Source organism: Pipistrellus kuhlii, unplaced genomic scaffold (assembly GCF_014108245.1).
Source record: "Pipistrellus kuhlii isolate mPipKuh1 unplaced genomic scaffold, mPipKuh1.p scaffold_m20_p_25, whole genome shotgun sequence".
NCBI lineage: Eukaryota > Metazoa > Chordata > Mammalia > Chiroptera > Vespertilionidae > Pipistrellus > Pipistrellus kuhlii.
This window is the reverse complement of record NW_023425524.1, coordinates 1,979,647-2,097,627: the sequence shown is the minus strand read 5'-3', so window position 1 is coordinate 2,097,627 and position 117,981 is coordinate 1,979,647. Positions and strand designations below refer to the sequence as shown.

At 45.0% G+C, this 117,981-nt stretch overlaps 1 protein-coding gene across 8 annotated transcripts; it reads left to right on the top strand.

Moving 5' to 3' along the window:
- Nucleotides 1-13,730: 13,730 nt before the first annotated feature.
- On the top strand, nt 13,731-116,723 carry DISP1 (dispatched RND transporter family member 1). 8 transcript variants are annotated; one of them, XM_045587091.1, is made up of 10 exons: nt 13,749-13,852; nt 36,009-36,202; nt 42,126-42,190; nt 84,142-84,658; nt 98,681-98,710; nt 102,816-102,939; nt 103,738-103,865; nt 104,199-104,296; nt 105,595-105,692; nt 113,137-116,723. In XM_045587091.1, exons 3-10 carry the CDS (start codon nt 42,139-42,141, stop codon nt 116,698-116,700), a joined length of 4,611 nt encoding a protein of 1,536 aa, XP_045443047.1. In that variant the 5' UTR covers nt 13,749-13,852; nt 36,009-36,202; nt 42,126-42,138; the 3' UTR covers nt 116,701-116,723. The 8 variants fall into 8 exon arrangements, with proteins under 8 accessions (XP_045443046.1, XP_045443049.1, XP_045443047.1 ...); XM_036453377.2 differs by lacking the exon at nt 36,009-36,202 and adding an exon at nt 43,500-43,562 and having other exon boundaries at nt 13,751-13,852; XM_045587090.1 differs by lacking the exon at nt 36,009-36,202 and having other exon boundaries at nt 13,731-13,852.
- Nucleotides 116,724-117,981: the final 1,258 nt, after the last annotated feature.

Below are 117,981 nucleotides of genomic sequence, written 5' to 3'. Positions count from 1 at the left end.
CAGAGGCGACGCTTTGTGACTGAAATGCCCCCTTTGTCATGTGGTTTGAAATAGTGAGCTTGGGGAAGCTGAGGAATGTAAAAAAGCTGCATGAAGGGTCTAGAGAGAGGGAACCATTTGCATTAACTGCTGCAGACACGTCATACTTTACTTAACGCAGATAATGACAGCTAACATTCTGACTGTATAACGAATTATCTTTTTATTTATGGAAATAAATACTTTTACTTACAGTTGCATTGACCTTTTTATTCTCTGTTCTGTAAATTTTTTCCCCATTGATTAAGCCAGGGACAGAGTTAACACAGTGCAATACCATAATTTTTCACGGTGACATCGGGAAGTGACAGAGCCATATGTGTGCGTTGTTTTATGCTACATGAGGTCGTTAGCTGTTCCACACAGCCCAGGGGTCGGCAAACTACGGCTCTCGAGCCACATGTGGCTCGTGAGCCACGGTTTGCTGCTCTGTTGACTAATGAGTTTGCTGACCACTGGGATAGGGGCTTAATCACAAGGAACAACAGCCTGTAATTACTGGAATCGAGAAACAAGAATAGAGGCGCTCATGAGAACTGAAGCGTGTGGCAGGGACTGTTTGGTCCTTTGAAAGATCACTTCACGGCATCCATATCCAGGCGCTTGGTGTGAAGCTGGCAATGTTCCCGAGGTTTTTGGAAATAAAAATCAGATCCATGCTGTAGGACTGAGCCCACTCTGTCAGGCGCTGTGACTTTCGCAGAGCACATCCTAAAGTGTCCACCAGGTGGCAGGAGACACCCACCAAATCAGCTGCAGGTACAGTCCCACTCTCTACCCCTCCATTTAGTGAAAAGAGCCCCTCTGAATTAAAAGATGCATATGTCTCCTTAATGTACATCATTATCACGTAGAACAGCGGCCATTTGTAAGATAATGGGGTGAGCCAGGTGTCTGGGGTACAGAGTGCTTCATTCCATTTGGAAATGTGTATATTTTGGAAATGTGAGCTGGTTTTGGGAGGAGTCAGGCCATGAGACCTTTAGGCCTTTTTCATAAACTACAGATGTAAGATTTTGAGCTTGGGGAAAGGTGGGGGAAGCAGGCTCAGAAAGCAAAAAACAACAACAACAAAAAAACCCTCTTTTTAAAAAGTAAGTCCTGTATCACAAATCTATTTCAATTTTTAAGTTATATCTTCCTCTCTCCTTAGGATACTAGTCCCCAATCTTGCTTGCACACGGGAATCCCGTGGGCAGCTTCAAAAATAACCAATACCCCCGCCCCATCCCTAGAGATTGTGGTCTGAGATGTGGTCTGGCCTTGGATGTGTGTTTGTTTATTTTAAATATATTTTTATTGACTGGAGAGAGAGAGAGAGAAAGGGTAAAGAATAGGGAAATAAAAACACCATTGAGAAGGCTGCCTCCTGCACACCCCCTCCTGGGGATCGATCCTGCAACCTGGGCATGTGCCCTGACCGGGAATGGAACAGACTCAACCGCTTAGCCACACTGGCTGGGCCTTGGAAGTTTTTTAAAGACCTCCGGATGATTCTGATACGAAGACAAGTCAGAGGGCCACCGTGTTTTCCACTGGCTGATTCGCCCAGGTGGGCGGGTCTTCAGGGTACCAGGAAACACCAGTAACCCCTCCAAACAAAATTAGGTTTCCAGGAAATCCAACTCTCTGGTGGTGTAACTCTTTTGCTCACAGATCTGAAGCCAATTTTCCAAAGCCCAACCATAATACCAAATTAACTCAGTAGGAAGGGATTCTACCATTAGCCAAGTTCAGAACCAGAACCAACTCTCCCCAGCAACAGCCCAGGCAGTGGCATCATTCGTGTCACCAGTCCAGACCCCTCCCCCTCTTTCCCAGTGAGTCCCCTTTATTGTTCTTCCATGCCAGCTCGCCTTGGTCTTCATCCCTGTCCATCCGACTGGGATAAGGAGCCGCTGTCCTAGTCCTTTTCCTTCCAGGAGGCATCTCTGCCTTCGGTATAGTTACAGATGCTCAACAACATGTGGGGGAAAGGTATTGCCTAGCTCTATCTGGAAGCTTCCAAGGTCCAATGATACATCCGGAAAGGGGCAACTGGCTTCCTCTCCCAGCAATATTTACAACCCCAGTCGAAACCGGTTTGGCTCAGTGGATAGAGCGTTTGCCTGCAGACTGAAAGGTCTTGGGTTCGATTATGATCAAGGGCAAAAAAAAAAAAAAGATACACAAGCCGCCTTCGGAAACCTGTGGAAGTAGGAAGAACACTGAACAAGGAGCTAGGAACATGAGATTCTAGCTGGCTCAGCCACCAGAGAGTTCTGTGACCTTGGAAAAGCCATTCAATGTCCCTGGGCTCCATTTTCTGGTCTATGGAACGAGGGGTTTGGACGAAATGAACTTTCCCCCACATCTGTCCTGAATAGCATTCACTTTCATATTTCAAAATGGCCTGAGAAATTTAATTTTCTTGGAGGAGCTCAGTTATACAAAAGGACAATCGTTTCCCAGATGCAGGACTCTGCCAGGTGTTTAATATGCTAATGCGCATTGTTAAGCTCCAAAGGGCAGAGCTGATATATTCAGGATTTTCCAATGCATTTATTTATCAAGTCGATTGTGCGCTGAGCATTTCAGTAAGCAGCAAATCCACAGAGCTTCCTTTGAGAAACACTGCAACAGATAAAATGTCTCCTAATTCTAATATCCTTATTCCATCAGGCTGGAATAGTACTAAGAAAATGGGCATATATCACGTACAAATGACACATGAAAGGGGGAACCGTTTTTGTATTTTTTTTTTATCCACATCTTTATGCTCTTCTTTCTTTCTTTCTTTCTTTCTTTCTTTCTTTCTTTCTTTCTTTTTTTAAATATATTTTATTGATTTCTACAGAGAGGAAGAGAGAGGGATAGAGAGTTAGAAACATCCATGAGAGAGAATCATAGATCAGCTGCCTCTTGCACACCCCCTACTGGGGATGTGCCCGCCACCAAGGTACATGCCCTTGACCGGAATTGAACCCGGGACCTTCCAGTCCGCAGGCCGACACTCTATCCACTGAGCCAAACCGGTTTCGGCTCTTCTTTCTTTTCTTAATGGCACTGCCATTCCTACAGCCAAGCTGGAAACTGGCAGGATTTTAGGGCAAGGTGACCAGACATCCTGCTTTTGGTGGGACAGTCCCGATTTTTAACAATTTGTCCTACATCCTGCGGAATTTAAAAAAAAAAGTCCTAACCCAATTCTAACCCTAACCCATTCATTTCTTCACTCATTGAACAATTCTCTTCAGACACTGGAGAATATAAAACACTAGAGGCCCGATGCACAAAGATTTGTGCAAGAATGGGCTTCTTTCCCCTGGCTGTGGGCACTGCCTTCACTCTGGCCTGAGCCGCCTTTCTGCCTTCCCACGCTGCCCAGAGGCCCTGAGTGGCTGGGGTGGCATGGAACACCTATGTTATCGCCTTGGTGATGACACAAGTGTCCTACCCCCTGCCGCTGGGCACCTGTGCATGCAAATTAACCTGCCATCTTTGTTGGGCTAATTTGCATACTAATTCCTGATTGGCTGGTGGGCATCGCGAAGGTACGGTCAATTAGCATGGTACTCTTTTATTAGTGTAGATGGGTAAGATCCCACAACCAGTCCATTGGTTCCCCCAGTACAGCTCCAGTTTCTCACGAATAGGTACCAGTAGATAGTCCCTCACAGCCTCCCCCCTCCCTTCCTGAGGAGATAGCGCTGTGCGGGCCCCAAACACTGTTGCCACTGCGATTGCTCCTTTGGCCCACGTGGCAAGATCCTCTCCTCTGAGATCCTTCATACTCCTTGAAACCCATTAAAACACACACACCTGTCCTTTGATCCAACCTCCAAAGCCTCATTTTCAGATTCCTCTTCTGAAGGCGCTGGAACAAGCCCGCACTCCACACCCCACAGGTCCTGGTGCACCTACAGGAGCCTTATTTACCGCCGTGCAGTGTGCAATGAATGCACAGACGTCCCCAGAGCTGGAGGCTGGGGAGATGGAGCAGGCAGATAAAGTGGCTTTGATGCCGGTTTCAATGGCTGGTAATTTCTTGCTTCCATGATGCTCTGCAAACACAGCTGTCAGGAGAGCACTGTGTACATCGCGGGCGCTAATTAAATTAAATTCCCACTGGAATGAAGGCAGCGAAGGATTTTTGTCTTGTTTTCCTGCAGACGAGGCCTCTCCATCGAGACAGCTGGCGCGCTGGCATTCAGGTATGCAGAGGCAACAGCTGCAGTGAAGAGAAGCAACTGCTCTCAGGGTGGAATTGCCATCGGTGTCCGGAGAATGGATGGCATTTTTTGGACAACATCAGTCATGTGAATGCGAACAATCTGGCACGATCTGGCGGAGGCAGAGCTGCAGGACTGGGAACGCGGAGAACTGGGCTGTTGAGGTCAGCCTTGGCAATATTGGCTTACAGCGCTAAGCCTACTTTTCCTGCTTCCTCCCGCCCGCCTCCCTCCCACCCCTCCTCCCTTCTCTCCTTCCACTGAATGTGAGCTGAGTGAAAGGACTGCCAGGCTGTCAACTGGGCCCCGGAGACACAAAGCTTCAAAAGACACTCCCTGCCCTCTGGAGCCGCCTGGTCTTTTGGGGTTTTGGGTGTGTGTGCGTGCTTTGTTTTCAGTATATTTTTATTGTCGAAACCGGTGTGGCTCAGTGGATAGAGCGTCAGCCTGCGGACTGAAGGGTCCCGGGTTCGATTCCGGTCAAGGGCATGTGCCTTGGTTGCGGGCACATCCCCAGGAGGGGTTGTGCAGGAGGCACTGATCAATGTTTCTCTCTCATTGATGTTTCTGGCTCTCTATCCCTCTCCCTTCCTCTCTGTAAAAAATCAATAAAATATATATATAAATATAAATATAAATATAAATATAAATATAAATATAAATATAAATATAAATATATATATATATATATATATATATATATATATATATATATATATATATATAATTGACTTCAGAAAGAAAGGGAGTGGGTGGGGGAGAGAGAAACATCAATGCTCAGAGAGAGTCAATCATTGACTGGCTGCCTCCTGCACGCCCCCCACTGGAGATCAAGTCAGCAACCCGGTCATGTGCCCTGATCAGAAATCAAACCGTGACCTCATGGTTCATAGGTAGACCCTCAACCACTGAGCCACGCCAGCCGGGCCCTCCTGGTCATTTTGGAGAACCAGGAGATGGGACTCCATGGTCTCGGCACCTCCCGTGACTCACAGCTCTGTGATTCCAAATATGAACTTCCGTTCAGCCCGCATGCAGGTGATGTCAGCTCTGATTTGCCGTGCTGAAGAACACACAAGACACGGTTATATAGCGAAGTGCGTACTCTGGATCTCCACAGCAATTGCTTTCCTTTTTCTGGGTCAAGGTTAAAAAGTTGGAGGAACACTGATCTATTTCATTGCACTGAAATGTACAGCGGTCTCCATCCGTGGGCATATCCGGGGTGAATTATGGGTGATAAAACCCTGCTAAGAGAAAGGATCATCTGCTGTGTGTCCTCAGGGACCTTGTCAGACGAGCTCATAAAGCAAACAGACAGAGGATGCGGAGACGGAGAGGTCTGCGATTAGACCGGGTTTCCCCGGGTAATCACTCCCCTGGACGATGTGTGTCATGTGGCAGCTGTGGAAGCTCCGAGAGAACGTGTTCAATCAGATAGCTTTCCTCCCCTAATCCCGCCATCCGCCGTGTCCTGGATTCCATCCCCGGCTATAAATCACGTTCCTCCTCTCCTCTCAAAGGACGCCCTCTCTGCATTTCCCGGGCTCCCACGCCACGGCCTACAAGCACATCTCACAGGTCTCCGGAGGAAGGGAGGATTGTCATGGCAGCGGATGACAGAGCTGTGCTGTGAATTATTTGAGGCGGCATCCATCGCGAGCGCCTGAGATGAGAACTCCGGGTTGTGACGGGTCGCTCAGAACCAAAACCCCAAGAAAGGTGAGGCCTCAGGCATGAAATGACTCCTGTGTGTGTTGTCAAGGTTGTTTCTATAAATCACGGGAAAGCTGCAGATTCCTGCAGAGTGTGCAGAAAGCAGTTTCTGCGTCTCCAGGCACGTGCCTTTTGGTTTTGAAGAAGGAGGCTTTTGCAGCTTCCAAATGGGGTTTCAAGATCTGTGTACTCGGGAGCTCGAAGATGCAGAAGCGAGGAGGCCATCAGTACAGACCAGTGGTGGGCAAACTATTTAGTCAACGGAGCCAAATATCAATAGGACAATGATTGGAATTTCTTTGGAGAGCCACATTTTTAAAAAATATATATTTTTTATTGATTTTTTTACAGCGAGGAAGAGAGAGAGTTAGAAACATCGGTGAGAGAGAATCATTGATCAGCCGCCTTCTGCACATTCACACATTCCCTACCGGGAATGTGCCCGCAATCAAGGTACATGCCCTTAACTGGAATCTAACCCAAGACCCTTCAGTCCGCAGGCTGACGCTCTATTCACTGAGCCAAACCGGCTTCGACCGAGCCAAATTTTTTAAACTTGCTAAAAACACAGATTCCCCCATCTCTACATTCCAAGGTTTTAATCAAAGGTCCAAGGGCCTCTCTTTCTTTAAAAATATATTTTATTGATTTTTTTTTTTTTTTTTTTTTTTTTTTTTTACAGAGAGGAAGAGGGAGAGAGAGCTAGAAACATTGATGAGAGAGAAACATCATCAGTTGCCTCCCGAATCCCCCCCCCCCCCCCCCGCACTGGGGATGTGCCCACAAGCCAAGGTACATGCCCTTGACCGGAATCGAACCCGGGACCCTTGAGTCCACAGGCCAACACTCTATCCACTGAGCCACACTGGTTAGGGCGGTCCAAGGGTCTTTTGATGCAAGTAATCCAAGAGATTCTGATGTGCTGGACCACGCCTGACCTTCAGGAACCGCTGGCCACCAAGGGTTCGAACTTCCTAAGATGCAGGGGTCACAGGAGGGCCTCCCCACCTTCAGGGCCTTGGTGTGAACGAGGATAAGACAGCCCTCGGAAGGATGCCACCCACGGAGCGTGGCCTGGTGTGTGGAGGCTGCTCTTCTGCTTCCGTTGGCCCGTTGGCCCGATGCATGTAGAGGGCACAACCTGAACACACAGATATAGCGTCTCTGGCTGCAGGGAGGAGGAGGAATGTCATAGGTACAGACCCAGTGGAGCCTGAAGGAGCGGGGGAGGGGAGAAGAGCCACTTGATTTCCTGGACCATTTCTGAGACCCGGAGCCAAGGGCATCCAACCACGCCCACAGCTCAGACCCTCTTCTCTGCCGAAGCCTCACGTTCACTCTGCTGAGATGACTCACGAAGCTTGATCTCAGCTCCCTAAGGAGATCAGGGAGAGGAGGGCGTTCCGTGGCTTATTAAGAGCCAAACAAATAGGAGTTGTCCTTGGCACTCCCACCAGCAGAACTGGCCTGTGGCTACAGCCTCCCTTCCTCACAGGTCTGACGGCTGTGAGGACGCGCTGAAAACTCCGTGTTGTGTTTGGAGCTGGTCACTAGGTGTAGCTATTTGTTAAGACAACATGGTGTTCACCTTTCCCCGGCTCCAGAATACTAATATGTATTTTTATATTAGTATACTAATATATATATATATATTTTGTAAAGCTACCAAGATTTTTTTCTCTATTTGATTTTAAGAATTATCCATTGGCCGAAACCAGTTTGGCTCAGTGGATAGAGCGTCGGCCTGCGGACTGAAGGGTCCCAGGTTCGATTCCGGTCAAGGGCACGTACCTAGGTTGTGGGCACATTCCCAGTAAGGGGTGTGCAGGAGGCTGCTGATCAATGATTCTCTCTCATTGATGTTTCTAACTCTCTATCCCTTTCTCTTCCTCTCTGTAAAAAAAAAAAAAAATATATATATATATATATATATATATATATATATATATATATATATTAATATATAGAATTATCCATTGTATTCCCATAATTCCTGCATTCCTCCTTTGGAGACCCTAACATTTCCCACATTGAAAATCTCCTAAGGTAGCTAGCATCCACGGAGTTCGCCTGCTGAGTTAAAAAAAAAAAAACACAACAAAACTACTCAAAAGAGTACATACTGTATGATATCATTATTACACAGCTCAGGACTAGGCAAAACCAGTTCCCAGTTATTGTGTGGATTAAAGGAGCAGACACGTGCAAAGCCCTTGGAAGCGTGGGTAAATTGAAGATAATCAACTTCTGGGAGCCACTTTTATCATGATGGAGGACGGTAACGAAACCCGCTCCGAGATAAATTGGACTCATTAAACGGTCTTAATGAAGAGTCCTAAGGTGCCCTGAGGAAAGAATGACAAATGAGCTCCACGGAGGCCACTCTGCTCCCAGACGTGGCGAGCCGGGACTTCCGGCAGAGGGGACATTGGCAGGGACATGAGGCTCATGGAAGGGCAGGTGGTAGAGGTCGGGCAATGAGGATGGATAGGAATCACTGCCTGGCTCCAGTGAGGATGGGGAGGGGGGTCTGGAGGGGGCGTCTAGGAAGTTATTTCTGAAAGAAGAATGGGAGGTGGGAGAAGCAGGAGAGCATGTGTAGTAGGAGCTCCAGAGAGGGACTTAGGGGACACCCCCACATCATACAGCTCCATCAGCCTTCCTCAAGCCACCCCAAATATGTACAGGAGGGCCAGGACTTGTTTTTTAATGCTGTGAGAGGCAAGGCAGATAGAGTATATTATTATTTTTTTAATTGATTTTTACAGAGAGAGGAAGTGGGAGGGAAAGAGGGAGAGAAGGAGACAGAGAGAGAGAGAGAGAGAGAGAGAGAGAGAGAGAGAGAGAGAGAGAGAAAGAGGAACATCAATGTGAGAGCAACACATCGAATGGCTGTCTCCTGCATGTGTGCCAACCAGGGATTGAACCCATAACCCAGGCATGTGGCCTGACCGGGAATAAGGCCTGCAACTTTCTGGTGCATGGGACATCCAACCACGGAATCACACTGGCCAGAGCTGGGCCAGCTCTTTTTTTAAAAAAAATATATATATATTTTATTGATTTTTTACAGAGAGGAAGGGAGAGGGATAGAGAGTTAGAAACATCGATCAGCTGCTTCCTGCACACTCTCCACTGGGAATGTGCCCACAATCAAAGCATGTGCCTCTGACAAAAATCGAACCCTGGACCCTTGAGTCCGCAGGCCAATGCTCCATCCACTGAGCCACACCAGCCAGGGCATGGGCCAGCACTTTTTATAGTTTAAGAAAAACTACAGGTTTGCTTTGGAAACAGCTTCAGGAAAAGCTCCTTGCCCTGCTCTAACCAGATCACTGCCAGGGCGTCACTCCTCCTTTATAGGGAATCGGGAGCAGCCCTGGGGTCCTTGCAGCCTAAGGCATCAGCCCACACCCTCTTCCTGCCTGAGATGCTTGTGATCTAGATTTAGACTCCAGTCCTTCATCTGGTTCCAGAGTTACGGCCCACAGCTGGCTGCCCCGCTGTCCTCAGTCTGGCCCTGTACTGAGACCACAAATAATGGTAATGGTAATGCTGTAATGCTTGGGTCCTTTTGTGATCTCCGGTAAGAATGTACACATGCAGTCGAAACTGGTGTGGCTCAGTAGATAGAGCATCATCCTATGGACTGAAAGGTCCCAGGTTCGATTTCAGTCAAGGGCATGTATCTTGGTTGCGGGCACATCCCCAGTGGGGAGTGTGCAGGAGGCAGCAGATTGATGATTCTCTCTCATCGATGTTTTTAACTCTCTGTCCCCCTCCCTTCCTTTTTGTAAAAAATCAATAAAATATATATTTTTTAAAAAGAATGTACACATGCTCAGAAGTGTTGGATAACAAAAATACCATTAAAAAAAAATTGGATTTTTACTTTCTACTTATTGTTCTTCCTTTCCACTACTCTCCTACTCAGGGATTTTTTTAGATTCAAAGCAATTGAAATAGTGGTTGGGCGGCTTACAGTAGATATTATCAAGAAAGCTTTAATAGTGCCTTTTAAAGTACTCTATTCCCTATACTTATATTTCCATATAGAAATGTAAAAATATCTCCATATGAGTGCTCATGCACTTAAACTGTCATTGCCAAATTAATGGACAATCATCATCCCACATTGATTTTAATCCGCAGTAATTATAATGGCACCATTAAGTTCTTTTCAAGATCTGTTCTACATGAGAATGAGTGTAACTCCATCATACTTCAACCACCTGAGTCATCGCATGACTGCACTCTAATGAAACTCCTAACCTGTGGCACCAAGGATACTTCACAAATACTATTTTTAAAATTATATTTTATTGATTTTTTACAGAGAGGAAGAGAGAGGGACAGAGAGTCAGAAACATCAATGAGAGAGAATCATTGATCAGCTGCCTCTTGCACACCCCCCACTGGGGATGTGCCTGCAACCAAGGTACATGCCCTTGACCGGAATCAAACCTGGGAACTTTCAGTCTGCAGGCCAAAGCTCTATCCACTGAGCCAAACCGGTTTCGGCCACAAACACTATTTGATTTTCTTATTCTGATCATGTTTCCTTCTTCCTCATCTTTTTTTTTTTTTTTTTTTTTTTTAAGAAGTATGATGTGGTGAAGGTGTGGGCACGAAGAAGGAAGTATAAACTACACATTAAATTTTTCTAAAGAAAGGACTAATTCAAAGTCTGCTTTGACAATAGAAAAATGGAGCTTTAGAAAAAGTTGAGTTGGCATTCCTCTAGTAACATAAGAAAGGTCTGAGTCTTTCTCTCTGTAGACCCTTGCAGAAAGGCTAAGGTGACGAGAGATTTCGAGGGTTGTTTTCTTTTCTTTCTTTTTACAACAAAATATATTTTTGTTGATTTCAGAGAGAGAGTGGGAGAGAAAGAAAGAGATAGAAACATCCATGATGAGAGAGAATCATGGATCAGAGAATCATGGATCGGCTGACTTCTACACATCCTCTATTGGGGATCAAGCCTACAACCAGGGCGTGTGTTCTGACCAGGAATCAAACCATGACCTCCTGGTTCATAGGTCGATGCTCAACCACTGAGCCACACCGGCCGGGTTAGTATTGTTTTCTAAAGACTAGTCTCACAAACTTTGCTCCTGAATGAACTGACCTGCATTGAGCCATACATTTCAAAGACTTTATAAACATACAGTATGCAGTAGTCCCCTCCTTATCCAAAGGAGATTTATTCTAAAACTATCAGTGGATGCCTGAAACACAGATAGTACCAAACCACGTATACACACACACATGTGTATGTGTGTGTGTGTGTGTGTGTGTGTATGCTCTCTCTCAGCAGTCTTGTTCCTGCGGCATTCAAAATTGTTAGTGGCCTAAATATCAAAGGTTCAACGATCACAATTTTTGAAATAAAAAATACCCCTAAGTGATCTGACAAGTCTAAGTGTAATTACATGGATAAGGGGATATAAGCTATTTGAGACGATAGTGAACTTGAGCCAAAGGTGGCTGGTTCCCGCTCAGTTTACAGAGTTACACCCTTCCCAGCGGCAATTAGATCTGCTGGCCCGGTGCCCTGTGAACTGGAAGGCAGGGCTGTTTTTCCCCTTGAAGATCGTAGAGAAATCACAGCTTTAAAAATGTGGGTGTGATTCTACTTTCTAGTTGTTTCATGATATCCCCTTTCTAAGCTAATCTTGTATTTTACTTTCATTGGTGTCACATTTTTAAGAAAAAGTAGCAGAGCAGCCTTAGCAGGTGTGGCTCAGTGGATAGAGCTTCGGCCTGCGGATTGAAGGGTCCCAAGTTCAATTCTGGTCAAGGGCACGTACCTTGGTTGTGGGCACATCCCCAGTAGGGGGTGTGCAGGAGGCAGCTGGTCGATGTTTCTCTCACCTCAATGTTTCTAGCTCTCTATCCCTCTCCCTTCCTCTCTGTAAAAAAAAAAATCAATAAAATATATTTTTAAAAAGTTTTTAAGAAAATGCTATAAAATAAGCTAATTCTTACTAACCAGGGTCTTTTGTAGAAAAGGCATATTCCTCTCTAAGGTATGCATTGTTTTTACAGGGAAAATTTGGCCACAACCTTCCCAGCCTGCAGTTTGTTTCTCCTTAGGACAGAAGTTTGTGCCATTGAGACTCAGAGCTGCAAATTCATCCTATTACTACCTGTGAGATTTTCAAGGTAGGCGTAGAGAGCTGCGTGTCTATTTCGGTTGTCAATCCATGGGGCGGAATTTTTATTGAGTGGAAAACTCTTGTTTTACTAGTCATGTTGGAATTTAGCTGGTGAAGCTGTCTCTGGAAGGAGCATATCTGCTTAGTTTGATTTCGTCGAGACTCCAACAAAGCAAGGCTTTTGCGTCAGTCAGACACATGGAATGCTCATTGTTTTTGCAGAAAGTCAAGGATTGGAGTTTGAAGCTATTTGCTGGTATACAAGTCCTTGGGAACACATGCACCCAACACTTGCAGTTAGAGAGTCTGATGCCAAGTTTCCCTGCTGTGTTTCTCGTTTACATGTGGAATGTCCATCGGTGTAGGCCTTATGGAGGCCTCCAGGAGAAATGTTTGATTGGGAAACAATGCGTTTCTGGAAACCGTGTTTCCATCTGGGTTCCACAGGAGAAAAGAGTGAATGAGATCCTAATTTAGTTCTATTTATAAATATGTTTACTTCAAGAGGGTTTGGATCTGGGTTGGCGATATCTTTGTGGGATGTACAAACCTAAAAAATTAGACTAAAGGAAGGGGGAAGTGGGAAGTTATTGTTGAATGGGTGTGGAGTTTCAGTTTGGAAGATGAAAAAGTTCCCAAGATAGATGGTGGTGATGGTTACCCAACATTATGAGTAGACTTAATGCCACCAAAGACACTTACTTAAACATGTCTAAAGTGGTCAATTTTATGTTTTATATATCTGGCTACAATAAAAAATAGATAAAAAGTTTTGTTTTAATTTTTTAATTTTTTAAATATTTTATTGATTTTTACAGAGAGGAAGAGAGAAGATAGATACCCTCTCCCTTCCTCTCTGTAGTTAGAAACATCGATGAGAGAGAAACATCCATCAGCTACCTCCTGCACACCCCCTACTGGGGATGTGCCCGCAACCAAGGTACATGCCCTTGACCGGACTCTAACCTGGGACCCTTCAGTCCGCAGGCCGACGCTCTATCCACTGAACCAAACCAGTCAGGGCCTAACCTCTGTTTAAATGTCAGCTTCCTTCTCTTTTATTCTTTTTTTCATTTTAATTTCTTTATTGATTGAGGTATTACATATTTGTCCACATCCTCCCATTACCTTCCCAACTCTCCCCTCCCCCACCTCATGCAACAATAAAGTAAAAAAATTAAAATAAATATCTAAGTAAATAAATAAAATTTTAAAAATGTCAGCTTCCAGCCCAGCCAGTGTGGCTCAGTGGTTGAGCATAGACCTGTGCACCAGGAGATCACGGGTATGACTCCAGGTCAGGGCTCCATCCCCGAGGTGGGGCGTGCAGGAGGCAGGCAATCAATGATTCTCTCTCCTCATTGATGTTTCTCTCTCTCTCTCCCTCTTCCTCTCTGAGATCAAAATACATTATTTTAAAAAATAGTCAGCCTCCTCCTTGATTGCAGGGCAGGGCCAGTGTCTGAGCCATCCTGCGGGGCAGACAGATGCCTGGTGCAGCCATTGCCCAGGGCTGCCTGGAGCCTGCAAAGAGCAGAGCGCCAGGGAACACGCACCTAGGTGCTGCCCGGGCCCTGGGAGGGCGGGACTTCCGGTCCCGTTGGCCAAGCTTCCGGCGCGAGGCGGAAGCCGGGCTCCTGTGGGGTCCGGAGCGGAGCCACCGGCCCCGCGTCCTCAGTGGACGCTCCCCGGCCCCGCAGCCGCCGCGCCCCGCGGAGGGGAGACCGGGTAGGGACCGCGGCGTCCGGGGGGCCCCCCCGCGCGGTGGAGGGAGCGCCGGGCCTCCCGGTTTGAGGGAGGGGACCGTGATCGGGGACAGGGATGATGGGGGAGCCCGCGGGGTAGCGGGATGGGGGGCGCCGGGACCGGGGCGGGGACCGGGGTGCGAGGCCCGGGGAGTGGGGGGACCCGGAGGGGATGCCGCTGCGGGGAGAGGTCCCGCGTGGGGGAGTGTCCCGGGCTCGGCTGGTTGCACGGTGGCCCAGGTGGGCTCCAGGGCTGGCTGGAGAGGAGGGGTCGGCCCTGCGAGGGGCGTTCCCGGGAGGGACGGCTGACCTGGCTAACGGGTCCGAAAGGGGTCAGGCACCTCCTAGGACTGAAGGCTGAACTCGCATCCTGTATTTTATTTTATTTTATTTTATTTTATTATTTTATTTTATTCTTTTCATTTTAAAAAATATATTTTATTGATTTAAAAAATATGCCGTATTGATTTTTCACAGAGAGGAATAGAAAGCTAGAAACATCGATGAGAGAGAATCATCGATCAGCTGCCTCCTGCACACCCCGCACCGGGGTTGTGCCCGCAACCAAGGTACATGCCCTTGACCGGAATCGAACCCGGGACCTTTCAGTCCGCAGGCCGACGCTCTATCCACTGAGCCAAACCGGTTTCGGCTATTTTATTGATTTTTTTTACAGAGAGGAAGAGAGAGGGATAGAGAGCTAGAAACATCGATGAGAGAGAATCATCGACCAGCTGCCTCTTGCACACCCACTACTGGGGATGTGCCCACAACCAAGGTACATGCCCTTGACCGGAATCGAACCTGGGACCTTTTAGCCCCCAGACCGACGCTCTATCCACTGAGCCAAACCAGTTTCGGCCATTTTCTTTTCTCTTTTAATTGATTGATTGATTAAGGTGCTACATGGTGTCCTTATTCCCCCGTGATCCCTCCAGGCTCTCCACTCATGTCCTTAACCCCCTGTTGTCTGTGTCCATTGGTTGGGCTTATATGCATGCATAGAGGTCCATTGGTTGATCTGTAATGCTGGGTGTGTGTGTGTGTGTGAGACGGTGTATGTGTTCCAGGAACATAGTTTGCATTCCTCCGGGAGCTTGAACACTCCTTTATTCAGGTTCCAACGTAAGCCGCATGTCTTTGTCCCGCAGATACAGCTCTTGATAAAGTTGTGGCATGCAAGCAAGCCCACCAGAGCTATTTTCCTTTGCGATCTTGTCCACCCCAGGGAGGGTGGTGGGCTGCCTTGTTGGCTTTGTCGTGGAAATGAACTTTTAAGTGCATTTAGAACGAGGGTGATAATTACATGGGCAGCCCAGCTGTCAAACCATTTGCAGTTACAGTTCATTGTTGTGTTTTTTTTGTCTGCCAGACTTGCTCACACAAAATACTAAAAGTTATCCTGTTGGGATTAGTGGTTTTTTTTTTTCAGTGTAAACCGTCAAGGCAATTTTAGATTAGAGTGCAATTAATAAATTACCTAAGAAGTTACTGTTACTTTTCATTTCTGCTACAAAGAGAAATAAATCTCGACGAAACCGGTGTGGCTCAGTGGATAGAGCGACCGCCTACGGACTGAAAGGTCCAGGTTCAGTTCTGGTCAAGGGCATGTACCTTGGTTGCGGGCATACTCCCGTGGGGGTTGTGCAAGAGGCAGCTTTTAGATGTTTCTCTCTCATCGATGCTTCTAGCTTTCTATCTCTCTCTCTCTTCCTCTCTGTAAAAACTCAATAAAATATATTTAAACACACACACACACACACACACACAAAAAAAAAAAAACCAAAGAGAAATAAATCTCTTTGCCATCGGCAGTATTTAAAAAAATACATCGGGCCGAAACCGGTTTGGCTCAGTGGTAGAGCGTCTGCCTGCGGAATGCAAGGTCCCAGGCATGTATCTTGGTTGCGGGCACATCCCCAGTAGGGGTTGTGCAAGAGGCAGCTGATCGATGATTCTCTCTCATCGATGTTTCTAGCTCTCTTTCCCTCTCTTCCTATCTGTAAAAAATCAATAAAAAAAAATTACATCGGTAGCCCAAGATTTGTTGTTATATACACATGAACCTGTTTAGTTTTCCTTACTGGGCTTGCTTTTAATCATTATCGGCGGTAATTATAGTTACCGTCTGCATTATATTTGTGTAGACTTCCTAGTCTGCATCATACAGTGTCTTACTTCAGTGTGATTTCAAAGACTCTTAGCGTCAAGTAGATGGCCAGTGAATTGTTTGCCACAAGCTGGGCATGGGAGCTAGGGAGAGCCTTATTTTTAAAGTTACTGTATGGGTGCAGCTCATTTTAAATCTGGTTTGGTCCTCTGGCTTGCACGGATTCACATAAACTGGAACATTTCCTATTTATTGGGGCCATGGTGTCTTGCTAGCTTGTAAATTCTTTTTTCCCGAAGCTTTTGGAGGTATAATTGACAAATAAAAATTGTATATATTTAAGGTGTGGAATGTGATGATTTGATATACATATACATTTTGAAATGATAACCACAATCAAGCTAATCAACAGATCAGAACCTCACGTTGTTACCATTTTATTTCTTTTTTGAGAACACTTAGGATGTACTCTCTTCCAGATTTCAGATGTACAGTATTATTAGCTGTAGCTTATGAACTCTTGGGGGAAAAAAATCTGTGCTTGAGTTTCTTATAAATTCTTAAAGCCTGTGTTGAATCAGGGCTGACTTTGGATTGATTGTAGCTAAGTAGCTAATGCTCCTAAGTAGCTTAATGCTCTTTGTAGGGCTTAATGGCAGATCATCTCCAGATTCTGTTATACAGAGTCTTCTGCAGAAAAGGGTGATCCGTGATGCTTCCCTGGATCTGGTGTCCTCACTTCCTAGGAGCCCCAAGAATTACAGGTTTTTCCAATGTTTGTAGTGGGTTTTCCACTCCCTTCCACTCACTTTTCCATGAGTGCCTCTGAAGAACAGAAAAACACAAATCATTGGAATTACATACCAACATACCTGCCTCTCTCCTAGCCCTCACAATGCAATGTCACACTCACATCTAGAAGAGTTGAAACGTGCTTGATAGAAAGTATCTGGGACCTGCCATTTCTTATGTTTATGATTTTGCTTTGGAGTTTAGCCTTTGAACTGTATATGAACTCTCATCCATACTCTAAAGACTTTTAAAAACTGCCAAGAACTATAAAAAAGTAAAAAAAAAAAAAAAAAAAAAGTCCTATAGAGGGAAATGATCATTAATGTTCTTGGAAACCAGCCTTGCCAATGGCCTTAATCCATTGTTATTATTACATAGGTGTATAATTATTTATAGATTATATATAGACAGACAGAGATTGTATGCAGAGATTATTTCTATTTTTAGCCCAGGTCAGATATTTAAAATCTAAACTAATAGCCGAAGCCGGTTTGGCTCAGTGGATAGAGTGTTGGCCTGCAGACTGAAGGGTCCCGGGTTCCATTCCAATCAAGGGCGTGTACCTTGGCTGCTGGCATATCCCCAGTAGGGGGTGTACAGGAGCAGGAGGCGGCTGATCGATGGTTCTCTCTCATCAATGTTTCTAACTCTCTATCCCTCTCTCTTCCTCTCTGTAAAAAAAAATAAATAAAATATATTTAAAAAAATCTAAACTAATAGATGCATTTTTAAAGCCTTGGTTCAAATCTTAGTTCTTCATCTCCGTATTTTTAAAGTTGAAATTGCCAATAGCGAAGTCTAGCTCAGAAGAAAGCGTCTATTAGTTGGTGGGATGAATGCTGCGTTTAGTGGTAGTGAATGGGAAGTTAGACCTGCAGGAACTGGGTTCTCATTCAGGTAGCACCATCGTAGAGGACGGGAAGGAGCCCTAAACCAAGTGTTGGGTTACCTGGGTAACCTGCTCACGGGCCCTGTGATTGGATGAGGTGTCTGGCCCCTTAGTCTCTGCAACTGCCTGTGAAAAGGACAGGATTCTATCAGTGTTCTGAATTTCCCCATTGTTACAGCAGCAGTGTTCCTCTCTGCAGCTGCTTCCTAATTCCCAGCTGTACGAAGTCTTTGCCTAAGCTAAGAATGGCTAACTCAGCGGTCGGCAAACTCATTAGTCAACAGAGCTGCAAACCGCAGCTCGTGAGCCGCATGTGGCTCCCGAGCCGCAGTCTGCCGACCACTGGGATAACTTATGGCCTCCAGGGCCCCCTTCAGCTCTGATAGTCTAGAACTGAGCTATCCAGCACAGCAGTCCCTTGCCCACAAAGCCAAGCTACGACCGGCCCTTTACAAAAAAGTTTACAGATACCTGGTATCAGTAATAGTTTTTAATAAAAGATTTTTAATTGATTTTGAAAGAGAGTGAGGGGGAGAGAGAAACATCGAAGTGAGAGCAAAACATCAATAGACTGCCTCCTGCATGCCCCGCCCTGGGGATCAAGCTCTAACCGGACATGTGCCCTGGCCAGGAATCAACAACTGTCTTGGTACATGGGATGATGCTCAACCAACTGAGCCATACCAGTCAGGGCAATAGTACTTTTTGAACGGAACCACAGTGTGATTTTAAGAAATTGGCTCATGGAATCCTGGGGATTGGCAAGGCCATAATTTGCAGGGCAGGCCAGCAGGCTGGAAGGTCAGACAAGAGTTTTGCTGCAGTTTGAGGTAGAATTCCTTTTTTGGGACACCTTGGTTTTTGCTCTTTTGGCCTATAATTTATTAAATGGGCTTCTCTGCCCTCCTCCCGACTCCCCCCCCCCCCCCCACACACACACACATTCAAGGGTAATCTTTACTTAAAGTCAACTTATTGTACATTAACCACAAAATACCTTTACTGCAACCCCTAGATTAATGTTTGATTAAATAACTGGGTATTATAACCTAGCCAAGTCAACACCTAAGACTACCCACAGGTAGTATTTAAAACACATTTGGCATATTAAACAACCATGTATATAAAATACTGCATAGAGATTAGCAAATAAGAGAGTATCTATATTCATCATCTTTAAGGGATTACCTGGGTGTTTCATTCATGTACCAAAGAGTAGAAAATGGACAATTTAATGAACCTTGTCACCCTTTGAAACTTAAAAGTTATTTTTTGGGGGGGGGGGGGTTCTTTTATGTCATATTTTTTAAACTTAAGATGCCTTACATAATTTTAAAATTGTATAATAATTTTTATTCTTATAAGTTAATGCTCTTTGCTAATCTTTTTGCATAAAACATTCTTAGAGCGGGGGATCCGTTTTCAGCTTATGTGGGCTAATGCCCACCGTTTATGGTTGAGAAACTGGCCCCAGAAGGTGGAGTGATTTGCTCAGGTAATACCAGCGAGCGGAAGGACCAGGATCTGGTTTCCAGATCGGTGTGCCTTCTGCTACACAAGAGTGCCTACAGTTAGGTGAAGGGGGTCAAGGCCAGGCTTTCTGGAGAGAGGGTCATTTTGAGTTTCTACTGAAGAGAATGAGTAGGAATTGATAGTTAAGAGCATGGAGGTGGTATGCAGGCCACTCGGGGACATGGGGGCGGGAGGGAGAGACAGAGAGAAGTGGCTGTGTCACAGGTATTTCCAAGTGGCAGCATATTCTGTTGAGGGCACATGGTGACACGTGGTACCCAGAGGGCTTGAAGAGATCTCACATGTCAGAACAAGCTAGCCATTGGATGATTCTCGGGGGATATTCCAAAGGAACTTAAGTAGAGAGAATACATGGACCAGGGCAGGACTGAGAGAGCTTGCTTGCTTGAGGAGTTCAAGAAGAAGAGAACATACTGTGTTGGAACCCAAGTACTCCCAGTAAGCACATAGGACACGAATGGGGAAATCCAGAAGGAACTTTAGGGTTCTGTGGGGCACCCAGAAAACATTGTAGGACGTGAATGGATCCGTTAGAAGGTTGCCAGGTCTTTGGCATGATCCGAGTTGACTTCCTTACCTGCCAAATAAGCACAATCATGCCCACCGCACGCAGTTGTCCTAGAAGTGTTTTATGGTCCATCTGTTGCACTTTAAACCTTTATGAAATGCGATCGGCATATTAATGAAAGTGTTTTTCCAAGGTACCAGAATCCACGTCGCATCTAAAGTTGTAGATGCTCGTGACATTGACCGCGTGGACAACAGCCATAACAGAGAAGGTGGCGGTGGGCAGAGGGGGCCGCTCGCATAAAAATTCATTTCTTTTGGAATTCCAAGCAGGAACTTTCCTCATGTTACAGGCCGCTGCAGGGCAGGGCTGGAATCCAAGCTTTGATTAAAAGCACCCACAAACCCTCTCTTTTCTTTACAACCACCGTTATTGCCAGCTGAAAAGTATAATGGAGAGGAATGATGAATGCATTTCCATCTGCTGCAAAAAAAAAAAAATGTTTTAGGCAGTTTTATTCTTTTACACCTAGATAAAAAGGCCGCTTTGAAATGAGTAAATTAGTGGCTGCCAAATAAGTGGTTATTAGATTCCTGCCCAGTTCGCCTGCTTAGGTGATACTGACGGGGGCAGCTGCCAGTTAGCAGTTCCGTCTGAAATACTTTCTCCCTGGGGTTGGGGGAGGGGGATGGGAGTGGGGAATTCAAGCACTTAGAGATCCTCTTTCCTTTTCATCCCCAACTTGTGGGTTTTGGATAGAGGTGTTACTTTCCCCAGAGACCGCTCAGGTTTTCTCGGGCTGTCAGGGTCAAATGCAAACCAAACTTTTGGAATGATCTGCAGGAGATCTTTTTACTCATGGGGACGGGCGAGCACTGAGCAGGTCAGAATGGGCCATGGCACGCATGCCCTCCTTCCCAGCTGTGAGAGGGGCTGTGGAATTGTTGTGTCTCCCCCAGAGTTGATTTTTAAAAAATATATATATTTTATTGATTTTTTATAGAGAGGAAGAGAGAGGGATAGAGAGAAACATGGATGAGAGAGAAACATCGACCAGCTGCCTCCTGCTCACCCTCCCACTGGTGATGTGCCTGCAGCCAAGGTTCATGCCTTTGACCAGAATCGAACCTGGGACCCTCGAGTCCACAGGCTGACGCTCTATCCCCCGAGCCAAACCGGTTTCAGCAGGAGTTGATGGTTTTTGACTTTAATATGGTTTCATTACAGTTACCCCTCGAGATGACTTCAGCAGCAGTATGCTATAGAAAAACGTAATCAGGCCCTTCATACTGGAGCCTCATTATTAGTAATTAAACTCTGGGCTCCAGTGAGCAGATGAGTACTTTTTGATGATTTTACATTTGTGTTTGTTTGGTATGGGATCTAGGTTGTTGTATTTGCTTAATGTTGATGGGCACTAGGGTTATGCACTCTTATTAGGGAGCGAGTCACTAAAATATTTAACTTCGGTGCAGGTGCTTTGTTATTATTTGTTGTTGTTAATCCTCGCCTGAGGATATTTTTTCATTGATTTTTAGAGAGAGTAGGGGGAGAGGGGAGACAGAGAGACAAACGATGTGAGAGAGACACATTGATTGGTTGCTCCCACCCATGCCCTAGCCAGGACCAGGGATCAAGCCTGCAACGGAGGTATGTGCCCTTGACCGGAAATCGAACCTGGGACCCTTTAGTCCACCGGCTGATGGTCTATCCATTGAGCCAAACTAGTCAGGGCTAAGATGCTTTCTGATACTTCTGCTACTGTGGTGGTATAGAACAATTTTAGAAAGAGGATAATAATTACACGCTGGCTGACATGTATTAAATGCTTACTATGCGCCAGTTACTGTGCTAAGTGCTTCACATCTGTTCTATCTAATTTAATCCTCACTGTAATGCTATTAAGGGCCATTATTACGCCAACTTCACCGACAGAGAAACTGAGGTAGGTGGAGGCTACATAACGTGGCCAAATGAACAGTAATCGGACCTGACTTGGGGCCAGAGCCCTCGCCTGCTCTGCTGTACATCGAGTGGATTTCTCTGCTTCAGACATGGGCCGCTCTGGGCAAGCTTTCCACTCACCAAGCTCCCCCTGTCGCTTCCCATTAGGGGCTGTGCATTCAGGCCCAGTTTCCATTTCTCTTCCAATAAAACTTCAGCTTTAGGGTTAGTAGTTGCCAGTTGGTTTCTTGCAAAAACATTTTCGGCGCTTAGCATTCTTGTCCCGGGTGAGAGGATGGGGTCCGTGGGCTGACTCTTTGGCATCTGTGCTTTAAGGTCGGCGCGATCAGATCTCTGTACTCGTAGAAACGAGCAGTTAAAGCAGTCTTTTCGCTGGGTGGTTTTATTGCCTCATATTCTGAGATAAACAGGGGCCGGGGATGCCCTGTCAGGGCGTGGATGACGTTTGGGAAGCTCAGATAGGGTTACGCAGTGGGTGAATGACCATGAACACGGCAAACTTCTCGGATTGAAATTCGCCCAAGAGTGTTCTGAGGACTTCTTCAGGGGCTTCTGTAATCGTCAGGGAGATGATAAACACACCTCATCGGTTCTCTTTTAATTTTAGGCTCATCCCCTGGCCGGTTCCTCGGTGGTTAGCTCATTGGCCCACTCACCAAAGGGTCCTGGGGGCCATTCCCAATCAAGGGCGCATACCGTGGTTGTAGGCTCAGGCCGGTAGGGGTGCGAACCAGAGGCAACCAATCTGTGTGTCTCTCTCACATTGATGTTTCTCTTCCTCCCTCCCTTCTCTCCCCGCCTCAAAAAAAAAAAAAAAAAATCAATGGAAAAAATCCTCAGGTGAGGATAAAAAAAAACTAGACCCAAAAAGAGTTTCAAAATGAGTTTTCCTCATGTGTCTTTGAATGCATTTTTTAAGTGGAAAATCATGCATGATAAAAATAGTATATGTACTGTATTTCACTTACTCCTCTTGTTTGGAGTATATATCTATTAGGAGGGCATCTAGAATAGAAAATAACTTGAAAGTACGCTTCCTCTATTTTTTCTTTAATGTAATCTTGTAATATGATTTCCTTTGCTCACTAGGTAAACACTGTTAAAAATAATATTTTAATTGAAAAGGCGCTTAACCCATCTCCTTTTTAATGTGTCGAGGTTAATGCTTTATCAAGTTATTCCATCTGTGGCAGGCAGGCTTAATGTAGTGGCTTTTGGCAGAGGTTGTCCATGAGCCCTAATGGGGGAGATGAGCATTGGAGGGCAAACAATTGCTTGCTTTGTGAGCGGCGAGGTTGAGCAATGACTGAGTACATTCATCTGCACAGCCAATGTAAACGCCAGACAGATTCCCCGGCCCTCTCCTCAAGTGGGTCATGTGAGTCGGTGTTTATCACCGACTTGAATAGCTGCAAGTCTCACAAACCACACAACTTGACCACGAAACCCAGCAGCTGTTTCAAAGGGCTCTTTGCAAGCAGACTTTATTTTTGAGTTTTGGGGTCACCGCAATGAAAAGAAGATTGTGCAATCTGTGTACGCCTATTGGAACTTCCCTCCCTCCCTTCCTTCCTTTCTTCCTCCCCTTGGCCTCTTTCAATCACATTTCAGTGGCAGAGCTTGCTGCAGTACGTTTGCTTGGTCCTCTCCGCCCGGTGCCTTCCATCGGCACAGTTGGCTCTTGGCTAAAGCTTGTAGGCCATTGCGTTGGAAAAAGTCAAATCGTGTGCACGGTACTTGGTGACTGTCTTTCAGAAATGACAGTAGGTGAGATTGTAACCTCTTTTTAAAAATATATATCATTGATTTTTTTACAGAGAGGAAGAGAGAGGGATAGAGAGAAACATCGATGAAAGAGAAATATCCATCAGCTGCCTCTTGCACACCCCCTACTGGGGATGTGCCCGAAACCAAGGTACATGCCCTTGACCGGAATCGAACCTGGGGCCCTTCAGTCTGCAGGTCCATGCTTTATCCACTGAGCCAAACCAGTTCAGGCTGTAAGCTCTTTTATGTAGATCTGCTTACTGCTTTTGTTTTAGGTTAGTGGGGAAGGAGCCTAATCCCTAAAGAACAGTATCTAAGTTTTCAAAGAACCTGCAAAGGTGGGTTAAGTGGCATCTACAACTGATAGGCCTTTGGGATTTTTGATGCCTGTGTTGTTTTCCATCATGTGGTTACTATTAGAATTATTCCTGGGTCCTATTGTTCTTTTGCAGGATGTGTGTACATATTAGTTGTTTAGAACCTTTAATATGCTGACCTCCAATTGTGCTAATGTGAAATGCTTCTCTGACGATTCTCGTCTTAAAAACTGGGCTCTTGCCAAAGCCGGTTTGGCTCAGTGGTAGAGCGTCGGTCTGTGGACTGAAAGGTTCCAGGTTCGATTCCAGTCAGGGGCATGTACGTTGGTTGCGGGCACATCCCCAGTAGGAGGTGTGCAAGAGGCAGCTGGTTGATGTTTCTCTCTCATCAATGTTTCTAGCTCTCTATCTCTCTCCCTTCCTCTCTGTAAAAAAATCAATAAAACATATTAAAAAAAAAAAACACAAAAAACTGGGCTCTTTCAACATGGAGAATGTCAGCATTGCTATCTGGGTAGAGCTATGCCTCCAGGTAAAGTACCTCTTGGTTTGGTTTTTGTATGTGTGCACACATACATATGTGGAATGATGATTTAAGTTAGGCAATGATGTAAAAAATGGGGAGATTATTTAAGAGGCAATAAGTGGTTTATTTTTTAAATCTCTTTAAAAATTGATTTTAGAGAGAGAGGGAGAGGGATAGAGAGACATAAACATAACATGAACAGTTTAGTTCCATATTCAAACTGTGGCGAGACTCATATCGGAGAGTGGGAAGTGGGTTTGGCCTGAGGACAGGGGACCAGGGAAGGCCCAGGCCCGCTGCTGCGCCTTGTTCCTGAGGATTTATGTGCCTTTCGTTGCTGACCGCTGCTTTGCCACGACTGCGCGAAACTCCAGCGTGATGGATGGGTTCCTGCGCGCGCGTCTCAGTTGTTAGGAATTGAGCTCTAAATTCACTTGACAGAAACCAGACTCATTGTTCCTCCGAGACCCTCGGTGGAGTGGAATCGGAGCCAGAAGACCTGGGCTGCAAGCCTGGCTCCGCCTCGACGATTTGTGTCACTCTGAGCAAGAAATACAGTTTTCCTTAATCTGTTTTCTCTTTAATATCAAGGGAGGGATAGTTCTTCCCATCGTTGGTTGTTGCAACGAGACTTGAATAAGATGCTAAGAGAGCCGAAACCGGTTTGGCTCAGTGGATAGAGCGTCGGCCTGCGGACTGAAGGTTCCCGGGTTCGATTCCGGTCAAGGGCATGTACCTTGGTTGCGGGCACATCCCTGGTGGGGCATGTGCAGGAGGCAGCTGGTCAATGTTTCTCTCTTATCGATGTTTCTAGCTCTCTGTCTCTCTCCCTTCCTCTCTGAAAAAAAAAAAATCAATAAAATATATATTTTTTAAAAGATGCTAAGAGAGCATTTTTATAGCATCCTAAAGAGCTATTTAATGTCAAGTGTAACGGGTGGACTGTCTTTGGAGGCAGGCAGCGTGTCACAAGTACCCATGTGCTAAGGCTCAGATTTGAGGGCAGAACCCTGCTTGCTGCCCTACTGTGTACCCAACATCTTTATAGAACCGTGCTTACACGTTTTTGTTTTTTTTAAGTTTAAGAACTTTCCAGCTTTATTGGTCTGTTCACCAGCTTTCCTCAGATGTTTGATTGTTCCTTCCCCGTCTCAGAATAAATGGTATAGAGAAGCATAGCACCCTATTCTGTAGCTGGACAGATAAGCTACCCCTGTAGGCTAATATCTAACAGTAAAGCTGCAGGAAATGCAACAGCAGGCTTCTCTTGAGTTCTCTGTCGGCCTCAGTTTAAAACCAACAAGACAGATGGGAATCTGGAGGACACAGTACTGAAAAGAAAGATGTCTGGCGAGACCCTGTGGACAGACACAGGAATCCGGGCTTAGCAATTGAATGGAGAATCCAGAAAAGGAATCTGGTTTGGGTCCAGGGAAAGATAACGGGGCACATGAGGCCTCACCTTTGACATTCTGTCCCAGAAAACGTACTCGAAGCTTTCATACCTGTAGCGTCCAGGCTGCACACTTTCAAAATGCTACCCTGTTGATATTTTTATATATGCAAGTCAGCATCCATGTACTGATAGATGATAGTTAATACTTTATGTATTTTAAGACAATGTCCTCTTTTTTTAAAAAAAATACATTTTTATTGATTTCAGAGAGAAAGAGAGAGGGAGAGAGAGACAGAAACATCTGTGAGAGAGAGAATCATTGATCGGCTGCCTCCTGCACACCCCACACCGAGGGATCGAGCCCACAGCCCGGGCATGTGCCCTTACGGGAAATCAAACTGACCTCCGGGTTCATAGGTCAACGCTCAACTAGTAAGAGAAATATATCCTTCAAGTTAACTTTTTTGAAAGTGAAGTATTTGACTCGTGGCTTTATTACACGTGAGCTGAGTGATATTGGGCAAGTTACTCAACCTCTTTTGAATGTCCACTTTTTATTAGCTATAAAATGAAATAGTATGTTGTAGAGCTGTTAGAATGAAAAATGATATATGTAAGGTACCTAGTACAGTATGAGGCACACAGTAGGGTTTCAGTTAATGATGGGTATTAGTTTTTATCTTGGTTTCTTATGTATTTGTATATCATTGGCAATAAGTTCTATAGATATAATATGAGCATTCCAAATAGTGCCAGTCTTGTGAATTTCAATATTTGTTTATAGACTACATATTATATATATTATGTTCCTTCAGAGATTCCTGAGGGAGCAGATACCATGTTCTGTTGAATTATATGCAGTCACTCAAAAGACATTTATCAGTTGTCAGAAGCAGCTTCCCTGGCAAAATGATAATTTCACATTTGGAAAGGGTCACTTACATTTAAGCTTTACTTGGGTTATATTTGTGTCCTTGGCAAGAAAATAGTCTTCAGGAACTAAATTGGAGTAATTTGGGCTATAGACATACCAGTTATATCACATTCTTTCTGTACTGGGGTCCTCACTTCTCTCCACCTTCCCATCTCCTTCCTTACCATCTCCCTCCATCTTTGATAATGTGGACAAAACTGCTAACTGTACCCCAGCAACTGGTCCTTTTGTCTTCTTTTGAGAAATAGAACTCCTAGTCACACCCCATGTTAGCTAACCCATGGCCGCTCAACTACAGTGTATTTCCCAGCTGCTACACTAAATGCAGCCCCGTGGTTAAGTTTGGGGCCCTGGGATGTATTGTAAAAGGAAGAGATGTGGGCAACTTCTGGGGTCATCTTCTTAAAGACCCAGGCATTTGCCCTGAAGGTCCTTGTTTTCTTTTCCTCTCTGGCTGGGCAATGGCAAGAACGGAAGCAGCAGAGGATCTGGATACATTTTTCCAATGATGCCTTACAGATGGCCAACAGGTATGCAAGAAGAGGCTTGATGTCATTAATCATCAGGGAAACGAAAATCAAAAAGCTAAGAGATGGAGCACTTCCTGTCTGTTAGGATGGCTGTCATCAAAAAGACAGCTAGCAAATATTGACGAGTATGTGGAGGGAAGGGAACACTTGTGCATTGTCGGTGGGAATGTAAGTTGGTTCAGCCACTATGGAAAACAGTATGGAGGGTCTTCAAAAAATTAAAAACCTAGTAATTCCACTTCTGGGTACTTATCTGAAAACAAAGACATGAATTGAAAAGACATATGCACCCCCATGTTTATTGTGGCATTGTTTACAATAGCCAACATATGGGAACAACCTAAATGTGCACTGATGGATGAATGGATAAAGATCTCTCTCTCTCTCTCTCTCTCTCTCTCTCTCTCTCTCTCTCTCTCACACACACACACACACACACACACACACACCCACCACAAAGGCCAAGAAGTGTCAAGTCATAATAGCAACCAAAAAAGAAGAGAAAAATTAAGCAATGCTGGAGAGGAAAGAAGAGGATTATTAGTGGTGGTTGTAGAAACCAAGATGGATAGATGTGAGGGGGGTGAGGGGTCTGAAAGTAGGAGCTGCCCCCCAGAAGAGTCTGCAGCAAAAGCAGATAATCTGTGTCGCCATCATGGCTGCCCCTGAAGATAACGGCAGAGTGCACCCTCGTTGAGGTTTGGTGTTGGGTCTGGGAAAGACACACGTGGAATTGCATCTGTCCTTAAAGCGCTGCTTTTTCACACGCTAACCATTCACGTCAGAATATATCCCAAATAGCCCATTTGCTGCTCTTGTTTTTGCGGATTTAAAACAGCATGTACACATCTGTTTCCCCAAATCTCATCCTATCAGTGGTTCTTACCGGGATTTAGTAGACCTGGGATGCTGAGATTTCCTCTCACTGCCTTTTGCTTCCTTTGATACTTTATATTCCTTCACAGCAGAAGCAAATACAGTCAAGCACATGCCGAAACCGGTCTTGCTCAATGGTTAGAGCGTCGGCCTGCAGACTGAAAGGTCCCGAGTTCAATTCTGGTCAAGGGCATGTACCTTGGTTATGGGCACATCCCCAGTGGGAGGTGTGCAAGAGGCAGCTGATTGATGATTCTCTCTCATCGATGTTTCTAACTCTCTATCTCTCTCCCTTCCTCTCTGTAAAAAATCAATAAAATATATTTAAAAATATATAGAGATAGTCAAGCACAGTGCTATCAACCATTTCACAGGAGAGGGGAAATCAGGGTGAAAGTTAAGTGGCTTCTGCAAGGAATGAAGGGGAAGAGGCTTTCAAGTGAGGCTGAGAAGCCAGGAGTTTGGTATTTTTATCGGGAAAAAATAAGATGGCTAATCGAGCAGGCTTTCTGAATCTGACTTTTTTAATGCTCGATTCCACACTTAAGTATGTGAAATCTTTCAAGTATCATCTGTATCGGTACCCACTAATCTACCTTTCGTTACATAATGGAGAGCTGATCCAGCCTCCCCTTTTAAGAAAATCCTCGATGTATTAGGTCGTTAAAACAAATTCTAACATTTGGTGCCCATTAGTGTTGTAACCGAAACAAAAACATTTTAATGGCTGATCCCAGAATATTTTGAAGTTAGTGTAACTTCGCTGGAAAGGTATTTAAGCCACGGTATCAGTTGCAAGTAGGCCGTGAGCCAATTTTCAAAGCTGTTTCCAAGTAAGACGTTGAGTTTTTCAGAATGCAGAAAACTACATTACGTGGCCCCGTGCCCTGACACAAAGCAACAGCACGAAGACATTACAATGGGTTTTGTATCGATAATTGTATTTCTAAGTGGGTAGTGTAAGGTGTTATGAAACAGAGCTCAGAATAACTCCCCAGTGTGTACAACAGTTGCTTTATTTTAATTGTAGATCACCAAAGAGTTCTTTTGAATATAAAGAAGGATGGGAATAACTAGATATAAAAAATTCAAACTCAATATTCAAATCTTTTGCCCATTTTTAAATTGGGTTGTCTTCTTGTTATTGGATTTTAAGAGTTCTTCATATGTTCTGGATCGAAGTCCTTTGGTGGCTCTCTGTATTTTGAATATTTTCTCCAGTGTAAGGCTTGCCTTTTCATTTTCTTGATGGTGTTTTGGGAGGACATACATTTTTATTTTGATATTTAGTTTATTAATTTTTCTTACATGTTCGTGGTTTTTGTACCTTGTCTAAGAAATCTTTGCCCAGTCTAGTTAAGGTCTTAAAGATTTCATCTTAGTTTTTAAAAAATAAATGTTATAGTTTCTAGCTTTTACTTTTATGTCTATAATCCATTTTGAGTTATTTTTGGGTGCATATTGAGTATGGTGTGTGTGTGTGTGTGTGTGTGTGTGTGTGTGTGTGTGTAGTCAGTAGAAACCCATTGAAAATGTTTGTACGTGGACCGACATTTGGTGACAGTGTAGAGATTGCAACCAAGAGTAAAAAGATGGCGTGAGCTGATGATAACCCGAACTAGGAGAGCAGGCAAGAGGATAGATGTGACGGCATTTTAGAGACAGAATAAATTGGATGGGGAGCGAGCATGAATTGGATGGGGAGCAAAGATGAGGCGAAGGCTTATGGTTCCAGGAAATAGCATGGTCTGTGCCAGGACTGAAATATAGGACAAGGAGAAGATTTATGATGTAAGGAGAAGAGCCCTGTTCTCACACGCCTGACTCACGTGACAACAGGACATTTAGTCCTTGTCCCTGTGCACACGTGTTGGGGCATGGCCAGATTCTTAGTGAAAACACTTCTTTTTATTAACCCCCTGTAACCATTTTTCCGTGTTGTTATATAGTCTCCATAATGGCATTTTTTATAGCTTAACAATGTCATGGTTTTGTAATACAGCTATGCTGAATCTGCTATATAAAAGAGTTATCTTGTAAAAAGAATTAAATGATGCCACCGAAATGCTTTCCACTGAACTTCTCTCCTATTTCCATCACAGCATAACCACCTAAAAGGATATTCTTTCATTCTTTGTCTACCTATGCAGACATCTCACATCACACTTTTCATGCAAGTAAGGTTGTATTATCCTTATTTGTTTTATTTTTAAAATATATTTTTATTGATTTCAGAGAGGAAGGGAGAGGGAGAGAGAGATAGAAAATCAGTGATGAGAGAGAGAATCATTGATCGGCTGCCTCCTCCATACTCCCTACTGGAGATGGAGCCCTCAACCTGGACATGTGCCTTGACCGGAATCAAACCTGGGACCCTTCCGTCCCTAGGCCATCCGCTTCATCCACTGAGGTAAACCAGCTAGGGCTAGACCCCCTAATTTTTCTACTGTGCTTATAGAATGGCAAAAGCTGATATTATTTATTTTTACTTTATTTTATTTTTAACAATTTCTGTATTAATTAAGGTATTACATGTGTCCTTATTCCCCCATTACCCTCCCAATGCCCCCCATTCATGCCCTCACCCCCCTGGTGTCTGTGTCCATTGGTTAGGCTTATATGCATGCATACAAGTCCTTTGGTTGACCCCTCCCCCAAGCTGATCTTTACGTATAGATAAATTACGTGAAGAAATGCAACCAAGATTAGATGACAGTTATTTAGAATTGTAGGTGTTCTAGGTTATAGCCTCTTTATAGGCAGAGATTGTCTTACTTTATTTAACAAGTATTTATTGAGCACCGCAGTGTGCCAGTCGCTGAGCATAGAACAAAACACAAATTCTACCCCGAGCACTTGAACAGCTTATATCTAATGGGGAAACAGACATATAAAGAAGTAAATATAAATAGTGTGAAAAATACATATGTTTATACACAACAGTGTTTTTAGTTGTTTTCTGCTGCTGTGGAAATATTTATATCAGAACTGCACACATCCCCTGAGACATTTTCCTAAACATATGGACGGGATGAAGAGAATATTGGAATAGTTCTTTTATGCTAACTTCCTAGGAGCTATATTTCAAAATATTTATTTGTCCCCCCACCTCCTATCCTCACATTCTTCTTATATGATACCAATCCCAAAGAAGGCAAAAGGCCAGCCACATTTTTGGAATGCTTCTTTTGTGTGTTTCCTGCTTTGCAGGATGTTAACTCTGCATTCCACGCTGAATCCTGAACAGGGACTGCGTACACGCTACATATTAACCAAACGATGGTAGTTTCGGACCTTGCGCTAATACTGTTTTCTCTCGCTGCTTCCTCTAGTTCTGTGACTCAAATCATGTAATTTGTATTTTTTATAAGGTAAATCAGTGCAGTTTGAAACCCAGGCATCTGTTCTCTATATGTTCCACACCTGTGACAAGATGCTTTCAACCATTCACTTCCAAAAGAGAAACACATTGTCCGGGGGGCACCCACGCTTTGAAGCACGCGTTCTATTTTTCGCTTGGTGACCACGTGAAAAATACCAATTACCGAAATTCTGAGAAGAGTGAAGCCGCTTGTAAACCTGGCATTCATACCGAGAAGGCTCTCTAAATCAAAACCAGACCGAGATGCAATAGATCAAATCTGTCTAGCATAAACCTTTCAAGATCAATGTCGCCGAGAAAGGATCCGTGATTGGGGAAGGCAGCTCTAACAGAACGGTATTGTTACACACGACAAACGTGAGGCAGCTGGCGGCCAGTCCGACAAACACATACCGTGCAAGGAAGCTTCGCAAATTCAAAGGCCTCGGCGTGTAATCTGGGTGCCAGCCATGGACTGTGACAGGTCATCTTTCTTTTCTTTTTTATAATGGTAACTTAATTTTTAATAGATGTTTTTATTGATTTCAGAGAGGAAGGGATAGGGGGAGAGAGAGAGAGAGAGAGAGAGAAACATCAATGATCAGAGACAATGATTGATCAGCTGCCTCCTGCACGCCCCACACTGGGGATTGAGCCTGCAACCCGGGCCTGTGCCCTTGACCGGGAACCAAACCTTGACCTCCTGGTTCATAAGCCAATGTTCAACCACTGAGCTGCACCGGCCAGGCATACAAGCCTTATTTCTTTTCTTTTTTAAAAAAATATGTTTTATTGATATTTTACAGAAAGGAAGGAGAGGGATAGAGAGTTAGAAACGTCGATGAGAGAGAAACATCGATCAGCTGCCTTCTGCAAACCCCCCCCCCCCACTGGGGATACGCCTGCAACCAAGGTACATACATGCCTTGACCGAATTGAACCTGGGAACCTGCAATCTGCAGGCCGACACTCTATCCACTGAGCCAAACTGGTCAGGGCCAGGCCTATTTCTAGTACATTTTTGTTACTATTTTAAAGCATATGAAATCTTTTGGTACATGGAATTTCCCGAAATTAAAAACATACATCAAAGTACCATTTCAGTTGGAATGAAAATCATGACCCACAGTGTTACATGTCAATTCCATCTCAACAAAACTGGAACATAAAATCACGGGCATTTCAGATGTTGAGAATAATCTAGATTCTGGTTCAGTGTCTGTTAAGACAGAAAATGTACACTAGCATCACTTTTCATTTTAGACAATTGCCTTCGGGAAGAGCAGGTATGAGTGGTCTAGAGCTGCCTTTTCTCTTTAGTTTTTATTTCCCCTTTTCTCTTTAGTTTTCTAATGTTCCCACTTTTAAAAAAATATATATTTTATTGATTTTTTACAGAGAGGAAGGGAGAGGGATAGAGAGTTAGAAACTTGACGAGAGAGAAACACCAATCAGCTGTCTTCTGCACACCCCCTACTGGGGATGTGCCCGCAACCAAGGTACATGCCTTTGACTGGAATCGAACCCGGGACCTTTTAGTCCGGATGCCAACACTCTATCTACTGAGCCAAACCGTTTTCCGCCTTCCCACTTTTTTTTTATTCCACTTTCTCCCTGTTCACTCTTTCTCTCTTTTAACTGTTTTTCCCCAAGTTTTTATTAGCTTTAGATATTTCCCGATTCCTGTTCTTTTGTTTGGCAGGCTCAGTGGCCATCCTTCCCTTTCCCTTCTGGGCTTGAATCTCTGCCTCAGGCCTCTTAACCTGAGACCTTTGAATGCCCTTCAGAGACCTAAAGAACCCCTGTCATTGTCCCCAGCACGTGATGAGGGGAAGGCTCTCTGTAGTCCTTCACCTGGTTTCGGAGGATCTCACACTTTCTCCAAGGTCAAGAACCATTGATGAATGGGGTGTAAGTCCCCTCCCTCCCCTCCCTCCCCTCCCAGATGACTTATTGGGTCTCCTCACAATTGCCTCATGGGTACGAGGGGGCCTCTTCAGCCTTGGGAAGATCTCACCACTCTGCTATCTAGACGCAGAGAGCATGCGCGATTTGTGCCATAGTATCAGAGAGGCATTGAATTCCCAGGTAATCCATCAGCTGTTGCAGGATTGTGTTGTGCTTTTCTATTTGTGTAACAGCTTTGTTTTGCAAAATGTCAGTGGTTTTAGAGAAACAACATTATGCATTCCATATGGCCAGCTCCATTTCAACCAACCTAGATATTTCTCATTGCAATTTCTTTTCCATTTCTGTACGATACAGCCCAGCCAGCTTGGAAACAAAGCGGCCAATATTTTAGAAACCAATTGTCTAGTGAGAAACCAACGAGTTTGGAACGAGTTATAAATTCATTAGAGAAAATTCCAGATTGACAGCGTTTGGGGTTTCTCCGAGCCTTTGAAGGCAGGCATGTCAACGATAACAAAACCGTAGCGTGGACTTGGGGGATTTTTTTTTCCAAGTTGGCCAAAGAGCCTGAGTTGTTTTCTTAACTAAAAATCATCATTCACATGAGTCATCCTGACAGCCTGAAAAATTTAAAACTCCTCTAGGAAAAGGAGATACCCGAGCAGCGCATTCTTCACACATCCAACCATGTGCAGAAGTGTAGAGGAGAAAAATATCCCTTTGAAAAGGACACTTCTTTCATCTCTGCCCCCATAACTGGGCGTTAAAATAAAACACCCATTTTCAAGGGCGTGGATTCCACTGGGGAATCATCAAACCAAATCACCAAACAGATCCCTTACCTCCTCACTATCCCCAAACCCCCAATGCACATAAAAAAAAAAAAATATGGGTAGTCAACCCTGCTTACTGTGTGTGTATAGCTTAGTCAGCACAGCCCCATATTCATCAATAAATGTGTACCTAGCATGTGCTCTGCGTGTACAATGGTGAACATGACACTTGAGGTCCTTGCCCTTGAGAAGATCATAAATACACACACACACACACATAAATGCATCTACACAGATATGTATGTATACATGCACATATGCATGCACATATATAGTGTGTGTGTTTGTATACAGATAGTAGTAAGTGCAGTAAAAAAATGGATAGGGCCCAAGGAAGAGTGAATTTTGCTTTAGAATCCCATCCACACCTGGCTAGCGTGGCTCAGTTGGTTTGCATGTCGTCCCCTGCACCAAGAGGCCGCAGGTTCCATTCCCGGTCAGGGTACAAGCCCTGGTGGCAGGCTTGATCCCCAGTAGGGGGCGTGCAGGAGGCTGCCGATCGATGTTTCTCTCTCATCATTGATGTTTCTCTCTCTCCCTTCCTCTCTCTCTCTAATCGATAAAAACATACATTAGAAAAGACGACTTTCCTAAGAAGAGAGAGGTCGCTGCCTACTCCCTTGCCCTTAACTGTGGAGCTACTATCAGAAACAAAGCAAAACAACTTAAAACAGCGAACCAATTCTTGCTTCTGTGTCCCAGGACCTTCCTGAGTAAGGGGTCTGGGTACCAGTCGGGAGGGTTTCCTTGTGCGACAAGGAGCCCCCATCAGGAACCTCTCACCTGGCTCCCCTCTCCCTCCCTCCCCCCGCCCCCCTGTGCCCTCTCCTTGTGGAAAGGGAAGTGGGGAAGAGACCCAGGACACGAGTCCCACGCTGCGCTGCGGGAATTGGAGAGGACCCGTTAGCAGCGGCACATTTAAGCAATTCATTCATATTCAAAAGTCCTGCAAGCAGCGTCCCTAAATCTCCCAGCCCAATGGAAAGGTGCCTTGTGCTCGTTAAGAAGAATAGAGGGGGAAGTCACCCACATACTGGACTGGTTAGAAAGCAGCGTACTTCAGCCAGCAATGAGCCCTCACCTCTGCAGGGCTAGCACATGGAACTTGTTACTGCGCACCAGCGGATCGAGCGCCGGCACCATACTTCTGAAGTCACGGCCGCCAAGCGTGCATTCATCCCACCAGCGCGCCCTGACTTTCCCAGTTCACCTCATCCGCGCTCACAGAAACCAATGTAGAGCACGTGTCAAACACAAGGCCCGCGGGCCAAATCCGTCCCGCCAGGCCTTGCAATGTGGCCCGCACCGCGCTGTCATCACTGCACTCCGCTGCGTTTCCATCACAGTGACAGTTTATGACTGTTTAGTAAACCATTCGGCCCGCGATTTAGGCTGGATTTTAGATTTTGGCCCCTTCTCTGATTGAGTTCGACACCCCTAATGTAGAGGCATCACCGGCTTAATTTTGCCGCGAGAAGTGCTTCCTCCCCTTTTATTTCTACCCCTGGAAGAGTTTTGACTCCTGCAACGTTTGCAAACCGTTAAGAGGACCACGGTTTTTTAAGCTCCGGAGGTATGCGATCCGAAGGCTCCCTGCCTAATGTGACTGGAATTTTTCTCCAATTATAGGAGAGGCAGGCCGTCAGTCTCCAGTTTCCAAAGAGGAATGCAGCTGCTTGCAAGAGGGCTGAGCTAACAGGACATTTAATATTTTGAAAAATATGTCCTGCGGGGGAAAGGCGTTTCTGTTCAAAAAGATATTAAATTATTTAGCTTGGCAGCCCCACGATGTGATTATTTTGAGGGCGTTGGACAATCTCTTATTGAGTTCAAATGGGAGCATTGAACACTTTATTCTGACTCGCAGCCTTCTATTCCATCTCACATCTAGACCTTTGGCTGCAACCGCCCGCAGGTCCTGTGATCTGCATGGATACGGTCTACTTCCAGGGGATCCGTGTTTAATTTTTCCAAATTCTCACCAAATAGCGGCCCCGCAGCCCACACCCCTCCCCCGAGGTGCCTTCCGGCCCAGATGAAACTAATAGCTGCAGGCTGCGTGGCTGTCACTCATGACTAATCCAGGTAGGGCTGCGTACTGTTTTTAATTTTCTTGGTCGGGACCTGAAGGCAGGGCTTGCCTTTTTCCCGTGAGAAGCCGGCGATCGTGGGCCTGACATCTCAGCAACCGGAGACGGCGGCGGGCCTCTCCACGCCCACACAGCCCGGCTTTGTTTCAGGGCCCGTGTGGACAGCAGCGTGGTGACAGACACGGAACAGCGGGGGACAGGCGTGTAATAGGGTGTGAAGGAAAAGGAAGGGTGCATTAGGGGTTGGCCCCTAAGTTCTTAAAAGTTGGTGTCACGGAAAGCAGCTCTTTCCTGCCACAAGCTACCCATCGATGCCATTTGCCATTTCGGGTCAGAAGGTTGAAGTGGATGGTCAGTAGGTGTTTGTGTTTATGACAATTCTTTAAGAAATATATATATATTATATATATTTTTTTTTATTGATTTTTTTACAGAGAGGAAGGGAGAGAGAGAGAGAGAAACATCGATCAGCTGCCTCCTGCACCCCCACCCCACTGGGGATGTGCCCGCAACCAAGGTACATGCCCTTGACTGGAATCGAACCTGGGACCCTTCAGTCTGCAGGCCGACTCTCTATCCACTGAGCCAAACCGGTTTCGGCTATGACAATTCTTGTTATAAAAATAATAGAACAAGGCTAGGGTATCCTCAAGGCTAGGGATCTGTGTTCTGCTCATCTGTGCCCACTGTCTGACAAATAGCAGAATCTTAACTGTTAACTGAATGGCTACTTTTGTGAATGAAAAAAATATAATGTGTTTGTTTTTTGTTTTTTATCACTTTTACTGTTGATATAATTGCAAACTTAAAGAAGAATTACAAAATCGGTACAAGGAAATGCCATATATTTATACTGTTTACTGAGATTTACCAATTGCTCACTAAGTTTTAAGTTATTCATATGGTTTTCTGAACCACTTGAGAATAAGTTGCCAACATTATATCCGTTTACCCCTACCCACTTCAGTACGTATTTCCTAAGAAGAGCATTCTCTTATCATAAAATACACTACACTTACCAAAATCTGGAAATTTCACCTTCACATAATACCATTTTCTAGTCCATATGCAAATTTGTCCATTGTCTCAATAATATCTTTTGTGGCTATTTTTTCTCTCAGTCCAGTATCCAATTCAGGATGACACATTCCACTTGATTTTCATGTCTAATTGGCCTCTTTTAATCTGGAATAGTTCATCAGCCTTTCTTTTTCTTTCTTGACCTTAACATAATCTTGCAGAGTAGAGGTCAGTTATTTTGTAGAAGAGCCCTCAATTTGGGTTTGTCTAATTATCAGATTGTCTAATTATTAGGTTTTCATTGGAAGGAAAACCATAGAAGGGAGGTATGCCCTTCTCAGTAGATTATATCAGCAGACACAGGATATCCGTGTACAAATATTACTGATTTTTCACTTGGTTAAATTATATCCACCAGATTTCTCCACTGTACAATTACTGCTTCTCCCTTGCGATTAATATGTAATGTGTGGAGATACCCTTTGGGACTGAAAATGTCTTGTTTCTCCTTAAACTTTCACCCCATAATTGCTGCACCCATCATTCGTTCCTCTACATTCAGTAGTTGGCTTTATGCTCTAAAGAAGCGCTTCCTTTTTCACTGGTCTTTATTTTTCATTTGCATTCGTTTGGACTCGTGGATTCTTTTTTTTTTTTTTTCCAAGGAGTTCCATCCATTCTGTCATTAATGGTTCTGATTCTTGAATGACTCTAGATTTGTCCTGTGGAGCTCCTGCAAGGAGTTCCTTACTTTCTGGTGTAACAAGATGTCCTAAGTCCTTCCTTGCCCCAGCCCTGCACTCAGCCTTTTCCCAAGGGGCCCTGACTCTCTTTCCTGATGAACGGTATTTAAAATGAAGATCTGGGTGTGCTCATCACTCTACTGGGTCATTGGTTCTAGATGCTCTCTGGTCTTCAATCTCTCAGACTGAGCTGTGTGTGTGTGTGTGTGTGTGTCTATGTCTCTGTCTAAATTGAAATTCTAATTTAAGAGTCCATAGTCATTATTCCATCTCAAATCCAGCACCCCAGGATTCATCCCAGTCCTCCCTGTTTATAACTCCCCTCTCCAACAGTGGAACACTTGGCTTCATGACCCTGTTTTATATCCCAGCATCTTGTCCAAGCCCTGGCAGTACGTGATAAATATATGTTTTAAGGATTCACATCAGGAGTGGGGAACCTTCTTTCTGCCAAGGGCCATTTGGATATTTATAACATCATTTGTGGGCCATACAAAACGATCAACTTAAACTTAACTTGCTGTATTTGGTCAAACTTTTCATCAACTCCCCGCCTAATGCCTTGGCAGGGCCAGACCAAGTGATTTCATGGGCCCTGTATGGCCCGTGGGCCAGACGTTCCCCACCCCTGATTTCAATGAATGAATAAATACAACAGTCATGGTGTTATCTCTGTAAATAGCCGCACTGCTGAGACCAATGCCTAGCCTGACTCAGATGTTGAATCAAACTTTGTCAAACAAATGGTTCTCTCCAGCATTTTCATTTTACACTTTCAAACCAGATGATACAGGACTCCCTATGATACTCTCGTGTGTGCGTGTTGCTGTTGTTTTTTTTTTACTATTTAAATCATGAAACCAGATAAATTATCCCGTGAACATGAAGTCTTTTTTGCAACAGGAAAACGTTATAAATAAAATTGCAACAGAAGAAAAATCGTTCTTTTGTTTTGCTCAAAAACCCCCTGGAAGTGGGCAGTGTCACTGAACAGGTTTCAGGATTTCTAATTATAAAACCTCCAGCCAGCGGAGACTGCCTGGCACATTTTTCACATTTGTCAGCCCTGGCGACGTGAAATATGTCCTTCATCTGAATTCTCTTCCTATCCCCCCTGCCGTCAAGGCGAAAAGAATTCCCACTTCCCCGCTGCTTATTATTAAGCTCTCCCAAGCAAGGATGCTTGAAGATAACTTATGAGCCAGGGACCAGAAATTTCTGATAACCTTAAGACTCGTTGCCAAATTAGATGATTAACTTGGCGAGGAATCGGGGGGAAAGCAGTGGGTGTCACTCACCTACGCCCTCAAATGTTATAGATTTACAATTCAGGGCAGCCATTCACGATGTAACTTCTCCCCTTTCTCTCCACCCCCCTTAAACCTCAGGAAATGTGGTCTATTTTTTCTCCCTGATGTAATTAAAACGAACAGCTTCTTGCTCATAAACTTCGTTTATTCCTAGAAACTTGTTTTAAAACGACTTGCTTTTTCAGTTCACCTAAACAATGCTACATATAGCATATGCGTTGCAACTTCTAATAGAGCATTCAAAGAAACAGGATATTTTGCTAAACATATAATAGAACAAAGCCTTCAGGAAGACTTTTCCACAGAATTGGCTTGGGATTAATTTTTGTTTGAAAGAAGTTTTCCTGCAACGTAGCTTCTTGAGCCCTTTATTTATTTAGAAATGTCCCCCCATGTTTATAGGGACAGTGCAAGGTGTCTGCATCTTCCACGATGAATAGAAAAATCACATTTAAAGCACTTCAGTCTTGAAAGCCTTTTCTATTCAAAGAAAAAAAACTAAAGAAGTGTCACTTGACATTAATCATCTTTTCCTCCACAATTAAATTATTGAAAGCAAAGTTTTATGGCTTCATATCTTTTAAGTATAGACATAGCTAAAATCCCCAAATTGTCACTTAAACAATACTTTGGGAGTGGTAGTGTTGTTATATCAGATTCCCTGATGCGTATTTTATTTTATGCTCCAGCATCAGGGTATAGTACTGATTTTTCACACACACACACACACACACACACACACACGGTATTAACTAGTAAAGGCAGGTATGCTTGCCAAATTTCTAAAAATGTCTCTGTACTTTTAGCCCAAGTTCTGGTTTTGTTCCTGTTTGAGTTGTCACTTAAGGGCCCCCTGTTGTGTTTTATGATAATTCAGTATTTTCTTTGAGGAGTACAGACATCCCAGGAACATAAGGAGATGCAGCGGTCCAGTAGTTGAATGAGCATCATGGAGGGATAATTAGGTAGTTAGCGTTAATTATCTCATGGAGTGGGACTGAGAGGATTTATTAACTCTTTATCATTATATTATTCAACTTGTTAGAGGAGGCATCTATTGCTTGTTTTAGTAAAGAGATCTAATAAATAGAAATTGAAGTCAATCCATAGCTTTGTGTATTTAAGATTCTCTTTTAAGAAGCTTAAAACAATGAATTCAGGTAACAGATTTTTTTCATTGAAGAAAAATACAGATTATCTGGCTACTGATTGACTCAACTGTAGTGCTTTTAAGACTTTCAGATTCTTCAGTAGCAACATCTATACAAAAAGGAACATCTCAAAGATAATTTTTAGACATGCTTTCCTGAAGATCCAACTTTTCAAATGCTCATATTCTTGACTCACATAATGTTCAACATTTTTCATCTTAGTTTATTTCAGAAATCTTTTGTATCTAGCAATACATGGATTAAACTAGTACAGTGGTAGGCAAACTGCGGCTCTCGAGCCACATTCGACTCTCGAACCACGGTTTGCCGCGCTGTTGACAAATGAGTTTGTGGACCACTGAACTAGTATGTTCACCAATGAAAGATAAACATTGTTTCCGTGTGAAACCAAGACTAATAAATTCTCACAGTGCCCTTGGTTTAATTAAGACTCAAACCTTCTTTTGGCAAGAAATGAATTGTCTTCTTTTTAAAAGGGTACAAAATTAATTCTCTGCATTTTGTGAATTTTCATAAGTTTTTAAGGCTCTGAGCCTTCAGTAACTCCAAATAAGTGTAAATGTCCTTGTAATTTTCCAACGACAGGGGTGCCTCAAGCCCTAAGAGATGGTTTGTTTGTTTTAAATCACAGGTACTAATAAAAGAAAAAATATTTTTGAATGTAAATATTTACTGGGAGTTTCTTAATCATAGGTTTCACATAGCACTAACCAAAGCAGCTCTTCACATAAAATATAAAAATTAGTAAATTTAAAACGTAAGGAAAACGTCAGTAACAATTTGAGTGTATTTGAGATTGAGAAAACAAAATACTAATCCTTTTCTTAGTTAAGGTTTGCGTGTTGTTTATAATCAGTTGCTCTTGTAGCAAGCTTTTATTTTTTTCATTAAAGTTGTACCAAAGTAATACCTTTTAAAGACCATGAAGATTATAATTAAGATCTGATTCAAGCACTACTTTTTTTTTTTTCTTTTTTCCGTTAATCCTCACCTAAGGATATTTTTCCATTGCTTTTCGATAGAGTGTAGGGGAGGAGGATGGGCAGAGAGAGAGAGAGACATCAATGTGAGATGTTTTAACAGAGGAATTATTTCTCTCTGGGGAGCTAGCAAAGCTTGTAGAAGCCATGACCATTTGATCTAATAGCTCATGATAATTTTTAAGGATTAGTTGATTCAGGTTATAAAAGAACAAAATAAATGATACATGATGAAACAACTACAAAGAAAAATAGAGGGATCATATCTTTTCCTTGATCTTTTTCTATATTCTGAGAGATGTAACTTACAACTGAATTTACGCAGTAGCTTTTCAAATGAAATGATTAAAGTTAAGCCTGCATGAAGAATTCTGATACCATTACTATAGCTCTAAATGAAAATGAGATGATTATCAGATCAAAGGAAATCATTGGTTTACTAATTTTTGGAGGGGGTAAAGTGAAGCTACACAATGAGGGAGCATTTGGGGCTTATAACGGGATGGGACTGGTGGATCCTTTAGCTTGGGTCTTACATACATAGAGGGACTTAAATTTAAATTTTTCTTAATATTATTCCCAATTAAGGTTGTATTTACAGTTGTATGTTCTTTCCCCCCCCCCCCATGCTAACTATAAAATGTACTATGAATTATTCTAACTATTTTGGCTTTCTTCTTTTCTACATACTAGGAGCCTAGAAAGAATGGAAGTGGCGGGAGCATCTCTTGACCTCTTAGAGGAGCAGAATATTTTAGGTAGGAAATAGCATCAGAAAACACTAATCAGATGCCTGCTAGAATGAATTCAAATGAAAAGTTTTGGATGTCGTTATTGTATTTTAAGCTATGTGTATGCTTCTAAAGTTTGCCGGGAAGGAAAAAAATACTACTGTAGGTGAAAACATCCAGGCAAATTCTGAAAAGGAGAGTTACTAAGGGAAACTTGATGTAGCAGATAGCGAAATGCCTTAACATACCTACCTCTTAGGGTTGTCATGACAACGAGAAGGCATTGTTCAGTTAAAATTCTTGGAAGAGCATCTGACAGAGAACAACTTTTCCTTTTTTGAGCATGCAGGGTTTTTCCTTTATTCAGAATGGGAAGATTTTTCTAGCAGTCCCCACATAAATGTAGTAATAGAGTAAGACATGCACGGGAAGGCAAGCCCTCAATTCAGGGCAGCGATGACCTCCCTGGAGGGAAGTGAGGAAATAGGATCCAGAATGTTCCACTTGGCTTGTGGAGTCAAGGGGACCCCACTTGCCTTGTAATACTTGAACCTGGCTCCATTCTCTCTAATACGTTTACTTTACTCGTTCAAACCTCGTAGACAGATAAGGCAGGGGTTCTAACCGGAGGCGGTTTTGTCTCCCGGAGATGTTTCTGGCATTGGCTGGGGATGTTTGGTTGTCCTCAATGTCCTACAATCACAGGTCAGCCCCCAGGAGAAAGAGTTACATGGCCCCAAACGCCAGGAGTGCCAGCGTTGAGAAAGAAACCATGATACAAAGTAATTTCACTATCTGACCCCCCCTTGACAAATAAACGAACTAACTCCAATACAATATTTGGGTACAGTTCTTTCTTTTTTAAAAAAAATATATATTTTATTGATTTTTTTTTAGAGAGAAAGAGAGGGATAGAGAGCCAGAAACATCGATGCAAGAGAATCATTGATCAGCTGCCTCTTTCACACCCCCTACTGGGGATGTGCCTGCAACCAAGGTCCATGCCCTTGACCAGAATCAAACCCGGACCTTTCAGTCCGCAGGCCGACGCTCTATCCACTGAGCCAAACCAGTTTCGGCTACAGTTCTTTCTTTAAAACATGTTATCCATGTTTATTAGGGTCAGCTCTTTCCCCCCTCAACATGCTTATGTCATTGATGATATAAGCAGGATCATCTGTTACTGCGCTCATTCACTTTGGGGTTTTATTTATTTGTGATTGTGTGAGCGTGTGGAACGTGATTCTAGAGTCGGAGCAGGACAAAACGGGGTGCAGAGAAGTGGGGGGAATGGCTAGAAGTTCTCCCGGTGACGGTGATGTTCGCCTGCTTTCAGAATCTCTGGTCTAGCTCATGGGCTTTGAAGTGAGACCTGCACTGAACTCCCGTTTCCCAGCAGGTATGTAATGTTGGTAAGTTCCTTTCCCTCCCTCAGCCTCTGACTCCTGCTCCTAAGGATTGTTGGGAGGGCATAGGATATACCGTATTTTTTGGACCATAAGACGCTCCGGACCATAAGACGCACCAGTTTTTAGAGAAGGGAAATGAAGAAAAAAAGATTCTGAAACAAATAGTGTCCTAAAATATTTTATGTGCATTAAAACCCAACATCACAGTCATAAACACATGTAATCAACCCTGTAAAGTAAACAGCAGCATTTAGAACCATTTTAGAGCCAGGCAAGCACACACAGACCACACAGAGCCGGGCAAGTAAAAAAACTTTTTTTTAAAGTATATGTGTAGGCTATATTTGGACCATAAGACGCAGGGACTTTTCCCCCCCACTTTTGGGGGGAAAAAAGTGCGTCTTATGGTCCGAAAAATACGGTATATGCCGCTGATTGTGGTGGCGCTTTGAGTAGCAATGGTTTATTGCACTGACTTTGCAAGCATGCTTTTCGGCTTCGAATCCCAGTTCTTAAACGTATTAGACGCGAGCCTGCTATGAGTGACTGATACTCTGTGTGTATATGGTACATCAAGGTATTAGCTGCCAACATCACCCCTTTATAGCATTTGAACAAATAACAAAAAAATGTTTTCATTGATTTTTAGAGAGGAAAAGAGAGGGAGGCAGAGAGAAACATCGATGAGAGAGAAACATCAACATTGCTCGGCTGCCTCCGGCACGCCCCCTGCCTGGGATGGAGCCTGCAACCCAGGCATGTTCTCCTGACCAGGAATGGAACCGGCAACCTCCCGGCTCATGGGTTGATGCTCAACCACTGAGCACACTGGCTGCGCACATTTGAACATTTTAAGTGAACACTCAGTACGGGAAGGCAGACCTCTGACAACGAATGGGTAGAACCGAAAAACAGGTATCATGATTAGGCAGCCAGGATGCCTTCTTTCTCCCACTGAACCAGGTACCTGAAGAAACTGGAGTTAGAGCCAGACCCGCAGATCACTTCACCACAAGGGGTTAAATTCGAGATGAAAAAGCGCACACACGTATAATAACACTGTTCTCACTATGTTAACATATTAATAATTAATAAAATAGTTTTAATGAAAAATTTTTTGAGCTATTAATAAATGGAATGCTTTACTATGTACTTCATCCGTCCTCTTAAAGTTTCCAATATGCGTGTGTTTGGATTTGCCTCATTTCTTGGAATAGAAATACATTTCTGAGATTTACATTCCAAACTGGGGGTTCGGATCGCTTTGCTGTTCACGAGGGATGGGAGAGAGAGAGCTTGCGATTCTTCTGCCGCTGGCACAGAGAAGAAGACTTTGTTTTGAAAAATCACCGAGGGCCACACTAATGGCTGTGGGAGGGAGGGCTTGTGGGGAAAGATCTCTCAGTGTTCCGTCTCCAGCTCAGATCACAGAGCCGATACGCACATTCCTTTTCTGGCCCTCCCGTCTGTATTTCGGATGCCGAGGGCAGAGAGCAAGGCGTGGGGAGTCAGGATAGTGAGTGCTGGGGGCACACAGACAGGAAGCCGGGCCATATTCGGAGGTGTATTAGATAGCACCCTGATAACAGGAGCAGATACCACACCTGATGGCCTGCTTAGTTAGATTCAGATATGCGTGCATTCAGAAATGCTTACCGTGCACCTACTGTGTGCTCTACAATTACATGGGAAAAGACCTACTGTGTGCTCTACGATTACATGGGAAAAGACCTACTGTGTGCTCTACAATCACATGGGGAAAAGACCTACTGTGTGCTCTATGATTACATGGGAAAAGACCTACTGTGTGCTCTACAATTACATGGGAAAAGACCTACTGTGTGCTCTACAATCACATGGGGGAAAAGACCTACTGTGTGCTCTACCATTACATGGGAAAAGACCTACTGTGTGCTCTACGATTACATGGGAAGAGACCTACTGTGTGCTCTACGATTACATGGGAAGAGACCTACTGGGTGCTCTACGATTACATGGGAAAAGGCCACGGAGCTGTCACACGTGTTTTCAGACAGAGCTGGCTCCAGTGGCTGTGTGAAGACGTTTCCATTGCCCTGGTGGCTGATACCTGCATTTCTTCCTTCAGGAGGATTAACTGAGTGCAGGAGACAGCCGAGCCCCACCGCGGCTGGCTGGGGGCCAGCTCTTTGAAGTCTTTTCCTCCCATAGACTCGCCCTGTCAATCCCAAAGGCAGAGGAAGCTGGCGCGCACTTTGATGTCAGGGCTGCTCTGCCAGACCGTCTTGGGTTGCGCCGCTTTGAAGCAGTGACTCAAGGCGATCTTTGCTCGCACGGGGCTCATCGGGTGACCCAGAAAAGCCTAGAAAGACAAACCCTTCGCCAGGAGGGACTTGCAAATTGCTCCGAGTGATTGGAAACATCACGTCCCTCCGGAGCGTTTGCAGAGAGATCGGTTGGGGTTAATCTGGTTTACCTACAGGCGCAGGATTAGCTGTTCGGAATGATTCCTTATGGGTATTGGCAGGCCGATGGGGCGTGTCTCTGAATTCTTGGGGCGCCGGCTGTTTAGTGCAGACATTCCTGGGAAGGGCCAGTCTATTGCTAAACGCACACCCATTTGTAAACACAAATGTGCGGTTGAGACATTTTTAAAAGCCAGTTCTAACGGGTCTGGAGTGGGGAAAACAGTCACAGAAGCTGAAGGATCGGTTTCAGCGACAGCACGTTATCAGGTTTCCCTGAGATGCCAGGTTAATGGTGAGCTGAAAGCTGGAGCGTGGTACCCCGTACACCTTGGGGTGCTGCTTGTTAAGGCAGGCGCATAGCTGGAATACCTGTTTGCATACCTGAACAGCAAGCCCTCGTTTTCCTGCCTCTTGTCATCGGGGCTTTTCCCAGGCAGCTGTCAATCAAAGAAACTTGGCCACGTGTCTTCTGCTCCCATTCAATCCATAGAACACTTGTTAGTGTCCAACATGATGGTTTCCTGGACTAGGTAATCATTTATAAACGTCATACTGCCTTTTTTAAAGTTAATCTTGTTTTCCTCATCTATCTATCTATTCATTTATTCAATTTATTTAAACAAAAACAATTTTCTCCCACTTTACGCCCCCTACCTCTGGCAACCACTAATCTGTCATCTGTATCTCATTTATGCTTGGCGTATTTATTTATATTTTTAAGTTCACATACAAGAGAGGTCAGGTGGTATTTGTATTTGACTAACCTGTTTCACTTAGCGCACGGCCTTCAAGTTCCATCCCTGTTGTCACAAATGGTGAGATTTTATTCTTCTCTTATGGCTGAGTAATATTCCATGTGTGAGTGGGTGCATACATATTTACTGCAATGTTCTTAGCCACTCATGCATTGATGGACATTGAGGTTGTTTCCGTATCTATTATAAATAATGCTGCAGTGGACATGGGGTACATACATCTTTTTTTTAGTTAGTATTTTCACGTTCTTTGGATAAGTACCCAGAAGTGCAATTGCTGGACCGTATGCTAGTTCAATTATTATTTTAAGAACCTCCGTCCATTTTCCATGGTGGCTGTATCAATGTACATTCCCACCAACTGTGCACAAGGAAGTCCACACCTTTTCTCTACGTCTTTGCCATTACTTGTTATTTCTAGTCTTTTCTTTAATAGCCATTTAACAGGTGTGTGGTGTATCTCATTGTGGTTTTGATATGCATGTCCCTAATAATTAGCGCTGCTGAACATCTTTCCATGTACCTGTTGGGAAAAATCAGATGATCTGCCCGTTTTTAATCAGATTGTTTAGTTTTTTGCTTTGAGTTATATGAGTTCTTTATATACTTTGGATATTAATCCTTATCAGATATCTGATTTGTAAATAGTAGGTTGCCTTTTCATTTTGTTGGTGGTTTTCTTTGCTTTAGTATCTATAAATATCGCTTTCGTCTTGTTTTTGATATTTTTACGTCCAAAATAATGATATCTTTAAGAATAGAAAGAGAGCTTTGTCCTAATTTGGCAGGTTGGAATGGGGTCAGAGGTCAGAATAACAGAGGACTGACACTGCTACCCGCCATCATTTGGCCGTTTCAGTCACTGATCTGAGTCACTAATCATGGGTTCTGATGGGGATTCTCCTGAGTGCTTGGCTACAAGGCCCTGAGGACTTCACCATTTAGCAAAGCGGATCTGCCTGAATGTCAGGAGCGAGTTGGGGTTTCATACCAGCTGCTTCATTTAAGACCGTTTCTGGGAGATGGGTTAGCTCCATAGAGTTACCCCAAATAGTTCCAACATGGCCCTATTTTAGATTCTGCCAATCACCTCCGAGTGATAGGTGGACAGTGGAGAGAAAGGCCCTGTAGTAATTTTTTATTCTAGATAGACTAGCCACCCGTAATAAGTATCCCATGTGAAACCAGGCTGGCCACTCCATGGACATGAATGAGATGGAGTAAAACCCTACATGCATATATACACGTATGTATTGAACAAATTAAAAAGTAAGACTTTCAGGCTCTTGCATGTGTAGGACAAGTAAATCTTAACAAGCAAAGCATTTTTAAAAGTAAAGTTTTCAGAGGTATTTTTTTATTGGCTAAAAATAGTTAAAAAGTTCTCCTTTTGGTAAATTTGTTTTCTAGAGCAAGGGAATGCTCTGGATGGAGCAAATGATGCAAATTAGAATGTCCAACACAATGAGGGAGTCTCTTAAACTTTGGGTTTTTCGGTGTTTTTATCGGAAGATATTCTGATAACCGAATAAATTCAGCTGCACATTGACAATAACAGATAAACCAGAAAGTGTCAGAGTAACCCTTATTTTCTCTCACAAACTGGGAGAAAGTAACTAAATCTTCTTAAACATCCACCGTGTTAACTTTGAAAACTGTAACATCTTTTTTCTTGTTATTCTTGTAACAACCTTATCTTGAATATGGTAGCTGATAATGTTCCGTTTTCTAATGTTTTTCCTACTTGAAAGACTTTTAAGAGACTTCTTAGTATATACTTAGTTACTTGTTTTTATCTTGAAACATTGAAATACTTTTTTTCTGAGGTTCTAATTTAAAAAGTATATTGTATACTTTGCGTAGTATGGATTTTGTATTCATGATGGTGAAATATTTTGGGAAAGTGTGTTGGGATCTTTTGTGAAGTCAAGTATTTGAGGTTAAGAATGAGGAAAGAAAATACCCGTAGAATCTCAGTAAGCGAGTATTAAATAAATTGATGCTTAATCCCTTGAAAGCCAGGGTTTGGTTGGATATCCAGTTACCTGGTATGTCTTGTCTGTCTGTTGAACTGATTGATGATAGGGAATCTGTTTTCCCCAAATAAGAGCTTTTCAGCAGTTCCTAAAGGAGCTCTTTCAAGAGATTTTCTGATTAGGGGAGACATTGGCAGCAATAGCACTTGGGATACTGTCTCCTTTGTGACACTGTTTTGCTTCTAAATGTAAGCTGCTCATTGGTTTATCATTTTCCCATGTGACTATTTTTTTCATAATCATATAATCATCTGTGAAATTCATATGTTTTGGGGCAAAGGCTACAAGAAACAGAAAAAAGAAAATAATATGTTGAAGACATGGGTTAGTGGATGAAAATGACTTTTAAGAGTTCCTTAACGATGCTACTATTACTCAGCAATATAGGACATTCCAAGGAAAACAATTTTCATTGTAGACAATCTTGAAAGAAGCATTGTGTAAGCCTATTCCATTTTGTTGTTTCAGAGTAGAAACCTTAACAAAGAAAGCAATGAAAAGTTCTGTATGTTCCTTGAAATCACTTTCCGATAAGTCATAGCCGAGAGCTGTCTCTGTTGACCTCTTTTGTTGGGAGAGGACTCATTGGGATTGGCAGAGGGATCTGGAAGGGAGATAGAGACTCAAAGGAAGTGTTTCTGTATGGGATTCGCTCCCTTTTTTCAGATTCCAAATGATAAACAGGAAAAGTGTTTTAATCCTCCTGGGAGAATTGAAGTTTAGCAATCAAAGCACAGATCGCTGATTCACAGGAATCACTGATATTAAGCCCAAAGCAAAAGCAGGAAACATTGACACAGAGTCACAGGTTAAGATGGATCTTTTTGGAACCTGGATAGGAGCATGTAAGAGAGAAGGCTTCACAGTCAGTCTTGTTTGTGGCTGTTGCCATATGTTAGTGTGAATTCCCTGGCCCTGTCTACAGCTAATAGTGATTCAGTTTTGAAAGAAAAAAAAAAAAGTATTAATAAGTTTATTCACATAATATATTTGGTGTGAATCCAATAAGTGGTGTTGCAAGAAATAACAAGTTTTGACAGCAAAATAAATTCTTAAATTGGGGATTTGGCCATGGATTCTGTGTTATGCTGTTAACCTTACTAGGAGATCCAAGCATTACATTATTTAAATATTGATTAATGCTGTTCACTCCTGGTTTCCAGTGCTTGGCATTTGCTACAGGCTGCACTTCTATGTACACCTTAATAGAAGAAATGCAATAGAAGGTGTGAATGTGGCTGTGCAATGCTCCGAAACCGATCTGTGTAATCAGAATTAACAAAGCAATTTCGACTTTAATAGTGAAACCAAAATCAGGGTAAACAGAGTTTTTTTTAAAGGAGGTGCTTAATTTAATTTAATTTTTTTAAATATATTTTATTGCCTTTTTACAGAGAGGAAGAGAGAGGGATAGAGAGTTAGAAACACCGATGAGAGAAACATCGATTGGCTGCCTCCTGCACATCTTTTACTGGGGATGTGCCCGCAGCCAAGGTACATGCCCTTGACCAAATTGAATCTGGGATCTTTCAGTCTGCAGGCTGACGCTCTATCCACTGAGCCAAACCGGTTAGGGCCAAATAATTTTTTTAAATGTATTTTTTATTGCCCGGTCAGTGTGTCTCAGTGGTTGAGTGTCAGCCTATGAACCAAGAGGTCACGGTTCAATTCCCAGTCAGGACACATGTCCAGGTTGCAGGCTTGATCCTCAGTGTGGGGCATGCAGGAAGTGACTGATCAATGATTCTCTCTCATCATTGATATTTCTCTCTTTCTCTCTCTGTCTTTCTCTCTCTCTCTCTGTCTCTCTTTCTCTCTCTCTCTTTCTCTCTTCCTCCCTCTCCCTTCCTCTGAAATTAATAAAAATATATATTAAAAGTAATAATAATAAGAAATATATTTATCTATAGCAAATGCACAAATGATCTAAAAATAGATCACAGACCTAAATATTGTAAAACCTGAAACGAAAACTTTGAGAAGAAAACACAGAAGGTCTTTGTGACCTTAGTGTAGGCAGAGATTTCTGTCTGTTTAGCTCCTGTAACAAACTACCACGTGCAAAGCAGGGCGCTTCGTAGGAAACACACACGTGCCTTCCGGCCCAGCAACTCCCTACCTACCTGTTCACCCCAAAGAAATAGAAACATATGCCCTTGTAGAAACAAAAGCTTTTTCATGAGTGTTTATGTCAGCTTTACTCACAACAGTCAGAAACTGAAAGCAGCTAAATGTCTGTCAGTGGGGACGGGTAAACAAATCGTGGTGTAAACAGTCAATGCAATACGCACTCCTTATCAATAAAAATGAATGGAAGACTGATGCACGCAACGGTGGATGCCTCTCACAGACACCTGGTGACTAACAGAGACTTGGCACAAAAGAGGACATACTGTATGGTTCTGTTATGTGGATGCTTACCTGGAGTGGCATTCATTGACTATAAAGGATACAGGAAAACCTGTGCTGATGGAAGTATAATATTTTCTATCTTGATTGGGATGTATCCATTCCTTTGCCAAAACTCATTGAGCTATATGCTTAAAGTCTGTACATTTTATTGCGTGTGAATCATACTTTCATAAAGTTTAAAAATAAGAACATGGTGACATTTAAAACCGTAATTAAAATATTGTTAGCATCTCGTTTTGTATATTTTTAAAAAGGCACTTGCCACGTAAATTTATGGGGAGCTGCCCTGTAAGTCTAGGGTGCTTTATGAGAAGGCAGCTCGGCGAACCTGTCATGAATAATTTAATTTTGCACTTAATAGTCGGGTTAAATCCAGAAATAATGAGGTGGGCTCCACTCCCTCAGGGAAACAGTCCTTCACCTCCACAGCTTTCACTTATATTTGAGCGTTTTATAATTTAAAAGCACGTTGCAGTTTTATTATATTTACTTTTCTGTGTTTTCAGAGGCTAAATTATGTGGTGTCTTAGTGAACCTGCACAGGCCTTAAAAACCCGAGTGTGTTCATGTTAGATTTACTTTGAAAAAATACTCCGTATCTAATCGGAATCAGAAGAATCTGTCTTCTTCCACATCCGTCTTAAATCTTCACCGTGAGCCGTGCATTTTTCCTGTCTTTCTTCCCTTCTGCTTTGTGTCTTGGTGTCCTGCAGGTGAATTGTTGCCATCTGATTTTCACTGGCCGCATTCTTGGAGACAAAACATAAGCTTTCTGATTGAACCCTCGTATTTGTAAAGCTCTGGTCACTTTCCGACGGACTCTAGCTTAGAGTATGTGGAAGAAATGTAACACTGATTTGAATGGGGAAAGTCTGCACTAGCTGATGTAGTATAAAAGTTTAAGTCCATGGGGGGTGGGGAGAGGAGAGGAGAGGAGAGAGAGGAGAGGAGAGGAGAGGAGAGGAGAGGAGAGGAGAGGAGAGGAGAGGAGAGGAGAGAGAGAGAGAGAGAGAGAGAGAGAGAGAGAGAGCTTGCTTGCTTGCTCTAGGCCCCTTGCCGTATGGGATTTAAAAGCAGGAATTTTAGGGGAGGTCTCAAGGAAGGATCTCAATAGAATATTCATCAGCTTTCCTGGTATGTCCCTTCCTGGTCGTGGTCTCTATTGATTGGTCAGTGCCAGGGCTGGGAGGTCATTCGTCATCCCAATGGGTCCTGATGTCAGCCATGGCATCACCCTGCCTAGCCTTGCTGCTTTTCTGGTCCTGGAGCTGAAATACAGCTGAGGCCTGGATGCAGGGCCTGTGTGAGAATCTTATGAGGCCATTCTCCAGCCCCCCTCTTTCTTCTAAAGGGGTCTACCACATGACCAGCAACCTACCAGGGGAGGAAAGATCAGGGCAAGGTCTGAACCTCATGACCAGTGACATGCTAGGGGAGGGGAAGTTCACCCTGGGGACCAGGGCCCACCCCCAAACACTTACCCTCCAAGTTTTCCCCATTGCTAGGCTCCTGGGGCTTTCTGCCCTGGCGACCTTCCATACCTGACTCTGCTCGTGTCTGTTTAAGTGCCTACTATATCATCTTCCCCTTCACTCCGCCCCCCGCCCCCCCAAGGGTTCTTGGCTCCAAATTCTTTGAGGGAAAGGGGTGTGGGGCCTCTTCTATAGTCAAAGTCTTGATACCAGAGATACTTGACATTACCTTCCAATTATACTGAACAGTATTCCTCTAAATCTTTGACTTATCAGATATCAAACACATTCCCAGAGATGTTTGCTCAGAAGCTAGGGAGGGCATCTCCTGCATGTTCATGCCTTGCTTGGGCGGACCCTTAGAAAGAGACAGTTGAGTGAATCAACATTGATTTTGTGCTTACATATATTTTTTTAATTATCCTTATCTGCTTCAGTGTTTGTATTTAGACCAAATAAAACATAGTCTATGTACTGTCTATTTAGATAAAATAAAACCTAGTCTACGTACTGTGTACTTCTACAGTTCAGATCCCTTTTGTAGAAAAGAGAACAGTAGCCTGCTTTTTCCTTTTCCTAATCAGGAAGGATGAGGCTAATGGGTGTTGACAACAGCTGAAAAATAGTCTCATGTCCTTTATGTAAAGGTTTAGACATCTTTAGAAGTCACTGGAGACATAGAAGGTATTTGATTACATGCCAGTGTGAAGCTTTTAACCTATTTTATTCTTTCAAAACTAAAAAGTAATCTCCAAGATTGAGTCCAAGTTATTTGTTAGATAGAAAATGTATTTGTGTGCGCTCCCTAAGTCTCCACTTAGGAAATCTGTTATGTCATAAGTCATTACGAAGCATTTGTTCTGAACTGCACTGTAGATGCTAACTATTTACTAACATAATTGTAGACTTGTGAAGTGTCATTTAACACATTGCTATTCTTGATGTTCAAAAGAAGCTAAAGGTTCGTTGCCAAAACCTTTTCTCTTAATACACTTTTTATTAAATTTAGAAAGAACAATTTATCTTTAGCTTATTCAGGGACTTTTGCTTTGCCTAATAAAGTGATTTCTAATCACTTGCTTATACTATTGGAATATTTTACTTTCCTAAGCTCTATTTTACTATGTTACTAGAAAAACATAAAATATAGTAGTCATGGCTGCAAGTGATGTTTGCCGGTACATGCGAGTCGGATAATTTATTTTGAGACTGATTTTATTTGCTTTCTAGATTAGCATTTTATTATTCATATATCTTAAAATAAAAAGGGAATTAAGAAGTTGCCATAAACCTTTTCTTTTTTGGAACAAGCTGGAGCAGAACATGCAAAAAAATAAGATGGATTATGACATATTAAGTGTTCTGTTGGGTTAACATTTTATTTTACAAGTTGTTAAATAATTTAAGGAATATTTCTTGCCTTCAGTGCTAATGCTAAATGAAGCCAGTCTGAGATACATATTCGTAATGCTTCAGGATGGAAAATACACACCTGTGGTAGGGGACTAGGTCATGGTAAATATGTTTGTACAGCTGTGCGCTGATGTTAGTTATTACGGAGTACATTTACAGAATCATGTAATGAGCCTCAATTCCAAACAACCATTAACTTTGGCTTAGAAATGACTAATTAAAGAATAACTTCATTTTTCAAACGCAGACTGTGTAAACAATACATAGCATTGCCATAGCTATCTGTAAACTCTGGACACATAAATTTGATCATAAGTGTATGTTGGCTAATTTTGGAGGAAATAGAGACTTGTGAGATTATTTCTTATTTATAATTTATGCTTTCATTGCATATAGTGCCTACTCTTAGCACCAGACTGAGTTTCCATTAAACTTTATTGCACTTACATGGACTCTTCTGTCATGCTTTAATAAAATTATAAAATTACTTAATTGGGTCTGTGTGAAAGCTTCCTTTATTGTTAATAATTCCATTTATTCCATGGGGTTATTAGTTTTGGATAGCTTACATGACTTCATTCAGATTTGTACTAGAATATGAATAAATATTTAAAAATTAGCTAAGCAAGTAAAAGCACATTTTAAAATGCACTCATAGGACTTTGAGGATTAAGAAAGATATTTTATTCAAAAGAGTGAATACAATGTTATCACTATACACGTATTGCTGTAGTGTTATCTGTGCAAATATTTTGTCTGAAAATGTAACTGGCAGTGAGTGGCTTCATCCTTTTGTTTAACTTTTGAGCGCCTATTGGTTCTGTTAAACTCCAGAAATGCCGAGATGGAAGGCTTGTTTCCCGCCCTCAAATATTTTAGTTTCCATCTATCTGGAGAGAATACCACGCATCTACCTGTAATTATTAGGAATTACTTTTTTTTTTTAATCCTTACTCAAGGATATATTTTTATTGACCTTTGAGAGAGAGAGGGGAAGAAAGAGAGAGCAACAGAGAGATAGACACAAAGAGAGAGGAACATCAACTAGTTGCCTCCCGTACTCACCCTGACTGGGGATTGACTGGTGTAGGTATGGGCCTGACCTGGAATCGAACCCGCCACCTTATATATGGGACAGTGCTCCAACCAGCTAAGCCACCCGGCCAGGGCAGCAATTCCTTTTTAAAACCAGCTACACGAGAGTAAGGTATTGTAAATCTATTCAACATATACGTAGTGGTATCTTTATTATGCTTTAATCCTTTTTAGAGCTTTTTGAAATGGAAACTTAGTTATATAAGAGGGCCAAGAAAGAGAATATAAAGACTCACTCTATTTCCATTTCTACTCATGGGAAAACCAGTTCTGAGAGCATTGGGGTCAGTCGTTTTGCCCGCTGAATTTAATTTCTAAGGTGAACATAGAAGCATGGGTGTTTAGAGTTGATTTGAGGTTAATTATGGAAGGTTTTAACCTCAGTTCTTTTCATGGCACTACACAGGGTGACTAACATATTACAGGTGTTTTATAAACATTTGTTGCATTATTGAATGCATACAAATAATTGATATAATAGTGGTCGTTTATTGGCAGATAAGGAGAGAGCCTTTCAGCAGGGAGAGGACAGCTGAGGTGGCAAGACTGTGAAAGGGTTTGTTAGTTTGGCCATCAGATGAGGGGGGATCAGTGAGGGATCTTTGATCAATGAGGGATCATGGGGTTATTGGTTATCCAAAACTAATAACCCCATGGAATACATGGAATTATTAATAAAGGAAGCTTTCACACAGACCCAATTAAATAATTTTACAATTTTATTAAAGCATGACAGAAGAGTCCATGTAAGTGCAATAAAGTTGAATGGAAACTCAAGTCTGGTACCAAGAGTAGGCACGATATGCCATGAAAGCATAAATTATAAATAAGAAATAATCTCACCAGTCTCTATTTCCTCATACTAACCTGAGGCGTTCTAGCTTTGGTATGAGATCTCCGGGTTCCTCCATGACATCTTGGCCAAAGGGATTAGCTCAATAACTATAGGATATAGCAGAAGGGGGAAGAAGCTAGAGCAGTGATTGTCAAAGTGCACTTCCGCGGCTTCTGCGTCACCTGGGTGTGTGTCAGAGATGCAAACTCCAGGGCTCCACTCCAGGACTGCATCGGAGCCTCCTGCTAAGGGATGAGGGACAGGAGACACCCTGCACCCCGTATGAAAGGGCCTCCCAGGGTCTCTGAAATCTGCAAGCTGGCCAGGAAATATCTGGAAGAGCAGGAACTCTGTAGGAGCCATGCCCTTGATGTCACGTTCAGCTGTAAACGGATGATGTCACAATCTGATGAGTCAGGACAGCTGTGCAGTGACATGACTCATGGAATGGACAGCAGTAGCGGGGTCTGTGCTTTGGTGGCGTAACCTCTGGCTCTCAGCTTTGCAAATGGAGGGACACTCGCCAGCTTGCCCAGAACTAACCGGAGACTTGCCATTGCTAAAGCACGATGCTAATGTATTGTCACAGCGGGAACAAAACTAGCTCAAACCAGAACAATATATTTTACACTCGATGTGCTTGTCCTCCTAGGAGATAAAATTATAAAGCAAAGAGGTGTGAGGGACAGAAAGTTAAATCAAAGGCAGTTGGATATTCGTAAGCATTATTTATTTTGATGTGCTTCCAGCAAGTTCCTGTGTCCAGAATTATGATAGGTGCTACGGGGTTATTATAAAAACCGAGTTGGAATCTCAAAAGATTGGCGGTGCCCAGGCATGCTTATTCCTACTTTGGTAATAACTCTGTAGGTTGCAATTGTCTCTATTTGTGGTTTTTCTCCCAGTAAGCTATTTTAGAAACCAAGATTCCTGCTCTGTTAGACCTAAATTTTCTTCTGCGTTACCTAATTTTCGGTGCTAGATTTTGTCCTCTCCCTTCTGTTTCCTATTTTCTTTTCCCTCGGATTACTTTAGTTTCCTCCTCGCTCCTTCTCTCCCTCATTGTTTGATGTGTTTGTCTTCAATTTATCATATTAAGACTGCCTGTTTCCCACATTCCTTTTACCATAGGCCTGTTACTCCCTTTTTCCCATTCTCTCCTCTTTTATCCCTGTTTCCTCATGTGTCAAGCTCTCTCTCTCTGCGAGGGATTTCTTAAAGTTAATTATAGGGAGTTGATTCACGATTAATCAAATCGCTCCTTTTAAGAGGAATGCATTCTCGGTGCTTCTTAGACGGCAGGGGGGAAAAAAGCCAATCACACCATATCCATAAGCCTCGGTAAACTTTTGCTGAACCTATTTGGTTACTTTAGGCTTCACTGAAGAATGTGAGCTAGAAAAATAGCAGAGTGATAGGCACGTGCTTTCATGTCTGAGCACTGACAGATGAGGTAGCGGGGACCAGGACAGAGCGGGCCCGCCATATGCAGAGATGTGGCCTTGAGATACGAGACAATCTGCAGGACGCTCAGCCCAAGGGGCTGTATTTTCACAGCAGGAATGCTTTTTTAAAGAAGTACTTGGGAAACTTGCAACTGTGCTTGAAAGTTTCGGAATAATGTAAAAAATAATGATTGGGACTTCGTACATGAAAAATATTTGTTTAGATTTTTGTGAAAAATATCGCCCTCACCCTATCTCCTTGGTTCTTGGTAGTCACTTGTATCCTTTTAAAAGGTTTACCTGTGAAATGAAAGACAATTACGATGGAGTCATCATATAAAATATTAAGAATGAAGCAAATAAGTTAATGGACTAAGTTTATTTTTTGTGGATAAAAATATCAGATATCAAAATGTCAGTTTGTGTGTGTAAATATAGAGTGGGGATGTTACTGTTAGATCCATATTACCTAAAATATGAACTTTTATTTGAAAAAAGAATTTGGTTCATAAAATATTACATTATTCAAGTTATATTCTTTTATTTGCTTAGCAATAAGATGTTCCCCTTGTAGCTTCCTTCTTTCCCTATAAAAACTATTTAACCTTTAGTCTTTAAAAATCATAAGATATTAGCATTAAACATTCAGTGAAGGAATCGGTGAAAAATAAAATTGGGCCCTCTTACTGGCATTCATCTCTGGGCTAACGCTCATAAAATCTTCTGTATAATTGGAACACTACAGGGCCAAGTGGGGATCACTTCTCCCCAAACTTGTACTTGAAAGTGGGAGTAGGTCATTTCTTTAAAAACATTCCTAAAAAACCGGAAAGCTCTGTTTATATAAATAATACCCTTACACGTTCCCCTCCCCCAGCCAGGAGAGGTGTCGTCCCCGACGCCAGGTGATCCGAAGGAAATCATTAAAATCCTGGCTGTTATAAAATTTCTCGCTCCTCTATTTGAAGTCGGTCTTGATCAAAGGGACCGGGATTTACATTTTTAAAAGGAACTTGTGCAACTCCACAGTTGAGCTTTCCAAGCATAGGACCGGAATCTGGAGTCCAGGGTATCGCTGTATGTAGCTTTAATTGCCTTTCAGCATGTATTATGCCAATGGGATATATTAGTTTTATGCTTCGAAGTTAGGAGTCAGAAAAAAATCCCTCTTGTGGAATGGTGAGGTCTGTACATGATTACTAATTTGGATTCATGGTGTTGTTTATATATATATATATATATATATATATATATATATATATATATATATATATTTTTTTTTTTAATTGATATTTTACAGAGAGGAAGGGAAAGAGATAGAGAGCTAGAAACGTCGATGAGAGAGAAACATCGACCATCTGCCTCTTGCACACCCCCTACCTGGGATGTGCCTGCAACCAAGGTACATGCCCTTGACCGGAATCGAACCTGGGACCTTTCAGTCCGCAGACCGACGCTCTACCCACTGAGCCACACTGGTTTTGGCCATGGTGTGTTTTTTGACCAGCTCGGTCGCTTTGCCCTCAGAGACTAGCCGATGTGGACACCAGGGTCTTATCTCCTTGTTCCGTCTTCCCCCCTGCCCCTCCCCCTTTTTTCACTTCCCTTTGAGAAGGATACAGAGTTCTTGATCACTGTGAGAATAAGACTACGCGTACTGTCCCGGCTTAGTAGATATGCTGAGAGATCTTGTCAGCTGGTCTTTGACAGTGTCTAGGAATGTAAGGAAGTTAAGATCCTGGTAGCAGATACTGAGCAGCTTTCGCATATCCCGCTTCATAAGTCCCGAGCCCAGCCGTGGTTACCCTGCACACTGCCTTGGTGCCAGTCATCAGTGTGTCAATAGTGACAGTGACCGTTGTCACAAACAGAATCACAGATGAGCCAAAGCAGTTATTCCCAAAAGGTACTACGACTACGCTTTGATCTAAGTCAGCGGTTCTCAACGCGACCCACAGGTTGAGAACCGCTGCTGTAGAGCCTAAGACCATCGGAAAACACAGATATTTACATTCCGATTCATAACAGTAGCAACATGACAGGAAGTAGCAACGAAAATAATATTCTGGTTGGGGGTCACCACAGCAGGAGGAACTGTATGTATTAAAGGGTCGCAGCATTAGGAAGGTTGAGAACCACTGATCTAAGTAAGAGGTACATGTTAGCGTCATGTAAGACCAGGGCTATGTTAGAGGTTTGTGAGGGACAGGCAGTTCTGCTTGCTTCTGGACAGAGTGCTGAGCTGGCTCCCTGAGGCGGGACTTGACTCTGAGCGAAGCCAGGAGGGTGCGGCCGCTGCTGTCACTGAGGCGTTCCCCTTGGCAGGGGAAGGAGTGAGCAATGCACCGCCTAATCTCCCCTGGGGCTGGCACCGGGCAGTGCCTTCCCCTCCTCTGCCGGGACTGAGGCTGTGCCCACGGTGCCCTCCCTGGGCGAAGGAGTGAGACTTGAGGAAAGTAACCAGAGTCCACAGGATTCCTGGTGATGGACTGCCATGTCCAGGAAAGCAGGCGGTTGGGTGACTAAGCAAGGCAGAGGCTGTGACTCAGGAAGAGAAGAGAGAGCTTACTAGTTTCATTTCATACCAGTGCTCTTTGTAAAACATAAATTCTTACCCATTTCAGAGAGGAAGGGGGAGGGAGAGTTAGAAATATCAATGATGAGAGAGAATCATTGATCAGCTACTTTTTACACGCCCCGTACTAGGAATTGAGCCGCAACCAGAGAGCATGTGTCCTGACCAGGAATCTAACCGTGACCTCCTGGTTCATAGGTCAACACTCAACCACTGAGCCACTCCTGCCGAGCTCCAACACTTTTTAAAATATATATATGTATTTTTATTGATTTCAGAGAGGAAGGGAGAGAGAGATAGAAACATCAGTGATGAGAAAGAATCACGGACTGGCTGCCTCCTGCACGCCACACACTGGGGATGGAGCCACAACCCAGGTACGTGACCTTGACTGGAGTCGAACCCTTCAGTCTGCAGGCTGACTCTCTATCCACTGAGCCACACTTGCCAGGCTCCAACACTCTATAGTCACCCTTTCTTCCCCGGCAGCATCAGGAATTGCAGTGACGGGACTGCAGTGTCTGAGTACTGGACATTGCCAATAGCGTGGTGGCACACAGCCCTTTGGGGTTCTTGTGAAGGCAGAGGGCATATTAGTGAGATCCTGCTGTTACCAAGACTCGGAACTCTTAGTCAATAATTGCGGGATTTTACTTTCCTGTTGTTGCTTTGCCGTCAGCGTAACCCATTGCCCCTCTCCTGTGTCGTTCCTTTGTCAAAGCAGTGCTTGTTACATGTCAGTCATGGTCATTTTCACTATCCAGCTTTTTGTTATAAAGGAATAGAAATACTAAATTCAGTTTAAATACATCCCCTTACATTTTTTGTCAGAGGTTTTGGGATCTTAAGTCATTGGAGTTGCCGGGAACAGGTTAACAAGGCAAGCTGTGGATTTTTCTTCTCTAAAGATGTTGACGGAGAAGGAAGGATGCCTCAAAGACCTGGGCATGCTGAGTCTTTTGAGGAGGCCAACGTCTAGTGGACACATCGTAGCACACACGTGGGTCTTGTTGTGGGTCTCGGGGCAGCTGCCTCGTCATGTCACTTCCCACCCCCGGAGCTGGAGCATCTCCCAGTCCACACCCAGGAGGTCCCTTCTGGCTGACAGCCCAGAAAGGCCTGCCACTCGGGTGGCAGTGACCAACTGGAACCCTTGCCTGGGCTTTCGGCATTGGGCTTCGCAGCGAATGTGCCAGAGACGCCTGCTGTGGCAAAGCCTGGTTGTGGAGCATATCGGTCATTGTGATGACCTTTGTTTTTATGTTTTTGAAGTGGCATGTGCTGAGCGTTGTGACATGCTGTCTTTAAAGATATTAAGAAAACTCTTACCTCCCATGACCTAATCCTAGCTTCTAATATCTCTCGTTTATAAATGTATTCTTTCAATCATGCCTGTGGTTTAAGTCTAACAACTCTGCTATGTTGGAATATTTTAAAAGATTTTTGAGAGGCCTAAATAAAATACTATGGTATATATATCTTGCATTCTTAAATTTTGATAAGCATATTCTCGTTTCCTATTTTTTATTACATTTTTTTTCTTATCTTTTAGCAGCCATCTCACGGAATTTTATTTCATATAAAAAACATTCTGAAGCCAGACACAGCACGAGTTGCATAATTTTGAACTGCTTGAAACTTGTGAATAATGAATAAGTGTGTTTTCAACATATAAATCAACTCCCGCTGCATTTGTGAAATACCTAACCCCAATAATGCCTTCTCTCTTAGAGTTTGGGTAATTTAAGGTTCTTTCTTGCCAACAATAATAGGGCCACATATTACAAGAAATACAAATAAATAAAATAGGGTTAGCATGTTCACTGGCTTTCTCCCATACGACCTCGTCTGACGCGAGAGAATGTGATATGTCACAGTATTACGTCACCTAAGCATTTAGCTGTGGTGACGGGTGTGTGTGTGCATGTGACAAGTGTATTTCCTTGGAAAATTAACTGGCAGGTATTTTTATTTCATGACATAAGGAAAGTTAGGGTAATTTTCACTATAAATATTGGCAGTCTGACTTACAGAATTTTTCGATTTATTGGTCTTAAGCCCTCTGACATAGGCACACCACATTCGTTTAGATTCGTTTAAGGTCTGGCAACAATGCAACTGAAGGTGTGAAGGTAATGTTCCAATTAAGTGACAGCTAAGACTCAGCGATCCTCCTTCTGGCTGGGGAACTCCTGCCAGGCGTATCTGTTGTGAAAGTAAAACAATCTTATTTTGAAATCCTAGATTGCAAACCAAAAATATTTGGGAAACTCTCCAGAGTCCAGGGGTGTATTATGTTTTGCTTTTCCATCGTTTTGTGCAGTACCAGATTATATTCTTAGACGATCCGCAGTCTCGTTATTTTGTTATGGCTGAAATGATCCAGTTGTTTTTTATATAAAACGATCCAATCTGAGCCTCCTCTCTCCTCCAACACACAGTACATTCTTCAGATTTCATGTGGGAGACAGACCCGGGCAGCAAGCTGTTTACCCTACTCACGTCAAGACAGAACGTTCCCCAGAATTCCAACGTGAGACCCATCGTAAACTAACCTGCTGGACTTATTTTCACATTTTAAAAGGTTTATTTTTTTTCATAGTAATTTTTCAGTTCAGTTAAGGAGGGCTGACATTTTTGGCTGCTTTTGATATTTCCCAGTAAGATTCTTTTTTTTCTTCACAGAAGACTCCCTTTTGTCTGAAAGTTACTAATCTCTGTATCTTTTGCTTTAAATTATATACCCGAGCTTTGGATCTTCATTAACATTTTTGGTATGTATAGATCAGTAAGTGAATTGCATTCTGGATGGTCAAAATGCTTTCTGGAAATGCAGTTGGCCCTTGACAACACAGGTTTGAACTGCACAGGTCCACTTATATGTGGATAGTGTATGTATTTTCTCTTTTTTATGGTTAAAAATTTTTTTTAGCCGAAACCGGTTTGGCTCAGTGGTAGAGCATCGGTCTGCGGACTGAAAGGTCCCGGGTTCGATTCCGGTCAAGGGCATGTACATTGGTTGCAGGCACATCCCCAGTAGGGGGTGTGCAAGAGGCAGCTGGTCGATGTTTCTCTCTCATCGACGTTTCTAGCTCTCTCTCCCTTCCTCTCTGTAAAAAATCAATAAAATATATTTAAAAAATTTTTTTAAACCTTATCTGAGGATATATCTACATATTTACACATGTATAAACATATACGCATGTGTGTGTGTGTGGATATATATATAATTGATTTGAGAAAGAGAAAGAGGGAGTAAGAGAGAGAGAGAGAGAAACATCTATGTGAAACATTGATCAGTTGCTTCCTGTGTGCATCTGATTGGGGACCAAACCTACAACCACTTGGTGTATTGGGATGGTGCTCCAACCAGTAGAGCCACCTGGCCAGGGTTATGATTGTCTTAATAACATTCTGTTTTTCCTATCTTTATTGTAAGAATATAGTATGTAATACATATAATGGATAAAATATGTATTAATCAACTTCATACTGTTCTAAGGCTTCTTTCCGGTTAACAGTAGATTATTAGTAGTTGACTTTTGGGGGAGTCAGAAGTTTATCTGTGGATTTGACCAGGTCAGCACCTTTCTCCCTCTCCTCCCTCCCTCTCTGTTTAAGTGTCAATCGTATTGATAGTTTTTCATCGAATCAAGCGCAGGATGTAATGAGAAAAAACTAAGCTTCCTAGATTCACCTATTTCCAAGACACTTTATCACAGAAATCGTAATTGCTACAGTAAAATCAACTGGCAATTAAACAGAAAGTCCATTAAAGTTAATGGCTCACTGTGAGGGAGACCTCTTATTTGTTTTCATTCTTTAAAAATATTTCTGCTAATGCCAAGGACAATCCTACCTTGGAAAGCAAACAGAAAGAAGTTTTCAGAACTGCCCAAGATGAAGCTTGCGTATTGGCTTCTTGAGTGACTTAAATTTGTTAGAGAAAGGCCAGTGACTGCCATCTCTTATTATTCAGCAGCAGTTTAATATTTAGACTTTAAAAGCAGAGAACAATGCAACATGGCAGTCATTGTTCAAATATATGGAATCTTGGCTGTTGTTTCTTTCCCACAGCCGTGGTCCTTGGGGCCCACCTACATCAGCAGGAAAATAGGATTTGTGTACTGAGTTTTATTTTGCAGACTGCCTTCCAAAACTGCATATGTTCTGTTGAATAAAGGACACGTGTAGCAGGAACACATGATAAAACGTCATTTTTAAAAATCAACATTGGTCAAGTACTGCCAGGTACTAGGGCTTCCCGAAGGGTAGAAAAATGACGATAGAACCCAGCCATCGTTGCTCAGTGGTTAGCGTTGGGAGCAGCTGGGGGATCCACTGCTACGATGATGAAACCGGAAGCTCTGTGTTGCTGAGGTTGAAATGCAGGAGAGCATAGTGAGTTAGGCTGCGGCAGCGATCCGAGGGACATCAGGACGTAGAAAGTGGGAGTGGGAGTGGGAAGGAAGGGGTGGGTATACGTGCCAGTGGATGCTCTTGAAAGCAGACAAACAAGGGGAGGTGGTGGCAGAAAAGTCAAAGGTGACCCTCATCCCAGATCCCGGTGTGGCACAGATTGGTAAATAAATACCTAAGGGGAAATTTGGGGCTCAAGAGACAACGACTGAAAGAAAGAAAAATCAAGATGCTAGTTTAGGATGATGAGGTAATTTGCATTTTAGATTACTGAACCGGAGCTTCTGGCAGGACACATACTGAAATGTCCTTGGAGAGTTTAAGGGACCCAAGTTTTGCCCCCTGAGCAAATATTTTTGGAATATTGACTTACTAAGCTATTTATTGAGAGACTTAGAGGGACCCTTTGATGTTTCTAACTTAGAAGGTGGTAGTTATTGTAAATAATGACTTCTTTTCCATACTTAGGAATGTATCCCTCCTGACATAAACTTCATGTTTATGTATTGACTACCTCTCTTTCCTGCCTGAGAGATTCAGGCAGAGAAGCCTGCTTTAAGAAGGAATTCTTAGGATATGCCACCTTCGCCTAATGAAGCGTGGTAAACAAGAGGGCTGCAGGCCGGGCTGGTCAGTGGTTACCTCCTGTGTCCTGTTGTGAACTGCCCAGCAAGGATTTGCTTGCCATGCATGTTCTCCTCTTCCTTGGCTCCCTGCGAGTGGCCCCTCTCACGTCTGAAATCTAAGACCCCATCCTCAGCCACCGGTATTCCAGAAACACCGCCGTGCAATGCAGGGTGTCATCTGCAAAACTTTCCCATGGGCTGCTCTTTCTGAACTTGGCCTTCCTAAGGCTCAGCTGTGACTTGGCCAACTGGAAGAAAACTTTATTGGCTTTTAAGGGACCATACTGTCTAACTTAGCCCACAGGGTGCTCATTTATAAATGGACATTTAAGGCGCACACACACACACACACTACTAGGTGGGATTTCTAAATATCAATAAACAAAATCTAGGATTACCTTTTGGCCTGAGTTCAGATGTGAAAGAGTTTGTTTCCCCCACTCTCCCAGTTTTTAAAAAGTACCTGCTAGCTCTTGCTTCTCCTTCCCTTTCCCATATTCTCTCTAATATGGAAGACAGAAAGAAACCTAAAGAAGTGATTGAAGAAAAACAGGAATATTGGTTTCAGAGAACATTGGGTCTTTGATAAAGTTACTAGCATTTTCCTTTTCACTCTAAAGAATATATTGAGAAATATACTGAAATGATTGGAAATAATACTGCGTACTATTTATAAAGTAATAATGTATTCCATGTGACAATTCCTAAAGTGTATTTTAGATTGTCTATTTTTACATGAACACAATAAGATTTTAAATTTTTTATTTCTGGATTTTAGAGAAAGGAAGGAAGAGAGGGAGAGGGAGAGAGAGGGGAACATTGATTTGATGTTCGCATGGAGATCAAGGCCACAATCTTGGCATATTGGGACGATGCTCTAACTCAGTGATGGGCAAACTGCGACTGGCGAGCCACAAGCGTCTCTTTGGCCTCTTGAGTGTAGCTCTTCCACAAAATACCACGTGTGGGCGCGCAGGTACAGTGCGATTGAAACTTCGTGGCCCATGCGCAGAAGTCGGTTTTCGGCTCTCAAAAGAAATTTCAATCATTGGACTGTTGCTATTGGGCTCTGTTGACTAATGAGTTTGCCGACTGCTGCTCTCATTAACTGAGCTACGTAGCCAGGGCCGAGCCCAACAGTTTTAAATCAAGTGGTTTAATGTACCCATCAGTCACCTCCCTACTAATGTAACTTAGAATTTGCAAGTTGGTGAGTTGGAGATTTCAGGTCTTGGGTTTCTGTGACACCAGAACTCACTTAAGGGGCTTCTTGAAGTTGTTATGGGACCAACCACCCCAGAGCCAGTGTTTGCCTTTCTCGCGAGGACAAGCACAATGAGAGGGCATTATAGCCTCTTTAATAAACTCAACCACGCCATCAAAGAATGGTACATGCCTTCTCTTTCATTTGAATTCTCCAACTCCTTCTTGGGATTTTTAGGTATTATAGCAGTTGGCATCCACACGGCATGACATCAGCCTACCCTGAGATCGCAGGGACTGGCTCTCTTCATATGTTTACCTGACTAAGTGCTTCTCTTTTTCCTCCCTCCCTCTTCCTGTCGTTTTCCTCCATAGGCCTGGCTCTCTCTACCCGCGGTGAGCTCATGAGCTCATGCTCGGTCTTTCAGGCAGGGACGCCCAGCGTGTGGTCTGAGCCCAAAGCAGCAGCATCTGGGGACTTCCAGAAAAGCACACCCCAGTCCCTCCCCAGTCCTGAGGTCCAGACCCCCGGGGATGGGACTCAGCAGTCTGTCTCCTCGCAGGTCTTCTAGGAGGTTCTGATGCACACTCATGTTTGTGAATGCCCATTGGAACTACTGGTCTCATGCAGGGTGGGGAACCTTGATACTGCCAAGGGCCGTTTGGGTATTTATAACATCATTCGCTTAATATAATCCACTTCATATAAATTTATGTTGCCGTGAAAAAAAGCTCCTAGCTTTATTGAATTTTGAGTCTGGATTTCACTTAGCATAATATTTTCAAGGTCCATTCATGTTGCAGCATGTATCGGTGATTCTTTTTCTTACGGCTGAAGATGTCCCGTTGATGGACACATTGGGTCAATCCAGTCTTCTGCTGATGGACATTTGAGCTGCTCCTTGGCTGTTACGAATAATGCTGCTATGAACATTTGTGTACACATTTTTGTGTGAATGTTTTCGGTTCTCTTGGGTGCATACAGTTGATTCTCTTTATTTGTTCTAGTTGTATTTCAGAAAGACTGTCAGTGCTGAACTGGTGACTACTGAGTGATTACTTCACAGGGAAATACAGGACTAGGTTACTTTGAGCTTCTGGTTACATTTTAAATAAAATATATTTTTATTGATTTCAGAGAGGAGAGGAGAGGAGAGGAGAGGGAGAGATTTAGAAACATCAGTGATGAGAGAGAATGGTGGATCGGCTGCCTCCTGCACACCCCCCACTGGGGATCGAACCTGAAATGTAGACACGTGTCCTGACTGGAGTCGAACTGTGACCTCCTGGTTCATAGGTCTACACTCAACCACTGAGCCACACCAGCCAGGCTAGAGTTACAGTTTTGATAACCAGTCAAATACTTGTGTGTGTTTCTGTTGAACACACATCACAGCCTTTTTGAGCTTAGAAACTCTAGGCAGCACTGCACATTACATTCTGGGGCCATTTCAAACTGAAATTACCAAGAAAAAGCACAGTCATGGGGAAAAAGGGCCATTACACAGACTGTGGAAGGAACACTGTTTACAGCTGAGAGCTGGACCAGGAAGGCAGTTGCCTGCTCATCCTCACCGGGACTCACATTTTCCACCTCTGCACATGTGTGCTAATGTCTGCGAAAACGCTCTGAGGGGTTTATTTGGGGTTACAAATAAACTTCAGCGAGTTTGTAAATACAGAACCCTTCAGTAATGAAAATCAACCGCACCTCGGAGTGAAATTGCTGAGTCAGACGGTAACTCTATTTTAATTTTTTGAGGAATTGCTAGACTGTTTTCCATGGTGGCTGCATCATTTTACATCCCCATCAGGGTTTCACTTTCTCCGTATTCTTTACAACACATGTTTTTCCTTCCTTCTTTCGGTGACAGCCATCTGAGTGGGTGTGAAATGGTGTGGCACTATGGTCTTAATGTGCGTTTCCGTAGTGATTAGCGATGTTGAGCATCTTTCCATGTGCATATTAGCTATTTATATAGTTTCTTCAGAAAAACGTTTATTTTAATACTCTGGATTCTTTTAGATTGGATCATTTGTCTTTTTATTATTGAATTGTAAGTTTCTAAATGTATCATGGATACTAGCCTCTTAGATATATGATCTGCAAATATTTTTTCCTATTCTATTGTTGTCTTTTTTGATGCATACAGATTTTTTATTTTGATGGAGTCCAATTTTACCTATTTTTATTTGTTTGATTGCTTGTACTTGGGTGTTATTTCTTTTTATCCTGCAAGTGCTGTCTTCATATAATCAATCAGGACAGCCTGTTAAAAGAATTGTTTCCACGTCTTCATTAAAGAAGTCACGAAGAGTTAGATTCCATGGTTTCAGTAAATTATCACGTGTGTGCCAGTGGGTGTCATTGTCGGTTTAGAGCGGCTGTTGGCAGGTGTTGGCCAGGTTTGTATGTTGTGCTGTGGCTTCAGCAGGGCCCAAGTTTCCTTTAACAAAAGTGCCCGTTTCGTTTGGGAAAACCGAAGACAAGCACTTACAACTTTTCAAACAATATTTGCTCCTTTGGTAAAGGAGACTCTTCCTCTTTTAAAAACGACGGCGCTCGCTGCCCTGGAAAGCAGGGTCTCGGAGCCATTTGCGAAGGAGCAGCAGAATCCCCGGAACTCGGAAATAAACACGGCCCGGTGTTTATTTGTGTTAGTTTAAACGCAGTAGCCCCGCGTGTCAGAAAACCCAATCCGCGACACCGGAGTTAAGTCTAAGCAAGCAAATAATATCAGCGAGCATGGCTTTAATCTCCTAAGTAACTCCAAATCCAGGAGATCAAAGGCACGCATAACTGAAAACAGCCCTGGGTGCAGTTTCTCCGGAGCAGCAGGAAAAGGCTAGAAATTACATGTCACCTTCACATCCTGGCTGCTGACCTTGCGCTCAGAGCCAGCCCCCTCTGAATGCCAGCTGTTACCATTATTAAGACCTTGCCCCGAGGGGTTAAGTAGGAGGGAAACTCCTGCCCTATAGGAGGGCAAACACGGCCAGTCCCAGCCCCTAACACGCCTCATTCAAAGCGATCCGCACCTTCTTGTCATTCGCTCTGCCCTGCTCGCCGCTGCAGAGCCGCCCGCTCCTGCTCCCTTCCTGTTGGGCTGTGTCCCTGCTCCCGCCGGAGCTGTTGCTGCTGCGGGCCTTTGCCGACCCAGAGGAACGGGAACTTCCTTCCTTCACCATCAAGGTAATCCTTTGCCTCCCGCGTGGGTCTGTGCCCAGTTGCTATTTGGGGAGGACGGAACTTTGAAAACCGGGCTTTGTTTTCAACTTCAACTTCCAACTTGCAATCGCTTTTCCGCGTAAACTTGCTAGGGCTTCCCCTCGCATGAAAATCCGATCCGTAGTCAAACTGCCCTCTTGCATTAGGAGGCGAGGCAAGCTGTTTCTTAGGAGAGTTTATGCAAATGTGCTTGCTTTCTTGACGAATTTAGAAGGAAACCTCAGACTTAAAGCAGCGTAACCATTGTTTCCTGCTTTGAGGTTTTCCTTTAACCACTACCTAAGTCAGAGAATTTTAAGAGCATGTGTTATTCTTTACCCATTCGTAGCAAACTAGATGCAACGAATGCAACTTGTAGGGACGACTTTAATCACGTTTATGAGTCAGGTATTGTAAGAAAGTAATAAAACATCAGCATCTTCCCACCTATAAAAATAGAAGTCTCGTGAAGAACCACTTAGGGACTGAACTTCCAGGCAAGTTTAATTCTTACCTGGAAGAATTATTTAATTATTAATTAATATTCATTTCGAAGACACAACTTGACGTACATCCTCCAGTTGTATTTGAGTCCCATTAAATGCCTTATGATGTACTGTATGCATTTTAGTTTAACAATCATAACTACACTATAATTGGATTCGTTACTTAAAGCAGAAGTCAGAATATATTTGCCACATTTACCTTTATTTCAAATGGGCATGGGTCATTGATATGCGACTGGTAGAAAAATACAAGCTAGTTTAACTTGTGAAATATGTGTGTGTCTGTTAGCAAAATGTGCATCTTAGAAGATTCGATAAAATTTTCACAAAATAGGTATTTCATGCAAATCATGGACTGATCATAACGACTTCTGTGAGAATGCAAGAAATAAATAGACAACATACTTCACAGTTTGCTAAAATGTTATTTGAGAGGCATTCCAGTTGAAAGAAAAATGAAATGTGTACTTTTAGCCACCAGGAGGTTAGAATAGATGCTGGTATTTATAACTTCACGAAACCCCAGTTCCCTCAGATGGCTGGGAAGTCACCAGACTCTGTCAATAAACTCTAACCCAGGGTCTCACTGTAGACAGTAGGGCCACTATTTCCCATGGTCTTAATGTAAGCTGACACATTTCTCCTTTTTAAAATGTCAAAGTAAGTAGTCTTTTTGCAATACTTTATTTATTTTACAATTTTGCCTTGCTACAAAAAACTATCCTAGAACACTTTCACTGCCAAAACCTTGTCTGTCCGAGTATTTCATTGGCTTGTGCTCCGCTTATAGCTGGCAATATGCAAAAGCAAGGCGGAGTATTTTTTGTGTTTCCCATGATCCATCTATTATAGCTTACACTTCAAACCTGAACTATAGAACCGTGAGCATGAGCTAGTTGTGCTGATTATGGAAGAAAAAAAAAAAAGTGTAATACTTAAGAATCTGGAATGAGGGCCCTGCAAAGCAGTTGAGAAAATACATCTGGTGAAAAAGATGAAGGGATTAAGAAAAGAGAAGAGGTGCAGATAACAGGATGGGGATTGCCGGAAGGTAAGGGTGTTTGGGGGAAGTGGTAGAGGGCAGAGTGGGATGAATATGGTGGAAGGAGACATGACTTTGAGTGGTAACCGCACGATGCGGTGTGTAGATGACGTGTTACAAAGTCTTAATCATTGTCACCGCAAATTCAATTTTAAAAAGAGAAAAGAAAATGCATGTCACCCTAAACTCGGTCTGGGGAATGAGTTCTGTGTGTTATAAAATTGGTTCAGCCAACATTTTCATCTCATCCCGGTCGGCTTTGTCATTTATACGGAACCAGTCAGCCCTTTCTGCTAAGCATTGGGGACCCCGTTTGCTGAATGCCAGTTCCTTACTTTTCCTTATAGCTGCTGAGCTACTGGGGCCAGACTAGAGCGCCCACTCGCAGCTCCTCTCTCACCACTCGTGTGGGCCATGCACAGCCTTGGCACGCTGACTGTGGACATTGCCCATTTTTTTAGAAAAATTGTAATTTATTGATCACATCCTAACACAGGGAGTAGACAAACGAACTGCTTAGCCTGCCAGCCTTTTGGAAAAAAATATAAAACAAAGCAACTACAGCAAATTAGGAAAGGGCGACTCGGGGAAAAGAGTGCCTTTGTTCTATTTATCTTCTATTTTTCCTTCATTTTAATCTCTATTAAACAGGCTCACTGCCCAAATCGGTGTGGCTCAGTGTATAGAGCATCGTCGGTCTGGGGACTGAAAGGTCCCAGGTTCGATTCCGGTCAAGGGCATGTACCTTGGTTGCGGGCACATCCCCAGCAGGGGGTGTGCAGGAGGCAGCTGATGGATGTTTCTCTCTCATCGACGTTTCTAGCTCTCTATCCCTCTCTCTTCCTCTCTGTAAAAAAATCAATAAAATATACTAAACAAAAAACAAACAAACAAACAAAAAAAACAGGCTCGCTTATGACAGGCCCACACATTGGACTGTAAGAGAAGTATTCAGAGGGAACACGCAGATGCTCATATGCCTACAAATAAGGAAGCCGCCTACTTAACAGAACAATATGATTGGATTACCTCCGAGTGCAAGCAGGAATCCCCCAGGAACAGTAAATGTAATCTCAGTTCATCTACTGTATCCAAGAAAGCAAACAGCAGAAATCACAAGCATTTATGGCGGTCATTTAAGTAAAGAATAGAAAAAGGCTTCCGAAGGGTGTACCCAGGCTCTTATTACTAAGTTAATTTCCTGGCCCAATTCAAGGAAGAAAAGATGTTTTCCTATGCTTAACATCTCAGGGTCCTTTAAGTGAAATGTGTTTCATGCAGAAACTTTGAGAGCCATTTCCTGGTCGCTCAGTGGGCGGAGGGATCCCTTGAGATGTGTGTGTGTGTGGTGGGGAGCAGGAGGGGTTGGGAGGGGCAAGAGGGGTTGGGAGGGCGCTCAGTGGGAGAACCCAACTGGAATCCGATTTGCTCTAGGAATCTGATTTGCTGCTTCTCAGATTTCCCCAAGCAGCAGGGAGTGGGGCCTGGTGGGACCAGATACTTAGCATCTGTGGGGAAAGCTGAGCTAATTCCAAGGGCATCATTAAAACCCACACCTTGCCATCTAAGCCAGACAACTTTCAGGGCCTTTATGGCGATGGGTCTCCATTTCTGACCTTCTGGAAGATGTCACCAAAACTCCCCCACGCTTTTGCCTCTCAGCGTCTGGGACTAGACGTTTCTTAATTGGATTGACCCCCGCGATGGATTTTTCCTCAGAGCTGCCAAGTCTGAGGTTTTGAGATGTGTGAAGTTCTAGACTAGACGTGCGTGGTGACTTGGGCAGCACTGGGGAAGCGCAGTAATCTGAGCGTGTTTCTGAGCAGGACTGGGGTGGTACAGTAACACTGCTCGCTTGTAAACTTGCCTGTTTGGCGATGCTAGCGGAGCCAAATAGTGGGAGATGAAATATTACAGTCTCGCGATAGACCTATCCCATCTGAGGGACCTGTTTATTACCAAGGCATCTCGTAATGCTTATTTGGCAGGGAGGTGGGGTGGGGGAGCAGGCCTGGAGTCTGGAAGCTGTCTGATCCGAGAATTGGAACATTTAAGATGCTTAAAATGTAGTAAAAAATCTTTTCCGTCTTACTGGTTTATTCTTTTTGCATAAAACTTTAAAGAACATGCTTTTCTAAAACTTTTCTAACATGCTTTGTTTTTTGGAAATTGGCAGGGGTTAAGGTATAGTTTTTTTGAGGGTTAAATGAACTCATGAGACAAATCGGCTCTATCCTAAACTTCATTCAAATGATCTCTATCTAAATGATTGTGGTTATGTGACCACTCATTTATGTCTACACAACATTGTTCCACATACATTCTGCACTGTTGTCTTTCAAACTAATGTCTTAATAAAGGTTTCTCTTTGCTATACCCTTGTCCCCACACTTATACTTTAAAACTCTTCATTATAACAAACAAACAAAAAAGTTAAGATAATCAAATACTTCAAAGCATATCTAACATGAAGTACTCGGTCCAATTTTTTAAAAACTGTATAGCAGCATTCTTTATTTCAAGCAATACGTTGACTATTTTGTGTGGCATTTGCTTGATCTTATAAATTGACTAGAGGCCCGGTGCACGAAATTCTCTGGAGAGGGAAGGTCCCTCAGCCTGGATTGCAAGAGGGCGCAGGCTAGGCCAAGGGATCCCACCAGTCAGGGCCTGAGAGGGACACAGGAGGTTAGCCAGCCTGGGAGGGACTGCAGGAGGGCTCCAGGGCATGTCCAGCCTGTCTCACTCAGTCCTGACCTGCCAGATCCCAGCAACAACCTAACCTACCAGTCAGAGGTCTACCCCTGCGTTAGTTGACAACTTATCAAAAGGGTTTTCTAGAATTGAAAGACTATTGATATATATTGGATTACAGAAAACTTCTCTAGTTTTGTTTTGTATATTCTTAATTATCCAAATGAACATAAATCTCCAGACTTAAGATTCAGTAGAAATTAGTGCAGTTTAATAAAACTGGTGAAATATTATTATTTTTTTAAATCTCCTCACCCGAGGATATTTTTCCATTGATTTTTTAGAGAGAATAGAAGAGAGAGGGAGAGACAGAGAGAAACATCGACGTGAGAGAAACACATTGATTGGTTGCCTCCTTCGACAAGAGCCCTGACCAAAGAGGAGCTTGCAACCAAGGTACATGGCCTTACTGGGCTCAAACCTGGGACCCTTTGGTCTGCAGTCTGATGTTCTATCCACTGAACCAAACTGCAATAGAATATTTTAAGGGGAATTTAAATTCATCTGGAATAGGAACTCAAAGATATAAGAAACCTCTCTCTTTTAATCAAGAGCATCGGTGCTTATGAATACAGCACTTGTAAGTGTGGGGAGACGTGGTGAAGATTGTGTGGAATGATAGTTTTTATGGATGAACGGGAAATATATCTCTCTCAAAAAATATATATGTAGGAAGATAGCTTTTATGCTAAAAAGAGGATGTTATTGACTATCATTTACCCCAGACTGTCAAAGATAAACTTTTATTTTATACCCACATTTCTCTTCCCACATTGATCTGTTACCACAGGCACATTGCACATAAAATAAAGGAGAGAAATGAGATTCGTGTCTCTGCAGCCCTGACACTGCTATTGCTCACCCCTGCAGGTATAATAGCTCTGTCTTGACAACCTAACTCATGTCCAGCAATAAGATGCTTCTTAAATTCAGGGTCTTCGGGTTTGCTATGGTGCATACACTTCCTAAGGTTATTTGATTTTTATTTTTGTTGTTGCAAATATGAAGGGTAGAGGACTTTGCCTGCCAATTTTAATTTTTCCCTGTATCATAAAGCTCTTTGTAAATATTATGAGCATTTTTGGTAATAATGAAATGTATAATATCTATACTTTATCAGTGCCTTTATCAGTATATACCACATATTGCCCTAGCTAGTTTGGCTTAGTGGATAGAGCGCCAGCCTGCAGACCAAAGGGTCCCAGGTTTGATTCTGGTCAGGGGCACATGCCCGGGGTTGGGGGCTCAATCTAGGGTGTGCAGGAGGCAGCCAATCAATGATTCTGTCTCATCATTGATGTTTCTCTCTCTCCCTTCCTTTCTGAAATCAATAAAAAAAAAAATATATATATATATATATATACACACACACACACACACACACCATATTTAAAGAGGTTATATAAAAGTATTAGGTATATTTCCATTTTCATCATTAGTATTTGTTATAAGTTTTATCTACATTCTTAATAATATAAATTTAATAGGAAAGTAGATATTACTATTCTTATTATAAAAGAATAGTAATCTTTACCTTTGGATTTTTTGCTTTTTCATGTTTTGATAGAAAGCATACTAATATCTAGAAAGTTCTTATGAAATGTATATTCAGGGTATTCTCAAATGTATGACATTGTTTTTGGGAAAATGGTTCCTAATGCATTGCAGTTTATGCTGAAGGGAAATAACTGTAATACCTTATTTTTGTATAGTTCTTTGCAACATATAAAATGTTTATAGGTAATTAAGTGAAGATATTTAGAAATGTTCTTACTAAAGGAGAGTTTAATGGTAGAAAGTTCATGAACTCGAAGAAAAATAAGAAAATTTAATTTGTCTCAGTAGGGGAGAAGATTATGTTTCCTTACTTAAGGCCATTCTTTATAGTTCCTTAAAAGTGCCGATTCTTTATTAAAGATTCAGATTTGCTGTCAGGTCACAGTGACATTATTTTGAAATAGTCTAAATGCTACATGACCGCCTGGCCAGTGCTGCTCAGTGGTTGAACATTGACCCATGAACCAAGAGGTTGCTGGTTTTGATCCCTGGTCAGAGCATATGGCCTGGGTTGTGGGCTTGATCCTTAGTAGGAGGTGTGCAGGAGGTAGTTGATCAGTGTTTCTATCTGTCTATCCCTCTTCCTTCCTCTCTCTCTAAAATCAATAAAAAGATATTTTTAAAAATGCTACCTGACCATCAAGGCCAGTCCATGGCCTTGCTTTTCAGGTCTGCATAATGTGATACTTAATTCACTGAAATATGTTTCTCAAGTGCTGGATGGTGCCTTTTTAAACTATCTTGGGAAATATTGAATCCAGACAATATTTCTCACATGCACCTTCAGACTGAACTTTATAACAGTAGCCTGTAGTGGGTCTATAAAAGCTAGCTGAACTTGGCAATGCCCTAGAAGCATCCTGAAGTAGTGGAAAATCCTTGCTTTTCGAGACATACAAGTCTGAGATTGAATTTTAATCGTGATTTGGATGGGTTATACTTTAATATTCTTGACCCTCAGTTTTCTCTGTAATGGTTTAACAATACTTTCATGGAGGTGTTGCAAAGAAAGAATTTCACACAGCGAGTTGTTAAAAACACACACACACATTTTTAATAGTCCTTTGAGGGGAAAACTATTCTGGGAGACAAAACCTAGTTGATGTCCTTATCCTACTCGTCTTGAATAGCCCACAGCAGCTGATGCTTAAACCCAATTCTTTGTCATCTATTCTCTGGCCACAGCACTAAGTTTGAATAAGTGCCAGTCATCAGAAATGAGACCATCATTTGGGGCTAAACATCAAGCAGTTTTAAGAGGAGCTGTGTGTTTTTAAAATATATTTCTTATTGATTTCAGAGAGGAAAAGAGAGGGAGAGAGATGTAGAAACAACAATGATGAGGGAGAATCATTGATCGGCTCCCACCTGCACGCCTCCTCCTGGGGACTGAGCCCACGACCTGGGCCTGTGCCCTGACTAGGAATTGTACCGTGATCTCCTAGTTCAGTGGTCGGCAAACTGCAGCTCTCGAGCCACATGCGGCTCTTTGGCCCCTTGAGTGTGGCTCTTCCACAAAACACCACGGCCTGGTTGAGTCTATTTAGAAGAAGCGGCGTTAGAAGTTTAAGTTTAAAAAATGTGGCTCTCCAAAGAAATGTCATTCGTTGTCCTGTTGATATTTGGCTCTGCTCACTAATGAGTTTGCCGACCACTGTCCTAGTTCATGGGTTGATGCTCTACCACTGAGCCACAGGGCCGGGCAGTGTTGTGTACTTTATCTAGTGAAATGGTGCCATCGGAGCACTACTCTTCTGAAAAAGATGATGGGTACAAGTGGGGCCTTGTTGGTGATCCAGTCTTGCCTTTTCTTGTGAAGTTTGGTGCTATAGAACCTGAGGAAGCAAAGGGTTACTCTGGGATACGTCACCTGAGCTTATGAATGTAGTTTAGCCGAAAGCTCTCCAAACCTTGGCATTGGGCTCTGAGCGACCATTTAAGGCTGACTGTGTCTCAGGTTTTCTTTAGCAACATGGAGCGGCAGTGCCTGCCCCACCTGCTTTTCTGAGGGCCGTTAAGAGGATCAACTCAGGAGAGCTCAAGCATGGCAAAGTGCCTGGCAGAGGCGGCGTCCCGGTGTGGCCGGTGTGGGATGAAGGTGGCATGCCCGCAGGCCAGGGCAGCTGTTGGGGAGGGATGGTGATGGCTCTACTAAGTGGCTCCTGTGGTAATTGGGGCAGGCCTGCGTGTCCTCTTCAACAACGCATTTAGATTTGAACTTGCCAGTTTCCTGGCCACGTCAGCAGTTCTAACTTCCAGTTCCAAGAAGTTACCATGAGCTTTTCATAACACTCTTTTTAGATGGTGAGCCATCTCAACAGTTTGCAACCTTTGGGAAAATTGGGCATCATTAGCACGTCTTGGCATGTCATGTGTTGACAAATAAAATGTCCATAATTCAAACAGACCCTATTAGGATTATACTAGATGCCTGTTGCATGAAGATTCATGCAAGAATAGGCCTTCCTTCCCCTGGCTTTGCTCCTGGCTGCACGGGAGCCTGCAAATCTTTTCCTCTTGCTGGAGCACCGCTCTTGTAGCTCCCTCCACCCCCCACCCTTTCCCTCATAGCAGGCGTCCCGCCCCACCCAGCTGTTCAGCGCCTGTGCATGCAAATTAACCCGCCATCTTTGTTGGGTTAATTTGCATGCTCATTCCTGATTGGCTTATGGGTGTCATGGAGGTATGGTCAATTTTGCATATTTCTCTTATTAGTGTAGGTGATAACATTTTTCAGTGAGATACAACTTTCTATCTTCAGAGCATTGTGTTGAGTTTCCTGAGTCCCAGACCAGAGTAGGATGCAATTGCTCGACCCTTCTCACATGAACTCAGATGACTTTTCTCTCTACATGTCAGCATGATTGAAATGTGGCGTCTACTCTGTCGTGTCTGCTTAATGTTTATGGAACTAGTCAGAGTGGCTAGATTTAGATGGCTTTAGTCCAACAAACAATAATTACATTTCCAAGAATTTGGAAGCTGTAAGATAAGATATATTTTTGGAATATACATTTTATATATGTTTGAATATTTATTTTTCTGAATAGTTTGTATTCATCTGTTCTTATTCCCTAGCTCCATTTTCATTCCCTGCTTTCTCCAACTATTTGATATATTGTGTAGGGTGTTATTATAAACGAGCACATATATATCAGAAGATAAAACATTTTTAAATGCATCCAGTGAATAGGTATATCTGGTTATCCTTTAAGGTTATATAAGTTTGCTTTTGCATATTAATATTAATTACCTTTTGTTCAGTATTAGTCACCATGCTAGAAACTTTATGCATTGTTTTGTTAAAATCCTATATAGAAGATACATTTGTAGTAAAAGTTGCAAGTGGTATGGAAAATAAAATGAAACTTCTCCGCCTTTCCAATGGCCTAGTCCATCCTTCTGTCGCAAAATAATGGTAGCATTTTCCTCTTAAGTCCTTCTAGAAATTATCTGTGTATTCTAACCACGTATTTGTGTCTCCCTCACAATTTTAACAAACTGGATTCATACTATATAGGCTGTCCTGCAACTTCATATTTACACATGAAGATCGGCTTTGGACTTCTTTCCACAGCAATAACCCTGAGCCAACACATTTTTGTTCTTGTTGAATGGCACACCCAACGTATGGACATGACAGAGTTTCATTATCGTATTGATTTGGTTCTTTTCCTGTTTTCACTGGTACAAACAGTGGTGTGATCAACAACTTTATCCATAACATCATTTTGACACATTGTTCAAATATGACCAAAGGATAGTGCCTCGTAGAATTATCGGTTAAAGATGAGGGTATTTTAAATTTTGATTAATTGCTCTCTTACAGGGTTGAGCCAATTTGCATTTCAAACAAAGTTAACGCTAAGAACTAAGCAAGACTTAGAGACCCTAAGAGGGTGAGTAACGTGACCCAACTTTCAAACGCAGACCCAGCGAGGCCGTTTCTTCAAGATACAGATGTCTTGGCTGCCATCTTAAAACACAACTCTGGCTTTCAAAGCAGGGAGCAGCCTTCGGTATTTTTTTATATTCTCACTCAAGGAAGCAATAATTATAATTCTCCCATTATAAAAACATTGCCCTTTATAGTTTTCAAAACATGTTTATAGTCTCATAATCCTATGAGATGGACATTGATTACTAGCCTGATTTATACATTTGGAAAACGGAGGCTCAAAGGCAAAACACTAAAATTTTAAAATATAACCAAAAGATGGTTCTTGGCCAAAGGACTTGTAAGCCCCACACCACGGAAGCACCCAGAATATTAACATGCTAGTGGGAGAGGTGAAATGGGGAGATGAGATTAGTGGCTGTGACTGTATTGCCGTTGGCATATTAAATACATGAACAGGAAGTGCACTGAAGTCTCTGGCCATGGGCCCCATCACACCTCCAGGAGAGTCTTTTTCTGGCAGCCCCGTGTATTATGGCCCCGGGGGAAACTGGTGATTTCAACAGAGCTGCTTCTAAAATTGTTCATTACATTTGATCCAAAACTGAGTTTAAATTCCCACCATGGATACCATGATCACTGCATTTATAATCACAGAGCATTACATTTATAGTGGTTCCTTTTGTTGTGGTGTGGACTCGCCCTCTCTCTCATCCCCTTTCCTGTTCCATTCTAGGCTCAAATCAGATCTTGTTCTCATTTGTCTTGGTTCTACAGAGAGAAGCTCTTTGTCTGATGGCCATGGGTCAGCTCTTGAGTTCAGATGGAAGCTTTGCTGTTCTCTTGGTCCCTGAATTCTAAACAAGTGCATCTACTGAACTTGATCCATAGATATTTCTTAGGCTAATCTTTTCTTCTGGTTTTGCTTTTTATTATTTTTTCCTTCTAACTCACAACATATAAAATCAATATGATTTTTCTCATTTTATGACTAACGACACAATCATAGAAAGCTCATGTGACTGACTTCAACGACAAGCCAGAATTCAAATTATTCTTTACTATCCTCCAGCTCCTAATTCATCGCGAGAAGTCTCCAAGTTACAAAAGGTTTTGTTCCAGAAATTCATTTCTAAGTCAGTGATTTGGCATTTGAACTGCATTTTACCACATTGCGGGGGAAATGTTATAAATGGTGATTAAGTCCGTTGGCTGGCTGGCAAAAAATCTGTTTAACTCTTCTGTAATTACAAAATGATCCATTTGTAACTTTTAAAAAAGAGGGAATGATAGTTGTTATTCTGGTTACAAAGGAAAAGAAAAACTATCGGGTCTAGTAATAATTAATGTCGTTTTTAAACATTCTTTTAAAATCTTGCTTGGCGTTGACCTTCAAACACGTGGTATCTACAGAACGTGTGAAGTGCAATTAACAAGTTTTGCTTGAAAAAGTTTGTGTTTGGTTTGGTTTTTGTTGCAAAACTAGGGCTAAGAAGATGGCGGATGAAGAGCATATTCGGCACTGCATGCTTTACGAGTTCCAATTAGGAAGAAAAGCAAGTGAGGCTGCAAAAAACATCTGTAGTGTTCTTGGTCAAGATGCAGTTAGCGCCAAAAAATGCCAGCGTTGGTTTGAGAAATTTCGCGAGGGAAATTTTTCGTTAGATGACAAGAGTGATCGAGGCCGTGTGTCCAATTTTGATCAAGAAGCTCTTCAAGCTCTTTTGGTGCAAAATCCTCAAATTACCCAACAAGAGCTTGTGACAACTTTAAATTGTTCACAAAAAACAATTTCCAATCAATTGCGTGCACTTGGCAAAGTCCAAAAGTTTGGAAAATGGGTTCCTCATGAGTTGACCGACAACAACCGTAATCAAAGAGTCACAATTTGCAGTTCGCTCCTCTCTCGTCAAAACCCTTTGCCGTTTTTAGAGCAAATTGTTACCGGAGATGAACAATGGGTGCTGTATGTTAATTTGAAAAGGCGGCCTCAATGGTTGGACAGAAATGAGGCTCCGCAGCCCATGCCAAAACCTGACTTACATGCGAAAAAAGTGATGTTGTATGTTTGGTGGAATTTTAAAGGAATTCTTCATTATGAACTTTTACCATCTAACCAAACCATTACAAGTGCAGTGTATAGTGCCCAATTGGAAAGGTTAGCCCAAGCTTTAAGAGAAAAAGAACCCGCGCTGATTAATCGGAAGGGCGTAATTCTTCACCACGATAACGCACGACCGCATACTGCAAGAATCACTGCTGAAAAACTGCGCCAGTTGGAATGGGAAGTTCTCTCTCATCCTGCATATTCTCCTGATATTGCCCCTTCCGATTACCATTTGTTTCGTTCTTTGCAAAACTTTCTTCTTGGAAAAAAATTTAATAATGAAGAATACCTCAAAAATGCATTGACCGAATTTTTTGCATCAAAATCACAAGAATTTTACAACAGAGGGATTAAAATGCTTCCTGAGCGTTGGGCACAAGTAGTAGAAAACAACGGCAACTATATTGTTGATTAAATTTTGTTGTATTGTTTAAATAAATTCGATTTTAAAAAGTATTAGAAAACGACATTAATTATTACTAGACCTAATATTATAAATATTTTTATTGATTTCAGAGATGAAGGGAGAGAGACAGAGGCGGGGGTGTGTGTGTGTAGAAATATCAGTGATGAAAGAGAATCACTGATCGACTGCCCTACACTGGGCATCGAGCCTGTAACCCAGACATTTGCTCTGACTGGGAATTGAACCGTGACCTCCTGGTTCATAGGTTGATGCTCACCCACTTAGCCATGCCGGCTGGGCGAGAAATTACTTTTTCCTTAGAAATATCTAGTAGATTCGGTTAGAAGATAGGGAAATATGGAATTGACAAGAGCTCAGAGGGGATGGTAGGGCACTTGGGAGGCTGTTGGAGAAAGACTGATGGCCTCTGTGTTAAGCCCAGTTTCACTTGAAAACTCTGAGGATTTTATTGTTAGACTAGAGGCCTGGTGCACGGATTCTTGCACAGGCAGGGTCCCTCAGCCTGGCCTGCGTCCCCTGTCCTGTGGGGATCAGGCTGAAACCAGCAATCCAACATCCCCTGAGGGGTGTAGTAGCATGCAAAGCAGCAGGCGGCTAGGGAGGAGCCTGAACCTGGGTTGGGCGCCATGTACTCCTGCTCATCCCAGCCCTGCTGTGCCTGCTGCTGCCTCGGAGGCGGGAGAGGCTTACGCCACCACAGCTGCACTTGCCAGCCTTAAGCCTGATGTCTGGCACCCAGCAGGCAGCTGAGCGGGGCACTCCCACTGTGGGCATGCACTGACTACCAGGGGGAAGCTCCTGGGTTGAGAATCCGCCCCCTGGTGGTCAGTGCACATCATACCAATCGGTCAAACGGTCAACTGGTCGAATGGTTGACCAGTTGCTTAAGGTTTTATATATATAGACACTTTCACCAGCACAACTCACACAACAGCTCTGATTAGAGTCAGTAGATTGTGATCACTTCAGTAATAGATTGACTGAATGAAATACTTTTTAAAAAATAGACTCTGAGATATTAACCACCCTGGGATGGTGGAACCAAGCCATCCAACCAGAAAAGTCTTCCTTCCGTCCTCCAGATGGAAAGGTGAAAGGCAGCCATTGAGTTTCCCATTCGGCCCAGTAGATCCCATCCACTGGGGTAGCTGGGCCGAGGTCTGGACCGGAGGCTCCGGAGCATGAGTCATGGGTGGAGGCGAGCAAAAGAATGCGCCTTCAGTATTTGTACAGCGAGACTTTCCACTTCTGGGAAATGACCGCATTCATCTCACCCAGCTTCTTACATGATCTAGACTGCCTTTCACTTAAGCATACACATAAACATCTTACACTTCGATTAACTTAACAAAAGGGTTAGTGCCTTTTTAGATGGCCTTTGTGTCCTGTTGTTTTCAGAGCATTTGCACCCAGCGTTTTTCTTTTGTTCACAACCAAAGGGAGGGTCTGTTCTTTAGCAAACAGAAGCCTGAGTGAGCAGAGCTTGCTGAGCTGGCATATTGAGAAAGCGATGGAGGATCAGTGGGTGCCTTCTGCGTCAGTTAGGGCTCTGTGCTCCCTACCCGCCTTCCTACTCCTTGGATAATACAATAGAATACGTTTCACTACCATTACTTGGTGCTAAGTATGTTACCTGAATGTTTTATAAAACACGAAACTATAGTTTCTAGTACATATTTATACCCAGGAGTGACTCAGTGAAGGAGAGAGCGATAGTATTGACTGCAACAATGGAAAAGCCCTCTTAGGCGCCATTATAAAGGCGGTGGGATCGCAGACCCCTTTCAAAGCGATGATAAGGCTGATGAGAGGCAACAAACAGCTCCTTGATTTGATGTATAATACGTTTTCATATTTATAAATGCTTTGCCTTTTTACTAAAACAGTTGATTACATTCCACCTCTCTCAGCTGTGATGCTTATATAATGAAATGTCTGTGTGTCTGTGTGTGTGTGTGTGTGTGTGTGTGTGTGTGTTTGAGGAGTTTTATCTAAAAGGTAAGTAAATCGGTAATGCTAAATTTGTCTCCTAGCATAATGGGTATCATCTGGGCATGAGGGTGCAGGTGGGAACTCTGTGCATTGTTCTGGCCTGTTCTGGGGGCGGCTGGAGGGAGGGCGCTCCCGAAGCTGTTTTGTCTGCCCAGGAGAGTGCCGTTCCAGAAAGATTAGCGAGCCAAGCCATTCTTCTCCTGGTGGCTTGCATGTAAGGCTACCTAGATCAGTCATAACGACAACCCTCGTCTCCAAAGAGCCGTCTTTACGTACCTTTCCTGGCTTCCACAGATTCGCCTGCCTCCCAGTAACTGGATGCTTTGATATCCTTGTCTTCCTCAGGGCCAAGAGATCGGAGCATGGCTATGAGCAATGGAAGCAGCGACGGCGTGGTTCTGAGCAATGGCAGCCTCGCCGCCAGCGCAGCCACCCCCAGCCCGCTGCCCGCCTCGGACGGAGACCTCGCAGCCCAGCAGCTCACACCCAAAGAAGCGCCAAGAGCCAAAGCGAGTCCCAACGGATGCCTGCCAGCAAACGGCACCGCCAGGTCATCCTTCCTGCCCGCAGACAGCCAAAGAGCCGCCCCGCTGCTGCCGCAGTGCTGCCATCCTTGCCCGTACCATCACCCGCTGGCCGGTCACCAGGAGTGCCACCCCGAGGCCGGCCCGGCGTCCCCCTCCGCCTTGGCCTCCTGTTGCATGCAGCCCCACTCCGAGTACTCGGCGCCGCTGTGTCCACACCATGCGCCTGTGTACCAGGCCGCGTGCTGCCTCCAGCCCTCTCCGCCCTTCTGCCTGCACCACCCCTGGCCCGACCATTTTCAGCACCAGCCTGTGCCACAGCACTTAGCCAGCGTCAGGTGAGTGGTCCCAACGTGTGGCGAGCCATTAGCATTCATAATATATATTCATAATGTATATTATATTGTGTGGTCAGGGCACATACAACTACAAGTGAGTGCATAAATAAGTGGGACAACAAGCCTCTCTCTCTCCTCTCTCTCTCTCTCTCCCTTTCTCTCTCTCTCTCTCTCTCTCAAAACCAGTTAATTAAAAAGAAAAAGATTTACAGAGCAATGTGAGCCCACTCCAGCATGGCTCAGCTTGGCTGGGCCGGGAGGCAGGGCACGTGATTGGAGAGGAGAGGGACCTGGGGACCAAGTCCTACGAGCGCTGTCGGTCAAGTTCAGGAGATCATTAGCCTTGATCCTGTGCCAGTGGAAGGCATTGTGTGCGCGCATGTTTTTTGTTTGTTATTTTTTTTTATTGTGGACAAATATATATTATACATAACGAGAGCGATCACTTTTAAGTGTACAGTTCAGTAGCATTAAGTACATCCAGATGGCCATGCTGTCATCACCACCGTCCATCTCCAGAAACATTCTTCGTCTTCCCAAACTGCAAGTCCATAACCATCAAATCCAGCCACTCCCCGTTAGCCTCACCCGCAGCTCCTGCCAACCACCATTCTCCTATCTGTCACCAGGAGAATCTGGCTACTCCAGGGACCTCGTAGAATTGGAATCATAGAGCATTCGTGTCCTTTTGTGAATGGCTGATTCCACTTAGCAAGGTTCATTCAAGGTTCATCCCAGCCTCAGAGCAGTATGTCAGAGTCCCTCCCCTCTGAGGCCAGACAACACCCCGCTGTGGGCATGGCCGGAGCTTGGTGCCTCTGGCCAGTCAGCTGTCAGCGGGCAGTTGGGTTGCCTCGCCTTTGGCTGTGGTGATTCACGCAGCTGTAAACAGGGGTAAACAATAGCTGTTCCTGTTCCTGCTTTCACTGCTTTCGGGTCTACACCCAGAAGTTCAGTGACCGGATCATGACCGGATCATGTGGTCGTTCTGTCTCACTTTTTGGGGAGCCAGCAAACCGTCTCCACAGCTGCTGTGGCACTTTCCATGCCCACCAGCAGTGCGCATCCTCGCTCACACTTGTTCTTTGTGTGTGTGTGTGTGTGTGTGTGAAAAATGACAGCCATCTTAATGCCTGTGACATCACAGATGTTTCAGTAAAAAGAAATCCCGTCAGATGTGCATGTTAGAGAGGCCCATGGTCTCTGCATGGTAGAGAGCAGGCTGGACGGGGCCAGGACCATTGGAAAGAGAAGGACCAGGGAAGGCTGGTGCAGTGATTCAGGTGAGAGATGATGGTGACTGGAACCAGGGTTTAGAAATGATTTCATGCTGGAGAGAGTTACAGGCCCTGCATCCCGCTGGTCATGTGAGTGCCTGGAGAATTACAACATAACATATGAATAACAGGAAGGGTTTTTTTGCACCAGAAACAGTTAGAGACCCCTAGGAGTTCAGAGATGGGAAGGATCCCTGGGAATGAGGTCAGGGCAAGTATGATTGAAAAGAGAGAATTGAGTGACCAGGACTGGAAAGGACTGGAGGAGGCAGAGCATGGAATTGGGGGAGAAATAAGCAAGAATAAAGGCATGCTGAAGCAAAGGAAGGAGAATGGATGGCGGGCGAAGAGTCACCTGGCTGGTTCCGTCCTGAACAGTCGGGCTGTCTCCTAGCCCCCAGGCTCCGGGCCTGTGCTTTGTCCTGCCGAGATCTGGAAAATGTCTCGCAGGAGCCCGTCACGTTCCATGTGTGCCGGCTGAAGCCAAGTATTCATCGGGGATCTTCTTATTGCCATATTAAATGGAAGGGGCAGTGGTTTTATGACAATTACCGAGGAGTTCTGCATCCAAAAATAGCATACAAAATTTCTAATCCAAACGGCACTTACCTTTTAATTTGGTGTCGCGGAGAAATGAGCTCAGTGGTACCAGAGGACTTTGTAAAGGATACTTGGCAATGCCACAGACGCACGGCCGTGGCAGGCAACCTGTGATGGTTTTGGGCACCCGCCAGCTGCGTTTTTATTTCCCTGAAGGTGATTTCGCAGACAGATGGTCAGTTTGAGTGTTCCCCGCGGCATCCTGGAGGAGTTACAGCCACGGCGAGCTAAGAAGGCTTGGCACCGAGAGGCCCAGCGCCCCCAGCATTAGCTCAGCCCCTTAAAGGTTAAACAAACGTTGTCCCCACCCTCCCCTCCCCCCCATATATTGTGACCGTGTAATTTTCTGTAACCTCTATTTCCTTTCTCCTTGGGCTCTTTATTAATTTTCCAATTTTTGACTCTTTCCAGAGGTTTTCTTTTTGTTTTCCCTTAGGACACGAGTTACTGTCTGTGATGGGGACTCTTTAGAAGTAAAGATTCTTGTCTTATGTCAAATAAGATGCAAACTACCACCGGAAGCTTTGTTCTTTTGTATATGTTGTATCATCATGTCCAGGGGTAGTTACAGCGTTGAGCAACGTTTTCCGAAGTGTCTTACCTTCTACCCTTGGCCCTCAGCGAGCCATCCTTTCCCGTTCCTGAGCCCTGGTGACTGTGTGATTGCAGTTGGCTAGGGCATTTGAACCCAGAATTACTGTGAACACTCCATCAGCAGTGTAGCGTGAACTTGGACATGGACACAGACCCCAGAGTCTCCGATTTGCCCACCTCACCAGACTCAACCCAATAGCTTTTCTAAGATGTTGGAGCCATGAGTGGAGAAATTCAAGTTAGTTACTCATTTAGCAAGTATTTAATGAGCACTTGCTAAGTGTGAAGCGCTAGGGACAGGTTAAAAACTGCAGTCCCTGGTCTCCATCTTCACAGCCGGGGCAGTCACATGGACAGGGTGAGCCACCCGGATGGGACGTGAGCCGTCCACGGGCGGGCTGCCTTCCTTGGTCAGCAAATATTGATGGAGTAGCTGCTTTGTTCGCAAGGGCAGTGGAGGTAAATAGCAGTGCTTTGTCAGGGGCCTTGCCGGTTCTTCTATTAATACACATAGATTTTTATAAGTTTATTTCCCCCCCCCCTTTTCCTCTCTCCGCACTGGAAGGTTACTAATAGCTAAAAAACCATTGGTCTTTGTTGATATTCGCTGTAACTTGTCTAGGACCATGGCAGGTGCGTTGGAACCCTACTTCTGCCATTTGCTAGCTTTGTGGCCTGGGTAGGTATTTCGGCTCTCAGCGTTAGCGTCTCTCTCTCTAAAGACGGATAACTGGGGCCATTTTGCACCGAGCACCGTGCCTACAACCAAACAGCATTCCTTTCTCCTCTCTGTTCCTTTCATTGGCTTCTCTTTTTCATTGGTGGTGTTTTTGACTGCCTGTGCTAATTCTGTTAGCCTTGTTTTGGAAACCAAGCCATTCCTGAATCCCGATGTAGCTAATTGTGGCTTTTCATGCTTATTTATCAATCACAAAGTCCTCCCCATCAGCCTCCAGGAAAAGGTCGCAGATCTGGCTCCGGAGAGGGAAAGGGGGCTGTTGGGGACCCGTGGGCCTCTCCAGCCCCGACTCAGGGCCCCCAATACCTTTTACTAATTATATAATCTGATTAGATGGTTAATTTTAGAGGTCTGGTCAGATTAAATCTTGATTTCACTGCGACCAGGGTTTATTTTTACTTTCCTTAAAGTAGTCCAAATTAACTTTTTAAAACAGGATAACGTTTGTAAAATTTTAAATGTTCCAAGCTCACTTGCCAAACAAAGTAAGTGAGTTTGGCAGGCGGATCGAGCGAAGGCCCGTTTTATTAGCAGCACTTCTTTCGGAGACTTTTTATGTTCCAAACGAGCAGATTTGAGAGTGTGCTGTGCCCCGTGGAATGCTTTGCACAGCCTGCAGTGCGTTTCAGACCATGAGCTTTGGTCATCTTGTATTTTCACCATCCATATCAAGAAACAATGTGCTTCTTATTTTATAAAATTAATTGATGTAACATTTTGCAGTGAAGTGATATATATGTTCTTTACCCCCTTTCCATATTATTGCTCAGCAGGTACTTAGAGGGAAGAGCAAAAAAGAAATGATTCAAATGCTCCTTTTTTCGTTGTGGTTAAAACTGAAGTTCCAAAAATGTAAACTATTTGGCAAACATACACGTCATTGTTATGGATCAGCTGCAGCTCTGATTCCAGGAAAAAGGCAATTATCTGTGGCATCTTCTTCTCAAACTTAGGTGGATTGTGAAGTGTAATTTAAAAGAACTTATAGAACTTAATATTTATAGAATTTTGATTGCTGTACTATTCTGTGTTCTTTTCAGCAAAATTGACTCCACAAAATTGTATCTTTTCAAAAATATATTTTTATTGATTTCAGAGAGGAAGGGAGAAGGAGAGAGAGAGAGAAACATCAATGATGAGAGAGAACCATCATTGGCTGCCTCCTGACTGGCCCCCACTGAGATGGAGCCTGCAACTGAGGCATGTGCCATGACCGGGAATCTGCCTGTGACCTCGGGTTCATAGGTCCTCGCTCAACCACTGAGCCATGTTGGCCAGGTTCTTTTTTTAAATATACAAACCAGATAACCAGCTGCTCGGTGTTTGGGAGTTTGAAATACAGCCTGGGGCATATCTGGAACCAAATATTTGTTGAATGAGTGATTACACACACACACACACACACAAAAAAAAAAAAAAAAATCTCAGGAAAAAAAAATTTTTTTTTTTTAATTTATGAAGCTTGAATGTGTGTGTGTTTAAAAAAAAAAAAAACTCACAAAGTTAGATTAGTCACTGCCATCGGGCAGCTTCTAGTCTAGTAGGAAAGAGATGATGAAGGCAAAAATAACCACACTCTCTGAGGACCAAAATCAAAGTGCAGAGGGCCCAGGGGGTCCCCGAAAAGGAAAAGGGGGCACAGGAGCACTTAAGTCTTAGAGGAAGCACCAGGGAAGTTGGGGAGCCAGCTGCCCAAACTAAGGGAACAGGAGGATGGAGGACAGGAGAGGGGGAGCAAGTGGAGGCAGCCTGGCAGGCGGTCTCTGAGCTGGAGGAGGTACCAGTGGAGGCCTCACGGGGCACTGTGCCCCTTGGGTTCATCCCATCAGACCTTTGCAACCGACATGGGATAGTCAGGGAAGACTGCTCCCTCGAGCGCTAGGAACAGTGGGTTCTGAATACTATTTGCTTGTGTATTTATTCAGCATCAAAGCACTCCAAACGCAGTCATTCTGTACTTGTAACGCCTTCAATTCCTTGCTATCTCCCTACCCTTGTTGAGCCAGTTTCTTTGTACGAATGTGTAGCTCCAGGGCCCAGCAAGGAGCCAGGCATTCAGCGAGCACTCAGAAAGCGATTACTGAATGAACGGAGGAAATATCTGAGTCCCACGCAGGCCCTTCTGCTGCAGAGCTTGGTTTGAGGCTGTTGTGATTGAATCATGAAAATCAGGCCCCACTGGTCCAGCGCACTGAGATGTTTGCCAAACAGCAGGAGGCGGTTCATCCGGCTTTGGGTCCGTCAGAAAGCTGTCATTACTGTCATTGGAGTTCATTTTGGGGCTAGCCCGTCCTGTCCTTTAACTCCCCTTCCACCACCTCCTCCCCAGATAACTTGGTTTCTAACGTTTTAAAAATTAGCCTACTAAGAAGAGGAATGAGAGGGCCTGGAGGAGGCACAACGTGCCTCCTTCTGTGTGACTTCGCTGAGCTGTTGGGCTGTCGGTTTGCTTTAACCCCATCGGACTCGGAGAGTTACCAAATGGCTTGAGATTCAAGCAGGATGCTTTCTATGGGAAGGGGAGCAATTGACTGCTTCGGAGCTCGACCCGGTGCATCCAGTCCGAAGCAGCACCGGGGACCCTTAGTGCCTCATTCCTCCAGATCGATCATCTTTGTGCGGCTGCGGTCCCTTGGGCCTGCCCACCGCCCCTTCCTCAAACACTGCGTCCATCATGTCACTCCTGTCCCTGCTCAGAAATCTGCCTGGTTCCCTCGGACTCCTAGACCTGGCATCGAGAGGGGATGGCGTGGGTCTTGGAAAGAAGGGGACTCGGGAGGAATAGTGCAGCCGGCACAGGAACAAGTCAGAGCCCAGTGAGTAAGATTCCTGTAACGCCTTCCCCCTGCTCTCTGGGCGTTTAAACAGGAATCTGATCAATGACCGTGGCTTCGATCCCACTGCTGTTTTTTTGTTTGTTTGTTTGTTTCATTTTTAATATATTTTATTGATTTTTACACAGAGAGGAATTGAGAGGGATAGAGAGTAAGAAACGTCGATGAGACAGATACATCAACCAGCTGCCTCTCCCACACACCCCCACTGGGAATGTGCCCGCAACCAAGGTACGTGCCCTTGACCGGAATTGAACCCAGGACCTTTCAGTCCGCAGGCCAACGCTCTATCCACTGAGCCAAACCGGTTTCGGCCCCACTGCTGTTTAATTGGCAGTTGGACTCAGATCATTACTTCAGTCCTGGCCGACCCTAACTGCTCTGGGGCCTTTGCGTCTCAGGCATGCGTCTGGGACTGGGTCTTCCGCTCTCCTCCATCGATCGGCCTACCATGTTGGCCAGCAGAAACTGAAGCCATTCCATTGGAAAGCTACCCCGGGGGAGGTTTATTTAAGTGTATTATTTGCTTGTTATAATGTTCCCCTGTAACGCAGAATTAAACCCTACATTAAGCTTCAAATTCTAGGCATTTCTCCCCTGCTCTTCCCCAACTTCCTTCTCCCAAAGCTTAGAATTCTAGTGCCTGGGATTTTGGCTTGAGAAATTTGGACCCTGGGCCAGCATCCCATGCTCTTAAGTTAGTTAAGTTTAATAAGATTTTTCTGGCTTTCTCATGAGCTTTTCTTGGATTTCTCATTAGCGATTATCCGCCTCTTATTAAGAGAAGTCTGTTCGGTTCAGGGAGCAGCTCGAGCTTAAGGGCAAGCACTTTATAACCGAGAATGCATTTAAAATGTGGCACACAAGCCAAGAGCGGTTTGGCTCAGTGGATAGAGCATCGGCCTGCGGACTAAAGGGTCCCGGGTTCGATTCCGGTCAAGGGCATGTACATTGGTTGTGGGCACATCCCCAGTCAGGGATGTGCAAGAGGCAGCTGGTCGATGTCTCTCTCTCATCGATGTTTCTAGCTCTTTATCCCTCTCCCTTCCTCTCTGTAAAAAAAAAAAAAAAAAAAAAAAAAAAAAAAAATCAATAAAATATATTTAAAAATAAAACGTGGCACTCAGGGCTGCTTGCTCTAAGACCGCCAACCAAACCATGCAGCCTTCACCTCCCGGCCGGCAGAAGGTTTTCTTTGAACCCAGGCTGCTTTGCAAGCATTTCAAAAACATCTTGAATAAACCAGTTGTCCTTTGCAGAATTCCAATGGCTTTAAACGGTTTCTTTAAAACAAATAAACAAACAAATAAGGCACTCTTAGGTTCCTCTGTGAGGGCATGCCTCTCGCAGGGCCTGAGCCATGTGGCGTGTTGACCTTTGGGGCCGCGCCTCCCCCTCCCCCTTCTAAGTGGCAGAGACAAAAATGTGTTTGAAAAGGCATTTCCCAGGCCCTGCTCCCCTCACCCCCCCGGGGGCCGCAGGCTAGCCGCCCTTTAACCAGTCATTTGCCAGACCTCGGAGCGCTCATCGTTTCCAGGAGAAATAATTAATAATGGAAGAGGAAGTGGCGCCCCTCCCCCACGCGCATCCAGTTGTGTCCGACACAATTCCTTTCCTATGACTCGAAATAACTGGGGAGGGAAGCAGCATCGTTTTCTTTCATTTTATTTTCTAGGACCAAGCTGTGCTGAGAATAGAAAAAAGAGTCTTTTCACTTATATCGGAACGCACGCTGCTTGTTCCATGAACGTTTGATCTGTTCCAGCTTTCGGGGGCTTTGAGTCTGAGTGGGTCGGACAGACTCACGTATGCTGCACACAGAACGTCCTCCTTTGGAATCCTGGTATCTTTCTTTTGCCAACGAGTTTTGGTTCGGTTGGCTTGGGGCTTTATACATAGGTGCAAAACGCACATTATTGTCATTTTCACTGCAACCTTTTATCACATCTCGGCGGCATTCTTAGCATCTCTAGAGGGATATTGCAAATTATTTAACAGCTAAGCGGGTGTTTTCTGAGTTGATCAGTAGCCACTGGATGCTTAGGAGGGCTTTAAAGCAGATGGAAATGAAGGGCTAGCAGGGAAGTTTCCCCGGGAAGCCAGCTCCACTCTGAGCTGCCCTCGTGGTTTCTAGAGAGTTTATTTATACACGTTTTTTGCTTGATTTGAAGATAGCAGAGTTAGGTTGCATTTTTCTCGGGATCTAAAAGGGAGAGCATTTGTGTCCTGGTCCATTGTGCACATCCGGGCTTCTTGGCCTTCTCCCCGTGTCCCTGTCCGCCTGTCGCCTTCCTGTTTGGGTGCTTTACTGCCCACTGCTCATCAGAGTGTGTGTGTGTGTGTGTGTGTGTGTGTGTGTGAAACTTCCAGGAGAAGAAGAGATGACAAAAGAGTGATTTAAAGACGACAGGGAAGTGCAGGACTGGCCCAAGGCGGCCTTCCTAAGGGAACATGGGAACACATCCCTGTCCCTCCGCCAAAGATGCTCTCGCACACGTGAGCCAAGCTTATGAAAAGATTTAAGTTTTCCATATGGAAGAGCCAGACCCGGGGCCAGGAAGAAGAACAGAAACGTGTTTTGAACGTTTTTGACAAGAAAGAGCCCTCGGATTCTACATAAGAGAGCCTTTCCCTCCAAAACGCCACGGTGGGAGCCGGCTTCTGGGAAAACGAACTGTGCTCAGTTGACTCAGGCCTGAATGTGAGTTTACTTTGCGAGAAATGGTCTGTGTACAAGGCGGGCCCGTGGGGTCTTGCTGTCACACCACTGGCCTGGGGGTCCCCGCCGTTGCTCTGTTAAGAGGAGGTTCTGAAGAAGCAGAAAGGCTTATGCAACTTCCTTTTAGGATTCTTAAAAAATATTTTTTTTTTAATTGATTTTTTACAGAGAGAAAGAGAGAGGGATAGAGAGTTAGAAACATCGATGAGAGAGAAACATCGATCAGCTGCCTCTTGCACACCCCCTTCTGGGGATGTTCCCACAACCAAGGTACATGCGGAATCGAACCCGGAACCTTTTAGTCCGCAGGCCGACGCTTTATCCACTGAGCCACCCCGGTTTTGGCTCCTTTTAGGATTTTTGTTCTAGATTATAACTTAGCATGTGCCCATCCTGGGGGAACTGAAGTTTCATCTTTGATTGGGGGCCCATTTCATAAGCTCATCTGATCTTACATTACCCGGAGTTGTTTTCAAGTAACAGATGCAAGAAGAACACTCTAAATGACCCATCCGTTTTTTAACGGGAATTAGGATGTCCTGCCTACTCAGGCATGGGCCTGGCCCATCCTGAAGCCAAAATTACCAAAACGGTGTGATTCTGTGGGGAGAAGTGGGTCAGGGGATCCACTAGGACAGGTGAGACAGACCCCAGCATGTAGACAACCTGAATCGGGAGCCCCGTGGCAGCTCCATGGGGTCCTGACTCTGCCTCGTCCCCATTCTCAGTGCGGCCGGGCTAACATTTGACTTTTGACAAGACCAGGAAACCCTGGGCAGCCCTTGTTAGGAAGCAGGACCACAGAAAGGGGGTCCCCTATCCCCATTCCTCCCGTTTCCCCAAGTCTGGCTAACCAAGAGGCCCCAGCTCACCGAGAGATGTCCTATCCCACTGTCCTAGTCCTGGAGGGACCAGCCAGCGCTCACACTTGACCCAGGAACTCTGAGCTCGAGGGAACAGCTCTGCTAGACGGCGCCATACCACAGCCCGCGCTGGGACGGCTGGGGGCTCGGCCAGACTGTGGAAAGTCAGTCTCTTGGCTACACAATGTTTGTTCCACAATCAGCACATGATTGTCACAATATCAGATGGCACGGGTTTTATGAAAATGGATTTTCGGATTCTACTTTTCTCCGTAAAACGGCTTTACAGATGATACCTGGCGCCTCTCAAAGGCACAGTAAGCGAAACGGGGGCAGACTGGCGTCGGGTTAAGGACGACTCTTTGCTTGTAAAAGAAGTCCTAGGAGTTACTAACGAAACTTAAAATGCATGTCCAGAAAGTCATGTCGAAAAACATGCCACAAACTAGGGAAGAAATACTGGCCACCATTGTGATGCCTTAGCCTTCATACAGACTTCTTTTAAATAAATAGGAAACTCAGATGTATATAAGCACAAGAGACATGAAGACATATGTGAGTGTGACTAGTTATGTGCATATAAGCAATGGTAAAAGAATAGGACATTATACAGCTAATAAAAATCCTGTTTTCAGATTTTAATTACATGGCGAAAAGCTCATTATCCAGCTGGATAGCACTTGAGACTGTGACCCTAATTGTGCATCTTTAATGTGTATAGTTAGGCACACGGGGTAAAATACTGAAAGGAAATAGATCCAACTGAGGTTAGATCTGTGTAGTGAGAGTAAGGGTGATTTTTTTTCTTCTTCTTTATACTTTTCTGCATTTTCAGACTGAAAAAAGGAATGTGTGTTTTAATCAGAAAACAAAACCAACATTAAAACAAAATTGGTCTCTTCATTCAAGTTTGGCTCCTCCTTTAAAAATTAAAATTCATGTTTTAGAATGGGAAAACATTAAACAAAAAATGTTTATCAAAGATCATAAATAAATAAATAAATAAATAAACAAAAAGATCCCGGCTGGTGTGGCTCAGCTCATTGAGGGTCATACTGGACACCATAAGGTCACCAGTTCGATTCCCAGGTGAGGGCACATGCCCAGGTTTGGGGCTCAATCCCTGGTAGGGGGCATGCATGAGGCAACCAGTTGGTCTTTCTCTCACACATTGATGTTTCTCTCTTTCACTCACTCACTTTCTCTCTAAAGTCAATAAAAAGCATTTACATAAATTTATATGTGTATATTTTTAAAAAATAAATATTTTATCCTGCCTTTCTTAGACAGTGGTTGGGAAACTCAGGAAAGAGGCTTTGGAATCTTAAAAACAACCCTTTTTACTTGCGAACACTCTCACGCTTGCTCTTCTGGGAAAGCCCTTTGGGTTGGTGAACTGGCCGAGTCTGACCGCTTCTTACCACGAGCATCTTTGATGACCTGGTCCCACTGCCTACAGCGCTTCTTCCTCCTTTAACACCTGCTGGTGCAGGTGTGTTCCTGGCATCCAGTTCATCAGCCTCCTGCCCGTCTCAGTGAACAGGGAGCTCTGCCCTCTCCTCCCACCAGCGCTTTTTCATTAAACCATTGGTCTGGCCAGTCACATAAGGAGCCAGCATTACCTTCCAAAGCATTTTAGGACACTAGTTCTTACCTTCCTTACTGGAGGACTATTTTTATTGATTGTTCACGTGGAATATTTCAATATAGAATTTTGATGGGGAAACCTGGCTCCTGCGCTCTTGCCTAGCAGTGTGTTAAAATAATTATGAGCTGAAAGTCCACAGGAGAATACAGTCGAACTTCATAGCAGGAGAAGACCTTAGGAATAATTGAATCCAACTCTTTTTATTTTACAGGCGAGGATGGAAGACAGAGAGGTTAAAACCCAAGATGAACCCCCATTTCATTACAGTCTTCTTCTTCCTGTGGTCTTTTTAATACATTCTCCTTAGAATAAGTTCCTAAACTTTGGAGTGGCATTTGGGCATTATTGGCATATGTTATAGTCTTGGGGTTGCAAACAGAATCTACACCGTTGTGAAATGCATACATGGAATTCAAGGTTTAGCCAGAAGTAGTGTGTCACAGGAGCCCCACTACAGCCTGAGAACATATGGTCCCACCCTGGCGAAGGAGTGTTCTCATTTTTCTCCAGAAAATTCTCAGTTGTCCACGGTCTCAGATTCTCTTTTTTAACCTCAGACTTTTGGCTGAGAAAACCCTTTTCTATCAGTTTTATTTTTATAAAAATCTGTGTTATAGCGTTTTGCTTTGATCTTTACTTATGAATGCTTCGGGCCTTTATTTGGAATACCTAAATTTAATCTTTATGCTAAAGGAGGACTATGAGAAAATGTGGGTTGGGAAGAAAAATCGATTCACTATATAGTGTTGTTCTTAAAGGCATAACTAAAGAATTTCTGCAGGAGGGGAGGGAGCAGTCTGCTCTCCTGGCTAGTAAAATGAAGATGTCACAGCAGCTGCAGAGTATTGGTTTCACTGCTGGAATTCATTTTGATACAGTGGATTTTTATTATTTTTTTAACTTCCCCCAAGGTTTTTGTTTTTTTTTAAATAGCAGGTGTGACTTTTAACCTTGCAAACTGAAATTGTACAATAGCGAGTAATTTTGAAGGGGCAGAATAATCCAAAATATGTGGGAAATGAATCGAAGAAAGATTAGTAATCTTCCCATGTAATTTTGAGCTCAAATAATAGCTCTTACATTGAACAGAATAGAGACATTTTGTTATACTAAAAATTGGGAACTGGCAGATGGTAGAGGAGAAGATAATTGGCAAATTTATAAATTATCATTGTGTTTATACTTTCAATCTCTGGTCTAATTGATGGAGGCCTAGTCTTATTCATAAAATAGATAAACCTATTTTCAGAAATGCAAATGTATCTTCACCGATGTTATAATTAACATCTATACTCTTATTTAAATAATTTGTACAGTTGGTAATGAAAATGCAGAACATTTTACTATTTATAGATGAGATCCATAAAGCTTTGAAAGTGGAGGAAAGTGTGTGTGGTTCTTATCTTACTAAAATTAATGAAATATATTTGTTGACTCAGCCCCAAAATGTACTTATAAATCTGATCGTTTGGGCGACCTCTTTGTATTGTAATCCAGACAGTCACGAAATTCACTTCCGTAGCCACTGCCACTATTTTTAATTCATTGTGTAAGTATGCATTAAATGTAGCTTTCAGCATTTCTAATTGTACTTGAGGTACCTCGTGATAGGTAAATATTGAACAACAGTGAGTGTGGAAATGTGTTATAATAAAATTATAACTCACGTCAGGCTTATGCAAATAAAAACTCATAGAAGCAAACAAATAAATCCAACTTCCGTTATAGAAAGAAAATGAATGTGAAAAACCACTCTGCAGCTTTTATCAGACAGGTATTAAAAGTTGCGAGTGGGGCCGAAACCGGTTTGGCTCAGGGGTAGAGCGTTGGCCTGCGGACTGAAAGGTCCCGGGTTCGATTCCGGTCAAGGGCATGTACATTGGTTGCGGGCATGTCCCCGGTGGGGGGTGTGCAGGAGGCAGCTGGAGGCAGCTGGTCGATGTTTCTCTCTCATCGACGTTTCTAGCTCTCTATCTCTCTCCCTTCCTCTCTGTAAAAAAATCAATAAAATATATATATTTTTTAAAAATGTTGCGAGTGGGAAGATCTCACAGATGGAGGAAGACTCCATGTGAGGGGTGAAAGTGTGCAGTGGGTTCCCGCCTGCCTGCTCTCTCCGGCGTTTTCTGGGGACGCGCTGGGGGAGAGGGGGAGAGAGATAACACGGCCAATCAAAGGGACTCCGTGTCTCACCTGCAGTTGTGGTTTGGGCGTTTCAAACATCTGCTTGTCATGTCCATTTAATATAAAAACTTCAAAAGGATCCAGTGTTTTCCCAGGAGGGACCTATGGGGGAACCTCCATTTTTTCTTTCTCAATCGATGTCGACGATCTCCACTGAGGGTCTCACGTGGAACATAAAATAAAGTCGTTACTCAAGCAGAAAGAATGCGATGAATCCCTAGTGTCTGTCTCCGAGGAGTGAACTAGTCACAGATCCATGAATTTCTCAGCAAAAAAAAAAAAAAAAAAAGCAATAGGAAGATAGCAGTGCCACATAGGAAGAAATAGAATATTGACATTTGTGACAACCCAGAACATGTGTAATAAAACGTTCCTTTGCAGATGCAGATCTTAAAACCTGTCCCCATGGTTCTGAGGATCACTTTTGACCTAGAGATAGCCAATCCCTGTTGCCCCCAGGATTTTTCTAGAAGCAGAAAGGAGTGAAATGCTGACTACAGACATCAGCCTTTATGTCATGGTGCTTTGTTTCTGATGGTTTTTCCTTTGCTTTTTCTTTTTCAGACCATCCAGACCTTTCAAGCTACCAAAAAGGTAAAGTAACCGGATCATTTTATTAGACAGCGACCTTGCCTGCATGCTGTTCCCTCCTCGTATTTTCTCTACGTTTTGCTGCTGCCTCCACCTTCCTCACTCACAGCTTTTCCAAGGAGAAAGTCTAAGTCTGTCCAAAATCACAACAGGCCAATGGAAGACACGTACTCTGTGATCTGTAGATATGCAGAACATACATAGTGAAAGGGGTGGTCCTTTTTTTAAAATACTTTTCTATTGATTTCAGAGACAGAGAGGGAGAGGGCGAGAGATGGGAAATCAGTGATGAGAGAGAACCATTGATCGGCTGCCTTCTGGGGATCGAGCCTGCAACCTGGGCATGTGCCCTGAACCGAGAATCGAACCAGCCACCTTTTGGTTCCCGGGTCAACGCTCAGCCACTGAGCCCCACCGGCCGGGCAGGAGTGGTCTTTTTTGACACTTCTTCCATTGGTCCCCGTTCCAAAGAAAACCATGTTCAAGTGCCTTATTCTTTCAACTCGGTCAGACTATATTCCTGGAACTGGGACTTGCCAGGAGTGGAATTTAGCGAGAACGCACAGCAGTGAGATTTCCCAGGCCCTTTCAGTTTCCTTCCTGTCCCCACTCTCCTGCTTTCCTGGGTTTGCATCTCCACGTCACGGCCCCTGTCTGGTTGCGCAGCGTGCACGGCACTCGAGTTCTCGCCTGGTGCCCAGGGCTCAGCCTAGGGAGCCGGAGGCGCAGAAACACCCCTAGCCACAGCGTGGTCCTGGGGAGGCATTCCCAGGCTGCGGATGCTGACTGCCTTTCTCAACTGGGCACAGCTCCCCCGGCAAGGTTGGCTCCCGACACCTCTGGGTGAGGAGGGTTGTGATGGAGTCAGGTGAAGCGCGGGAAAGGAGCGTGTGCTGACACCGTAATGCCGTCTGTAGGCAGCACACGTGTGTCTGGGTAGCGGCGCTGCCAAATCAAAACCAAACGCTTTCAAGGGAGGGGAGCAGGCCTCGCAGCGGGTCTGAAGGTGGCTGCGCATGTACATGCAGCGTTTCGGAGAACACACAACACACAAAGTCCTTACAGGGGTGATGCAAACCGCAGCAGGAAAGCTAAGCCATCAGGCCCACTGCCGTCTGTTGATAACATGCTTGGAGGTGAAAGTGAGCAGCTTCTGGCTCATTTGAAAGAAAATGGATCCATTTAACGTCGTGAGTCATGATGGGAGCCCGGGGCATTTTCGTTTTGCAGGGCTGATCTTTTAAAGGTCTGGCATGTGAGGGCCTCTGTGCAGCCTGGAGTGAGAAAGAGAAAGCCTCACGTGTGCTATTGACTGAGGACTTGACTGCTCTAGAACCTTTTCTTGCACCTGAGTTTGCGTTTGGTGGGGGAGGAAATAAAGTATGAAGAATAGGAGCGCGGGGTGTGTTCCGTTACGTCTGAACCATCACCATCGGCCTGTTGTGGCTTACAGCTTCTCCTGACATTCAGAGTTATTCTTAAAAGGTCATCCCATCTTATCTGGCGGAATTTTCCCTTGATGAGTGAGTAATTGTCAGACTTGAAGTCATGCGGATCGAGGTGGTTTAGCCTGGAGAAATGAGCTGTGAGTGCGGCTTAGGAATTTAATTTAAAATGTGCATTGGGGAAGAAGCTGACTTATTCCAGATGGTTTTTGCCTCTCTTGTGTTTGAAACAGAGATGATATCATAGTGGTTAAGAGGCCAGATTCTAGAACTAGACTACCTGGATTCCAAGCTTTGGGACTCTTTATTGAGATATAATTGACGTAATATTATATTAGTTTTAGGTGTACAACTTAATGATTCAGTATTCTATATATTGCAAAAGGATTACCACAGTGAATTTAGTTAAGTCAGTCACCACACAGGTTTTTTTTTTTCTTGCGATGAGGACTTTTATTTTGGCAAATATGCAATACAATATGATTAACTCGAGTCTCCATGCTGTGCATTACATTCTGTTATTTATTTTATAGCAGGCTGCACCTTGGTTTCATCTCATAAGCTGTGAGAATTAAATGACATGCTAATCTATATAAAGGAACTCCTTGTAAGTGCAAGCTAGCATGCTTTATTTTCCTAAGATACTTTTAAAAGAATAACGATGAAAAATACCTCTGCGCCCATGGGCGCCCATCGGCTCAGTGATTGAGCGTTGACCTGTGAACCAGGAGGACACCATTTGATTCCCAGTCAGGACACATGTCCAGGTTGTGGGCTCCATCCCCATCGGGGGTGAGAAGGGGTGGAGAGTGTACAGGAGGCAGCCGATCAATGATTCTTATCATTGATGTTTCTATCTCTCTCTCTCCCTCTCCCTTCCTCTCTGAAATCTATAAAAATGTAATTTAAAAACACAACACTGCAAATGCTCCCTTACAGCGTAATTGTTTTTTTTTTTTTTTTTTTTTTTTTTTTTTTTTTTTTTAATATATATATTTTATTGATTTTGTACAGAGAGGAAGGGAGAGAGATAGAGAGTTAGAAACATCGATGAGAGAGAGTCATCGATCAGTTGCCTCTTGCACACCCCCTACTGGGGATATGCCCGCAACCAAGGTACATGCCCTTGACCGGAATCGAACCCGGGTCCCTTCAGTCCCCAAGCCGATGCTCTATCCATTGAGCTAAACCGGTCCCGGCTACAGCGTAATTGTTATATTTTAATTTTCTTATTAAAATGTAGTTGGAAGCAAATATCCCCACAAAGCCAGATCTGTGAAGCTGCGAGAATAGGATGTAAACATCAACAATCTATTCTTAGAGAGACAGGGCAGCTTTTTTCCAGAATGGTATTTACAGCTCGGCTTTGTTTACACAGTAGTGTCTAGCCTGATGTTGGAGAAGCCATTCACAAATACATGAGAAAGAAGCTGGTTTCAGCCCTGGCTGGTTTGGCTCAGTGGATAGAGCATTGGCCTGTGGACTGAAGGGTCCCAGATTCAATCCTGATCAGGGGCACATGCCCGGGTAATGGGCTTGATCCCCAGAAGGGGGCGTGCAGGAGTTAGCCAATCAATGATTCTCTCTCATCATTGATGTTTCTATTTCTCTCTCCCTTTCCTTCTCCCTTCCTCTCTGAAATCAATTAAAAATAAATAAACAAACAAATAAATATATATATATATTTTTTTAAAGAAGCTGGTTTCAGATGAGCCAGAAATGGCCATCACAGCAGCCCAGCGAGCTAGCACGGATGAGAATTTGAGAGTCATTGTTCACAACTTAAACATTTCTTTCTTTTGTAATAAAACTTCAAGACACTGGGAGTTAGCAAGACAGATTTTGCATTTTAGCAGAAGTTCAGTATAGTTAGGGTCAAGGTCTTAAGGCGTGGCCCAGGTCTGCCGGAGGGGCACAGAGGTAGTCTTTGGGTCAGAGGAGGCGAAGGAGGGCGTGGGAAGGTGTCTGGAGGGGATGGCTTGGTGGTGGCATTGGGTGGCAGAGAGGGGTTTCCCGGGGCGTGGTGAGAGACGAAAGCCAGGCGGTAGTGGTTGGACAGTGGTTGTTCATTTAATCAATAGGTAGCTATCGAACACCTTTGAAAAGATACTGTTCTAGGCTCTGATCCTGCAGTAATAAATACATAAAGCACAAATCTGTGCTGCATGGAGCGCACAGACGAATGGGCATCTTCATTATGGTTTTAGCTGGAAGGACAGTTACCTGTTCAGGGATTCTTTGGTTTGCTTTGGCTGTTTTAAAAATAGACCCTCTAGGAATCTGTTTCTGGGCTGAATTATTCTTCCAGCACTTCTGGAGGATGGGAATCACCAGAGTTCTGGGAGAGGGGCGAGGAGTTTGGATCCTCTGCCAGAATACAGCTTCTTCCCGCGGAGGAAGGGTACATTTCAGATCCTCCGTCCCACACACAGAGGCCGATAGAACATGGTGTTTGTCAGAAATAGACCGAGTTCTGACCCCCAGCCTGTGGCATGAGGACCGCTGACGTGTCATCGCAGGAGTGAGAGGACAGTGATCTTGTAATCGCCTACAGTTACATAGAAACACAACTCGTCAGGGCTCCCATGGACACATGCCTGCACTAGAGCGGAGATAGCAAAGCTCACCATTGCTTCTAAGAGGCTCTCTCTCTGCCTCCGTAGCTACGCGGCGCTGCTCGCCGACTGGCCCGTGGTGGTCCTGGGCATGTGCACGGTGCTCATCGTGGTGTGTGCCTTGGTCGGAGTGCTGGTGCCGGAGCTTCCTGACTTCTCTGACCCGTTGCTGGTAAGGAAGGGGTTGGGCCAGAAGCGTTTATCTATTTCCTTTACCCCCAAACAATATTTAACAAAGAAAAAAAGAAGAAGTATGTTAATACCGATTGCATTGTTATATGGGATCCCATTTTTTAAAAACCTTCTCAAGCCATGGAAGGGTCTACACGCCCCTTTCTGCCAATCAGAGATGTCGCTTCTCTGTCCTCAGATCCTTAAAGGGCAAGAAACATGCTCACTGCAAGACACTGGAGAATCTGCTTACTATAAAAATTTTCATGAAGTCTTTAAACTGGCTTCTACCCCGCTCCCCCCCACCCCAACCCCCCAAAAGAGCTAAAGGAATTTCGGCATTGCTAAGCGATAGCAAGGTCTGTTTTTAAGTAAAATCTGCTTTGGGGCAGCATAATGAGGAAAACGTGAGCAAGTTTAATGATATCCTCTTTGTAAAACACTGTAGCATGCACAATATAATTTAATTTGACCATAATATGCTATAACCTAAAAGCAGGCATTTACGAAATGCTTAGTTTATACATTTGAAAGAGAAGCTTTAGGTAAGTTTTTTTCCCCCTTCCCCAAGACACGTGACATACCAAAGAGCCAAAATGTTCTACCATGGCAAATAAGTGATCATTATCAGGTTAAGTCATCTTGGTTTAATACTGGTCACCCCTGGAGTAAGGACCCTCTGTGTCTGTATTTTCGGTTCAAAGCTATTCATCACCTTGACATTGCTTTCCCAATCTGCTTAACTGCCCTCAGCCTGAAATGAAGTACACTAACAGGAATTTGTAACTTTTCGCCGTAGGGTTTTGAACCAAGAGGGACTACGATAGGCCAGAGACTGGTCACGTGGAATAACATGGTGAAAAATACAGGCTACAAAGCAACCTTAGCCAATTATCCCTTTAAATATGCAGATGAGCAAGCCAGAAGGTAATCATTTACTAACGTTCAGACAAAACATCGCGTAGTGAATTCCGCTTTGAAACTTTGCCTGAGCAAAAAGATAAAACGTGTGGCTCAAAAGCATGTTTAAATTGTCATTGTCTAGTCCGACTTTGTTGTACTGGGATGAGAAAGTGAGCATTTGGGGGCTTTTTTTCCTTTCAGAAGTGAGAAAATTAACGTTGGTTGCTTATATTAATCTTTCCAACTTAATTTGTACTGCTAAGTTGGCCATGACCTTGAGGATGTACTTGTTACAGGCACATTTCTGGGCCTTGAAATAGCTCGCACTTTATTGAAGATCATCTTGCTCTGTTTCAGCCATCGGGACGACAGATGGTCGGACGATCATTACGAAAGAGAAAAGAGAGAAGTCGACTGGAACTTCCACAAAGATAGCTTTTTCTGCGATGTTCCAAGTGAGTGGTGTGTGTGGCTGGTCACCGCGCTCAGCGGCTCCCTGGCCCTCTTGAGACTGAACACGATTAAAATCGGGACCGATAGACTGTGTGGCTGGTCTTAAAGAGGCTTTAGCTCCGTTAACTTGTCAGTGTACGTCTCTAGGTCAGTCAGCCACTGCTCTGGATTTGTTTACCTGTAACGAGAATGAATAAGGAAGACAGGATTGAGTTATACCTGATTTTGGACCCCACGGCTGTTTGAGATGGTGTTGCTGTCTCCATCTACCCAGTGAGGTGCAGAGAAGCAGTATGTTGCCCAAGGTCACCTGCTAGGTCTAACTGATAGATCCTCCCTTCCTCCAGTTAATGGACAGACGGAAACCTCACCTGCTGCCAAACATTCCTGAGCTCTGAACCACCAATCAGCACCTGCCAAATACCCTAAGCCCCCGATTCCTAAGTCCCTCGGTCCCTAATCACCAATCAGCGTGTGCTGAGTGCCCCAAGCCCCGTCCCCTATCCTTCAAGGTGCTTGTACCCCGGCCCTCGCTCTCTTCCGCCCCTCTCTCTGGAAGCAGCCGGCAGGGGGACTCTTCCCTCCAATAAAGCCTGTGTCCTGCTATCCGGTCTCCGCACTTCTCTATTTAATCCATCACTAACAGCACACCCAGCTCTAACGCCAAAGACCACGCCCTTCCCAGAAGGTAGCACGGCCTCCCTCACTCAGAAACATCTTTATCTGAGGGTGTTCTTCAGATACAGTTTTCCTGTCTGGTGAGCCCAGCCAGGACATGGAGAGGTCCGTGGTCCTGGCCAGCAGCCTGTACGTAGCAGACTGCATTTAGTGCCTTTAATGGATCACCTGCCCTGCCTTCTCTCTGGTCAGCTGCCAGAGAAGAGAGCATCCTTACCCCCCATCCTCAGCAGTCCTTCGTGCGTCAATCCCGGATGTGACATGCCATCGAGGGGACGTGTTGTGGGGTTAAGAGAGAGCCATTCAGTTACTGCCAGCTGAACGTTCGTATGGATGGCTCTTCCTCATTGAGTCTGACCCGGACTTCATTTGTCATGTGACTGTGGTTTTTCAGGTGCAGAGTAGACAATGTCATAGCTGTTGCTTTTTTTTGTTTGTTTGTGGGGGTTTTTTTGTTGTTTTTTTTAAAGCATTTTCTTCTGGCATCTGTCGAAGGGAGGGCTCCCCTGGCGGGAATGAATTGTCCCCGTGGCTTCCCAGTTTGGATCGCTTCTGAATGCCAGGTCTAACGAGTCCATGAATAATGTATAACCCTGTTTCTCTTCTTGTTTCCCATCCACAGGTGACCGCTATTCCCGAGTGGTGTTTACCTCGGCCGGCGGAGAGACGCTGTGGAACTTACCCGCAATTAAATCGATGTGCAATGTAGATAATTCAAGGGTATGTAAAGGGAAACTGAAGTAGGTTTGGCACCCGCCAGGCGATGGTTCTGAAACTCCTTTCACTGCAGAGCTCTGCCTGAGTCCTTTCGGGCTCACCTGCCGAGGAGAAAGCATTTCCCAGGATCAAAGTGTCTCCTCCCCACCCTCCCCTCTGTCTTCCCTAATAAAGGACTTTTTTTCTTTCGCTCTCCTGTTCTTTGTCCTTGACAGTCTTTTGTATTCTTTCACCGCAGCTCTCCTTTCAGGATCACAGTTAAGACTCTTTTTTTCCTTCCTTTGTCCTATTTCCTCTCCTAATCTGCTTTCATTGTTCACCCCGCTTCCCCCTGAGGCAACTGTCAGCACCTTAATCACACGCCTTCCTCCCATCCGGGCCATTTCCCCGAGGCTCAAAGGAAAATGCAGGGCCCCGGGCCGGCCGGGGAAGGGACATCAAAGGCTAGAAAGCTAGAAAGCTGGGATCTGTGCGAATGGCAGGAGTAACCCCCACAGGAGAAGGCAGGGGATGCTGGCAGCAGCACTTCCTGTCCTGGAGCCCCAGACCTGCCTGGCTCAGGCCAGAGCGGGCCAAGGCCGCCCCGGGCCTGGGAGAGCTGTCAGCTTCAGGAGCTCAGAGGCAGCCTCTCCAGGTAGAAGCTGCCGTCTGATGTCCCTCCTGGGCCCGTCCGAGCACAGTGACCAGCGGGAAGGAACTCACTGCATTCTTAGTGTCCCCCTAAGGTAAGGTGACCAGGCGTCCCGCTGTTGGCGGGACAGCCCCGATTTTTAACAATTTGTCCCGATTTTTGGAAAGGAAATCCAAATTGTTAAAAATTGGGACTGTCCCGCCAACAGCGGGATGTCTGGTCACTTACCCTAAGGTGCCGCTGAAAGCGGAAGCGCACGCAGTGCTAGGAGCCAGGCTGGCCATCAGAGCAGTGGCCTGTTCTGACAACAGCGGTCCTTAATGGGTACGAGGCAGAAAGGACGCTGAGATCCCCCAGACCAGCAGTCTCATTGTGAGAACGGACGTGGCTCTTCAGGTTAGCTAGTTGGCCCAGATCTCCTGACTCTCCGTCCTGATACCTTTTGTAAAGGAGCTTCCCCCGGGGCTGAGCTGTCAGGATTTGCTGCGAGTGCCATCTTGTCTCTGTCCAGCTCCAAACAGATCAGGGGCGCAGACCATCAGTAAACAGACAGCGGTTCCCTCCCAGCATCAGCTTTCGTCCGCCACCTTTTCTTCTCTCCCACGGCGATCAGTTCGGTATTTCTCCTTGTCACGGGCCCCACCTTCTTCTGTGGACTGTGAGGCGCGGGGGAGGGGGCGGTAGAGTCTCTGCCATGAGTAGACTGCATGCCCCGTCCTTCACCTTACTCACCAGGCCCTTGACCTTGGACCTTGTAGCTGGTACTATCCGGGCTGTTAATGGATGTTCTCACCTTAGGTGAGAATAACTCCTTCCCTTCCATGCCTCCTCCTCCTCGTTATCCCACCTTCACAGTGGATCTATAGACCTTCCTCCCCCCAAAGATGCCGTAGTGACGGAATTCACGCTGTTGATTAAGAGCTGATGTTTATTGAGTGCTGCTGATGCCTGCCAGGACGTGTCCCAGACACCTAGCCAATTATTTCATTATTCATTGAATTATTATGCATCTGCACCACAGTGTTATGAATTAAGTACTATTAGTGCCCGTTGTATTTATTTTTAAAATGTTTTTTATTGGTTTCAGAGAGAGGAAGGGAGAGAGAGAAACATCAGTCGGCTGCCTCCAGCACACCCCCTACTGGAGATCAAGCCCACAACCTAAGCATTGGCCCATAAGCATGACCTCCTGGTTCATGGGTCACTGCTCAACCACTGAGCCCCACAGGCTGTGCGTATTGCCGTTTGATAGATGAGGAGAGTTCGCACCGGAGGGAAGTAGCAAATGGAGGATTTGAGCCCGGCCAGGTCTCACTCCAGCCTGTGCCTCATGCTCCCAAAATGCAGGAAATACCCCATTTTTGTTCAGTTTTACTGTAGACGCCATTTCCCACTCAGAAGAACCTCTGAGAGTCAGCATGGCCTGGAATAAGTCACCGTTAGAGCTAGCAGTTCATTCTGTGTTGCCTTCAAAGACTCAAAAGCCAGAAAGCAGGGTTTAGGCGCTAGAGCTTTCCTGAGTGGAAGCAATACAATTTCATATGTAACCCGTATGCAGACAAAGCAGATGGATAAAATCAGCACCAAGAGGTGGTGGCTTCACACAAGGCATACAGAACGGACATGTTAAACAAGTTGAATGCATGACACGAAGGGAAAGTAGCGGAAGAAGAAGATCATGAAGCTAAGGCTGAGATCTTACATGAAAGAACACAGACCCTGTAACCCTGTACACTGCCCCATCGGGAACCGCAGACTTGTCTGCACCCTCCCTGAGAGCCGCCGCCCCAAAAAGCAATTCATATCGGGGGGAAAGCCATAGAAATGGGGTAACCAGTTTGTTTCTAGAGGTCGCCCTGCTCCCCCTGACAGTAAGGCAGGCGAGGACCGTCCCTCACTCCTCACACCTCCATCAAAACGCAGGACGTGCTCCAGGTCCTCACCCTGCTCCCGGACACAGTATGGACCCCTAGCTGATTGGTAGACCCCGTCTCAGGCAGGTCGGAGGCAGGAACACGGTGTAGCAGAAGCATTTCTACAAGAGCTGAGTGCAAGGAAATCTAAGTCTGTGGCCTTGTGGTTTCAATGCCCTTGCAGAATGCAGACTCTAAAGGGATGGGTGCACTCTGCTTCTCCGAGAGTTTTTCTCCCCTGGGCTCCGGGTAAGGATGGATAGCTGTGCGGTCAGATTTGTAATCCGTAGCAAGAACACCCTGAGCGCTGTGGTCCGCTTGTGAAACGCGAGGAACGTACCCAAGACACGCCTCTCAGCGAGGGGCCCAGCCGGGGACAGACCCACACCAGCACGTGAATAGCTGGATCCCGGGGTCCCCCAATTCCGCCTCAGAGGGCATGCTTGTCATTTCATTTCATTTTATTTTTTCATGCTTATCATTTTAACTTGCTAAATCAAAAGCTATTTTTGCCAAGGGCTAGTGCCTTTGTATTCTAATCTCTAACTCTGCCGTGAACAGTGAACAGTAAGCCTTTCCCGTAGGGATAAGATATTTATGGCATCTGAGCTCTTGGTTAGCAGGTCGGATTTCAGATTATTTCAGGTTGTTGCGGTGCCTTTTTTAATCTCCCCGCTCCGGACCCTTTTCGGGCTTTGATTTGTTGCTGTGGTTTGAGCGAACTGTGTCCCAAGACTACCTGGCCATCTCCCTCCATCCTCCCCCCCACCCCCCAGATGCTAGTGTTGTCCTTAAGCACTTGATGACTAACAGTATCAGGTTCAGTGGGACACACACCCACATGACACAGAGCAGAAGAGCTTATAACTGTCAGTAGGTCGACCCTAGAAAACATCTGGTCCTCAGTGAAATACTCAGGGTCCTCAGTGTCATATCCAGGGGGACCTGATGCTTCCGTTGTCGCCTGCCTGTGCTGACAGCACACCCAGTTCAACCCCAGTGTTCGTTCCCACAACAAGCCCCAGACACACTGAGTCCACAGCCCTGTCCCCCTCCCAATACCCTCCTCTCTCCCCTGCCCCCGAACAAAGAGCTTGGTTCCCGAGCTGTCAGCTCCCTCCTGACAGTCTGTTCCTTCGTCTTTCTCAGGAGCCTCAGTTGACACCCCATCGTCTCAGTTCCCTTTCCGCCCTTTGACCTCGGGGCCCCACCGGCAGTTGGTCGTTTGTTCGTGCCAAGAGTGAGCTTCTTTGTCTTGTCTCCGCTGGAAACCCTGTCCCTGCCTCTTAGTCTCTGCGCCTCGTCCGAGTCAGGACTCTGAGCGATTCGCTGATACGAGGGATTTGAGATTCGGTGCCAGGGCAGCTTTCGTGGACAGCCAGGCCCTCCCCGGTGCTTATCCTAAGGAAGGTCCGGCGTCCTCGCCTTTTCTTTGCTCCGAGTCCCTTCGGTTGTCCAGTCACAAGGCCCATGGGCACGTGGGGGAGGAGAGGCCACAGTCACTAGAACTAGAACCTGGGATTAAGGGGTGACTTGCTTCCCTGTAGCTTTTTCTCAGCCCCTTAAAATAGCCCCAACGCAGCCGCTAGTTTTGAAAGTGAAGATAGTATTTAAAACTCTGCCGCCTCCTCCTTGTTCTCTCTTCTTCCTTTGCCCGCTATTTTAAGCCGACCCCACCCCTGCAGTCTGACCAGGAAATGTGCAGGGACACGTTTCAGCCACATAAGCAGCTGGCTTTCCAGCAGCCAGTTTGCGAATGCCTCCGATGAAGAGTTACGGTGCTCACAAGAGCTACAAGAAAGTCCTCTCTGTTCCTGTTTTTATAAATGTCAAAGATTGTGAAATCATCCCTATGAACTCTTTTCCCCAAAATATGGCAGAAACATGTCTTCTGCATGAAGGCATACCTGCTTGCCAAGCCCCACAGGGCCATATACACGGAGTGGCCAGATGATGATGACCTCTGAACGCATAATAATCTGGCCACTCCGTGTAAATCCTATATAATAAAAGGCTAATAGGCAAATTTTCCCCTCAATAGGAGTGTGACCAACAAGCAGGCTGGCTAACTGCTCATATCCTCTCACCCTGGCCAGGCTGGCCAGACCCCACCCATGCACGAATTCATGCACTGGGCCTCTAACATTATATATATATATATATATATATATATATATATATATATATATATATACATATATATATATGAGTGGCTAGGTTATTATGCATTCAGAAATCATAATAATCTGGCCACTCAGTGTTAGCTGGCTAAATCACTCCACCAAGTTAGGGCCTCTGTCCACACATGGATTCACCCTCGCATCCCATCTGCAGGTTCACACAGACCCTTCTACATAACACGGTGTTCCTTCTCACACTGAGTTAGAATTACTGATTTCTGGTCTGATGTCCCTGTCGCTCTTGAGTCACTTGAGGGCAAGAACCACTGTGCCGTATTCACAGGCGTCAGGAACATTTATTTTCTTCTGAACGGAGGGCGGATGGGACCATACGGCCTCACTCCTGATTGCCTAGGCAGCTCCTTGTACTCCATTCCTTTAGACTCAGGGCCTCAGCTTCCAGTCCCGGGTAAGTGTACTGTCGCGACGTCTCAGCACTGTCCTTACTTCTGACCCTGCATGCGCCCTCCAGCTGGTCCATCCGCCAGCGCCGCCTTGGCATCAGGATCGCCTCTCCGGAGGCTGCTGGCGTTGGTTGTTGATAGTGGCCGTCCACGTGGTGTTCACTGGTCCAACATTTTCATCTTTGATCAGAGGCCCTCGTGGAAAACAACAACCCTGCTCATATTTGTGAAGGTCGTTCAAGGACAGGATTCTGTGCTGCTTCCCCAGCTTCAGCTGGCAACCTGCTCCCTTTATCTTTCACTTCATCCGCTCAAACAGGCTCCTTCTAGCGGGTCCCGGGTTTCACGATGGGCACCATTTGTCTTCCTCCACCTGAAAGCGGTCAGACATTAGGGCTGCATTGCTTCTCAGCTCCCCAGGCTGAGTCTGGAGGCCTGCGGGTTCTCTCTCTGTAGGGAGGGAGCTGGTGAGCTGCCACCACGCCCAGAGGGTGTCTGCTGGGCAGCCGCTTCCCCTGACAGCCTGTGTGACTGTCTTCTCCTGGAAGCAGCTAAATACGAATTATCCTGTTTGGTGAAATGTCAAGTAATTATCGCTCTTCGGAAGTGAACTTAAAAATGAGGGCTTTGTTAAAATAAACATTAATTTAGGACACTTGAATGATAACCTTTTTGGCTTTTTTTTTTTTTTAACCCCCGACAGATTATTTTATTTTTTATATATTTTTATTGATTTCAGAGAGGAAGGGAGTGGGGGAGAGAGATAGAAACATCAATGATGAGAATCATTGATTGGTTGCCGCCTGCATGCCCCCTCCTGGGGATTGGATTGAGCCCAGAACCCAGGCATATGCCCTTGACCAGAATTGAACGTGGTTCCCTTTAGTCCACAGGCCAACATTCTATCCTTTGAGCCAAACCAGCTAGGGCCAGAGTATCCTTAAAAACAGCTTTTGATTGTGGAAATGTTCACACCAATGCAGAAGTAGAATAACAGAATAATTCCTCACGTGGAAGTCTCCCAACACCACCAGTTCCCAGTACGTGGCCAGTTTATTTTATCATAGTCCCAGTGAAGTACAGTTGACCTTGAACGGCTTGGGGGTTTGGGGTGCCAGCCTTCTGTGCTGTCAAAAATCCACAGAGAACTTTTGACTCCTCAAAAGCTTAACTGCGCATCTTGATGGCCAGAGCTTAGGTTCTGAGTGACTTGTTCTTCACTAAGTTTCGGTTCCAAAGAGGTGATTTGTGCCAACATGCCCTCCCCTGGGAGAAGGTATTTCATGCGTGATTGGCAAAGCCCACTTTAATAAAGACCAAGGTGGGTTTAATAAAAAAAATATTCACACCCTTTTTTTTTAAATATGTTTTTATTGACTTCTGAGAAGAAGGGAAAGGGAGAGAAAGAGAGAAACATCCATGATGAGAGAGAGTCATTGATGGGCTGTCTCCTACATGCCCCCTACAGGGCGTGTAAGGAGCCTGTAAACCGGGCATGTGCCCTGACCAGGAATCGAACCATGACCACCTGGTTCCTAGGTCGTCGCTTAATCACTGAGCCACCCCAGCCGGTGGCTTCCTGATTCACTGACAGTTCTCTAGGGGATGGCATTTTGCTTCCAGCTGGGTTGATCAAGTCAATATGCCTTCATCACCCAGCATTTCACACTGATAACCAGAAACTTTGGGCAAAGCCACAGATTGGTGGCACGAATCAATTGGGCCATTGTCCTCTTCACTGATCCTGTAGATGTGCATGCCATCCACCTTATTGCTTTTTAGAGGGACTTTGAAAGGGCTTGTTTGCCCAAGAGGTGTTAATTTCCTCCCCTTTCTGAGATCACACCAGCACTGGTTGGAGTTGGTTCACACTTGCCTGTCATCCCCATGAAGTACTTCGTTGTTCAGAGTGAGGTAGCCTCATGAGGATTTGGCCACAGCGGGATTCCGGGGGGAAGTCACACTGGGCATCCACACGAGAATAGCTTTTACCTTCTGTAAATCCCTGGCCACCTTAACCCAGACTTTTGAGCAACCTGTCCACTTTATTTATTTTAAATGTTTTTATTGATTTCAGAGAGGAAGAGAGAGAGAGAGATAGAGATAGAAACATCATCGATAAGAGAATCACAGATCGGCTGCCTCCTGCACGCCCCACACTGTGGCTCATGCCCGCACCCCAGGCATGTGCCCTGACCGGGGAATCGAACCGTGACCTCCCGGTTCATAGGTCGATGCTCGACCCCTGAGCTATGCTGTCCCCCCCGGTGAGCGACCCCGTTTTAAACGCCAGCCCTCCCCGTGTGTCTGTCTCTGCAGATCAGGGCGCACCCCCAGTTCAGCGACCTCTGCCAGAGGACCACGGCCGCCTCCTGCTGCCCCAGCTGGACGCTGGGCAACTACATCGCCATCCTGAACAACCGCTCGTCCTGCCAGAAGATCGTGGAGCGGGACGTGGCCCACACGCTGAAGCTGCTCCGCGCCTGCGCCAAGCACTACCAGAACGGCACTCTGGAGCCCGACTGCTGGGACGCGGCGGCCCGCAGGAAGGACCAGCTCAAGTGCGCCCACGTGCCGCGCAAGTGCGCCAAGTACAACGCCGTCTACCAGATCCTGCACTACCTGGTGGACAAGGACTTCCTGGCCCCGAGGCCGGCCGACCAGCCCGCGCCCGCCCTCAAGTACAGCATGCTCTTCTCGCCCACCGAGAAGGGCGAGAGCATGATGGGCATCTACCTGGACAACTTCGAGCGCTGGAACGCGTCCGACGGCGTCACCACCGTGGCGGGCATCGAGTTCGGCATCAAGCACAGCCTGTTCCAGGACTACCTGCTGATGGACACGGTGTACCCCGCCATCGCCATCGTCATCGTCCTGCTGGTCATGTGCGTGTACACGCGCTCCGTGTTCATCACGCTCATGACCATGTTCGCCGTCATCAGCTCCCTGATCGTCGCCTACTTCCTCTACCGCGTGGTGTTCAACTTCGAGTTCTTCCCCTTCATGAACCTCACGGCGCTCGTCATCCTCGTGGGCATCGGGGCGGACGACGCCTTCGTGCTGTGCGACGTGTGGAACCACACCAAGTGCGACAAGCCGCGGGCCGACACGGCGGAGGCGGTGGGCGCCACGCTGCAGCACGCCGCCCTGTCCATGTTCGTCACCAGCTTCACCACGGCCGCCGCCTTCTACGCCAACTACGTGAGCAACATCACGGCCATCCGCTGCTTCGGCGTGTACGCGGGCACCGCCATCCTGGTCAACTACCTGCTCATGGTCACCTGGCTGCCCGCCGTGGTGGTGCTGCACGAGCGGTACCTCCTGAACGCACTCCCCTGCTCCCGGGGGCCCCGGCCGCGGGCGCACCCCGACAAGGGCTGCTGGGCCGCGGCGCGCCGGGCGGCCCGCCGGGCCCTGCTCGCCGCCTCCGAGGCCTCGCGCGTCTTCTTCGAGAAGGTGCTGCCCTGCCTCGTCATCAAGTTCCGCTACCTCTGGCTCCTCTGGTTCCTCGCCCTGACGGTGGGGGGCGCCTACGTCGTGTGCGTGAACCCCAAGATGAAGCTGCCCTCCCTGGAGCTGGCCGAGTTCCAGGTGTTCCGGGCGTCCCACCCCTTCGAGCGCTACGACGCCGAGCACAAGAAGCTCTTCATGTTCGAGCGCGTGCGCCACGGTGAGGAGCTGCACATGCCCATCACGGTGGTCTGGGGCGTGTCGCCCGAGGACAACGGCAACCCGCTGAACCCCAAGAGCAAGGGCCGGCTGACGCTCGACAGCAGCTTCAACATGGCCAGCCCCGCGTCCCAGGTGTGGATCCTGCGCTTCTGCCAGAAGCTGCGGAACCAGACGTTCTTCCACCAGACGGACGAGCAGGACTTCACCAGCTGCTTCATCGAGACCTTCAAGCGCTGGATGGAGAATCAGGACTGCGACGAGCCGGCCCTGTACCCGTGCTGCAGCCGCTGGAGCTTCCCCTACAAGCAGGAGGTGTTCGAGCTGTGCATCAAGCGGGCCATCATGGAGCTGGAGCGCAGCACCGGCTACCACCTGGACAGCAAGACGCCGGGGCCCCGCTTCGACATCAACGACACCATCCGGGCCGTGGTCCTCGAGTTCCCCAGCACCTACCTCTTCACGCTGGCCTACGAGAAGATGCACCAGTTCTACCGCGAGGTGGACGCCTGGATCTCGCGCGAGCTGAGCTCGGCCCCCGAGGGCCTGGGCAACGGCTGGTTCGTCAGCAACCTGGAGTTCTACGACCTGCAGGACAGCCTCTCGGACGGCACGCTGGTGGCCATGGGGCTGTCCGTGGCCGTGGCCTTCAGCGTGATGCTGCTCACCACGTGGAACGTGATCATCAGCCTGTACGCCATCGTGTCCATCGCCGGCACCATCTTCGTCACGGTGGGCTCCCTGGTCCTGCTGGGCTGGGAGCTGAACGTGCTGGAGTCCGTCACCATCTCGGTGGCCGTGGGCCTGTCGGTGGACTTCGCCGTCCACTACGGGGTGGCGTACCGCCTGGCCCCGGACGCCGACCGGGAGGGGAAGGTGGTCTTCTCCCTGAGCCGCATGGGCTCCGCCATCGCCATGGCCGCCCTCACCACCTTCGTGGCCGGCGCCATGATGATGCCGTCCACCGTGCTGGCCTACACGCAGCTGGGCACCTTCATGATGCTCATCATGTGCGTCAGCTGGGCCTTCGCCACCTTCTTCTTCCAGTGCCTGTGCCGCTGCCTCGGGCCGCAGGGCGCCTGCGGCCAGATCCCGCTGCCCCGGAGGCTCCGGTGCGGGGCCTTCTCCCGCCGCCGCCTGCCCGCGAGCCCGCCGGACAAGGGTCCGAGCAAAGCGCACGGCCTGGGCGCCTACCAGGCGGGCCCCCGGGGCCAGAACCCCGGCTCCTCCGAGCAGGAGTTCTATGAGCTGGAGCCTCTGGCGTCCTCCCCGCCCAGCGGCCCCGCCTCCGAGAAGGCCGCCTACGAGGACACCCACGTCTGCCCCGAGTTCCTCACGGGCCCGGCCAAGAGCGCGGGGGTGCCCGTGCCCGCGGCGTACCCCGGCGAGCCGGGCCAGGGCGCCAGGAGCGAGCCGAGCCCCGCCCTGCTGCAGCCGGCGCTGCACTTCCTCTCTCTGAGCCAGAGGTGCGGCTGCCCCGGTGCCTACAGACGCCTGCAGTACGGCCCTCCCCCTTGCCAGCAGGTGGGGGACGGCCTGTGCCACCAGTGCGCCCGCGCTGCTGCCGCTGCTGCCGCCGGCAGCTTCGTGCACATGCAGAACGGCGTGGCCCCTCTGCCCCCCATGGCGCACCCCGTCCCGCACGTCCACCACTGCCCCTGCCTGCAGGGCAGAGCGCCCCCGCCCCGGGGCTGCTGCCTCCAGCCCGGGCAGCACACGCAGGCCCAGGACACCACGGGCAGGGCCAGCGGGCACAGCAGGCAGGGCCTCGAGGTGGCCGAGCTGGCAGCCCTTGTCCGCAGGAGCGCGGGGTCCTCGCCAAAAGCAGGCGACCCTGAGGACAGCCAGAGGGGGCCCGGTCCCCAGGGAGACGCGGGGACCGCGGCGGGCGGGCCGGGGGCCGAGGACAGGGAGTCTGGGTCGTTGGGGCAGCCCGACGGGGCGGACAGGGGCGCCGAGCCCCCCTCGCCACAGACCGGCGTCCCCGTGAACTCCGAACACTTACATCCCAACGAACCCGCGTTTCTACCGAACCGTTTGGCGGGGGAGGCCGGGTGCGGGGCCCGCCCGCCCGGCGCCCAGGGCTGCGGCAGGGCGGCCCGGGCGCGATGCGGGGCCGCGCACTGCCGGGTGCCCGCCTTCGAGGCCGCCGCGCCCGCCGCCTTAGCGCACGCGGAACTTTCCGGCGAGAGTCTGTTAATAAAGACACTTTAATAAATGCAGTATTAAATCCTGAACCCCGACCCGGCGCCTCGATCGTTCCTTTGAAGGGGAAATGAGACCCACGAGGTCAGAGAAGGAGCCACATGTGCAGGAAGAAGGTCCCCCTTTGTTCAAGGTCCCGGGAGATGCGTATTCCGTGTGAACGAGGTGGTGGCAGGTCTGGTTTATGTTTTCAGAAAGTCCAGTTGTTTGCCCCCTAAATCCGGTTTGAAAAAGAAGGGTCTCCTCGCAGTGAGCCAGCGCGGAGTGTGAGTTAACCTGGAAGTTTCCTTTCTCCGGGAGCCCCATCTGCCTGGGGGCCTCTTCTGGTGCCTGTGGGTGTCCGCAGTGAGGACATTTGATTGCACCTCCGATGTGGGTTTTAGGAGAGCGCCTTCCGCTGGAGCTGAGGAAGTCTAACCCTCGGCATCCTGCCTTCAGGTCGGTCCCTCTGAAGGAAACTGGTGGAGGTATTTCTAAATACCACGCCCCCCCACAAAAGTGCATTTGTTATTTTCTAGGAAGAGTTTTCCAAATTAGATCCTCCTCTTATTCCGGGCTTTCCAAAGAGAGTTGCGAGGGGTCTCATGGTGCCCGGACTCCATGCCACCTCCATCCATCAAACCACGTGTCTAGGTAGCTTTCCAGCGTTTGCTTGAATACTTCCGACACCTTAATTCTTTGTCCCTGGGCAGCGCAGTGTCACTATTCCTAACTGCATTTGTCCTAGAGAATTTTATCAAAGATAATAGATTAGCCAAAACCGGTTTGGCTCAGTGGATAGAGAGTCAGCCTCCCAACTGAAAGGTCCCAGGTTCGATTCCAGTCAAGGGCATGTACCTTGGTGGCGAGCACATCCCCTGTAGGGGGTGTGCAAGAGGCGGCTGATCGATGTTTCTCTCTCATCGATGTTTCTAGCTCTCTATCCCTCTCCCTTCCTCTCTGTAAAAAAGAAAGAAAGAAAGAAAAAAGATAATAGATTAAATTATAAGGGAAAAGGGACCTTTCACTGTGAAATATCTGTAACTTGGAGGGTATTTGCTTAGTGAAGGAGTTCCAGGCTGTTCTGAGGTTGGGGTCCCTTGACCAAAGTCATTCCTGACTTCCCTGCAGGCTCACCTTTTAATCCCCGGCTGATTGGGAAGTGGGCTGGGCGGGAGTTTGTGGCCGAGAAGAGCTGTATTGTTTGAAAGAAGCTACCCTGCTTCCCCTTGCCTATAATTGCTGTGACATGCACATCCTCCCCCAAGACAATCTTCTTCAAAGTTACACTCAGCTGCTCTGATATTAAAT

Bases quoted from the DNA above. Each gene is read 5' to 3' on its own strand.
- DISP1 (XM_045587090.1), top strand. From the start codon at position 42,139: ATGGAAGTGGCGGGAGCATCTCTTGACCTCTTAGAGGAGCAGAATATT. The intron at 42,191-84,141 runs GTAGGAAATAGC...TGTCTTCCTCAG, and splicing joins AGAGGAGCAGAATATTTTAG to GGCCAAGAGATCGGAGCATG. The intron at 98,711-102,815 runs GTAAAGTAACCG...CTGCCTCCGTAG, and splicing joins CCTTTCAAGCTACCAAAAAG to CTACGCGGCGCTGCTCGCCG.